At 38.5% G+C, this 121,896-nt stretch overlaps 6 protein-coding genes and 1 long non-coding RNA gene across 8 annotated transcripts; 3 read left to right on the top strand and 4 right to left on the bottom strand.

The window, feature by feature from the left end:
- Nucleotides 1–12,678: 12,678 nt before the first annotated feature.
- Nucleotides 12,679–37,079, bottom strand: LOC134796485 (uncharacterized). Its single transcript, XM_063768677.1, has 6 exons — nt 36,971–37,079; nt 35,667–35,807; nt 30,857–30,933; nt 26,391–26,499; nt 21,245–21,383; nt 12,679–12,841 (listed from the first exon to the last, which is right to left on the bottom strand). Exons 1-6 carry the CDS (start codon nt 37,077–37,079, stop codon nt 12,682–12,684), a joined length of 735 nt encoding a protein of 244 aa, XP_063624747.1. The 3' UTR covers nt 12,679–12,681.
- A 111-nt stretch (nt 37,080–37,190) lies between these two features.
- LOC134796434 (uncharacterized) lies at nt 37,191–102,289 on the top strand. The gene is made up of 3 exons (XR_010144933.1): nt 37,191–37,246; nt 101,830–101,925; nt 102,189–102,289. It is a non-coding gene; the product is annotated as an uncharacterized LOC134796434 (long non-coding RNA).
- LOC134796540 (dynactin subunit 5) lies at nt 45,165–46,806 on the top strand. The gene is made up of 4 exons (XM_063768724.1): nt 45,165–45,312; nt 45,390–45,577; nt 46,025–46,136; nt 46,512–46,806. The coding sequence occupies exons 1-4, from the start codon at nt 45,265–45,267 to the stop codon at nt 46,710–46,712; spliced, it is 549 nt and encodes a 182-aa protein (XP_063624794.1). The 5' UTR covers nt 45,165–45,264; the 3' UTR covers nt 46,713–46,806.
- LOC134796419 (PAN2-PAN3 deadenylation complex catalytic subunit PAN2) lies at nt 48,000–78,442 on the top strand. Its single transcript, XM_063768623.1, has 24 exons — nt 48,000–48,237; nt 48,969–49,129; nt 49,549–49,718; nt 50,242–50,362; nt 50,779–50,975; nt 52,192–52,417; nt 52,953–53,092; nt 54,353–54,505; nt 55,549–55,645; nt 56,510–56,605; nt 58,387–58,491; nt 58,759–58,840; nt 59,578–59,729; nt 60,695–60,841; nt 65,263–65,380; nt 65,787–65,813; nt 66,052–66,371; nt 67,116–67,291; nt 68,119–68,203; nt 68,602–68,693; nt 70,127–70,278; nt 76,056–76,200; nt 77,682–77,816; nt 78,189–78,442. Exons 1-23 carry the CDS (start codon nt 48,186–48,188, stop codon nt 77,785–77,787), a joined length of 3,120 nt encoding a protein of 1,039 aa, XP_063624693.1. The 5' UTR covers nt 48,000–48,185; the 3' UTR covers nt 77,788–77,816; nt 78,189–78,442.
- Nucleotides 83,336–92,002, bottom strand: LOC134796539 (uncharacterized). The gene is made up of 8 exons (XM_063768723.1): nt 91,777–92,002; nt 90,750–90,921; nt 89,722–90,042; nt 87,304–87,505; nt 86,738–86,829; nt 85,936–86,121; nt 85,168–85,357; nt 83,336–84,301 (listed from the first exon to the last, which is right to left on the bottom strand). The coding sequence occupies exons 1-8, from the start codon at nt 91,986–91,988 to the stop codon at nt 83,967–83,969; spliced, it is 1,710 nt and encodes a 569-aa protein (XP_063624793.1). The 5' UTR covers nt 91,989–92,002; the 3' UTR covers nt 83,336–83,966.
- Nucleotides 93,349–99,815, bottom strand: LOC134795964 (leucine-rich repeat-containing protein 28-like). The gene is made up of 4 exons (XM_063767857.1): nt 99,307–99,815; nt 95,382–95,529; nt 93,797–94,327; nt 93,349–93,475 (listed from the first exon to the last, which is right to left on the bottom strand). Exons 1-4 carry the CDS (start codon nt 99,704–99,706, stop codon nt 93,349–93,351), a joined length of 1,206 nt encoding a protein of 401 aa, XP_063623927.1. The 5' UTR covers nt 99,707–99,815.
- Nucleotides 102,290–107,724: 5,435 nt separating the features above from the next.
- Nucleotides 107,725–114,042, bottom strand: LOC134796538 (uncharacterized). 2 transcript variants are annotated; one of them, XR_010144945.1, is made up of 3 exons: nt 113,077–113,214; nt 112,295–112,324; nt 107,789–107,916 (listed from the first exon to the last, which is right to left on the bottom strand). XR_010144945.1 is itself a non-coding variant. In XM_063768722.1 (2 exons), exons 1-2 carry the CDS (start codon nt 113,777–113,779, stop codon nt 107,759–107,761), a joined length of 861 nt encoding a protein of 286 aa, XP_063624792.1. In that variant the 5' UTR covers nt 113,780–114,042; the 3' UTR covers nt 107,725–107,758. The 2 variants fall into 2 exon arrangements, 1 of the variants encoding a protein (XP_063624792.1); XM_063768722.1 differs by lacking the exon at nt 112,295–112,324 and having other exon boundaries at nt 107,725–107,916; nt 113,077–114,042.
- Between the last annotated feature and the right edge of the window lie 7,854 nt (nt 114,043–121,896).

Genomic DNA, 121,896 nt, shown 5'->3' with positions numbered 1-121,896 from the left:
TATCAAATGAAAGAGCTTATTGTAAGGATTTCTAATAATTTTTTTTTATAATTTTCGAATCAACAGTTTAGAAGTTATTCAAGAAAATAGGCAAAAAATGACCATTCCCCCCCCCTTATCTCCGAAACTACTAGGTCTAAAATTTTGAAAAAAATACATAAAATAGGTCTATACCTATAGATGACAGGAAAACCTATTAGAAATGTACAGTCAAGCGTGAGTCGGACTTAATTACAGTTTTTAATCCGACCCCTAGGGATTTTTTAAAGAGATTTCACTCACGTTTCACATAAAAAATACATTGTTAACAGTGCCGGATTACTTAGAGTAGTAGTTTTCTTAGAGTAATTGGTGATAATTTTCTGATAAGATAATCATTTTAAATATTTAACGGTCTTACCTACTTACGAGTAATTGTAAGGTCAAATTAAAAATAATGTTTAAAAAAAATGTTAAATTGAGAGCTAGCTTAAAGTTTTTTGTACTTGTCGACTTTAATGGTTGAATTAATAAAGACTTTGTAACCAATAAGCAAAACAAGCACGTGCATACGGCACCACGTTCAGGGAGGGCACCAAAATGCCAGGTTGAAAAAGGTGAACAAATTTTAAAATTAGGGACAGACACATCGTTTTTACCACACGATTTTTTTAGCTGTCCAAAAGCTAATTTGCAAAAATAATGGCGCGTAATTCTTTGGGAAACAATCGGTCGCAGTAGAAGAGTCGTGATTACATGCATAGATTCGATTTCAACCCACTCTTTTGCGGTTCGGCGTTAGGTCTTATGCGAGGCCTTCTGCCTTACGGCAAAGTTGATCTTCTGCCTTAATTACACTTGGGCGTGGATCCAAATCCAAGCTTTCCTCTTTCGCAGCTGGGCCTACTGCCTTTCTCACACTTCGCCAATTCAATTCCAAGCTCTCTGCTTTCTTGCATATTTTATGCATGAAAACAACCTCGCTGAGACCCTTAAATATCGAGCCCTATGCGAAGCTAGGCTGATAGAAAACTGTCCCATCCCTTCTCTGTATGAAATCCTGGATTCGCGCCTGGTTGGGACTAAAACTAAAATTGCGTTTTTATATCGAAAAATTTTCGCGCTCGCTTCGCTCGCATTTTCAATTACTTTATAAGGTATGATAAAGGTGACATTCGGGTGGCGACTGCAGCAACATTACTCTGTTGCAACGTTACTGCTGCAGTACTGTCAACTTCCGTGATAAAATGATGTGACTGATTTCCATACTAAAAGTAAAAATGTACAACTGTCTATCATATTGCGTTTTTATATCGAAAAATTTCCGCGCTCGCTTCGCTCGCGTTTCTATTACTTTCTACGCTATGATAAAGGTGACATTCGGGTGGCGACTGCAACAGCATTAGGTACTCTGTTGCAACATTACTGCTGCGGCACTGTCAATTTTCGTGATAAAATGATGTGACTGATTTCCATTCTCAGCTGTAATGCGGCAATGAACTTCCCTCAATTTACCAAAAAATCAATGTAATCTTGATGACCCGAGGGAGAGGGGGCACCTAGAAATGCTTAGGGCATCAAAATATCTTAATCCGGCACTGATTGTTAAAAATTGTGTAATATACGGAACCCTTGGAACGCGAGTCCGACTCGCACTTGGCCGGTTTTTTTCTTCTCGAGGCTGTGGTGTAGATTAAAACCAGTAATATTTTTTGCAATACATAAGTGCTTTGTGAGTATGCCTTCTTCTTCTTCTTCCTCGCGTTATCCCGGCATTTTGCCACGGCTCATGGGAGCCTGGGGTCCGCTTGACAACTAATCCCATGATTTGACGTAGGCACTAGTTTTTACGAAAGCGACTGCCATCTGACCTTCCAACCCAGAGGGGAAACTAGGCCTTATTGGGAATTAGTCCGGTTTCATCACGATGTTTTCCTTCATCGAAAAGCGACTGGCAAATATCAAATGATAATTCGTACATAAGTTCCGAAAACTCATTGGTACGAGCCGGGGTTTGAACCCGCGACCTCCGGATTGAAAGTCGCACGCTCTTACCGCTAGGCCACCAGCGCTTCCTTGAGCGCTTTGTGAGTATGCCTAAACTGAAGAAAAGACAGTCACTTTCACTTACCACTCAGTATTTATTAAGTTCATACTAATAGTCCATTAGTAGATTAATTATGTTAGACAACGCACAACGCCGGATGATCAGAGGACACAAACAGCCTATCATGGTGTAAATTCAGTTTATTTTTTACTGACACTTTATTTTGAATAATCATTATTAATGAAATAGATACATAAATTACGTCACGTATACATATGTATGTTAGTCTGTAAGGTATTTGTAATATGGGCCTTGTGGCCTGATTTAAATTTCTAAATAAATAAAATTACATAAAATAAAAATACTTAGGTACGTAACGAACCAGGAAAACGAAATCCCGCGTAAAGGCGTACTACTATAAAATTGTATAATAGGTGCAAATAAAAATGAACTTATATAAGAATAATTGTCGCGTACATAATGTTTGGTGAATAGCGATAGCTGGGTTCGGTGTTTGCTCCTACATTATTCAGAATCGCTCGCCGCCTTCCGCGCTCGAATTATCGCACAAACAGCTTAATTGATTAGCTGATTTGATGTAGGCGCTCTGGATAATAGCGGAAATAGGGATCATCTAAATGTCAATGTACCTATTTTTGGATGTTTGTTCTGTAAGTACATAACAAATTTTGCATATATATTTTGTTTATATCCTTGAATAAGACATATAATATTTTGCTCCCGGATTTCATCCTCTAAGAATGTGATGAGGAGCTGATGAGGTTTTAATTTAGTATGAGATTACTAACAGGCCAATTTGAACGTACACCTGACATCAGAATCATATCAGATATTATTATACTAGCGAACCGCCCCGCCTTCGCACGGGTTAAAAAATTATACACCTAAACCTTCCTCAAGAATCACTCTATTGATAGGTGAAAACCGCATGAAAATCCGTTCACTACTTTTTGAGTTTATCGCGAACATGCAAACACATAAACAGACAGACGCGGCGGGGGACTTTGTTTTATATGGTGTAGTGATTAGAAGTAAGGAAACCGAACTAATCTAATTCCAAAAAGAACTAGCTCCCTCTGGACTGCACTGGGAGGTCAAATCGAATTTTCTTGAAACTACGTTGTGGACCCCTAGCTCCCCTAGAACACATTTAGCAATATATACGTACATGAGTACATAACATAAGGGGAACTCTTGTCTAAGAGATGAAAAACTCCTATCACTCATATAAGAAACACTTACATACGAGAAAACTCTTTACTGTAAAACGAAACTTTACTACATACAAATAGAAAGAACTATCCATTAAAAGAATCGACAATAGGGGAGTGAAACCGTTATCATAATAGCATTTCAATGACATCACAGACAATGAAAAACTCTAGGAGTAGACTTAACTGGCAAGGAAAGTATTTTCTTTAAAAGCATTAACGTAAGAAAGGAATCCTTTACACAAGAGCGGATCTAAATCCAATTGCCTACCGAGCAGTGGAGAGTATAAGCAAGACCAAACCAAGACCCATAATTGTTACACATAAATAAGTTTTTGGCAAAAATTTCATTTTTGGTACAAGCTTTTATCGCTGACTGTACTTTTCTTTCCACAGGCAACTAATGCTCATCGAGACAATTCTAAAACCCCAAACACAATTAGGTTTTGTTGTTTTATCACATAGTTCCTATGGCCACCTCCGGTCTCCATCATCATATCAGCTCAATGACACCATAGTATTGCATTGTCACCCGACTTACGTATGTACAGTAGCGGAAAAAAATCTATCATATTGTGATTTTTCTGTAAAATATATCAAAATAGATGAAACCAGGGACTGAATTTGTTGATAACTAATCAAAAAAGGTTGTATTGATTTATTCTAGGCCCAATATATGCTAACAGGCCGGTACATATTTCAAAAATCTATTTGAATTCGTATATCTGGAACATGACGTCCGTCACTTGTAGTATATAAGTCGATAAAAAACAGAATATCGTGTTAATTCGTAACAATATTTGTAAGAATTATCAGTTCCGTCATGGGGAGGCCTCGTGGAAATAAAAACGGCTGCTATTTAACTGATCACCAGATTTAGTAAAATTTAATACCAAAAAAATCTATTTTACCACCCTAAAATCATGAATGATCACCAAAATTATAACACCATTTTAATGTGAAATTATTACCAATTTTATTACATTTTACTATCCTTTTAAAGGAAATGACACCAAACTATAATCATTAATAACCCAAAAATAGTCAATGATTACCAAATTTCAAACCCCATTTTAATGTGAAATGATAACCAAATTTTTACATCTTGCTATCCTATTAAAGAAAATGACACCAAAATAATCATTGTAAACCCAAAAATAGTAAATGACCACCAAAATTAGAACTCCATTTTAATGTAAAAAATGATAACCAAATTTTTAAATCTTGCTATCCTATTAAAGCAAATGGCTCCAAAATAATCATTGTAAACGCAAAAATAGTAAATGTAATGTAACATTTTAATTAAAAATGTGCAAACATTTAATATATCGTTATCCTATTAAATTAATTAATCCACTTCGTCACCTTTTTCTAGTAGCATTTTATTTCTGTAACAGTCGCAGTTCTAACCTAACCTAACCCACTTTTCTAGTAGCATTTCTTTTCTGCAAGGGTCGCAGTTCAAACCTAACCTAACCCACTTTTCTAGTAGCATTTCGTTTCTGTATGGGTCGCAGTTCAAACCTAACCTAACCCACTTTTCTACATAGTAGCATTTCTTTTCTGTAAGGGTCGCAGTTCAAACCTAACCTAACCCACTTTTCTAGTAGCGTTTCGTATCTGTATGGGTAGCAGTTGAAACTTAACCTAACCTACTTTTCTAGTACCATTTCGTTTCTGTAAGGGTCGCAGTGCTAACCTAACCTAACCCACTTAACTGATAGCAGTTTAACTTACTTTTCTAGTAGCATAACGAAATGCTACTAGAAAAGTAGATTAGGTTAGGCCTACCTAACCTGCGGTGCGGGCTACGGGGGGTTGAGCGGGAGGGGCTAGTAATTTTGGCATCAGTTTACTTTATTTGGTAATATGTATAAATTTTTTGGTAATCATAGTGGTTTATTTAGGTGAAAATATCGCATTAATTTGGTCTTCAAGATTTGGTGATCATTAATGATTTTTGGTGATCATTCAATATATTTGGTATTTGAATACAATTTGAAGTGCAGTCGTAATTAAAGTGGTGGTACTTTTGTATTTTTAGGCCTTATTTTTTTGGTGTTCAGTAATTTTTTTTGGTAAGCATGATTTTTTTATTTAGGGTACCAAAGTATTTTTTGGTGGTCATTATATTTGTAGCAAAATAAAAACTTATCAATAGCTATAAAAGAAGCAATTGTAATGGGGTACAAAAATGGCTTAACGCAATCGACGCTGGTTAAGCAATTTCAACTTCATCAGTCGACTATATCGAAGGTTTTAAAACGCGAAAAGCTTCACGGATGTGTAAAAAAGCCCAATAAACCTGCTCGCCCACGCTGCACATCACATTTGGTTGACCGCAACATTTTGAGATTAGCCAGAGACAATCCACGATTCACGGCGAGCGACATTATGCGAGAAATATCGGCTGGAGATTCAGTTTCTGTGACCGTACGTACTATAAGAAATCGTCTGATTGATGGAGGACTTCGTGCTCGTCGCCCTGCTAAGAAACCACTTATTTCCAAGAAGAATCGGACAGCTAGAAAAAAATATGCGAAATAACATCTTTCTTGGACTGCCGAAATGTGGGAAAAGGTAATTTGGAGCGACGAATCCAAGTTTTTACTGTTTGGAACAGATGGAATTACGTACGTACGACGCCCCGACAATGCTCGCTATGACCCCAAGTACCAGCTCCCTACAGTCAAGCACGGCGGCGGCTCCCTTATGGTATGGGGATGTTTCAGTGCAAGTGGCGTTGGTCCGTTACATCGAATAAACGGGATTATGACAAAGGAAGTATATGAAGAAATATTACAAGATGTTTTTCTTCCCTGGGCACGCCAAAATTTCGGCAGGGCGTTTATATTTCAACAAGATAATGACCCGAAACATTCATCGAATTTTGTTAAGCAGTGGTTCAAAAAACGTAGAGTGCGGAATTTGGAATGGCCCAGTCAAAGTCCGGACTTGAATCCGATAGAAAATCTATGGAAGGAGCTAGGACGTCGTGTGAGTGCAAGAAAAGCAAGAAATATAAATGAAATATTTGAGCAATTAAACGAAGAATGGGAACGCATTCCAAATTCTTTCCTCGCAAAGCTGATTGCATCACTGCCCCGAAGATGCCAAGCTGTTCTTGTTGCAAAGGGTTTCAGTACCAAGTACTAATCATATATTTTGATTTTCAGTCAAGAATCTGTTATTTTTGTTGTTTTTTTTTTTTGTTAATAATTTTAATAAACCACTTTTACCTATACCTACTTTGCGTTTTAGTTATTTTAGGTACTTTTAAATAAATTTGTGCAGAAAACGAGTGTCTTTTATGATATCATATGAATGTAATATATGATTATACTCTCCATTTAAAGAGCTTTCATATGATAATAGTTAAGGTAGGTTTAGTCGATCACATATAGAAATATTTAATAAAAACACAAATATGATAGATTTTTTTCCGCTATATACTGTATGCAAAATTTCAGCTCAATCGAAAACCAAAGTGGATCAAATTTAACTTGCAAGATTTGATTACAGATAACGGTGAGGTGAAACTAAATAAAAGCTTGTAAATAGTCTTCGCGATTTCGCTTACAGTCCTGAATGCAAATGTGGAAATTGCGATAGTTTTAAAAAGAAGGGAATTTTGTAGTTTCAGGAACATTTCACAGGAAACAAGGGAAACTTCGATTCTCATACTAAATTATGAGAAGATTTCCAAATTTTGCCAATTGGAAACTTCGTTGGAAACTTTCCAACGGCACACCACTAGTCCGAATCTCGGTAGCCATTTGGACCCTATTTTATAAAGCTAAGAGTTACAAGTTTAGTACGGTGTTTGACACGCGCTTGGCCAATCGCGCAGGCATTTTGGTTAGTGTCGCCAGGACCAAGGAATGTACGCTCAGGCGGCCTAGCCAAGGTGACGATCGCTTGCGCTTCGCCATCGAATCGCTTTGTGTCTCTCTATCACTCTTCCATATTAGTGTGATAGTGACAGTTGCGACTTGCGTTTCGTTCGCTACGGAGAGTTAGCGATTGGCATGTTGGCTACGGGGCCAGAACTTGGGTTCAGCGTGCGGCGTAATACTTGTAATATTATAAATTGTAGTTTTAATTTAATATATCTCTCTCTGTTTATGTTTGAAATGAGAGAGTCCCTGGTCAAACTATATCTATTCTGTACGTTGTACAGTCAGCTGCTTAGAAACTTCTGCTGCTGACTGTACAATCTCGAGGTCACATAACACTAGTTTACCTAGGATCCCTACTCGCCCATACTCGCGCATGCTACGGTAATACCCCAGCTGCATCTCGACCGAGTGACGCTGACGTCCCGTTTCTTTTGAATTCTTTTTGTAAATAATGGAATGGAATCCCGCAGCATTTGTCTCACTCGCAGTGACGTCGGCGATTTAAATTAATACGCTTTAAAAAAATGTTGGAAAAGTTTTCGTGGGCGGATGAATTTCTCAAATTTTGAATAAATATTCTAAAAGCACACACAATACGTGTCGGGACTCGGAAGGTATACCCTATTTTTTTCTAGGTTTTAGATTTCCGTAGTCAACTTATGGTTTCGCAATGTCTGCAGGAAGATCATCGCTGACTTTCGGGTCACATTATAGGTACATTATGAATGTAAGAAGTTTTAGTACCTTTATAATTTTATAGACATAATTATATTGTTGTTCTTAGTAATTAGCACGATAATTTTACCACCTACGCTGCGGAGCTTAATATTTATGCATCGCAGAGATTCGCAGTGAACTTGTTAACCAAAAATGCTCTACTATTTAAAACAACGATTTCCGTTATTTTATAACAACATATTTCAATAAGTACAAAAAATCTACAACCGTTATGTACGAAGTTAACTAGTAGCACAAGTTATTTAACCCTGTACTTATATTCTCCCAAAAGACTCATTCCATTTCGTCTATTTATAGACATCTCAGTCCAATACGAAGAAATATCGAAAGTTGTCAATCTGTCACGTGCACTACCTTATCGCTTTGAATGAGTTTGCAGATAAAGCGAGTAAAGCGACCACACGACGCGATATATCATCCGGCACCCGTCTAACAGATAAATCGTGTTCGGTTTTAATGCACCCGGAATTCAGTATCTGATAAATTTATGTCCCACAGAAATTGATTGCTATGAAATTCGAACGTCTGAAAACCTGTTAAAATTTTTGTCGGTGGATACAAGCATGGAGCCAGTGGGATGTTTTTAGAAGGAAATTGTTATATTCTTAAGTGAAAAGTTTGTTTGGAAAATATTCTATACGCATATTTTGTAATGCCAAAATTGTAAGGTACCTAAATTCGAGTAATTCTTAATACTTTAGTTTGCCAGGTATGGATGTTTTGCGAAATCATCCGACATCGACATTCAGAAGTACCTATTCGGTTTTACGTTTTACCCGATCACACCATAAGGTTAGATAATAATATATTAAAATTAGTAAAACTTATAAAAGTTTTACTAATTTTAATATATCTACTGACAATAATTGATATTAGGACGAAAAAATATTAAGGCAATGAAGTTCTGCAAGCTATCGAGTTTTTTTATGCAAAAATTGTCGTATTACATTTCAAAATCCGCTTGAACAGCCATCTGCATCTTGGCAGCATTTCAAGTACATCTTGTGGCCTCTAATGTCGTTCGGAAATGCTTTGCGGTGCTTTTCGGCAATTTAAAACGGTGTAGGTACTACGTTATTGGGGCTCGTTCATAAACTGTTCGCTATCGAAGATTGGGTGGAGGCCAAACGATGCTCTCATTACTAAGGTTTCACTAAAGAGGAGTTCTTAATATATAAATATACATATCATTTTACACACCATGCCAAAGGGGCCCAATTTCTTAGACGTATTTTAATTTAATTTTATTTTATTTTATTTAGTATTAGTTTTTAATTTTAATTTAGTTTTATTTTATAGATAAGTTAGTTTATTTTATTTTTAAAGTTTGTATCTACCTTATAAATAAATAGTACATTTTACACACATGAGAGTATCTTCAATACTCGGCTCTACGAATTTAAGTCTACGACCAATCATTGCTACCAAACGGAAAATGCTGGTGTGCTATATACTCTACGTAGTATAAATATTGAAGAATATTTGGAACATAAATCTTCAACGTGATTTTAATACATAGCTGTATCATATTTTAAAATTTGGACTTCTCAGCCTTGAAACTCTACAAAAAAACATAATACGTTGTTGATATGTATTTCGCTCGGTTAACTTACACTACGCAGCCGTAACTTAGAATGTTACCTAAGGTCATCAGTATTACTACTAGCTTTATACTGCCAGACATTCAACGACCTCCGCAAATAACAATTGCACCAACTTTGTCATCGATTTGAATTCATTTCTTTTCTTTAGTATTTCTGCATACATATCCAGTCTGGAATTAGCTCAGCGCTAATGAAAGACGATACATCACAGAACCCATTCAGGCCCATTCATTCGACACTGAAGTATCGGCGCACTTTGACTGCCTTGATTGAACCAAATGAGAATACTATCATATTTCAAAGGAGCTTTGTGCTGATTATTAGGTCTGCTTTCTTTATACGATTTGTGGTTAGATTTCAAATATATTGTACTTATCTAGATGTTGGGGGATGATTCGTCTATAATGTACAATTTAAAGAACGACCACCTTACCACCAGGTGATCCGTCTGCTCGTTTGCCTCCTATTTCATAAAAAAAAAATGATTTTCTACTCCAGCAGGTTAAAGGACTGTCCCATTTCAATCATAGACAGAGAGAAACATACTATCTTTGTCTTATACTAGTACTAGCACCCAAAAGAAAAGGATGAGGATAGTTTTCCTAGTTCTTACTATATTTGTCAATTAAGAGCTCATCAACGTGCACACTAGCGCCACTGCTAAATAATCGTAATTATTTAAATTTAAAAAAGGAGGCCGCTACGGAATGTTTTGTATTTAAGTACCTTTAGAATACATCAAACTAGTTTTTATGTTGCTGGATTCGTCAATCTATGCGTCCAAAGTTAAAACGGCCGTTTTTGTTTGGCTACAAATATAATGACCACCAAAAAATACTTTGGTACCCTAAATAAAAAAATCATGCTTACCAAAAAAAATTACTGAACACCAAAAAAATAAGGCCTAAAAATACAAAAGTACCACCACTTTAATTACGACTGCACTTCAAATTGTATTCAAATACCAAATATATTGAATGATCACCAAAAATCATTAATGATCACCAAATCTTGAAGACCAAATTAATGCGATATTTTCACCTAAATAAACCACTATGATTACCAAAAAATGTATACATATTACCAAATAAAGTAAACTGATGCCAAAATTACTAGCCCCTCCCGCTCAACCCCCCGTAGCCCGCACCGCATACCTACCTAACCTAATCTACTTTTCTAGTAGCATTTCGTTACCTATGCTACTAGAAAAGTAAGTTAAACTGCTATCAGTTACGTGGGTTAGGTTAGGTTAGCACTGCGACCCTTACAGAAACGAAATGGTACTAGAAAAGTAGGTTAGGTTAAGTTTCAACTGCTACCCATACAGATACGAAACGCTACTAGAAAAGTGAGTTAGGTTAGGTTTGAACTGCGACCCTTACAGAAAAGAAATGCTACTAGAAAAGTGGGTTAGGTTAGGTTTGAACTGCGACCCATACAGAAACGAAATGCTACTAGAAAAGTGGGTTAGGTTAGGTTTGAACTGCGACCCTTGCAGAAAAGAAATGCTACTAGAAAAGTGGGTTAGGTTAGGTTTGAACTGCGACCCTTACAGAAACAAAATGCTACTAGAAAAGTGGGTTAGGTTAGGTTAGAACTGCGACTGTTACAGAAATAAAATGCTACTAGAAAAAGGTGACGAAGTGGATTAATTAATTTAATAGGATAACGATATATTAAATGTTTGCACATTTTTAATTAAAATGTGGTTACAATTTTTGTGATCATTTACTATTTTTGCGTTTACAATAATTATTTTGGAGCCATATGCTTTAATAGGATAGCAAGAATTAAAAATTTGGTTATCATTTTACATTAAAATGGAGTTCTAATTTTGGTGGTCATTTACTATTTTTGGGTTTACAATGATTATTTTGGTGTCATTTTCTTTAATAGGATAGCAAGATGTAAACATTTGGTTATCATTTCACATTAAAATGGGGTTTGAAATTTGGTAATCATTGACTATTTTTGGGTTAATAATGATTAGTTTGGTGTCATTTCCTTTAAAAGATAGTAAAATGTAATAAAATTGGTAATCATTTCACATTAAAATGGTGTTATAATTTTGGTGATCATTCATGATTTTAGGGTGGTAAAATAGATTTTTTTGGTATTAAATTTTACTAAATCTGGTGATCAGTTAAATAGCAGCCTTTTTGTTTTGAGTTCATAGATCGTGATATGTATATATAGATAGCAAATAGATAGTGGCGCTAGTTTTTATTTATTTATTTATCATTTTAGATGATTGCTGCTGTCTTAGAAAAAATATTGTGTGCAACGGTACTTACCTACATAATTAGCTCTCAAAATTCCGAAGTTAGAAAACGTGACGAAGTCGAGTTTTGTGAAGACAGACCCGAGATGAAATGAATGCTTGCAGACATGTGCCCGCCATCATGCGAACTATCACTCGCTTACTTACGTTCGTCTATTTTTAAATTTTTTACACTTGGCTAAGACTACTACAAAATAAAAAATTAAACTAATTTTTACGAGAACATTTTATTTAAAATTTCAGCAAAGAGAAAACACAACAATTATGGAAATAATCGAAAACAGACAATGAATGAAAAGGTTTTAAAATTCATTGAACATGTAATTTTACATAACATAGAATCAGCGATATAATATAATTTTGCTACTAGCATGTTAGTAGACTTTTTATAAAACAAAATTGTACCCGTAAACAAAGTTTTAGGGGTTTGAATATTAAATAATATATCTCTAACAAACACCTGGTTTCCACATATATCCCAGACACTAAAAGGACAGTCCAATTGACAAATTTACTAGAGTTAGACCAAGAAAAGTCTGCAGCGATTTTGATAGCCCACGCAGTGCAAGTGTCATTTTAAACGTCAACTTCTATGAAATTATGACGTATAAAATAAATAACATTTGCACTGCGCGGGCTATCAAAATCGCTGCAAACTTTTCTTGGTCTAACTCTATACTTGCCGTAAAACTAAGTGGCGAGTCAGGTCATAATGCCATCTCTTTCACTCTTGGTTGGTCTTAACAAGGGTAAAGGAAATAGTATTATGATCTCAATCGCCAATTGGTATCGCGGCAAGTATACACAGACTTCTTCCTTTTGTTACAATTTTGGAAACGAATTTTCATTTTGGTATCTGATTTATAAAAACTAGGATTAATCAATAATCACTGTAATCATTCTACATGGTGTCGCTTGCTCCATATTCCTTGCACAGCTTGGCGACGTGGTGGCTGGCCACCGCGGCGCGGCGCGACAGTGTGGCCACGTCGTCGCCCGTCGCCGGACGCACGCTGAACGCTTGCAGGCGACATGTGCCCGCCATCATGCGACCTACCACTCTGTAGACAAATAGGTTTTTTTTTAAAACAATGATAATTTAAGAATTTATAAATGTCTGGTACCTACATTGACTTTCGGTCAAAAATATCAATAACTTTGCTGAAATTTCATCTGATGCTAAAGACGCTTTAATCCTCGGCGTGCCAGGTAGAAAATACTATTGTGATTTGTGAATGAATACTGTCGAGCAATGTGTAATAATTTAGCATTTTATATTTTCTTTATTTTTGAGGATATCTTTGTATGAATAAAAAAAGTATTTTTGATAGTAAAATAATTATTCTTTTTCAATCTTTAATCAACATATAGTCTGGGATATGAAGGTTGTTCGCGCCCCTTTTCATTAATTATCATTTACATTCATCCATATCGCTCACTCTTTCTTTCATAAATATATTCGACCTCATTTTTCATATCACCCGCCTTTTTGCCGACCTTTTTAACCGCTAATAAAAAAGCAATAGAATTTAAAGTACGACATTGCTGTCATAGGAAAATAATACGTCAATCAACATAAAAAATACATTTCGCGTGTAAAAATATAAAAGTGGAAAGATAAGGAGAAGAAGTAACGAACCATACATCTGGCGGCCGCCACTAGACCTACATAATTTTCCAGGTGAAGTCTGCCCCATTACTTTATTCATAATCTTAATATTATTATCATTCAAAGCCATAGCCCTTCTTATTTTCGGGCTGCGCTCCTGCCGCGGGTCCTTCGAATTTTATAGCCGCTCCATAGGTAATACCCCACCTGGTACGCCGAGGGTTAAAAAGCTTTTTTGACAGACAATCGCAAATGAAGAATTGTGTGTTTAGAATAATGACCTTTTATTTATGTAGACGTGTGACGTTCATAGTTGACAAAATTAAAAATTGATCCAACGATTTTGACAGCTTGACAGGTTGGCGTCACCCATACGCCTAACTAAATATAGGTTCCGGAACCTATATTTAATGGCTTACAATCGTGCGCCTGGTACCATATCTACCTCAATTTACTTACATCTATGGTTTAGAAGAAGAAATTTGCATAAGTTATGGCTCTCCAATGACTTGTGTTCTGGTTGAGTACTAAGTATTTTTTTTTATTAAATTGTGATATTGTATATATTTATATTTATGTATGTATCTTTATTAATATGTATTTTATATGTGTATAATATGTAGTTATATATTATTATATTATAGGCTATAGGTTTTAATTATTTACTTGCGTAATAATTGAACCATAGTTTACTTTTTTGTACATTAGTACAGTCATTATATCCAAATAAAAACCGGGCAAGTGCGAGTCGGACTCGCGCACGAAGGGTTCCGTACCATAATGCAAAAAAAAAAACAAAAAAAAACGGTCACCCATCCAAATACTGACCACTCCCGACGTTGCTTAACTTTGGTCAAAAATCACGTTTGTTGTATGGGAGCCCCATTTAAATCTTTATTTTATTCTGTTTTTAGTATTTGTTGTTATAGCGGCAACAGAAATACATCATCTGTGAAAATTTCAACTGTCTAGCTATCACGGTTCGTGAGATACAGCCTGGTGACAGACGGACGGACGGACGGACGGACGGACGGACGGACGGACGGACGGACGGACAGCGAAGTCTTAGTAATAGGGTCCCGTTTTACCCTTTGGGTACGGAACCCTAAAAACCGACCCTACCCGTGAATAATTAGTTCTTGGATTTTTTTTTCGTAGGTCCCTCGGGGGGGTCACTGGGAGTGTAAATTCAAAAAGTAGGCTGAATCAGGCTCCTGCGTATATTCGAAAATTGTTTTTTTCCAAAAAAACGGTTTAGCTTCAATAACTCGGCCATTTTTGATTTTACAGTAAAAACGTAAGGACAAAAATTGAAGGAAATTTGATTCTCTACAAGTTAGTCCAGACATTATATCCAAAAAACCGACCCTTCCCGTGAATAATCAGTTCTTGGATTTTTTTTTCGTACGTCCCTCGGGGGAATCACTGGGAGTGTAAATTCAAAAAGTAGACTGAATCAGGGTCCTGTGTATATTCGAAAAACGGTTTTTCTTGAATACCTCGGTCATTTTTGATTTTACAGTAAAACCGTGAGGATAAAAATTTTAGAAAATTTGATTCTCTACAAGTTTGGTCCTCACAATTTTTCTTCTAGGATCGATAGTTTGGAAATAAAATTTGAAAAAAAAGCGACAAATTTTAAATATTTACAACATCTCGTTTATTTCCAACTTTACGACATAATTGAAGAGGACTAAACTAGTAGAGAATCAAATTCTGAACAATTTTGGTTCCCACCTTCTTTCCCCCAAAATCGATATTTTAGAAATTAAACCTGAAAAACGCGATAAATTCAAAATATTATCATTATCTCCTTTGTTCCACGCTTTACGGCATAAATGAAGGGAAACAAAGTTGTAGAGAATCAAATTCTGAACAATTTTTGTTCGAACTTTTTTTGCACCAAACGATATTTTTTGAATTGGACCTAAAAAAAAGCGACAAATTCGAAATATTATCATTATCTCGTTTATTTTCAACTTTACGACATAAATGAAGGGAAAAAACTTGTAGAGAATCAAATTCTGAACAATTTTGGTTCCCACCTTTTTTCCCCCAAAATCGATATTTTGGAAATTAAACTTAATTAATTAATTACCCATTAATTAATTACAACTTAATTAATTACCCATTTCAGGTAGTGGGACTTGTTTCACCAGTGTGCCCCAGACGCTGGTGGCACTGGGCCATAGGCAGCTGTGCGAACAAAAGGAGTGGCGGTCATAGCGTCTTTTATACCACGTGTCCCAAAATTCAACGATAAGCTGGCACCAGAAGATGGACCTGCTCATGACTACTCGAGGAAAAAAAAAATTTTCAATTTAATATGGAGTTACAAAAAAAATTAAATCGTAACTACATGTATTCTGGTATTTTTAAGGGTTGTGGTGGATACCAGTGCTACTTAGGTTGCCGATACAAAAAAACACAGACATATTTCAAAAATTGTAGACATGGTCGTTAAAAATACCATTAGGGGTGTCGATTTTAATTTTTGTGTAATTCATTAATAAATTGGAATATTTTTTTTTTTTTTTTCCTGGAGTAGTCATGAGCAGGTCCATCTTCTGGTGCCAGCTTATCGTTGAATTTTGGGACACGTGGTATAAAAGACGCTATGACCGCCACTCCTTTTGTTCGCACAGCAGCCTATACCCAGTGCCACCAGCGTCTGGGGCACACTGGTGAAACAAGTCCCACTACCTGAAATGGGTAATTAATTAAGTTGTAATTAATTAATGGGTAATTAATTAATTAAGTTTAATTTCTAAAATATCGATTTTGGGGGAAAGAAGGTGGGAACCAAAATTGTTCAGAATTTGATTCTCTACAAGTTTAGTCCTCTTCATTTATGTTGTAAAGTTGGAAATAAACGAGATGTTGAAAATATTTTGAATTTGTCGCTTTTTTCAAATTTTATTTCCAAACTATCGATCCTAGAAGAAAAATTGTGAGGACCAAACTTGTAGAGAATCAAATTTTCTAAAATTTTTGTCCTCACGGTTTTACTGTAAAATCAAAAATGGCCGAGTTATTCAAGAAAAACCGTTTTTCGAATATACACAGGACCTGATTCAGTCTACTTTTTGAATTTACACTCCCAGTGATTCCCCCGAGGGACGTACGAAAAAAAAATCCAAGAACTGATTATTCACGGGAAGGGTCGATTTTTTTGGATATAATGACTGGACTAACTTGTAGAGAATCAAATTTCCTACAATTTTTGTCCTTACGGTTTTACTGTAAAATCAAAAATGGCCGAGTTATTGAAGAAAAACCGTTTTTTTGGAAAAAAAAATCATTTTTCGAATATACGCAGGAGCCTGATTCAGCCTACTTTTTGAATTTACACTCCCAGTGACCCCCCCGAGGGACCTACGAAAAAAAAATCCAAGAACTAATTATTCACGGGTCAAAATCTATAATGACTGTACTACATAGTGTTCGTTTGTCTATCATGTTTGTTTTAATTTACTCTCAATTGCTCAAAGGTTGACTGGAAGAGATCCCTTATAGGGATAAGTTCGCCTTTGTACATTATATATATTTTTTGTTTCATTGTAATTTAACCTGTCTTATGTACAAGTGTTTACATACATACATACATACTCATAGTTGAAATTTCAATTCTTTGTGTTTTAGGTAAGAAAACGCTGTAGATCGCAAACGACAAGGGAGCCGATTTTTTTATTTCAACCACTCGATTTCGTGTATTTCGTTCAATAATATCTCCACTACTAGGCATTTAAATTCTACTAATAGAATTGAAAACGAGTGGTCAATACCACTCGATTGCCAATTTCTATCGCTCGTATTTCAAAAATTAGCATTTCGCCGTTCTCCACCGATTTTCGAGTGACGAAACCGAGCGCTCGAAATTCAAAAATCGGCCTCAAGGTGTTATAGTTGGTCAAGCAGATCTTGTCAGTAGAAAAAGGCGGCAAACGTGAAAAATGTAGGCGCGAAGAGATATCGTCCCATAGAAAATTTGAATTTCGCGCCTTTTTTTACTGACAAGGTTTGCTTGACCAGCTATAATTATGTAACAAAATCTAAATAGATACATTTGGCTTTTAATGCTTCCACATTTTATGAATTTGCGAAACAAATTAGGTCCTAAATCCGCACGAAGTTCGTTAAAATCTGCACATACACGTAGTACGCGAGAATCGTATGAGCCAGCCGTAGCTCGGTATCGACATCGACTAACCAATGTTATCCAGTTCATTGAGAAGAATACGCCCAAAGCGCCTAAAAATGCACCGTGCATTTCTAGCACAATATTGATGTTCAACAAATTGATAATCAATTATGAAATGACTAGTAATATTGGTATTTAGATGCTCAATCATTTCATAATAATAATCAGACCGCGATTAGCATCAGATTGAGCATGTATGTAATTTTTGAAAAAATGCATAAATTGACATTATCAATGGAAAATTTCAATATAAGGTAACGGCGGCTATTAACGCGGGTATCAAAATCGACGTCTAACACCGCGGTGTTTACAAATACGCATTTTGCAAGCAAACAGATCTATTCCCTAAGAAATAAAGCATACACAAAACAAGCTCATTAATTGGTCTATCGTGCCCATTAGTGTGCATTTGTGTGATTGTAACAAAAAAGTCGCGATTCGTCAGTTTGTGCGACGGCGGCGCAAGAACCGGTTATTCCATACAAACGCGTGACGCCACAGGTAAGTGCACTCCAATCTTACTTAGTGTTTTACGTAATAGTTATGGCAAATAAACTAGTGCAATGCCTTTTAAGAGGTTGTTTATTGTTTTCTACACGATTTTGAATTACTTTTAACTTAGTTTTTGACCGGGAAATACGTTTAAAATGGAAAATAAAATACAGCGGTGATAGGCGCCAATTACTTCTGTGGTAAGTAATTCCGTGGTATGCCACGGTAATAGAAAAAGTGGTAGTGTTGTTATTTACTCTTTAGTTTTGGTACAAATTATCAGTTTTATAATTTCTTTTATTTATTCCAATCTTGATCTATTCACGCTATTAAAGAGCTATTTCCGTGGTATGGAAAGTATTCAACTAACCCTTAATTTTTAACAAAAACTTCAGCACCGATTTCTTTGTTTCTATGGGAACCCTTAATCTGTCAACTTTTTTTTATTTTGAGATTAAACCTAAAATTTACTTGCCGGTTATGTGATTTTGTCTTTATAAGAAGCTTGTAATATACGTGTTTGATTTGATTTGAAAAACCATCTGTGTTTTATTCTTTTTATGGGTCGGAATTAGGTTTAATCAAACTCCAAATTAAGCCTATTACCGATGGTATGATCAGATTACCCTCGGTGATAGAATGTATAGAAATCTATTACCGATCCATAGAAACATCGAATGGGTCGGTAATAGGCTGGTAATAGGCTCTTAAAGAGTTAACTATTACCGAGTGACTATTTGGTATTGTATTTTTGGTATTTTTAAACATACTCCTATAGTTTTATTTTTTATTTTTGTGTCATTATTAAACTTAATGACACAAAAATAATATACAGAACCCACGTCGTTATTATCGTTTTAACCCTCGGTATTAGGTTTCGAATTTTGAGTTTGGTTTCTATTAACGAGTGTAGAAAAATCATGCCAATTGTACCCTCGGTAATGAAAGCTCAATTCGCGGTAATAGAATCACAGCCTGTCCCTTGCCACGGTAATAGAAGATTTGGTCATTTTGGCTTCAAAAAATATTTTAATACATATAATAACCCAAAATGAATCCAAAAACGTGTGAAACGGAAAGTTCATTAAATGCTCTGATGAAAAAAAAATATTCCTGGCTGCTAGACAGCATTGATACCCTTAATTTTTGGATCTCTTTTGAAAAGTTCCTTAACTACCACGGTAATAGGTGCCTTTACCTTACCTGTGAGTTTGAACCTCGGCTCGTAAGTTTGTCAGAATTGATGTGCGTAAAATCGTGATATTTAATTCAGCTATTCAATTCAGTGCTTATTTTTGTACCAACGCAAACGCAATTTTCTTAACTCACAGAGAACCAAGTTGAAAAGGACTTTAACAAATAAAATTAGAAACCGGTACAAGTCAGAGTCACAAGTAAAACTTCTTTGTGCATAAAGCACTGTCACTATGCAGTGGTCTTTTAATCTGTGTGCTGTGGCGAGTTCGGAATCTGGGTGGTTATTTCTACAGCTTAGCGAGCACTCGCCTTGAATATTTACTAGTATTTATTAAAGTCTTTTAGTGATGATTTGTAGCAAAAAATATGGTTGTCTGTAAAGTTGGTTTACGGACGATAATTTTGCGTGATAACGTCATAAGAAAACATTGATGAAAAATTGCATACTTTGGCCGTAACGTTACCATGGAGATCTGTCCACAACGTGACACTTTTTCATGCATGCTACCGGTGTTCATCGATTTATAAGACGTTATCACGTCAAACAGAGATTACATTAGCCAGTCCCCAGGGGCCAGCCAGGGGTTCCCGTTACTGCGCTTAAAGATGACGAAATTAGGGTGTATTCCTATTTGTCCCCGCCCCACGTTACGGCCGCCATACATGAGGTGGAAACAGGTGGGAATGATTCATAATATGAATGCACCTATTCCCATCTGTGCCCGGCGGGGATAAATGAGAATACATCGAAATATAGAGACCGTACGCGTTGGAAGGTATGCCCTGGACGAAAACTTAAATGTAATACTGTTTACTCATGTTTCACTCCATTAACCAAGTGGGCCATAGTACCTACACTCATTCTTCCTTGCGCGTTAGTGGATCTTCCATCTCGTGGTATAAATCTTGACATCAATACTTTGCGCGAATAAACAGAGGCTCCTATTCTGTTGTCACCTGCAGTTCACTTACAAGCAAAATGAACTATAATTGGGTTCACAATTAAATCTCTTGAGGAATCTAAGGTTCTCTCTAATATTTTTTGTCCGAGGCGAATATTCGGTTTTCAATCAGAATGCCGTCAGGATTGGAAGTAGGTCAGTGAAATATGACTCGCTGCCCAAATGAAATGAGCTGCGGCAATTGCGTCGGCCTGGGGTGTTGACAATGCTAGGATTTGCTGATATTGCGATGCAACTCAATTCAGGCATACACACGAAGATTTGTGGGTAAAGTTCCCTATTCAAAGAATACCTGGGCTTTAGGCACCGTTCACTTCTAGCGAAGCGTATTCCGCAAAAATTTAAAAATGCCTACACTGAAATCAGTCTATGAGATCAGACTTCGCAAACACCCATGCCTCCGCCATTTCAAAAAAAAAACTGAATTGACAAAAATAAACTTAATAGAATTTATAAAACTATTTACAAAATTTCACGCGAATCGGATAATGGTCGTATTTGTCTAGAGTCAGACCATGAAAAGTCTGCAACGATTTTGATAGCATACGCAGTGCAAATGTTATTTATACGTCATAATTTCATAAAAGCTTGACGTTTAAAATAACACTTGCACTGCTTGTGCTCTCATATCAAAATCGTTGCAGACTTCATCTTGGTCTAACTCTACCTAACAGCGTGATGGCGACAGTGTCCGTCTCTTTCAATCGCGTAGTGTCTTTGACTATAGGGACCGTGCGCGTTGGAGGGTCTGCCATCTTGTGGCCTGAATCGGAAATGTGCATATGTACATTGCCACAGCAAGTGCTACCATCTACCGTTCTCGTCGGTACGTTTCCTTGTGCATAGTAGGTTTTGCCATCTTGTGGGCTACATCGGAAGCATAAACGAGACATTTACGCCTCGCGACAAAAATCTGATGGCTCCTATGCTGCCCCATATAGTTCAATTAGTTCATGCACGGAGCCTATCGCCTTTGACCGGGCCTTTGAGTGTCATAACTTACCTGACAGTACATGGAGGCTTAAGCTCTGGCAGCAGAAAGTCGATTTCGTAGTAAACCACCTGCATGGCCGGTCCGCTATCATCTCTGATCACCAAATTTTTCGAGCAAGATGTTCCTGGCTGGATGCTCACGCATTTTGCTGAAAACATTAGAATGTTAGAACGTAACCGGTATCAATGGCAAATAAAAAGCGGAAACGTAGTATCCGCCAAAATACAAACTTTACACCAGATTCCAGAGCCAAAATCATAACTTCTTTGTTTATCAACGAAATTACTTCAGATTCGGAATTAATATATAAATTTTATAGTTATTTCTAGTGTCATACTCAGAACATTATAAAAATGACTGAATGAGAAAATTCTCATGAACGTTTCCAGAAATTTTGAGAATCGTCTGCAACTTGCTCATTACTAGTCGAGTTCTAAGTAAAAGTTTTGCGATACCTACTGCAGTTTTTTTTTAGGGTTCCGTACCCAAAGGGTAAAACGGGACCCTATTACTAAGACTTCGCTGTCCGTCCGTCCGTCCGTCCGTCCGTCCGTCCGTCCGTCCGTCCGTCTGTCACCAGGCTGTATCTCACGAACCGTGATAGCTAGACAGTTGAAATTTTCACAGATGATGTATTTCTGTTGCCGCTATAACAACAAATACTAAAAACAGAATAAAATAAAGATTTAAATGGGGCTCCATACAACAAACGTGATTTTTGACCAAAGTTAAGCAACGTCGGGAGTGGTCAGTATTTGGATGGGTGACCGTTTTTTTTTTTTGCTTTTTTTTTGTTTTTTTTTTTGCATTATGGTACGGAACCCTTCGTGCGCGAGTCCGACTCGCACTTGCCCGGTTTTTTTAACATAGTAATCTGAGTCGGCCGGAAAAATCCGGCCCTATTTCTCATTACCCTAAAAACGATACCTACTGCAGTGTGTAATCTGTGTATATTTATACAAATCCCATCGAACCACTTTTTCGACTCTTGTAACTTTTTCCTATAAGGAAAAAGTTTATTATAAATAAAACAAGATCTTGAAATTTCTAAAATCACAACTCTGAAAGTCCACCAAACTAAACGTGAAATAGGTAGAGTTCAGAGTTGGGCAAAAATTTACTTGAATAAGAATAAGAATAAAAACAGAAATTTTATTCTTATTCAAATCAATTTGAATTAGAATAATTCTTGCACTAGTTATTTTAGAATAAAATTAAGGTGAATAAATCATGTGACTTTTATTTTAAATGCGGAATAAAAAACAGAATAATTATTCTAGAAGTGAGGCTATTCTAACTAAGGTTTTATTCAATTAAAATGTTATTTAGAATTAAGTTAATTTTTGTAGTACAATTGGTTAAATTTTGTAAGTTGATTTTCACCCTTCTATTTAAAAGTCGGATTGATTTGATATTTGTTACTTTAGTTTAGGTATAGGTACACATTGAAGAGTTCCGCTATACGCTATCTAGTTCTATCATCCGATCAGGGTGCTTAGCCAACATGCCAAACGTTGACGCTCCGTAGAGTTGCGCATAGTCTCTCTCTATCACTCTTACATATTAGTGCGATACAGAGACAGGTAGCGTTTCGTTGTCGTAGCACTCGTAGCGCAAACGATTGGGTGCCTAGCTAAGATGCCAATTTTTGTTTTTAATTTAATAACCAAATCATAAGGTACAATTTAGCTGTTTTTAGCGCTTTCTGTCTGTATCACTCTTACATATTAGTGCAATAGAGAGACAGAGATAGCGTTTCGTTGTCGTAGCGCAAACGATTGGCATGTTGGCTACGCACCCAAGGTGCTAAGCAAAGATGACAATTTTTGTTTTTAATTTCATAACCAAATCATTAAGTAAATTTAGCTTTTCTGGGGGCCTAGCCAAGATGCCAATCGCTTGTGCTCCGACAACGAAGCACTTTCTGTCGTCTCTATCACTCTTACATATTAGTGCGATAGAGGGACAGAGATACCGTTTCGTTCTCGTAGCGCAAACGATTGGCATATTGGCTACGCACCCAAGGTGCCTAGCCAAGATGTCAATTTTTGTTTTTAATTTAATAACCAAATCTTTGGGTACAATTTAGCTGTTCAGGGGGCCTAGCCAATATGCCAATCGCTTGCGCTCCGCCAACGAAGCACTTTCTGTCTCTATCACTCTTACATATTAGTGCGATAGAGAGACATATAGCGTTTTGTTGTCGTGGCGCAAACGTTTGGCATGTTGGCTACGCTTCCATGTGTCTTGCCAAGATGCCAATTTTTGTTTTTAATTTAATAACCAAATTAGGTAAATTTAGCTGTTCTGGGGGCCTAGCCAACATGCCAATCGCTTGCGCTCCAACAACGAAGTGCTTTCTGTCTCTATCACTCTTATATATAAATGCAATAGAGAGACAGAGAGAGCGCTTCGTTGTCGGAGTGCAAACTATTGGCATAATGGCTAGGCCCCCAGAACAGCTTAATTGTATCCAAAGATTTGGTTATTAAATTAAAAACAAAAATTGTCATCTTGGCTAGGCACTTTGGGTTCGTAGCCAGTATGCCAATCGTTTGCGCTACGACAACTAAACGCTATCTCTGTCTCTCTATCGCACTAATATGTAGGAGTGATAGACAGAAAGCGCTTCGTTGTTGGAGCGCAAGCGATTGGCATGTTGACTAGGCCCCCAGAACGGTTAAATTTACCTGATGATTTGATTATTAAATTAAAAACAAAAATTGACATCTTGGCTAGGCATCTTGGGTGCATAGCCAACATGCCAATCGTTTGCGCTACGACAACGAAACGCTATCTCTGTCTCTCTATCGCACTAATATGTAAGAGTGATAGAGACAAAGCGCTTCGTTGTTGGAGCGCAAGCGATTGGCATGTTGGCTAGGCCCCCAGAACAGCTATACCTAATGTATGGTTATTAAAATAAAAACAAAAAATTGGCATCTTAGCTAGGCACATTGGGAGCGTAGCCAACATGCCAAACGTTTGCGCTACGACAACAAATGCTATCTTTGTCGCTCTATCGCACTAATATGTAAGAGTGATAGAGACAGAAAGCGCTTCGTTGTTGGAGCGCAAGCGATTGGCATGTTGGCTAGGTCTCCAGAACAGCTAAATTTACGTAATGATTTGGTTATTAAATTAAAAACAAAAATTGTCATCTTGGCTAGGTTCCTTGGGTTCGTAGCCAATATGCCAATCGTTTGCGCTACGACAACAAAACTCTATCTCTGTCTCTCTATCGCACTAATATCTAAGAGTGATAGAAACAGAAAGCGCTTTGTTGTTGGAGCGCAAGCGATTGGCATGTTGACTAGGCCCCCAGAACGGTTAAATTTACCTGATGATTTGATTATTAAATTAAAAACAAAAATTGGCATCTTGGCTAGGCACCTTGAGTGCGTAGCCAACATGCCAATGGGTTGCGCTACTTCAACGAAACGCTACCTCCGTCTCTCTATCGCACTAATATGTAAGAGTGATAGAGACAAAGCGCTTCGTTGTCGGAGCGCAAACGATTGGCATCTTGGCTAGGCCCCTTGACCAGTTAAATTGAACCTAATGATTTGATTAGTAAATTAAAAATAATACGGTTACTGAAACTATGCGTTATGCGACAGTCAATTTGTAAGATTTTATTCCATAAAATAGGTATAAATTAGACAAGAGACTAACTACTATTACGTCTACCTAACTATACGTAATTAGTACCTATACGGTACCCGAACTACATTTTTATTCGTGGAATATTATTTCAATTAAAAATCATGATTATATTTATTTGATTAAGAATAAGTTATTCTCATTCAATTTTTTCTCATACGAATTATTCCCGACCAAAATTATTTGAATATTTTTGACGGGAATAAAATCGAGATGATTTTATTCCTACGAATTCTTATTCAAATAATGATTTTATTCTTGAATGCCCAACACTGGTAGAGTTAGACTATGACAACGATTTTGATAGCACACGAAGTGCCAGTGTTATTTTACTTATTTTAAACGTCAAACTTCAATGAAATTATGACTTATGACTTATGTAAATAACACTTACACTGCGTGTGCTATCAAAATCGTTGCAGACTTGTTCTAACTCTATGCCATTTACTAATTGACTTTTTGCCGATGATCTCTCATCGTTTTAATGGAAATGGAAATTCAGCAAGTTTACGATACTTCAACAAATTTTATTTCGTCGTAATAAGGTTAAATGTAATTGTAGAAACAGCTCTACTTCCGAATTAGAATCATCCTTTTTAATTAATTTATAGAGAGTAAGCACAAGTAGGTATCCTAAATTTATCTCGATACCCGTACTTGATACCCGTTTAAGGTTATTTAGAGTTCTACGAAAAGCCTACAATAATGCTTTAATGTATTAATAGATATTCTATTTCAATGTAGTAAGCCTATTCTCAAATAGTAGTACTTTATCTCACGTAATTTGAGAGAGAGATTATGGGACAAGTGTTGAGTAAGATTATGTAGTTAATGAAATACAATATTATGAACGAATGTAGTCTATTCAGGTTTCAGAGGGCCTACCGCGAACACCAAACTTCGCAAATTGCGAGCATTTTTCTCTGTCACTCTAATTACGCCTTAATTGGAGTAAAAGAGAAATATGCCCGCAATTTGCGCACTTCGGTGTTCGCGGTAGGTCCTCAGATACAGTCGAGTCTATTTGTAAACTACGTGCTATGTAACAGCAAAAGAACTTCTTTAAGCTATTACTATGGTGTGGCGATTTCGAGGAGCAATCGAGGACTTCGACGCTAAATGCGACGAACTGAAAGCACGCCAGCCTGCTTCCATTCACTACTACTATGTGGCTGGTGTTCTCACGTGCCCTCAATGTGCGCGGGGGTTCACCTTAAAGATCGGCTACGTCAGCCATATTCTGGCGCACGAGCGCCGAGCTAACTAGGAGTCGAAGTGGTCGCCTTGGTCGAAATCGGCCGGAAGGATCATCATCACCATGGTGTAAAATATTCCGAGCATTCGATTATGATAGTTCCAAACATTTTCCTAATGGTTTCGTGGTCCTGCAAAGGCCGAAGGCCGAGCTTTTGATATTGTACAAGTTGTGTTATAGATCTGTAGGTTATCATTCAAATTCTGGCTACGAAAGTATTAATCAATAGACACTTACCCACGATCTCGAAGATAATTAACACCCCAATGTCTTGTAGCGCTTTGTGCCATTTGAGAACCTTTTCGACAGGGCCTGAAAAGGCCCTCGGTCCGCTCCTGTATAGTGCCTAGAAACAGACCATTTATTTAAATCTAGGCCTTCGATTAATTATTTGTCTGTGGTTGACAGATTTAATGTGGGATTTCAATTTAGTGTTTAATTTAGGAAATGGATAGTGTTTGGGTTATAATAACTAATGTATTGGAAAGCTTTAGGCGCACTATCAATACAACTGATTACTCTAAATGTTGTATTGTTATTTTTATCTGCATAATTAGGCGTCGAGAGTTAGATAATTTACATAATAAGTAAATATTTATGTACCTAATAATACCTCTAGTACACAGGTACTTAATGTTCGTATATTTGTATTTTTTTTTGCTGTAAGTAACACACCGTCCACAATTTTCTCTCCTCTGCTTTAAGGTTGACTGATAAGAACACCTTTTGATACGTAAAGATTTTCTTTTGTTATAAATAAAGGCTTAGTTTCTGTCTTTAACGTTTCTATTTTAAAAAATGTCCATTCTCCTACATTCTAGAGAATAAATATTAATCTATGATATAAGGCCTAATCCTAGTTTATTTTCTTGGTTCTATACAAAAACTAGATTTTGCCACAAGACAAAGCGACGGTTATTGCATCCAACTGGAGACCGTGCCTTCAACGTCGCGCCTACAGCATTAATAATATCAGCAGGCTCAATCAAAACAGCTTGCCATTTAATTTTTAGTCGGTTATTTATTTATTATTTATTGAAACTTTATTGCACAAAATAAAACTTATCGTACAAAAGGCAGACTTAATGCCAAAAAGCATTATCTACCAGTCAACCTTAGCAGATAGAGATGGTTATGAATGATCTTTACACCATCGTATAAAGCATGTTGATGGTGATGTGATGTCACAACAGCACGACAATGAGATTTGATTACTTTTTAGCTTCGAGCAACACGGAAGGGAGGCGGCAATCGCACTATTTCCCCTCTGCCTAGGTACAAGATCAACTGATCTAGCGCGGGTAATAAAACTAGTTGCGCTCGGATTTTTCACTAGACCGAGTCCAGACGCGCGCGTGAACACAGCAGCAGAAAAAATGCCTAATTGCTCGGTTTTTTGTTGTAAAAAGAGGTCGGGGACATCAAATTTACAAAAGGAAGGTGTTACATTTCACATGTAATTTTTTTTTACATATCATACGTTTAATACATTTAAACACAATTATTATATTTTAGTCTCATGCAATTGTTGGATTTATCGATTTTGCTCGCCCAGTACAAAATGTGGATCGGTCGAGCGACAAATCCGACTTCTCATCTCTCAGAATACAATAAAATTCTTCAACGAAAATGTGTTAGTGTGCGTGTTGTGATACTTGTGACTCGTCCGTACACAAAAAGAGATCGAGGTTTGCAAGATTTGTCTTTGACGTGTGTCATTTTCTATGTATTTGTGTCGTCATTACAGATTGGATTTTGTATGTAAGTGTGTGAGAAGTGCGACTGTGTGCACCTTTCCCCCGCGAAAAATGGCAGAAAGATTTGTACGGTAAGATATCGCTTGGGCCCCTCCCTTCCGATGTGTCGGAAGCCGGTGTTGCTCGAAGCTTTTTAGGGTTCCGTACCCGAAGGGTAAAAACGGGACCCTATTACTAAGACTCCTCTGTCCGTCTGTCTGTCACCAGGCTGTATCTCATCAACCGTGATAACTAGACAGTTGAAATTTTCACAGATGATGTAATATCTGTTGCCGCTACAACAACAAATTCACAAAACAGAATTAAAAAAATATTTAAGTGGGGCTCACATACAACAAATGTGTTTTTTTGCGTAATGGTACGGAACCCTTCGTGCGCAAGTCCGACTCGCACTTGGCCGATTTTCAGATTTTATTCTCAAGAATTTCTGTCCATAAAATTATCACAGGATACTAAAACGTTAAAACAAAACGTGAGCAATCTCCTCATCACTACATCTAAGCCTCGATGAGGGCTTTATTTACTCTTTTGAAATCGCGGCCATTACCACCGCGACAAAGGGGAAGATGGCCCCAGTTACTTTTATGAGGATCCATTGCTTTAAGTTTTTATTTTATGAGCCCCCTTCATACGTCGTCGGTTTTTGGGGATGATTATCTTTTTGAGGAGTCATCATCATCATGACGTCCACTGCTGAACATAGGCCTCCCCCATTGGGGGGTGAAATGCCATAATCGCCACGCTTGGCAGGCGGGTTGGCGATCGCAGTCGAGTACACCGAATTTGAGGGACGCTGCTTCCCGTCCACCGGTGGTCTTGGACGTAGTTTAAGGACATACCCGGGTCCCGGGTCATTTTGAGGAGTGATGACATTTTTTTGTGACCGACACTTTTAGTAGACCGGCCAGCGAAAGAAAAGTCTTCTAGAAATCGATTTTCGCTCATGTCGTCTCGGGTATGGAATATGGCATCCCTGAATCCAAATATATGAGGTGACAAGCGCGAAAGTGGTGGGGGTAGTTGCTGTGACCTCATGAACGAAAACTAACCTAAAGCCTGAAACGGCCCTCTATTTGTACGTAGGTACAGTATGTAAACCTACGAGAAACATCTTACAAAATATGTTCATATGTTGAAAAAACAACCTGTAACTTGTGAAAAAAAAAATCCATTTAAAAGTTATTGTGTACTGAAATATATTATGTCATTTAAACGAAAGAAAAACTGACCAAGGCCGTCTTGATTTACTGTAGTAGTGTTTCTATTTATTTTACAACCATTTTAATTTAATTTTTTTTTCAGTTTATTCTCTGGTTTATTGAGTAAAGTATTTATTTATTTGATACAATAAGGTGCAGGTCAAAAACGACTTATAGTCTGTATTTTTAGGTATTTAAATAAAAATAAACAATTGTGACATTTTCGGGTAGTTATAACTTTTATTGGCTAACCAACCAAATTACAAAACCGCCTGGATCTGTCACTGAACGGCCTGACTTTAACCTACATTATTTCATCATGTAATGTTTTCTTTCATCTACCCTCAACTGGCTTAAGAAGCCATTTAAGGGTAGATTTTGTTTACTCTTATTTAAATAAAGAAAGATACAGTCTATAGGTAATTATGTTATGCGTTAAAATTACTATGGTTAAGTTAAACATTTTCGAACTTAAATACATACATATAAATAAATAATAATAAATAATAAATAAATAAATATTATAGGACATTCTTACACGGATTGACCAAGTCCCCCAGTAAGCTCAAGAAGGCTTGTGTTGAGGGTACTCAGACAACGATATATATAATATATAAATACTTAAATACATAGAAAACAACCATGACTCAGGAACAAATATCTGTGTCATCACACAAATAAATGTCCTTACTGGGATTCGAACCCAGGACCATCGGCTTCACAGGCAGGGTCACTACCCACTAGGCCAGACCGGTCGTCAAAATGTATATAAAAATCTTCGAGCAACACGGAAGGGAGGCGGCATTCGCACTATTTCCCCTCTGCCGAGGTACAAGATTAGCGCGTCAATCTAATCTAGCGCGGGTAATAAAACTAGTTGCACTTGGATTTTTCACTAGACCGAGTCCAGACGCGCGCGTGAACACTGCTGCACAAAAATGCATGTTTGCTCGGTTTTTTGTTATAAAAAGAGGTCGGGGACATCAAATTTACAAAAAGAAAGTGTTACATTTCACATGTAATATTTTTTTTTACATATCATACGTTTAATTACATTCAAACACAATTATTATATTTTAGTCTCATGTAATTGTTGGATTTATCGATTTTGCTCGCTCAGTACAAATTGCGGATCGGTCGAGCGACAAATCCGACTTCTCATCTCTCAGAATACAATAACATACTTCAACGAAAATGTGTTAGTGTGCGTGTTGTGACACTTGTCACTCGTCCGTACACAAAAAGAGATCGAGGTTTGCAAGATTTGTCTTTGACGTGTGTCATTTTCTATGTATTTGTGTCGTCATTACAGATTGGATTTTGTATGTAAGTGTGTGAGAAGTGCGACTGTGTGCACCTTTCCCCCCGCGAAAAATGGCAGAAAGATTTGTACGGTGAGATATCGCTTGGGCCCCTCCCTTCCGATGTGTCGGAAGCCGGTGTTGCTCGAAGATAAAAATACATATAAATACATATAAAACATATAAAATAACATATAAACATATAAAATACATATAAAAAATACATATAAAACATAATGCAAGCACGTTGTGCGGAGAGAGAAGAGTCGTGGAATGTATGGGGCCCAATACATTCCACGACTCTTCCCTTTCCGAACAGACTCTAACTGTGCACTGAAATGTGACATTATAAAGCGAAATAAACGTAAGTTACACATAAAGTACCTAAATCACATTTCCAACAAGTTGTTATCAAAGGATCCAACGCCAAAACTTGGGACACTTACCTTAAGTTTGTCAGACCGTGTCAGGACTTGGCTGTCGTTCTTGGGTGTGTCCGTCTCATTCGGTTTCTTCGGAGGGACTGGGAGGGAAAATGCAATTCAATTTAAGTTAGGGTCATTGTGAGAAATACTTTCTACTGTTTTAGGAAGCAATCTAGAATAACTTTAGTAAAATCGTACTCAGACTAATCTAAAAAGACAATTTAAACTCAAATTACTGTTCATTTACTTTCTAAGGTCATAATCAAAATATATATATTAAAATAAAAAAAAAATATATAAATTAAAAAAAAAATTACAAGGTGATTAATAAGGTGACGGGTATTATTATTCTCTATTTTAGTTCTTTGCACAGCCACTTTATATACAAGCGCTGTTTAAAGTCATACTAACAGGCAAAAAAAGTCATAGAAAAAGTGGCGATAATGACGATCTGTCAACTAGTTTTATTTACTTAATCAAAAATGTTTATATAACCTCCTTTTTTGTAGGCGGTAAAAATTAACTGCAGACATTGTTGCAGACTATCATATGGAGTACTAAATATACATATATATGCTTTTTCCTTGTAAATGAAGCTGCTACTTTTTGAAACCTACCCATTATCAATCAGCATGTATAAAAAACAAGAAAAATAAACTAGGTATGCAATATCTATCAGCCGACAGACGTTGCTGGACCTTCCTCAAGGATTTCCACGTCGACCAGTCGTACTACCCTAACTCTTGGGATCCCTGCATAACGCTATGCATCACAGTGAATATTATAATAACATGAGATCCATTGTGGCTTTCATATTGATTGTCACTGTAAATGTAACAAGTGGCGCGCTAATTAAATTTATAAATAAAAATATTAAAATATAAAACGGGACTTAATCTCGTATTCAATTTTAAAATTTACCTCCGACGTTTCGAAGTCTTCTCCGAGACCACGGGGACAAAGACGGGGAAACATCGGAGGTAAATTTTAAAATTTAATACGTGATTAAGTGCCGTTTTATAATTTGATAATGTGTAAAAATCTTGAAACTTAAATCAAGAAAATCAAATTTCTGTAGGTACAGTAACTGTAAAAATATGGGTGTAGCCAACATATTCAAAATATGTCCGATAGTTCTTAATTCGCTGACATAAGAGTTATGGGACATATTTTTGAGATGATTTGTGCACCCATATTTTTACAGTTGACTGTACAATTATGCCCTCCTAAGCCCAATATCTCAAAAACAAAACGATGTTGAAAATGGAATTTTCAGATAAAGAATGTAAGATATATTTTGCATTAAAATTTTATTCTAGATACCGCTAATTGGCTTAGGCCCCTTGCATCATTCCAGTAACCCGGGGTTAACCGGTTAAACCTGGAGTTACCATGGTTACCAGTACTTGATACTGGGTTAACGGTTTAACCAATTAACCCCGGGTTAGTGGGATGGGCAAGTGGCGCTTAGCAGGGCAGAATTATAGGCATCAAAAGTATTAAACGACCTAAATGAGGTGTCATCACGATAAATGATATTTATTCACCTCACGTCTAACAATAAGTATGCTATTTAAGTTTTATCACGTCGCTAATACCGTGATACTGACTTTTCCAAGTTAAAACCCAATGGAGTAAAACTGTGGAATATTTGAAACAGGGACCACTAGTGAATTATCCCACTAGATGGAGCGTGCACGACTTTTTTTTGTTGTTATAAAGAAACACACACCGATTGGACCGCGCGATCTTGCCAACTATTACATAAACCCTAGAGGTTTCCAATAGTGGTATGCATGTAAAAAAATGTATTTTAAAGTGAATAAATAAACTAAAAAAAAATTACACAGTTTCAAAACTTTCGCCAAACTGTACCAGTTTGTCGACTAATGGCGTTATTCATTTTGTCAAATCTAACAATCCGTTGATAATCGATATTTCTGTTTGTTAAAAAGGGACAAAATTTAACAGAGGTTTGTAAGAGGTTGCTAAGTTTTATGAACAAGGGTGTGAGAGTACTCGGGTGTAGTTTACGAACAAGTCGGCCTAGCCGCCTCCGAACAGGGAACATAATATATCTAAGTAGGTACGGTCGAAAGTATTAATTTGTGACCCATTACGTACCGTGTCACAGTGACAATCAATATGAAAGTCGCTAGACACCTCATACTATTGTTACTGTGACAAGGTACAAAATGGGTCATAAATTAAAACTTTCGACTGTACATACATACAAAACACAATCCGATTTGGCAACCTCATCCATCGAAATGTCTTTTTTACGCGCAGAAAGTACGTAAAATAAAATAAAAAATGTTAAATCTTTACGTTTTTAAATAGGGGATAGGGTAAGACCTCCAGTGAATGAACACTTAAGCAATTTTCCAAGTTTGAAAAATCATTTCTCAGCATTCATTAATAATTGGAATAATGAATTGCAATTTAATGAATCCTCATTTAATAAATAAGAAAGTAATTTCTGCGATTATTTATTACTTTTATAGTTGTTGAGTAATAGCAAAATTTATCAAAAACTACCCAAAAACCTAATGAATGAACAAAAAATCCAGTGAATGAACACCACAAAACCCAGTGAATGAACATTATTTAGATCTTTTTAATCAGCATTAAAAAATCATTTTTAACACAAAAACTGTTTCCAGCTCTATTTTAGTAGGTATAGCGAAAGCGGTAATATCTTTATATCCCCTCCATATTTAATTCAAACATATTAGAATGTAATGAAATGATGGTTTTTCACATATAACACAGAAACCTGTTACATATTAATAATAAAAAGAGAATAAATCTTGAAATCAAGAAATAACGTGCATATTTTGATGTAAAAAGGGCAGGCTCAGCAAATAATGCTTAAAATAATAAACTTGTTATTGCATTGTTCGTGGTTACAGTGTTCATACATAGAATTAGTAGAAATCTAATAAATGAACATGCCAAATTTTGTATTGTTCATACATAGGCATGAAAAATCTAGTAAATGGACTATAGAAATTTGGTTTGTTCCAATACTGGCTGAAAGAATCAGAATCGTTTTCTATGCAGAATCACAAAAAACAAGCTAAATACCATTTCGTTTACATATAAATTTAGAAAAAAAATTATATCTAGACGACACCAGTAAATGAACACACCGTTCATTTACTGGTTTCAGAACATTTGATAAGCCAGTAATGGAACTATAAAAAATAAAGACTTAATCACATAATACGCTGACAAACTGTACATTTATTGAAGGTTTAACTCTTAATCTAACCAAAAAACGTAAATTTGTACAGGTAAACATTAAATAAGCACTTCATATGTTGCTCCAAACGTACACTGTTCTTATCTGGGATTTAATTTTTACATACAAAACTTCAATACCAGAAACACGTAAACTTCAAACACTAGTCACATTCAAACTGATCGAAAATAAATTTATCGCGGGTTGCCATTGCATAGGAAATAGAGTCGTTAATAAGTAAAAAAATACGACAATTGGTAGAAATTGCTATATTTCTTATTTTAGACAAAAAACGTGATTTTGTTCAATCACTGGGGGGTGTTCATTCACTGGAGGGTTTACCCTATTACTGCAATGTTCTACCGCCGTGTGCGCCGCGTTCTAGTGCAGCACTGCCGACTCAGTAAATTCATAGACTAACTTATACATACTGTGCCTTTAACTGTTTTTTGACAAGTTTTCACATACAATAAAATATTACTTTGATGCATCAAGGCGGTTTGTTAACAAGGGCCTACCGGTAAACGCGAAAATCGAAATTTAGTTATCTGCCTCTTTATCGCTCGAATATGCAAAAGTGATAGATAGATAACGAAATTTCGATTTTCATATTTCGCGGTAGGCCATGTGATTGACGTGACGTGTGACGTGTGATGTGTCAATGTGGTTTGTTTACTGTATGTGCCACAAAGGTGCCACCTACGCAGAACTTTGCCTAATATTCCCTATTAATAACAAATATGTAACAATAAATTAGGATTTCACATTTTTGCATGTTTGTCATTTTGTGTTGTTGGACGTGTATACCTATTTAACAAACATAAATAGAGTCTGTCGAACTTAACTTTGCACTGCCTTGTATTGAGTGTCATTATAAACGTTATATTTTCATAGAAATTTGACATTAATTATGACATTGCCATACTTATTTATTTTACTTTATTTATATTTAAATGGCATGCAGTGTTAGCTTGGTCCAACTCTAACATTTTTTATGCATGTTGCTAATTATTCTGCATCACGCGGGACCTAGTGAGACGCGATCTATGATTTGAAAGTGTGACAAAGTTTGTCATTACAAGTTTTGCCGAAATACAGTAATGAGCTTGTTAGGGCGAGTTAGCAAAGTTGGATGCCGTTCAACCGTATTAAGGATTTTTCACTACAATTTAATAAAAGTTGTTCACAAATGGAATAATTAGCACGAGTAAGATAATTATTTTAAGCAGCTTAATATGCCTAATATATATTTTCGTCTATTGAAATGTGTCTAATAAGTTTCTTAAGTATCGTATAGTTATCATCACTTCACTTACTTTTTAACCGACTTAAAACATTTCAATTCGGTTGTATGTTTTCTTATAATAATTATGGTGTATCTACGTTTATGTAGGCTTAAAATTAGCTTTAAAATTATTTCTAACAGGTACACACATGTAGGTAATAATTTAATATATTATGATGGACTGTCGATTTGGTGAAAATCGCACGGAACCGTAGATGAAGACAACGCATGACCCGTCGTCATGGAGATACAATGTCTAGCAATGGACGTCATTCAGCTGATATGACAGTATTAAAACTTACCACTAGAATTGCGATGCGGCATTTGTTGAATGGGCGTCTGTGGTTTAGGTTTGATATCATAGTTTATGGTGTGTTGCTTAGGTTTGAAATCAAAATTGTTGTTCACCCTCGGCGTGTTGCTTTCAAAGTTACGCGGAATTTCTACAAAAATACAAATTTAACTAGACTAGCAAGAAAAAAACAAACGTAGATCATCTTTCTCGCGTTGTCCCGGCATTTAACCACGGCTCATGGGAGCCTGGGGTCCTAGGAATTGGCGACGGCACTAGTTTTTAAGAAAGCGACTGCCATCTGACCTTCCAACCCAGAGGTCTTCGTATATATAAGAAGATAAGAGCTACAATTTAACTTATAATCTTAGTTTCATATGTATCATGGTCAGCTCATACTTAGCTGTCCAAAATCATACTCCAACTATAAGGATGTCACCAATGGTGTTGGCTCTAATCATGAATCACACTTGCCTTACTAGCAGAATGAATTGATTAAGACGAAACAGGAGCTGAGTTTTAAATATTTTAGGTAAATATACCCGTCTCGCTAACGGAAGCGGCACCTAAAAGTAGTGCGATAAGGACAAGGCGAAAAATCCTGCGTAAAAATCTCAAAAATCGAGGTTTCGTACTCCTCTGTTTCCTCCTCCAAAACGTAACCAATCGTAACCAAATTTGGAAATCTAAATGATTATGAAATTATCTGTATCGGACCGTTTTGCTTTTTTGGCTAATTGATATAAGTTTTGAATGCCACGCCTCTCATTGCGGCATAGTCAATTAGGTCATTTTGGCCATTTTTGAAGGGCTCTAGCGCCTTAAAAAACAAAAATATGAAAAAAAGCAAAACGGTCCGACACAGATATTGACAATATTAATCTGTGTTGAAAAAATCATTGCTCTAGCTTCAAAAACCACGGAGGAAAACGAGGAGTACGTTTGTATGGAGAAATGACCACTCCCGTTGGCTCTTAAGCTTACCTAGAAATAACCACCAAAGTTGTATATGGTACGAGAAATACTTTCCAAGCATTTTATTGGCATTTTATTGACTAGGCGTTATTGGGATTAGTCCGGTTTCCTCACGATGTTTTCCTTCACCGAAAAGCAACTGGTAAATATCAAAATATATTTCGTACATAAGTTCCGAAAAACTAATTGGTACGAGCCGAGGTTTGGGTAGAAGTTTATATAATATATTACCTATTGTGTTCAAATTATTTTGGTGCTGCCACCCCTGCCGAAAAGAAAACCGAAACTTTGGTCGGACAATGGTCATCATTTGGCTGATATGACGGCATTAAACCTTACCGTTGGAATTGCGATGCGGCATTTGTTGAGTGCCCGTCTGTGGTTTAGGTTTGATATCATAGTTTATGGTGTGTTGCTTAGGTTTGAAATCACAATTGTTGTTCACCATCGGCGTGTTGGTTTCAAAGTTACGCGGAATTTCTGAAAAACGAATGTAAATAGGCTACCAAGAAACAATACCCTAGAACCTAAGTTAAGGGGCTACAGTATGAAGGTTCTTAAAAAAGAGTGTACAGGTTTTTAAAGGGTCGGCAAGGCGCATGTAATATCCCTGTAGTTGCAGGCGTCCATAGGCTACGGTGACTGCTTACCATCAGGCGGACCGTAAGCTTGATTGCCACCGACGTGGTAGTGTTTATGTTTATGAAATTTAAGTGTATGTTAGTCTATATATAAGGTATACCTATCTAAACATGGGCTTTGTCGCCTGAATTAAATTTAAAAATATACAAGACAGACGGACGGACGGACGGACGGACGGACGGGCGGACGGACGGACGGGCGGACGGACGGACGGACGGACGGACAGCGAAGTCTTAGTAATAGGGTCCCGTTTTACCTTTTATAAAAAGAACCCTAAAAACGAGATCGCCCCTAACTAAATTGCAATTTTTTTAGCAATTGTCACAATTATAACTATTATAAGTATTTAAAACTGCTTTCCTACAGAATTACCTATTTAAGCTATCGGGATCGGCATCAGAAAGGATGGACAGGCTGTTTATCTGTCTTATCCTGACAATTAAATAACAGACACCAATTTATTAACTTTCACAGGCTGAAGGCAGGAATGGCCCGATTTACATACTCAAGCTATTTTATTTATTTATTTTAAACTTTACTGCAGAAAATATGTAAATAGCATAAAAGGCCGACTTAATGCCTTAAGGTGGTTCGTTTTCCATACAAAAAACAATTGCGTTATATTAAGTAATTACACACTATTACTACATAAATATACAGGGCACTACAGGGGTGTTACATGCGCCTTGCCGACCCTTTAAAAACCTGTACACTGATTTTTCTAGGGTATTGTTTCTTGGTAGCCTATTTATAGTTTTTTTTTTCAGAAATTCCGCGTAACTTTGAAAGCAACACGCCGATGGTGAACAACAATTGTGATTTCAAACCTAAACAACAATTCATTCATCATATCAAACCTAAGCCACAGACGCCCACTGAACAAATGCCGCATCGCAATTCTGGTGGTAAGTTTTAATACTGTCATATCAACCAAAAGATGACCACTATCCGACCGAAGTTTCGGTTTTGTTTTCAGCAGGTGTGGCAGCCCCAAAATAATTTGAAGACAATATCTACGTTTATTTTTTCCATCGTGAGGAAACCGGAGTAATCCCTTAAGGCCTAGTTTACCCTCTAGGTTGAAAGGTCAGATGGCAGCCGCTTTCTTAAAAACTAGTGCCACGCCAATTCCTGGGATTAGTTGCCAAGCGGACCCCATGCTCCCATGAGCTGTGGCAAAATGCCGGGACAACGCGAGGAAGATGATCTACGTTTGTTTTTCAGAATCAGAATCAGAATTGTTTATTGCACTCATATTAGTATATAGTTCTTAAAAACTACTTTTAGTAGGTACAACTAAAACTAGTTAGTAGTCGTTTTTGTACTCCATTTTGGATTTCACGGGCCTATAAATCCCGGTCTTTTGATAGGCTTGCGTGGGGATATAGATCCAACACGTAGAGGCCCCTTGGAGAGCTTTAATGTCATGTAGAACGCCTGCTGGAACCCGTAGTAGTTTATTATTGTTATTTAGTCTAATTAAATTTGTATTTTTTTCCGCCGAGGGTCAACAGCAATTGTGATTTCAAAACTAAGCAACACACCATAAATTATGATATTAACAAAGTTTCAATTCAGCGCAAAGAAACATTCGAAAGTCGATAGATGCGCTCATGTTTATGTAGTAACAGTGTGTAATTACTTAATATAACGCTATTGTTTTTTGTATGGTAAGCGAACCACCTTAAGGCATTGCACTCAACCAACTGGGCTAAACAGAAATTTGCTAAGGTGGGGTGGTCATTTTAATGATCAAACTTGACTAGGTTAAGTATTTTTAGAGAGGTAGAAAGGAGACCGTCGATTTGGTTACACTTGGGCCTAGAATATACCTACTCTAGCATATACGATTGAAATGGACCTCAAATTAACGGCACGGGCTCGATATTCAAACAAAAACGTCACTTTTGACGCTGACATATCCGATCCATATCGTATCTTTAGCAAATTTTTGACGTATCTTAAAATTCGAATCAGGCCGTTATAGGCTCCCGTTCGCTAGTGCCCGGCGACTACGTAGGTCTAATAATAACCCCTATGGGTAGATTAGGTAGGTGCTGTAAAACCATCCAACTGCCTATAGTCAAAAGGCTCCCAAATAAGGTCCAAAATTAACTTGAAGGTCTAAAGCACGCAAAGCTCTTTATGCAAGGAGTAGACTCCGGTTGGAGCAAAAAGCTTTGGAAACTTAGCAAAAGACATAACAGGGGTGTTTACTGGCCATTACGGGGTCAAAGGAATTCTGGCCAAGATGGGAGACTCTGACAACACCGATGGTCGGTATGTGTGGCGAAGAGGAAGAGACAATAAAACACCTAACGTGTGGATGTCACGCCCTCGCCAGACAAAGAATGAAGGACTTTGGAGCAGGATATCTGGAACCAAAGGACTTTAAAACGCTACCCATGAGCTCCATCATCTGGCACATGGAGATGGTGGGAAAATTGAGTAGTTGACGGATCTTTCCTAGGGGGTAATTGCACAAAAGATCCCTATGGGTCGAAGTGTATCCGCAAGGGCCCCCGAAAACGATAAGATAAGATAACTTGAATGTTTTCGGCCAGGTGTAACTATTATTTAAATGTCGTAAATCTGACAAAATCATTAAATTGTAGGTACCTAAATGAAAAATAAGGCGACAAAACCAAAGAGAACATTGGAATTTAAACTTAATTACGTATTGGACTTGTGGAACTGAATTATAGTTGGGATGGATTCACGGAATGTCGTTCTTAATTTTCTTTCGATACCCACTTTTTCTTAGGAGGTACTTACCGCAACGAGTTTGTGCGAAACTTTTATTCCTCTCGACGCCAGTCAAGTTGCGATTCTGATAGTCGCTTCCGAACGCCGGCTCCGGTCGGAATTGCATTTGCCTTTCCATTTGCACCTCTCTTTGCATATGTTGATGCCCTATGAAATTACATTTTCTGTGTAACGGTGATAGCTGTTTTGAATTTAGAAGCATGGAATATTGTGGATCATAGGGCATTTGACTACTAGTCAAATCAGTTTCTTTTTTCGAACTGTCAAAACGATTTGCGGAATTTATATGAAATACTAGCATGTGACGTCACGATCAAATTACCTACTCTTTATAGTTTTATACGGGTTTTAAAATAAGTAATTGTGTTTATAAATAACTGCTGTCTACGTTTCTCTATTAATCTTCTGGTGCTTTATTACTTCCATGGTGTAAAATAATTTCTTTTAAATACAGTCAAATACCCTAATATACCTGACCTGACGCGTCGCGTCGAATACCTAATGGACAATTCCTCCAAGTAGCTTTTGGACAGGTTTAATTTAAAAAATAAATGAATTTAGAGTTCTGAGTACTATACTTCTATTTATACTCCGAACTCCGAATTTTTTTTATTAACACATAGCACATAGTAGATAATTTAGTTTATAAAGCGAAGAATATTATGCCGCTGTATACACTCGTCGAGAGACGCCGAGAAAGACCGAGAACGAGTGTGTACATACTTACTGGTCTCTTCTCGTCTAGCTCTTACTCGTCTCTTCTCGCCTTCTTCTTGAATCAGAGCGGTGCCGAAACTCTCGGCGAGTGTGTACAGCCGACATTAAGCTTACCTGCCGTATATTGAGCGATGGAGCTTGAATACGATGCCAAGTAGTTAGGATCGATACCAGACATTATTTGAGTCTGACCTTGCATCATCTGAAATTATTTATTGTATTTTTAATTGTTTCTTGTGTAGCGTAATTCGCCAGTAACTGGCCACTTTTAGTAATTGGCCACCAAATGAATTCTATTCACCTATAAACAGAATTCATTTTAGTTTATGGTTTCAATAACTGGCCAGCCTTCAATAACTAGCCGCCTTATACTAAAATGAATTCTGTTTATAGGTGACTAGAATTCATTTTTAGTTTAGGGTGGCCAGTTACTAAAACCGGCCAGTTACTGGCGAATTACCCTATTACATTTATATTTAATTTGGCGATTTTTCAGAGAAAATAAATAGAAGTTTGAATAACAGCCATCTTAATTTTTTTATATTTTTATATTTATTTCGCGCTGCGTTGTTTGAGAGTTGAGAGAGATTGGACCGGTGTCCCAAAAGGGGTCATCCATCAATTACATCGGGTTCTCGAGTGGCGACCACGTACCGGAAGGCACAGCGTGGGTAGACCCCCCCACAAGGTGGACTGATGACCTGGTAAAGGTCGCGGGAGTCCGCTGAATGCGGGTGTAGTGGCGCAAGACCGGTCATTGTAGCACTCTTTGGGGGAGGCCTATGTCCAGCAGTGGACGTCCTCTGGCTGATATGATGATGACGATGATGATGATGATGATTAATTACATCACACAAAATTTCGATTTTTTAGACCCCTCTCCCCCCTTGTCACACTTTGTCATAGGTAAGAGATAGGTCTTTAACACATACTGTCCAACTTGGCATGTTACTTAATATGTAGATGAACTCAAAGGAAGTTTGCAAGTCCGAATCTGGCCCGAAGCGGTGAATTTTCCCATTTTTTTTAACCGACTTCCAAATCTCAAAAGGAGGAGGTTATCAATTCGGTTGTATGTTTTTTTTAAATGTTAGTTACTCCATAGGTATCTCCGTCATTTCTGGACCGATTTTGAAAATTCGTTTTTTGTTTGTAAGTAGGTATATACATACAGATTGGTCCCGTTTTTGTCAAATCGCAGTTGTGATGATGGGATCCATGAGAAATCGAGGGAACTCCTCAAATGTTAAAGGCATACATATAGTAATTTTAGTATTTTCATCAACAGATCAAGCATTTACATTTAAAAAAGTGACATTTGATGAAGTGGAACTGCTGATGATGATCAGACTGGAACTCGTCAACGACGCATATTTAACGTTTGGCGATTTGTCCTATTGAAGTCGGTTTTTTTTCTTAAAAAATATTTAATTAACAAGTTATGCACTTACATTTGTAGGCGTTGGAGCGTAAGACTTTTGTGGCAGACCGTATCTGTTCTCTCGCGCATTCTGGAATTCTGAGCCGTAAGGCGTGTAGAATTGCTCGGGGCTGGGACAATGTGACATATTATCAGAGACATGTATATATATAGACTGTGAACTGTGGAATGAACTGTCGCCCACGGTATTTTCGGACTGATACGACCTTCAAACCTTCAAAAAAAGAGCGTACTTATATCTTAAATTCCGGCAACGCACTTGTAACCCCTCTCTAGTCTGGCAGATGTTTATGGGCGACGGTGATTGCTTACTATCAGGCTACTCGTTAATTCTTTTGCTCCTCCTATATCATTTAAAAACCGCCCAAGTGCGAGTTGGACTCGCGCACGCAGGGTTCCGTACCATTACGCAAAAAACGGCAAAAAAAAAAGCACGTTTGTTGTAGATATGGGAGCCCCACTTAAATATTTATTTTATTTTGTTTTTAGTACCTATTTGTTGTTATAGCGGCAACAGAAATACATCTGTGCAAAGCCTGGTGACAGACAGACGGACGGACAGACGGACAGTGCATGGAGTCTTAGTAATAGGATCCCGTTTTGAGGGTTCCGTACCCAAAGGGTAAAACGGGACCCTATTACTAAGACTTCGCTGTCCGTCCGTCCGTCCGACCGTCCGTCCGTCCGTCCGTCCGTCTGTCTGTCACCAGGCTGTATCTCACGAACCGTGATAGCTAGACAGTTGAAATTTTCACAGATGGTGTATTTCTGTTGCCGCTATAACAACAAATACTTTAAAAACAGAATAAAATAAAGATTTAAATGGGGCTCCCATACAACAAACGTGATTTTTTACCAAAGTTAAGCAACGTCGGGAGTGGTCAGTACTTGGATGGGTGACCGTTTTTTTTTTGGTTTTTTTTTCGTTTTTTTTTTTGCATTATGGTACGGAACCCTTCGTGCGCGAGTCCGACTCGCACTTGCCCGGTTTTACTCTTTGGGTACGGAACATATAAAGTGTAATTCTAGTTAACCTAGGTACCTACTTAGATAATTAAGGGTCATAAACAAAGATTTAGGTTCTAACTTGTCTTTGTTGTTACCGAATTAGCACTATTTTGATACAAACCAAAGCTACGTCCCTGATAGAAGAACTAAATACCTACCGAACTGATAAACCCAAAATTTTGTAAGGAACTCTAAAAATGTATTATAATTTAATTACGCTTAGCCTGATTATTCACATATATAACAGTTTGTCTATATTTGTAAGTAGGTAGGTACTTTAAAATAAGCAAGACTAACGAAAAAATGACGCCCTCTTGAGAAAATGTTTATTTAAGAGGAAAACGAAAAACAACTTGTTGTCTTCGTTACAAATACGACGCATTGTCTGTCTTTATTTATTAACCCATCTCTGGTATAATGTAGGTTTCGTTGGGCACACCTAGGGCTTTAGGAATGTAAATTAGGGTAACAGATGTGTCGGCCAACTAGCTGCGTAGAGGAACTTCATTGTTCCTAACTAAATTAGTATGAACAATTTCGGATTTTAACAAGAATATTTCAAAATTAGGTAGCGCCTTCTGTGATAATGTTTTTAGTATTTACTAGCGACCCGCCCCGGCTCCGCACGGGTTAACAAATTATACACCCAAACCTTCCTCAAGAATCACTCTATTGATAGGTGAAAACCGCATGAAAATCCGTTCATTAGTTTTTGAGTTTATCGCGAACATATTACAAACACACAAATAGACAGACGCGGCGGGGGACTTTGTTTTATAAGGTGTAGCGATTTCGATCTATGTAGTACCTAGTATATGAAATTCTACGCAGGTAATAGTCTAAAAAAATCGATTAATTTGTTACGAGTTTTATTTTTAGATGGTTTTTTAAAGATTAATACGACATCGCATAATTTTTGCTATCACTTATTACTACGACTACACCTTTAGAACAGAAAATAAAAATTAGCAAATGAATAATAAAAACGGCTCAAACGTTTGCAAAGGAACGTCGTCTAGACATTTCACTTGTCATGCCAACCTTACTTTCTTTACATAATTTAAGTAATGAAATATGTAAATTCTCTCTCATTACATAAAAGGAACCTAAAAAAATACTTACATCATGTTATTCCCTGCTGTACTCGTTGGGAAAGCTATTATTTGATTTCCCTGTAGACATTCTGAAAAAAATATTGTACTTTACTAACGATATCCGTTCTCGTTTTTATTTATTGTAGATTCCAGACTAAAATTATATAATATCTCACCAGCTCCAGCCCGTGTCTCTCTAATAATATATCTATCCATTTAATTTATTCACTTTATAATTATAATAAGATATTGGTTTTAGCACGAAAAGTTTTAAATTTTAATTCAATTTACACAACACAACCGTTAAAAAAGTTTAACATTGGCGCCAAGTCATTTTTTTTTACTTAGGTACCTACTAGGTTTTTGAGTAGCGTTGAATAATTTTGTAAATATTTTAAATACCTACATAAGAAATGTTATTAGGTACATATACCTTGGAAAGAGATAATATTATATTTATATAATAGTTCAATCATAATAAAAACAAACAAGACAGTAAACTGTATAAATAAATAGATGGCAACCACGGCTCAATAAAATATTGGATGCCATTAATAGGACAAAAAAATAAGTTGTACTTATATTTTTTTTATTAAAGATAATGGCTACGACACTACGACACGACTTTTTTTGACGAAAGTTGCCAGTACCTAGTGAAACCCCAGATAAAATTAAATAATACTCTCATTTATTGCAGATGGCGTGGTTTCAACTCGAATTACGACATACTCCTTTGGAATATAAACTTAAATTTTAAATTCTATTCTAGAAGAATTATTTACTAATTTATTAAACACGCTTTCAAATACTAGCAGTTTTAATAGTAACTCAGATATTGCCAGTTGTCATTTTGACAGCCTGCCTGACATTGACATTTGACTGATTTCGTATTTGTTGATGGTCGATGAGTAATTGTTCGCTAAATTAGGAACTTACTTGATTTATTTAACACAAAACCTTATAAAATGGAGCTTCAAGATATTTATTACAATAAATCTGAATATGTGGAAACAGTAAGCTTGTAGAGCTCGCAGTACTTTTAATTATTATTTCATAAAATTCAGTTTCAACATAAAACTATTTTTCGCAGGCTTCTGGTAATAAAGTGAGCAGACAAACAGTGCTGTGCGGCTCGCAAAACATTATACTACATGGCAAAGTTATCGTTCAAAGCGAAGCAATCATAAGAGGTGACCTGGCGAATGTTAAGACAGGGCGTTTCTGCATTATCAGTAAAGGGTCCGTTATACGACCACCTTTTAAGAAGTTTAGTAAAGGGTGAGTACAAACTAGGGTGAAATGCTATAAAAGAAGTACGGCACTCCAAGAAGACTCAATCTGGTCTCTGCCTGATTGAGAGAGGGCTTATTGAGAATGATACATAACACCTGTTGGGATAAACATAATATTATAACGTGAGAGATCTTTAGTTTGTGGTACTGCTGCAGTTGTGTGGTACTTTTTTCTAAACCTTGAATTTATACTACCACCTATTTTTAGATTTACCATAGATTTTACCAGCTTAGTTGTCCACTTAGGATAGCTTTCTGGAAATCCCCGACATTCAACAAGTCTGGACACAATTAAGACAAAGAACCGGACATCTACAGATTGCACATACAGATAATGCCTCATTGTGCCTATTTTTAAACCATGTCAATTTATTTTGATAATGTTTGTATGAGAAAAGTAAATAATTTAAATAATATTTGTTTTACTTTACAGAGTAGCCTTCTTCCCGCTTCAAATGGGTGACCATGTTTACGTTGGGGAAAACACTGTGGTAAATGCTGCTGTGGTTGGATCTTATGTGTACATCGGGAAAAATGTTGTTATTGTAAGTACTAACTTTTGCCCGCGATTTTGTCTGTGTGGTAACAGTAGCTATAGTATCTTCTTCTTCTTCTTTATTAACTCTCTCAATTCCACCCCCCTTTTCACTCTCTTTAGAGATGATTTCCGGTATAAAAACTATCCTATGTCCTTCCCCGGGACTCAAGCTATCTCTATGCCAAATTTAAACTAAATCCGTTCAGCGGTTTAAGAGTCAAGAGGTAACAGACAGAAAAACAGACAGACACACTTTCGCATTTATAATATTAATTAATAGTATGGATTTGTTGACTTTTGATACCATTGGCCGGGTGTCAAATAGGTATAAGTTGCTGAATTTTCTCACAATTCAATATTTTACACACATAACTATTTACAGGGCAGGAGATGTGTCCTAAAAGACTGCTGTATGATTGAAGACAACTCCGTGCTGCCTGCTGAGACAGTAGTACCCTCATTCGCTAGATACTCCGGCAGCCCTGCCCGCTTTGTCACCACATTACCCGAAGCCATGCCTGACCTGATGACAGAGTTCACTAAAGGCTACTACCAGCATTTTTTACCAACTACTGTAAATTAAGTTTAAAAATAAGCTGCTAATGTTATTTAATTCCAATATTTTATAGTTTCTTTTATACTTATCATCATTAAATATAAATATATTTGCTTCAACAAAGTTATAATTTATTCATTAAACAATGACTGTATTCAAACAGACCCAACTTGTCAGTAAAAAGGAGCAATATTAAAATGTTCTATGGGAGATCAACCCTTTGCGCCTACATTTTTAAATTTGCCGCCTTTTTCAATTGACAAAGTGGCTGTGCCAGAGTATATCTACTTTTTTTGGGCAAAAATAGGCAATAGTTATTTGTACAACAAGAGATCAAAGTTTGATATTTCTTCGAGTGCTTATATTGAGTCCCGTGCAAGCGAAAGATTCTATAATAGATTCACGAGCGTAGCGAGTGAATCTAATTTAGAATCTTGAGCGTAGTAAGGGATTCAAAAGCGCACGAGATGTAAATAACTTTGATCTCGTGTAGTACACAAAATTTTTCACCCTAAGCAGTGAGAACATACCTAGAGGGACAGAGATAATAGAACCCAAGTATATCGAACTTGTATTAGACCCCGCATGTTGAAATGACCATAAAGGTCACTTGAATGTCATTTTGTTTCACTCAGTGAGCAAAATCGCATTTTGCTCACTGAGTGACCCACAATCAGTGAGCAAAATGCGATTTTGCTCACTGAGTGAGACAAAATGACTCAGTGAGCAAAATCGCATTTTGCTCACTGTTTTTAAGAAGCAAAGTACCCTTGTTCGAGCTGCTGAGGTGAAAAAGTAATTCTCATTTTTCCACTCGAATATTTTGATTTATATGAAGTTATTTTGGGGACCTGGTCAATTTATCTTAAGTCCCAATCTAGGACAATAATTTAATATTTTAAAGTTGAAATATTATTATGACAAATCCAAACACATGGGCGTTTAAAAATCAGAAAAATGCCTCTCGCAATTTGACAGAAGAGACCATGACGAGACGACGCAATCGCTTGCGTTGCAGCTGACACTTCTTTTAATATCCATATGACCCAAAATCACTATAGCAATTAAAAAACTATTTTGAACGTCATAAGCTTCACTGTCGTTTAGCAACATCCTTTGCATACCGGGCACAATGGCGTAAACAATCCGTTATCCCTTCGCTGCGCCATGTCACTAAAGTACTGTAGGCTCCACAAATCGTGAGAAACTAATAAGTAAACAAAGATTGTAGACCTTAAGGTAGTTAATTTACGGACGTAAATGTTCATAACATTTTGACATCGGTAGTGCATTGTTGTCAACTGTACTATTTTAAGTGGTTTGCGTTGGTTGTTGGTTTGTGATGCGATTTTGCATTTGCTTGCTTATTTGGCACCGGGTAATGAAATTAGTAAAATTATAATCAGAACCGGTAGTTTCTTTCAATGATGTATTAAAAACACAATGTATTGATGTTACTTACCTTCGAGTTCAAATAGAAATCGCATTTGCGTTCTGAAAATGGAGTACCATTTTAACGATCTGTGTATGCCAACCGATCATCTTTTAACAGGTAATTTTAATTCATTAGTACCAGCTGTTAAATTTGATGTTTGTATGACATATATAGACATTAGAACCCCAGGTTAAACATAGTGATACTTGAAGGTCTTGAAGTTGTCAGAAGGTTGTTTATTTCCGTTGACTATTTACCCTCTTTAGAAATAAGTAAATTTAGAAACTACCATCTACTGAGTCTTAAACATTGTCCAAATTGCACGTTTTTGGAGACACAGATTCCAAAGTAACTTTGATAGATTATTCTAAATTAAATCAAGTCAGTAAAAGTCCAACACAAAGTGTATTCATAGAAATAAAATTCTTCTTTGGATGGTCTTGTACCAAACTTTTAATGACCTTAACTTTTATCCTCAATTATACTTAATTTGTAAAGCTTGTTTCTTCTGATGGATATTTATTTTACACAATTGTAAACACATTTCAATAATATTTCATGTTTTATAAAAGATCTCAATACCTACTATAATCTCTGGTGTCCCATAGTACCTACTACCATTAGGTACTACTACTAGTAGGTATTAACCTACTAGTAAAAATTTAAATCAGATTAGAGCAGTGTTTTTCAATCTTTTTCATGATGCGACCCCCTTAGTACCTATGTACAAAATGTTTCGCTTATTTATTGCCTTACAGCTGGTAGAGTTTGAAAAACACTGCACTAGAGGATAAAACTGACAGAGAAACCTCACTTTCAAACAAATTCAAGATTCTTCTTCGTTCTAGACCCATACGCAGCTGAATACACTCAGCAGTACATCATGCCGTCACAGGAAGGGGAGTATGAAGTGCGGAGCACTATACTGGTGGACGGTGGAGACAGGTTTGGTGTCTCCGCTGTGCAGTTTGACAAGTTTGAAGAGCTCATCTGGATGGGGAATCAAGGGGTATGGATTTTTATTGTAAAATTTTTAAGTTCAAGTTTCAAGATGTACCTACATGTTTCCCTTTTGCTATACCTATTTTTAGTTGACAAAGCTTAATATTTCTCTTACTGTTTCTTGTTTTAGCATTAGAAAGAAGTCCACATAAGTAAGCAAGGGCTTTTTTATTAGAAACTTGTACACTATATTATAATGTAAAAAAATTATGACATCTGAACTATCATAATTATTGTTTATGTTAATATTATTTTCTTGTGGAGATCTTATTGGAATTAACTTAGGTTTAAACTAAGCCTCCACATTGACAGATCCACAGTATACGGCTAGGCTACCAGTGCATCTGCAAATATTGTCCCATCAGTACTAAGACTATTTAGTCCTAGAAAATAAATCCAACATCATAACTGATTGCTATATTTAAGGGCCACGTGACATCCTACTATGGCCCAGCCATGCAGAAATACACCTCCTTCCAAGTCCACGAGTCGGAAGAAGTGAGGGATATACTGACGATGGAGAATGGTATTTATGCGCTGACGAAAACGTCGCTGCGCCATCAGATACGGAGAGGCATTCCGAAACACACTCACAGGTCAGTAACATACATTAGTGACGTTTTCTACCAAAAGGTACCACATTGTTGGTTGTCGATAAGGTTGATTTCAAATTGAAGCTATATGGAAATGGCGCCTTATTGTCAACCGACAATAAGTAGGTACCCTTTTGGGCACATTTATATGTATACTTTTAAGAGCTCGGAAAAGCTTTCTTTGTGTGAGACAATATCCTTGTTTCCATATTTAAATAGATCAAATAGAGTGCTGAATAAATTGGTTAACCCTTTAGTCCGTAGCGGCAACATACTTGCCATCATACTTAAAACAAAACGCACAGAAAAAAAACTATAGCATTTAATTTTTATGTTATTACTTGGGCAACTTGGCTCCATATTTTTGTTTGTCAGTTGTATTTGCAAGTTTCAAAATTTATGCTATTAGAAGTAGGTTAGAATTGATTTATTTGCAAAATTTTATTACCTTGTCACAAGTGAAGTTGGTATGTTAATTTTTTTTTGTAACCATAGACATCATAAAAGTTCACCAGTTGCTCAACAGATCGCGCAACATGACGGACATGCAGTGCCTCTACCAGGTGAATTCTACCAAGCTAATGATGGGTGGACATCAGGACAAGTTGATAGATTTGGACCTTACCAAGCTGGTGGAAACTGTTATTGTGAGTATTTTTTACAATATGAATTCGTATGCTTTATAAATATTTTATATTCTAATATTTTTTTCTTCCACATGTCTTATTAACAAACCCCGGTTTGACGGGAGCAAATATGCACTGCTGCTAGTGCTTGATTAAATTATCGACTCTTCTAATTTTTCAACGATGAATATGAATTTGAAGCACTAGAAGACTATTTTTATTTTCTACGTGTTTGTGTACAAACTGCAAACGCAGCGGCATCTGACGTTCACGGGGCTTCAACACATATTTCCTTTAACCTCTTTACGTGGTATCACTCAAGAAAAACGGTCCCGGGCACGATTGAGTATATGACATTGCCTAGAATTATAAATACACTGTTCGTTTACTGTCAAAAGTTACGTCCGACTCGCTTTAAGCTGTTTATATCTTCACAGCCGATACCAGAAGAAGGCTGCGCCGTCCTTCGCGGTGGCGGGAGCTCCCTAGTCGCCTGCGGCAGCGCCAGCGGCTCCGTGAGCCTCCGCGACCTGCGGAGCCCTACGACAGCGCAGCACACGTTCCGGGCGCACTCCGCCTGCCTCTCCGACTTGGACATGCAGGGCGACCTTCTCATCACGTGCGGTTTCCAGTCGTGAGTGTTATACTAACTATAACTGCGAATGAAACTTGCGACCAGTTTTTTTTTAATTTGGTGCTTTTGGCGGTTTGAAGTATTACGGCAGTTCTATTTTTAAAAGTTGCTAATTTTAGCAAAAAATTTTAAACATGAGGCTAAAAATAGCTAAACTGTTGCGTGTTTTCTTGTTACATGTCTTAAAAAGTTGCTAAAGTTGACAACTAAGTTGCCAAATTGCCGGACGGCCAACATCTCCAGTAACTCCTGATGGTGCCTGGTTACAGTAGAGAGGCGACACACGTGTCGAGTTTTGTAGTTTTGGTCTTCTTCTTCAGTCGGTCCCTCAATACTGAGGATCGTGACATCATATCCTTCTGTTGAAGACCAGGTTCCTTCATATGGTTCTGTTCCCCGCCAAGCGCATGGCCTCGTGCAGTTTTAATTGCATAGGTGCCGTAATTTGAGCACACCATCTAGTAGGAGGAGGGCCCTGAGGTCTCGTGCCTTCAACTTTGTAGTTTTGGTAGTGGCTTGTTAAACATATTTATTTTCACCACACCAGCTCGGAAAGACTTACTTTGCACTTCAAAAACGGATAGCAAAGTTGCACTTTGCTATCAGTAATTCACATGTGAGGCAAAGTAATTAAATGCAAATTTTGAGTTGTTTTCTTATGTTTGCTGGTAGAATTGACTTGTAAATGATGATTTTGGATGATAAATATTTAATAATATTCATTTGAATTTGATTTGGTTTGATTTTGTTTGATTTTTTACATTTAATATTTGCTTCGGGTTGGTGTGGTGAAAAATTTTGTGTTTCACTCGGGGGGAAAATTTTGTTAAACCCTTGTGCTTTGAAACCCTCGCAACGCTTAAGTTTCCATTTTTCGAACCATTCGCTACGCTTGTGGTTCAATTTTGGAATCTTTCGCTTGCTCGGGTATCAATATTAGCACGAGCGGCTAAACAACAACTTTGCCCCCTTGTAAAACAAATAACTATTATGTATTTATAATCGTGATGGGATGGTGCTAAAATTAATTGCATGCATAAAATACTCGTACGCAAGGGTTTCACTAACACGTTATTATTTCGCTGCTTAGCAAAAAAAAATTTTATTACTATGGATTTCCGCATAGAAACTATGAATCTCTTAATTACACCAACACCCCAGCCCTTCCATATTTCTCACGTGACTTTTAATAGAAAAAATCTACCATTGTGAACAGAGTAAACGGCGTAGCAGTGGCGGAGCCCTACGTGATCGTGTGGGACGTGCGGCGCCTGCGCGGCGGCGCGGCCACGTCGGCCGCGTGGTCGTGCGCCACGGCGGCGCCGCCGCTGCTGCTGCACTACCTGCCCGCCTTCTCCGGCCGGGCCGTCGCGCTGTCCGGGGACGGACACGTCACGCTACTCCATGTTAACGCTAGTGATGACAACCACTCCGTTTTCCAGGTAAGATTCTAAAGGGGCACACAGATTACCATTACCAGTCTACGATATCAGCCTGTCAGTTAAAGCAAAATGTGACAGTTCCGAACAACTGACAGGCTGATGTCGTCCGGCGAACTGGTATCTGTGAGCCCCTTTAACGAGAGGTGGAAAGTTGCTAAAATATATGAAAAACCTTGCCAATTGGTAAGATTGACTGTTATAGTTCCTAAAAAAGTTGCCAAATTTTGCAACTCCGATTATAGAGACTGAGATCATCACACATTAATTAAATTATTACGTTATTTATGAAAGGGGACCTTATTGTCGATGGCGCTTAGGAGCTGTCCATAATCTATCGTTTTTTGACGATAGATTATGGACAGCTCCCCCCCCCCCCTTAAAATCATCCAAAATCATGCTTCGAATGACCCCGTTTCCTCCTACGTCATTATCCGATGTCCAGACCCCCCCCAATTTGAAATGACGTAATTTATGAATAGCCCCTTACGCCGACGATGCTCCGATATAAATACAATACACGGTTCTTCATTCACAGGTGGACACCCAATCCTCCCTCTGCAGCGTGATGGACGTGTCAGCAACCAGCCAAGCTCTAGTCTTCGGCGACCAAGCTGGACATTTGCATCTGTTCTCACCCCAGCACAATCACGAGCCAGTGTTCAACAATTTCTCCAGGTAAGCACACTAAGCGCCACTTGCACCATCCCTCTAACCCGGGTTAAGCGGTTAAACCGTAAACCCAGTGTCAAATTGTACAGGTAACCATGGTAACTGCAGATTTAACCGGTTAACTTCGGGTTAGTGGAATGGTGCAAGTGGCCCTAAGAGATGGGAATAATAATTGCCAAGGAGAGAGACTTTAACTTTAACATATGTAGTTGCAATATCTGAGAAGTGAGAACGCAACTATACGAATGTTTGGTAGAAATTTATAATTTTACGAACTTTTTTTTTTCAGCTCTATGCCAGTTTTTCGTAAATTTCAAATTTTTACTTGCGCTGTAGTAAAAAAAACCACGGCCAATTTTTTTTTTCTAGGCATGAGAAGATAGCAAATGACTCAACCTATCTGCCGTTTTAATTTGGCAAACGATGTACCAAACACCCTGTATACTCTGCTACCGAGAGAAAGCTATGACTTTTTCGTTAGCTGTCGAGTTTGTAGAAAAATTGTAAGACGCTGTAGATGGTGATATTATATTATTAAGGCCCATTTGCACCATTCCACTAACCCGGGGTTAAGCGGTTAAACCGTTAACCCAGAGTCAAATTGTAATTGGTAACCATGGTAACTCCAGGTTATTATACGGTAGCGACTCCAATTTAGAGGAAAAACTGGATCTCATCGCAATTAATCTAGTACATATCTCTCAATGTCTTCATTTACTGAGTCAGTAGGTAATACTGAGCAACTTAAGTGCTTGAACGCTTTCTGCTTGATAACTCATGATTTCTAACAGTCTTCTAATAACAAAAGGAGGAAGCTATCCATTCGACTGTATGTTTTATGCGTTTTTTACGCGATTACTATACACTTACTGCCCGGCATACTGCACTTCAGAGGCGGTCCAAAATTTTTTTTACTAATTGATTCACTACTTACCTCAAAAGGAAAAAACGGAACCCTTATAGGATCACTCGTGCGTTCGTCTGTCCGACCATTCCCCCCATCTCCGAAACTACTGGGTCTAAACTTTGAAAAAAAAAATACACAAAATACCTAGTTCTTTACCTATAGATGACAGGAAAACCTATTAGAAATGTGCAGTCAACCGTGAGTCGGACTTAATTATTTAGTTTTTGATCCGACCCCCACGGGGTTTTTACAGACATTTCATTCACGTTCCACATAAAAAATACATTGTTAAAAATTGGGTACGGAACCCTTGGAACGCGTGTCTGACTCGCATTTGACCGGTTTTTTTTACATCGCAGAGCCACCGAGTTCGCCGACGCCCCTCCGAACCTCCCCTTCGCGGGTCCAACAGACTCCACGTTCCAGTTCTCGTCCGTGCCCCTCCCCGCGCTAGCCGCCGGCCCGAGGTGGTTCAACGAACTACCCCCAGCCTTCTTTAGAAAGGGATACAGGTTTGTACCAGTCACCTTAACTATTGATGTATACAAGACTCGCGGTCACACTTAAGTACTTCTTAGGGGGTAAGATACCAAGTTCCAGTTTTCGTCCGTGCCTCTCTCCCTTGCTGTCTGGCCCGAGGTGGTTCAACGAACTACCCCCAGCCTTCTTTAGGAAGAGAGATCAGCTCACCAGCCTCATCGCTCGATCAGGACAGTTAGCTTTATGTCACGATCACAATTTTCACATTGTCCGATCCGATATCGGATGTAGGATCCTATAGTTTGTCAAAGGACTGTCTCATCTCAATTATAGACAGAGGGAATCGTACTATCTTTGTCTTACACTAGTAGGTACAGTCAACGGTAAAAATATGGGTGTACAAATCATTTCAAAAATATGTCCCATAACTCTTATGTCAGTGAATTAAGAACTATGGGACATATTTTTGAGTAAGTTGTCTACACCCATATTTTTTACCGTTGACTCTGTACTAGCACCCAAAAGAAAAGGATGAGTATAGTTTTCCTGGTTGTTACTGACTGACAAATTGGTTTGACCAACTATACATCCGCGTAGTCGTGCCGCGGGGGCGCTCCCGGGCGCCATCTTTAGCGGTCACGCACACAAACAAATTTTATCGGTCCGACAGCTGACGGGGGGCTCCGGGCCTCCGGCATAGCTGAATTTATCGGAAGCGCCTTTCCGATATCGGAGGTCGGAAGGCGCCTATGACAAAAACGGCTGCAGGAGAGTGCCATTGGCATTAAGTCCGCCTTTTTGCGTTATTTATCGTTTTTTAGTAATAATGATTTATTAAATGCATAAATAAATACAGAGAAACACATATATCTAACATTTTACTTCCTTCCGAAATCCGACATCGAATCGGACAATGTAAAAACGCTCTAAAAGGTATAGTTCGTTCGCGTTAAGAATGCAGTAAAATACCATTGTCCTAATAGCCACGCCCGTAATCAATCAAATCGTATGTAATTACAACAGTCAATTCCACAGTGACCAATGATTTTCTGTTAACAATTTTACCGTCCCACAGGAAACCAAAACCGATAGACCCAGAGGTCCTCAACACCATGAAAATGCAGGGTCCGATCGGCTACGCTCCAAACCCTAGATCTTTCAAAAGAAACCAGGTAACTATATGTAATTTTATATGATTCCGTTCCGTTTGTTACCCTATAAAATCATTACCCCAATATCATTATTGGCCAATTAGGTCGAAAAATAACGTATACATAGTATGATTTTTTTCTACAATTCAAGGGGATTTTTTTTAAACCGAGACGATTATAGGACAAACTTGCGAGAGAGCTATGGAGAGGAGTATGTTGGGGGTTAAATTAAAGGATTAATGTCGCAGTGCCGACATAAGAAAAAGAACCAAAGTTATTGACATCCTCACCCACATAGACTTGCAGAAATGGAGGTGGGCAGGCCACACTGTAAGGTGTAAGATCGATAAATGGAGCCAAAGAATCCTTATGTGGCACCCAAGAGACGGGTCAAGATCTAGATGCCCACAACTCAAACGATGGGAGGATGAAATAATAACTACTGTAGGACCATTCTGGACAAGACTGGCCAGGCAGAGGAAATACTGGGAAGAGATGGAGGAGGCCTTTGCCAACAAGCACACTGAACTACGAGACATCATTTAAAATCAATCCAAGCAAAAGCAAACAATTCAAAGTTCAGAAGAAGAGGCTATACAAATACAAATTAATGTAGTGTAAAAGTGCAAGTTATATAACATTTAGATCAGAAACTAAGCACGTAAGCTTGTAAATCTACTTTCAATCGTTATTTGCACCTCCATAAAATAAATCTGTCAGAACGCATCCTCTGAGAACCTCTATAATTGAAACAACGATTTTTTGAACCTATTTAATTGACCTGCTTAAATAAAAAACCTGGTTAATAGACACAAAATTGCCGCTCGCTTGAGATTTCAATTATCCAGGTTTCACTGTATTATAAAAACGTGTTTATTGTTTCAGATGCCCTACATAGAGGACACTCTAGAAGACCTGTTCGCTGCCAAAGTGACAGAAAACAAATTCACGAACCAACCCGTGCCCAAGCACTATCAAAAGGTACGCTATTGAAATTCAAGATACGGGCGCGTTAACAGAAATATAAAAACGTAAGTTATTTCATCATATTCTATTATTAAATTTATAATTATACTTTTACTTTAAGTAATAGGGATTATTTTATTACTAGCTTTTGCCCGCGACTTCGTCTGCGTGGAATTAGTGACAGCAGCTAAAGTATAGCTAGGTATTGCGCCTGGATAATGCTAATAGCAATCGTTCAATTCGCGCATAGCTTACTTCAATTATTAGGCAATTTATTAACTCTTTCAATTCCACCCCCCTTTGCACTCTCTTCAGGGATGATTTCCGACATAAAAACTATCATATGGCCTTCCTCGGGACTCAAACTACCTCTATACCAAATTTCAACTAAATCGGTTCAGCGGCTTAAGCGTGAAGAGGTAATAACAGACAGACAGACAGACACACTTTTGCCTTTATAATATTAATAGTATGGATTATTGGGTGTTATGGGCCTTTGAGTGCCACGTCGACCAAGCAGTGATCTATTGTGACGGCCCTTGCAAAGTTCATTACTAATGCCCGTTGAATCCAGAAAATTCCAGATTTGGGCCGTAATGTTCTGTACATCATAGGGTTGCAACGTGTCGCCCTAAGTAGGTACTTCTTTTTGACATTAGTGGTCCGCAGGAACAGAGAATGTGCATTGCAGTCTCCTCTGACTCCTGGCAGAACCTGCATGTCCCATCTTGTTTCTTTCCAATAGGGGATATTACTGCAATGTTCTGCCGCCAGAGTGCAGCACTACCGACTCAGTAAATTCATAGACTAACTTATACATATACTGTGCCTTAAACTGTTTTTTGACAAGTTTTCACAGACAATTTTGTTAACAAGGGCCTACCGGTAAACGAGGAAATTGAAATTCTGTGTATGTGTTTTTTTGTAGTTATCTGCCTCTTTATCGCTCGAATATGCAAGAGTGATAGAGAGATTAGATAACGAAATTGTCAATGTGGTTTGTTTACTGTATGTGCCACAAAGGTGCCACCTACGCAGAGCTTTGCCTAATATTCCCTATTTGAAACATGCGTTTGTTCAACTTGCAATGTCAATTCTAATCTCCGTAGTGATAGGGATACGTCTGGTGAAATAATATCCACTGGTGTTCCACTATTTCGCCGAAGATATTTATCGGACAATCTTAATATTAACACACAAAACTAATCTTTGTCAGTGGGGAGACACTCCTGACTTCGGTCGAACTCGGCTCCGTTCGGCTCAGCATTGCTCCGAGCAATTATTAGGGTTGGCACCACTAGACTTCCTTGTGCGTGCACGACCACAGATAAGATAATCACTTGAATTTTGACAACCCTAATTAGCCGAAACGGATAGTGCCATACATTAGAAAGGGATAGCATGATTCGACCCCGAATCGCTGTCAAACTTCGGGTTTGTAGGAATTGTCCTTTCTGTACGGTAGTACTATTATTTCTTCTGTGTCTTTGTGTGTTTTGAATTGGTCTTACGAACTCTATCGCTACCTTCTGCGTTAAAAAGTGTCTTTTTAAGTTGCTGTAAAAACATAAGTAGTTGCTAACCGTTACGTTGGGAAATAATACGAATCATTTTGTTGAGTTGCCATGTGGATCGTTCGAAATTATGCGAAAAGTTGGCGGTGAAATGACATCAAAAAAATTCGGCAACGATTTAGAGAACTATACCAACATACAACTAAAAAAAATTCTATGTTAAACCTGAGAAAAACTAACAATTATTATTAACAAAATTTTTATCCTACAATATTTTTTTAGACTGATGGCCGTTACAACAAGCAAGACAGTGAAACAAGCAACAAGCCCGGCCTCCCTGGATTGGAAGCCATTTTACCCAATTCGTACTGCAACTCTATGCTTCAGGTAATAACATTGATTTTTAACTGGCAAACCATTTGCGATGTAACCTTTATTGAAATGGTTGAGGATCCTATAGAAATACTATATTTTTTTTCTTTTTCTATCACCAGCCTCTATGAGTTTGTCTTTTGGTAAGAATTTCATAGTCTTTACTTTACGAATTCCGGGATAAAAAAAACCAAGTCCGAAGGTCATTAACTTTCTGTGTATGTGTTTTTTTGTGTATTATAAAATTTTCAATGTTCAGATTAATTTTCATCATTGTTTCAGGTTTTGTACTACACCCCGGCTGTGAAGGCAACGTTGCTGGCTCATACTTGCGCTAAGGAGTTCTGTCTCAGCTGCGAATTAGGTACGCCTACTACTACTTCCAATTTTTGTATTTTTTTTAATGTCAGAGTCATACAGTTTTTTTTTTCATTTTTAAGCTATACTCGCGAGGTCTAGGGCTCACAGAACCACTAGTCATAAGTGTCGCTTAACTTCAAACTCGGGTAAATCCATTCGACCCTCTCAGCAAATATCTATCCTATTACCTTTCCTTAATACCACAATTGCATAATCTGACAGATGGATTTACCCGAGTTTGAAGTTAAGCGACTTATAAGTTATTAAATGTAATTCCTAGATTCCCGCGGACGTGATATATATATCACACACGCGATTTCATACATAATGTATGAAAAGTAAGCTTAAGAGGTTTTTGGCATTGTCTATGACTAGGACACGAGGGGTTAACCCTTGAACGCTACGCTTATTAGGCATTTATAACGCGCAATCGTAAACATTATGCTACGACAGGCGTGGCTCACTCCGCGATTTCGTCGCTTTGCTACAGGTAGCTAAAAGTACATCCGTTCCACACCAATTTTGGTGGTTAGCCATAAGGCTCGCGTGGCGCTGTCGCCACCTAGCGGCCATATCTGTCCTGATCGTAACAGACGCGTTTTGTTAGAGAGTGAGTCTTCTGTACCTAATACTATTATTTATTCTGTGGCTACGAGTATGATGAAGGTCTATATTACATACTGTAACCGTGCGCGTCTGTTTGGACGCATTTGGCGGTCAAATTTAGTGTTTATTATATAGGGTTCCTGTTCCGAATGCTTGACTCATCCGGCGGCGCAGCATGCCAGGCGGCAAATTTTCTACGAGCGTTCCGCACCGTGCCTGAGGCTGCTGCTTTAGGTCTTATACTTCCCGATCGTCAGGACTCGCAGGATTTGCAGGCTTTGATACAGGTATGTACTGGTGCCCATTTATCAAACGGTATTAGACTAATATTATTAGTCCACGAACTGTCAAATCGTGTGGATTGCCATGACAACACACTAATAATATTAGACTAATATCGTTCGAGAAATGGGCCCCAGGGCCTTTACTACAGGGTAGGATACGTCAATGTCTTAGACAAAGTACAACCTGGGGCCTATTGCATAATAAACTACAACTAATATTACAAGCGGAACTCCTTATTTAATAAGTGAGTGAAATTAGAAAAGGAGTTGTAGTTTGTTATGCAATAGGCCCCTGGTATTTAGTTTCTCGTACGATTACGGGCGAAAAATCGCTTGATACCATAGGCAAAATTGTGTCAACATGTGACAACCATACAATTGTAAGCCTCCCACAATTTACAAAATGGTTGGGCTATAAGACTATAATCCTAACACCAGCATATGCGGATTGGAGACTACGGATAATGCGGATGGTTTCCTCACGATGTGTTACTTCCTTAAAGAGCAACTGGTAAATATTAAATGATATATTTTAATTTAAGAGGGTTTAGTATAAAGGCGGATTGTCAAAGTAATTTTTGTAGCCACAGTAAATTTACCATTTACGGTATGGCGCCATCGCTCGAAAACCATACCTAAAATGGAGCCATACCTTTGGCCTATGCTCGTGTAGATGGCGACACTTTTTGACATTTAACATATTAACACATACCAGTAAAGGAACAAGGATCAAAGTCAAATGGCGCTCTAAAAGTTTTAATCAACTGTCGAAAGTCTCGAAAGATGGCAGTAAATTTACTGTGGCTACAAAAATTACTTTGACAATCCGCCTCTATATCCAATTCTCTTTGATATATTAAATGAAGGTATATGTTTGGAGTCAGGGATTGGTTAGAAAGCCGCATGGCTTGTCAAGATAGTGTATCTACGCGTTTTACAATGCATCAAACTTCATTCTATTTTTTCAGAGTTGGAACCGTTTCATACTACACCAAATGCACTACGAAATCCTGGAAACGCGAAAGAAAGAAAAGGAGATGGCCCTACTAGCCAACAGTTCGCCCCCCAAAATAAGGGGTAGCGTGCCAGCTCCCATCGTAGCACCCTCTACACAAGTAAGCGTTAGACTAAAGCATAGAGAAAAAAATACATACCGGATGTAGCCTGTAACACGAGCAAATAATTAAAACATAGATTGTACTCCTCAAACGATGACACTTTTATTCAACAACTTTTAATAATTATGAAGTATTTAGGGTCCCTATTTTTCATACAAAATAAATATTATCTTCAATGGACGCCATCGCCACGCCATATCATTGTGATTGACGTTGGTTGTCACGCCTTAAACATAACAAAATTCGCAATACATTGCGTCTTAGAATAAACTTTAAAGTATTAAAAATCAAACCAGACGTTATTTTAAAAGTTGCTGAACAAATGTTGGTCAGTATGAGGAGTACAGCCTACAGTTAAATTTTTTGCTCGTATTACATGCCACATACTGTAGATTGCTCACTCCATACATCAGTTTTGGTACCAAAATAGTACATTACTACAGAGGCCGGGACGAAATAGGTCTGAGCGCGGGCAACCCCATTTCCCGCCGAGGTATGTATAGTGCTTTTCTCAAACATGCAATGAAATAGTATATTGTAATAGTATATTGAAATAGTATATTGTTTGTATGGCATAACTCTAGTTAAGTAATGTATTAGGTATAAGTATGTAAGTTAAGTGGGTAGAACACAAAAGGATTGAGAGCGCTTTATCCGCCAACAAACTGTCCTCAGTTTGGCGGAATATAAATATGTAAATACCCTGTAAGTTTTTTTGCGATAAATAAATAAAAAAAAAAAAAAATCCACGAAACCCAAGTTTTATTTATAGAAAAAACTAAAAGTAAACTACACCCAAAATATAACCAACACGTACCTATATCATTATCACGCGTATGTTTTACACGAGTCGTGTATTTTTACTACCCGTATATTTTCATGTATCTTTGATTTTTTCGCCTTATCCGTCTGACTGTCGTTTTCGTCACATAAGTTTACATAGTCTTTCATGTTGATATCATGTTTCACATACATCGTTGCTTTATGCATGGAGTAAATAAGCACAGATTATATAATAGTTCTTACGAACAGATACTTATCTCTCAAAGAAAACGCAAATACCTACCGTTTTGATACCTACGCAATAATACAATGGAATGACCTTCGACGCGCCGCTCCCCGCACCGCGCGCACCGGCACAACGCTAGGGTTGCTGACGCTTAGAAATGATAAATAAATACCTACGAGTGAAATAAGCGGAGTGAAATAAAAGGAAAGCTAAATCTTAAATTATAATAGGTACCTACCTAATATTCCGTTTATGCGTTAGTGTTTGCGAAATACTCATTTTAAAAGGTCATATGTCCCTGCAGTAACCGCAGTGTTTACGCCGTTTTATAAACCGCGAAATGATCCCAGCAAGAATTAGTTTTAAAACTTCGTGGAGTTTAACCCTTTACCGCATATGGGTACAAATTTGGAACGTAATGATATTATCCTCTTGGATTGATATAAGCGTCATCTGCTTTACTGAACTTGTAAGAGGTAGAAACTATGAATACTACTGAACGTTTTCTGTACTTGATGCAGCTTCTAACTAGTTTGTGGTCCATATGACGTTATCTTTTCCACCGACGTCCGGCAATTTTACTTGCAAGTGTGATTGACAACTTTGTAATTAGCTTTTCGTTGTTATATTTAGTGCAATAAATAATTTTTCAGCGTTGAGTATTAGAAAAGTATATGCCGCGAGATTTTACGGCAAAACATGTAAGCATTTATATTCAAATGACTATGTATGATGTTGTGAAAGTTTGTTCCTGAAATGGAACACTATGCGTTACAAGCTAGAAGGATTGGACTAATATGGAACATTATGCATTATTGATTTTTTTATCAGTTTGGCAAATATGGAACCTTATGCACTCAGGCAAGCTACTTCTGTATTTTATTTTTATTAAGTTAGGTACGTTAGCCGCATTGCTAATAATCTGTAGATAACCGGTGACAGCTGGTAGCTACAGATAGCCTATAACGATCAAATTATTTTACTACATCAATGACAAACAAGTATACGTTCCGTATGGTGGTAAGTGGCTACCATAGCCTAAACCTTAGCAAAAATAAGTATAAAAATAATAAATAGTTTTTGAAATTGTAAGTGATTTTTTTTAAACTTACATTTCCATACATATATTGCATACAGTTCCAAATTTGACGGTCGGGCTCCGGTTATCCACTAATACATAAAGTTACAAATTTGGAACAAATTGTTATTTACTATTATTTTTAATTGGGTCCAATATAGATTTTTTTCACAATTTTTTTTATGTTGCATTTATAGTGTTTTATAACATATATTTAATTCGGGGAGAATAAAAAATCCATGCGGTAAAGGGTTAAAACCTGTTAGAGATTTACGTTAGATAATAGAGAAAACATCAATACAGGTATTATAAGACAAACAGGGCATAAGTTTAGTACTTAATACCTACATTGAAATAGCAGTAAGTACCTACTTTCGTTAAAATAAACATGACAGTACCAAAAGAACTTAAAAGTTAGCTACCTACTTGTTTCAAATAGATACTAGATAGGTAAGTATATAACTATAAATGTGTCATTAGAAACATCACATCTTTAAAGAAATTTCGTAGCTTTTAACTACCTATCGTAAAAATAACGGTAGGTTTACTTACTTTTCCTCATTTGTCGGAAGAGGAAAAAACGATCATTTATTATTTGATTTGGTATTTTTGCAGCCATAAACACTACAAGCTGTGTAATTTTCGTTGCGATGACATTTCCTTCGTATGAATATTGAATGATCTCACAGGCATATTCGAGCGCGCGTGCGTACGTTAGCGCGTGTGGCAACCAACTGGCTCGCTTGTCTACCGTGAACGCGAGCGGATTCGTAGGTATTAATCCGAGCTCGCGCGGCGAGTTCCATAGGCCTGAAATAAGTATAATTTCCACAGTGTTGACGAGTTTGTAGTTACATTCATTTAAAATATGCCACAAAACTGTTTCTAATAAACTGTAAGCCATTTTTCTTAGTTTCTCAAATAATAAAATTGCCATAAGCAACCATATACATACTTCGTCTTTGACTTGGCGGCAGAGGCAGCAAGTTATTAAAATCAATTCTGCTTACGCTGCCAATTCCAACACCTACGATTACAATTAATATTAATTTCATTATTTCGTCGGAACTCATATTAAAGTCAAAAAATCAACAACGCACCATTATATATATATATTAATTTTGACCTTTAGACATTACCTAGGCTAGTCGTATATTTTAAATATTTTTATTATTATTTTTGGACATTTTTATTTTTTATATTCTTTATAATTTGACTGATTTTTACATTTTACCTACTCTTTTCTATTTTATAGAAAGTCGTTTTATATTGTATTACTGTTATTTTATTGTTTTTAGATTATTATTATTGATATTTTTTGTTGTGACGATCTTTTTGTGAAATGCATTCTATTTTGACGTGTGAAATTTAATGTATATTTACAACAAGAAATAAATGAATCTAATCTAATCTAAATCCAATAAAACAGAATGAATATTTTTCAACTTTACCTCCATAACAATTTAAAAAATATAACTACGTGTGTTTGAGTAGACCGTTTTACCGCTAACGTTTAGATGAAATATTTTAAATGTTTTTATTTGTGTAGTTAAATTTATAATTTAAAATTATAATATTATTGAATGTATTATTTATTAAGTTCATGTTGATTTTATACAAATAAAACTGCAAATTATAGCAAACATTGTTTTTTGTTTTTTTTTTATAGGCGTAGTGGCAGAGTGTCATTACGAACCATAAAGCAAATACTGCCTCTAGTTTTTTTTAATGGATGAATGCCACGATGCTGTGTCACAAATATCTGTGAAATGAAAATTAAAAAAGAGGACTTTGCCGGCCTAGGCCTGCAAGATGCGTATGAAATTCCATTAACGACCTTTTGTCCTAGCCGCACCTGAAACGTCATACTTCGCAGCCTATTATAAGGAACATAACATCAATATTTCATTGCTTGTTTGAGAAAAGACTATTATTTTCATAGTCGACATCTAGCATCGAGTAGCGGAATTATCAGTACTTTGTGATTACGTATTTCCTCTTTGCACGATACATGGATCTCCAAGAATTTCTTCAGTTCTATGGAACTCGATATAACATGGGAGTAGTTTTGTCTCTAGACTCTGGGGACTTGGAGTTGGATAGAAATCACTAACTTACAGTCAAACTGTCAGATTTTACTGTGGAATAACAGTTTCATAGGTACCCAAAGCTGTTTCCTTTTATTCCTCTTAATTTTATGTGTTATTGACATAGAGGCTTAGAGTAAAAAAAAAAAGAAACCATAAAAAGGTTTAGTTCATCAAAAAAAATATTAAAATAAAATAATGTATCGTTTTCTCTGCAATAAGTAATAATTAAAATCTCAAACAGGTGAACGGATATCCGGAAGAATACCAGTACGCAGAGCTAGAGTTTCTCGGGCCCAGCACGGAGTTTGAAGACGGCGAGCCGAGAGAAGACGGTTGGCATAACTTGAGTCAGGAAGAAGGTATGATATTAAACGTATGTTTATATTATAACACTTGAACTATCAAGTAAACAGTAGTAGCCATAGATAGCTGATAAACATGTAATGCACTCCAATAATTGATCTGATCTAAATTAATATTCTTATGCCTACACCTATATTTGAACGCAATATTATTATTTCACGAACACATTCTGCATGCGCCGCCATTTTTAACCGACTTTCTATATTTAAATAATAAAGAAAGATAATGTTTGAGACTTCATGAGTGTCCTTAAAATTCTCTAACTTTCTGTTTAGGCATTATATTTATTTAGGCATTTGATTATCACCAAAAATAGGTTTTGCCATTAAAAAAATTGTGCCAAAAGTCCAATTATCTAAAATAAATGTTGTATTCATGTATAATATTAATTTGTACACGCAGCCTTATTTGGACCTGTGGAATACTCAGGTAAATACTCAATCAACACTTACAGATGTACAAATATCATCTATTTTTCTGCCTTGATGTATCACAGGGTCCAAAAACCAAACGGTCTAAGAGCTAGCTACGGAAATAGGTTTGCAATTTATAGAGCAACGAAATCCCTCTAGTTAGTGTGCCATACTATCAGTATTAATTAATCCGGGCGCCTGGCAGCTGTTCAGCGGTGGCTCTCCGTCTAAAACCCTTATCATTATTTTCTCAGTTTCTCCAGACACTCAACTCAACAAGGTGAACGACGAGCTACCAAACCAGCAAGTGGACAGAGAAGAGTCGGATATATCGCAATTGTTCGCTATCGGCCGACACCAGCTCAACCGGTGCTTGAAGTGCAATAAGGAGGTAATATTATGTGGGAAATGTATTCTACCTCATATAGTTTACATCTACCAAGTGTCTTTAGACTCTCAAATCAGTGAGGATGAGCTACCAAACCAGCAAGTGGACAGAGAAGAGTCGGATATATCGGAACTGTTCGCTATCGGCCGACACCAGCTCAACCGGTGCTTGAAGTGCAATAAGGAGGTAAAATATTCTGCTTCGCATGTAGTTACAGCGACTTAGATATTGACAGCGGCAGATGAGACAATGCAAGTATGTCACTTTGATTTTATTAACACGCAGAGGCCATCAGACATATTGGAGTTCTAAATGTGCTCAAAAACATGTCAATATGGACTTTAACGTCTTGATAATAGAGGCTTTCTTCCGGATGCAGATAGTATACAATGAGGTTGGTCTACAGACCCTCAATTCAGCTGGATGATGAACTCCCAAACCAGCTAACCGGTGACATGGAACAAATGTCATATGCGAAAGTTGTCAGATAAAATTATGCGGTTAAAAATCATCAATACTCCTTATCAGTATTATATTTTTAGGGTCACCCTTTGATCTTCAATTACGTTCACCAAACGTTAATTTTTGCAGGAATTTTCGTTTCAATAAAGAACAAAACATATTACTAGAACGTGTTACAACGTTAGTGGCTACTGATGCCAGAGTTCATGGTATCGATGTGCCGACGGAAAGTTTTATTACATAAAAAGACAATGCCACACTCGTATTCTTTGTAACCTACTGTCTCGACGCTTGTCTAGCATGAGTTGCGTTCACGCGCGCGAGTCCATACTTGAAGACGCGCAAGATGTAAGGAGTCGCGAGAACAATCATGCCAGCAGGTCTGGAATTGGTTGCTACAGACGCAAACCCCAAATAACTATTTTCAACTCTAGCCGTTTATTTGACCTGTCAAATCTGTACTCGCAGGAGGAGCGCTCATCCGTCGTGCTAGCCTGCGCCCTGCAGTACCCGATGGGCTCCGCGTCGGCGCGCGGCTTCGCTGAGCTGGTCCGCGCCTCGCTCGCGCCGCGCCGCGCCACGCCCGCCTGGTGCGAGCAGTGCGCCCGCTTCACGCCCACGCAGCAACAGGGCAGGGTTATACGGTAAGTGTTGTTTATTCCCTAGGCCAGGGGTCCCCAAACTTTTTTACCTGAGGGCCATATTCCATATTGCGCCTCAGAAACTTTCAACCCCTGGAGCCTGGCTCCCGCGGACCGCACGCTATGGATGTCGGCGGGCCGGATTGGACGCGTCGCGGGCCGGGGTTTGGAGACCCCTGCCCTAGGCAAACAAAAGTCAGAACAGACACGAAATGTGGTTGGGGCGTAAAACATTGGGAATCTTCTAGAAGACGAGTCGCACGAACGTATCTATCGTGCTAAAGCTAAAGAGTTAACAGTTACCTTGAAGTAATTGTTACACTTAGTGATAATAGTTAAAACGTTTGTAGTTATATTTTACAAAGTGTAAACAATTGTTGGTGAACCAATATAATTAAAAAAAAACACTCCTCTATAAATTGCCGTGGAAAAATTGTGTTTTTTGGTCATTTGGCATGGCGTAAAACCAACAGTTTTTAAATGTTGCTCTTCGATTTAGTGGAGGGTCATCGAAGGAGTAGCGATGGCTTCAATCCAGGATACGCGAGAATTTCCCTCTGAGGGCGTCCGCTAGCTGGCGGGTACACTTCGCTGGCGCAACGCACGCGGGCGCTATTGCAGGTAAAATCCGTCGCACGCGTCCGCGCCAGTTAGCAACACTCATACGATCACGCTACTCGCACGCTCCGTGTAACCGCGCCAGCTAGCGGACGCCCTAACAGGCAGAAATCGACTGACGTGGAAACTGTAAATATGATATCTTAAATTACCAAATGGTTTGAAATGAAGCCGGATTCGACTAAATTTACAAATATCTATATTTTTTACAGATTACCGCCGATATTGGCAATAAACTGTGGCGGTGTCACTGCCCACGAGAAAGCTTACTGGGCTAAAGGCACACCGAAGGAGACGGTAACTACGTACTTCTTTAATCACAATTCATTGAGGTAACTTCGTTCGTGATTTTGAAAACCGCGCTAATATATTCTAAACCGTTAAAATTATCCCTGATGCGAAGTTAACCCAACCCAAATAAGATGAATCTATATTTGATCTGAATCTATATATTACAGTGCCATCTTCAACCTATCTAAGAGCCATTTTTACAGAAAGCCGCCACTAAATCAGTTTAGAAATAATTGGGAACGTTCATTGAGCTCCTGAGCTGAAATTAACACGAACAGCTACCCTCAATGCATAATATACACAAATGGCGCAATTTACAATAAATGAATTGACTATTAATTACTATATTTACTATCAACTATGTATATTTTGTTTGACTTTGACCGATGTGTAATATTTTTCAGCCGGACTCAACGAAACGCGGTAGCAGCGGCAAGCCGTGCCGCTACGGCATGCATTGTGCGAGGCCGGGCTGCCGGTTCAAACACCCTGACAGGTAAACTACACCCACAGGCTACCTGACCTTTGACCAATGTGTAATATATTCTAGCCGGACTCGACGAAACGCGGTAGCAGCGGCAAGCCGTGCCGCTACGGCATGCATTGTGCGAGGCCGGGCTGCCGGTTCAAACACCCTGACAGGTAAACTACACCCACAGGCTACCTGACATTTGACCAATGTGTAATATATTCTAGCCGGACTCGATGAAACGCGGTAGCAGCGGCAAGCCGTGCCGCTACGGCATGGATTGTGCCAGGCCGGGCTGCCGGTACAAACACCCTGACAGGTAAATTACACCCACAGGTTACCTGACCTTTGACCGATGTGTAATATTTTCTAGCCGGACTCGACGAAACGCGGTAGCAGCGGCAAGCCGTGCCGCTACGGCATGCATTGTGCGAGGCCGGGCTGCCGGTTCAAACACCCTGACAGGTAAATTACACCCACAGGCTTACCTGACCCTTGGTAGACCTTCCACCGTCGTTTAAATAGAATTTAATATTAGTACCTACTAACCTTGGTAACTTTTGTGACAGACCCAATAAAAAAAAAACATTTATTTCGTTCCACAGAAATCCATAAAAGGTTAGTCGAACATGTACATGCAGGAACTTGTAATTAAGACTATGTTAGTACTTAACTTATTAGATATATACTACAGTATTTCATAAGAAGCTAAGGAACGGTGCAGGTTTGACAAGTGCTGCATATAGCGACTATCGAGCCTACCCGCCATCACACTCAGAAGCGGTATCATGGTCGCATTTTTATCACCTGTCATGACATGCGTCACTTTCACACTTACATATTTCTTAGAACGTGACAGGCATGGCGACAAATGATAGAGCCGACTATCTAAGCCCTACAGGATACTGTTGCTACTGTCAAGCACTCTGCGACCGAACAAAGAAACCGTCTACCCGCGCGTCCGCGAACACGCCTGACGCTGCAGAAGCGTGGCAGACGCAACAGCACCCTGAAGGCGTTATTGAACTGAACCCGGAGGTTAAAAAGATGTCTAGAGATAGGGTTCTAGATAACGAGAAAAGAAATATAATAAAGACAATAGAAAATAGAAGAGGAGTACTAATGGACATCTGCTACGACACGACATGTTCCTAAAGAACATCATAGAAGGAAAAATAGAGGGAGAGAGAGGAAGAGGAAGACCGAGAATAAATTATTTCAACCAAATAAAAGAAAAGGTTCAGGTCGTGTCATACCAGAAGGTTAAGGAGTTGGCAGAGGACCGGACGAGTTGGAGATTGCTCCACCGACAAGAGCACAGCTCTTAAATATAAAGAAGAAGAAGAAGAAGATTTGTGTTAACAAGGTTGACAAGGTTCACGATGACGCGCCGCATACGATATAATTACGTGGCGTTCAAAGAGTCAAATATAACACCCACAATTTTCTTACATTTTCAGACCGAGTCCGTCCCAAGGTTCTTCCAAGAGCCCCGACTCTCACTGCGTGTTGCCGCACCAGCTGCTGATCAGGTTGCAGTCGGACGGCGACGTCATTATCAATGATAAGGTACGTCTGTATAAGTGTTCAGACCGAGTCCGTCCCAAGGTTCGTCCAAGAGCCCCGACTCTCACTGCGTGTTGCCGCACCAGCTGCTGATCAGGTTGCAGTCGGACGGCGACGTCATTATCAATGATAAGGTTCGTCTGTATAAGTGTTCAGACCGAGTCCGTCCCAAGGTTCGTCCAAGAGCCCCGACTCTCACTGCGTGTTGCCGCACCAGCTGCTGATCAGGTTGCAGTCGGACGGCGACGTCATTATCAATGATAAGGTACGCCTGTATAAGTGTTCAGACCGAGTCCGTCCCAAGGTTCGTCCAAGAGACCCGACTCTCACTGCGTGTTGCCGCACCAGCTGCTGATCAGGTTGCAGTCGGACGGCGACGTCATTATCAATGATAAGGTTCGTCTGTATAAGTGTTCAGACCGAGTCCGTCCCAAGGTTCGTCCAAGAGCCCCGACTCTCACTGCGTGTTGCCGCACCAGCTGCTGATCAGGTTGCAGTCGGACGGCGACGTCATTATCAATGATAAGGTACGCCTGTATAAGTGTTCAGACCGAGTCCGTCCCAAGGTTCGTCCAAGAGCCCCGACTCTCACTGCGTGTTGCCGCACCAGCTGCTGATCAGGTTGCAGTCGGACGGCGACGTCATTATCAATGATAAGGTACGCCTGTATAAGTGTTCAGACCGAGTCCGTCCCAAGGTTCGTCCAAGAGTCCCGACTCTCACTGCGTGTTGCCGCACCAGCTGCTGATCAGGTTGCAGTCGGACGGCGACGTCATTATCAATGATAAGGTACGTCTGTATAAGTGTTCAGACCGAGTCCGTCCCAAGGTTCGTCCAAGAGCCCCGACTCTCACTGCGTGTTGCCGCACCAGCTGCTGATCAGGTTGCAGTCGGACGGCGACGTCATTATCAATGATAAGGTACGTCTGTATAAGTGTTCAGACCGAGTCCGTCCCAAGGTTCGTCCAAGAGCCCCGACTCTCACTGCGTGTTGCCGCACCAGCTGCTGATCAGGTTGCAGTCGGACGGCGACGTCATTATCAATGATAAGGTACGCCTGTATAAGTGTTCAGACCGAGTCCGTCCCAAGGTTCGTCCAAGAGCCCCGACTCTCACTGCGTGTTGCCGCACCAGCTGCTGATCAGGTTGCAGTCGGACGGCGACGTCATTATCAATGATAAGGTACGTCTGTATAAGTGTTCAGACCGAGTCCGTCCCAAGGTTCGTCCAAGAGCCCCGACTCTCACTGCGTGTTGCCGCACCAGCTGCTGATCAGGTTGCAGTCGGACGGCGACGTCATTATCAATGATAAGGTACGTCTGTATAAGTGTTCAGACCGAGTCCGTCCCAAGGTTCGTCCAAGAGCCCCGACTCTCACTGCGTGTTGCCGCACCAGCTGCTGATCAGGTTGCAGTCGGACGGCGACGTCATTATCAATGATAAGGTACGTCTGTATAAGTGTTCAGACCGAGTCCGTCCCAAGGTTCGTCCAAGAGCCCCGACTCTCACTGCGTGTTGCCGCACCAGCTGCTGATCAGGTTGCAGTCGGACGGCGACGTCATTATCAATGATAAGGTACGTCTGTATAAGTGTTCAGACCGAGTCCGTCCCAAGGTTCGTCCAAGAGCCCCGACTCTCACTGCGTGTTGCCGCACCAGCTGCTGATCAGGTTGCAGTCGGACGGCGACGTCATTATCAATGATAAGGTACGCCTGTATAAGTGTTCAGACCGAGTCCGTCCCAAGGTTCTTCCAAGAGCCCCGACTCTCACTGCGTGTTGCCGCACCAGCTGCTGATCAGGTTGCAGTCGGACGGCGACGTCATTATCAATGATAAGGTACGTCTGTATAAGTGTTCAGACCGAGTCCGTCCCAAGGTTCGTCGAAGAGCCCCGACTCTCACTGCGTGTTGCCGCACCAGCTGCTGATCAGGTTGCAGTCGGACGGCGACGTCATTATCAATGATAAGGTACGCCTGTATAAGTGTTCAGACCGAGTCCGTCCCAAGGTTCGTCGAAGAGTCCCGACTCTCACTGCGTGTTGCCGCACCAGCTGCTGATCAGGTTGCAGTCGGACGGCGACGTCATTATCAATGATAAGGTACGACTGTATAAGTGTTCAGACCGAGTCCGTCCCAAGGTTCGTCCAAGAGCCCCGACTCTCACTGCGTGTTGCCGCACCAGCTGCTGATCAGGTTGCAGTCGGACGGCGACGTCATTATCAATGATAAGGTACGTCTGTATAAGTGTTCAGACCGAGTCCGTCCCAAGGTTCGTCCAAGAGCCCCGACTCTCACTGCGTGTTGCCGCACCAGCTGCTGATCAGGTTGCAGTCGGACGGCGACGTCATTATCAATGATAAGGTACGTCTGTATAAGTGTTCAGACCGAGTCCGTCCCAAGGTTCGTCGAAGAGCCCCGACTCTCACTGCGTGTTGCCGCACCAGCTGCTGATCAGGTTGCAGTCGGACGGCGACGTCATTATCAATGATAAGGTACGCCTGTATAAGTGTTCAGACCGAGTCCGTCCCAAGGTTCGTCGAAGAGTCCCGACTCTCACTGCGTGTTGCCGCACCAGCTGCTGATCAGGTTGCAGTCGGACGGCGACGTCATTATCAATGATAAGGTACGTCTGTATAAGTGTTCAGACCGAGTCCGTCCCAAGGTTCGTCCAAGAGCCCCGACTCTCACTGCGTGTTGCCGCACCAGCTGCTGATCAGGTTGCAGTCGGACGGCGACGTCATTATCAATGATAAGGTACGTCTGTATAAGTGTTCAGACCGAGTCCGTCCCAAGGTTCGTCCAAGAGCCCCGACTCTCACTGCGTGTTGCCGCACCAGCTGCTGATCAGGTTGCAGTCGGACGGCGACGTCATTATCAATGATAAGGTACGCCTGTATAAGTGTTCAGACCGAGTCCGTCCCAAGGTTCGTCCAAGAGCCCCGACTCTCACTGCGTGTTGCCGCACCAGCTGCTGATCAGGTTGCAGTCGGACGGCGACGTCATTATCAATGATAAGGTACGCCTGTATAAGTGTTCAGACCGAGTCCGTCCCAAGGTTCGTCCAAGAGCCCCGACTCTCACTGCGTGTTGCCGCACCAGCTGCTGATCAGGTTGCAGTCGGACGGCGACGTCATTATCAATGATAAGGTACGCCTGTATAAGTGTTCAGACCGAGTCCGTCCCAAGGTTCGTCGAAGAGTCCCGACTCTCACTGCGTGTTGCCGCACCAGCTGCTGATCAGGTTGCAGTCGGACGGCGACGTCATTATCAATGATAAGGTACGTCTGTATAAGTGTTCAGACCGAGTCCGTCCCAAGGTTCGTCCAAGAGCCCCGACTCTCACTGCGTGTTGCCGCACCAGCTGCTGATCAGGTTGCAGTCGGACGGCGACGTCATTATCAATGATAAGGTACGCCTGTATAAGTGTTCAGACCGAGTCCGTCCCAAGGTTCGTCCAAGAGCCCCGACTCTCACTGCGTGTTGCCGCACCAGCTGCTGATCAGGTTGCAGTCGGACGGCGACGTCATTATCAATGATAAGGTACGCCTGTATAAGTGTTCAGACCGAGTCCGTCCCAAGGTTCGTCCAAGAGCCCCGACTCTCACTGCGTGTTGCCGCACCAGCTGCTGATCAGGTTGCAGTCGGACGGCGACGTCATTATCAATGATAAGGTACGCCTGTATAAGTGTTCAGACCGAGTCCGTCCCAAGGTTCGTCGAAGAGTCCCGACTCTCACTGCGTGTTGCCGCACCAGCTGCTGATCAGGTTGCAGTCGGACGGCGACGTCATTATCAATGATAAGGTACGTCTGTATAAGTGTTCAGACCGAGTCCGTCCCAAGGTTCGTCCAAGAGCCCCGACTCTCACTGCGTGTTGCCGCACCAGCTGCTGATCAGGTTGCAGTCGGACGGCGACGTCATTATCAATGATAAGGTACGTCTGTATAAGTGTTCAGACCGAGTCCGTCCCAAGGTTCGTCCAAGAGCCCCGACTCTCACTGCGTGTTGCCGCACCAGCTGCTGATCAGGTTGCAGTCGGACGGCGACGTCATTATCAATGATAAGGTACGTCTGTATAAGTGTTCAGACCGAGTCCGTCCCAAGGTTCGTCCAAGAGCCCCGACTCTCACTGCGTGTTGCCGCACCAGCTGCTGATCAGGTTGCAGTCGGACGGCGACGTCATTATCAATGATAAGGTTCGTCTGTATAAGTGTTCAGACCGAGTCCGTCCCAAGGTTCGTCCAAGAGCCCCGACTCTCACTGCGTGTTGCCGCACCAGCTGCTGATCAGGTTGCAGTCGGACGGCGACGTCATTATCAATGATAAGGTACGCCTGTATAAGTGTTCAGACCGAGTCCGTCCCAAGGTTCGTCCAAGAGCCCCGACTCTCACTGCGTGTTGCCGCACCAGCTGCTGATCAGGTTGCAGTCGGACGGCGACGTCATTATCAATGATAAGGTACGCCTGTATAAGTGTTCAGACCGAGTCCGTCCCAAGGTTCGTCCAAGAGCCCCGACTCTCACTGCGTGTTGCCGCACCAGCTGCTGATCAGGTTGCAGTCGGACGGCGACGTCATTATCAATGATAAGGTACGTCTGTATAAGTGTTCAGACCGAGTCCGTCCCAAGGTTCGTCCAAGAGCCCCGACTCTCACTGCGTGTTGCCGCACCAGCTGCTGATCAGGTTGCAGTCGGACGGCGACGTCATTATCAATGATAAGGTTCGTCTGTATAAGTGTTCAGACCGAGTCCGTCCCAAGGTTCGTCCAAGAGCCCCGACTCTCACTGCGTGTTGCCGCACCAGCTGCTGATCAGGTTGCAGTCGGACGGCGACGTCATTATCAATGATAAGGTACGTCTGTATAAGTGTTCAGACCGAGTCCGTCCCAAGGTTCGTCCAAGAGCCCCGACTCTCACTGCGTGTTGCCGCACCAGCTGCTGATCAGGTTGCAGTCGGACGGCGACGTCATTATCAATGATAAGGTACGCCTGTATAAGTGTTCAGACCGAGTCCGTCCCAAGGTTCGTCCAAGAGCCCCGACTCTCACTGCGTGTTGCCGCACCAGCTGCTGATCAGGTTGCAGTCGGACGGCGACGTCATTATCAATGATAAGGTACGTCTGTATAAGTGTTCAGACCGAGTCCGTCCCAAGGTTCGTCCAAGAGCCCCGACTCTCACTGCGTGTTGCCGCACCAGCTGCTGATCAGGTTGCAGTCGGACGGCGACGTCATTATCAATGATAAGGTACGCCTGTATAAGTGTTCAGACCGAGTCCGTCCCAAGGTTCGTCCAAGAGCCCCGACTCTCACTGCGTGTTGCCGCACCAGCTGCTGATCAGGTTGCAGTCGGACGGCGACGTCATTATCAATGATAAGGTACCTACTTCAAGCTGACACATAAAACTCAAAACTATTCATACCACGGATCTATACAGCGGATTGAACTCTACGATCAAAAAGTAACTCTATGACCGAAAGCGAAAGTACATTGCAAAGAAACTAGTACATTGCCTCTGGGTGCGTCCCATACACGGGCAAAGGCATCTGCTCGGTGTCCCCCTTACATTTCATTAAAGTGCCAGAAGGGCTTCTACGTTTTGGCTTCAGTGCGCGGAGGCGCACGCCTCCCAAATACTTGAAATAACACAAATTATAATATTTTCTTAGAAAGTATAATACCGCATAATTTTTCTGTGTTTTATATTTCCATTTGCAAATATTCTTTTGTGAAAAGCATAATATTAAGAAAATATTTATGACTAAGTATGTATGCACTTTAATTTAATTTGTCTTCCCTTAGAACGAGGCATCGAACGAGACCCGAGATAAACACAAGAAGAAGCAAGTGACGACCATTTCAGAAGAAGAATACAACTTGTCAGCTGCCGTTATATGCGTTGAAGACAACCCCAAGAACCTGGTCGCTTACGTACAGATAGGGGAAGAGTGGAACATGTTCAACGACGTCAGGTAAGCGACATAACAAGTGACGACCATTTCAGAAGAAGAATACAACTTGTCGGCTGCCGTTATATGCGTTGAGGACAACCCGAAGAACCTGGTCGCTTACGTGCAGATAGGGGAAGAGTGGAACATGTTCAACGACGTCAGGTAAGCGACATAACAAGTGACGACCATTTCAGAAGAAGAATACAACTTGTCAGCTGCCGTTATATGCGTTGAAGACAACCCCAAGAACCTGGTCGCTTACGTACAGATAGGGGAAGAGTGGAACATGTTCAACGACGTCAGGTAAGCGACATAACAAGTGACGACCATTTCAGAAGAAGAATACAACTTGTCGGCTGCCGTTATATGCGTTGAGGACAACCCGAAGAACCTGGTCGCTTACGTGCAGATAGGGGAAGAGTGGAACATGTTCAACGACGTCAGGTAAGCGACATAACAAGTGACGACCATTTCAAAACAAGAGTACAACAATTTGTCAGCTGCCGTTATATGCGTTGAGGACAACCCGAAGAACCTTGTCGCTTACGTGCAGATAGGAGAAAAGTAGAACATGTTCAACGACGTCAGGTAAGCGACATAACAAGTGACGACCATTTCAGAAGAAGAATACAACTTGTCGGCTGCCGTTATATGCGTTGAAGACAACCCCAAGAACCTGGTCGCTTACGTACAGATAGGGGAAGAGTGGCACATGTTCAATGACGTCAGGTAAGGAGAAATAAACATCACCAACTAGAGTCCAACTACCACCGAATATAGGTAGATGTTTATGTGACTGCTACATAATGGAAGGCGTTAAAATACGAGTGTGGGTTTAAGAAACGAACGAAGTGAGTTTCCTAAAAGGGTCACACGATTGTTTTAATTACTTTATCTACACACATATTATAAACTTTTTAAGATATATTCACTAACCTCATATTTCAACCGACATGGGGCATCGTTGCTCTCTGGCGGATTTCTCACAGATTTGAGAGGTCTCTGGAATATCTTTATCCCTCATTTTACACGAAACTTTTGCTTTAAGTTTGTTTAAAAACAAAACATTTTTTTTAATTCTTAAAATTAATTAAAAGATAAACTGTACGTCAAATGGCGGTAAATGAAAACTTTGTTCACGCATGTCACGCTTCCGTACTTTTTTTTTATTCATAGATAAATAAATGAAATCCCTATCTCGACTCGAGACTAGAGATCAAATGTCGTGCGGTTTATATTAATAAAACATACTGAATTGACGTTTCGTATCGTAACTGTTTTAATATCTATGGATACTAGAATAGAGGTTTTGACCTAGGTTTTGACGGCAGATACTATAATAACATTAAAGTACAGATTTTACCTACTACCACAGACAAGAAAATTCTCAAGTAAAATTGGTTGTAATAATGCTGGTAATTTCCTACGGTTTCTGAACGCATTTTAGAGCACTAATGATATGTGCGTAGATAATTTTTTTTTTAAATGTAACCTGATTCCAGCATAACCCCGGTGTCAGCGTCCGAAGTGGTCCAATTCAGCGCGTGGTGGAAAACGCCCTGCGTGCTCTTCTACTCGTCGGCGAGCCTCAAGCAGGAGGAGTCATAGCCGGCCGAGTATGGACCTTATGGCGACGAGTGAGTGCTTAAATTAGATTGAATAATAAGAATAATAACTTTCTCTTATACTGGTGGGCGAGCCTCAAGCAGGAGGAGTCATAGCCGGCCGAGTATGGACCTTATAGCGACGAGTGAGTGTCCAAATTAGATTAAATAATAACTTGCTCATACTGGGTGGGGAGCATAAAATAGGAGTGGTAGTCGAGCGAATATGGACCTTATAGCGAGGAGTGAGTGTTCAAATTAGATTGAATAATAACTTGCTCTTGGACTCGACGGCGAGCGTCAAGCTTGAGCCAAAGTGAATACCAAAATTGCCTAACTATCATCAATTAAATTTCAGCCTTATGACAAAGAATTAAGGTATATTTTTTCTCATTTTATTTACAGGGCTATAGGTCCATACAACATGAACGAAATGTTCTACCAAGTCATCGCCGAAGGACATTACAGTATGTACAACGAGTCGTAGCGGATAATGAATCCTAATGCAAAGTGGTAAGGAGCAAATTCGAACAAAATCAAGTGAAACATTTAAATTATGAAGAAATTTTAGATTAAGTGTAAATTATTTTAGTGTGATCGTGGTAAAACTTTTGTTTCTTTTATAAATAAATATTGAAGATGTTTTCTCATCAAATTTGTACCAGAGTTCGAAGTTCCAAAATATTTTCCCATTTTTTTTCGATCCTAATTTTCTCATCAAAACCGGTCAAGTGCGAGTCGGACTCGCGTTCCAAGGGTTCCATTTTTAACAATGTATTTATTTATGTGGAATGTGAATGAAATGTCTTTAAAAAAACCCGTAGGGGTCGGATCAAAGTCCGACTCACGCTTGACTGCACATTTCTAATAGGTTTTCCTGTCATCTATAGGTAAAGAACTATTTTGTGTATTTTTTTTTTCAAAATTTTAGACCCAGTAGTTTCGGAGATAAGGGGGGGGGGGGGGTCGGACAGACAGGGAGACGCACGAGTGATGATAGGGGTCCCGCGTTTTCCTTATGAGGTTCGGAACCCTAAAAAATCTAATTAAGTCAAAGGAAGGGGCCTATGTTTAATGTACATAAAATTGTGTAAAAATGTTTTCAATAATAGCAATATTCAGAGAGGAAAATTGCGACTATGTTTGTATAAGGAGCTTAGTTTTATAAATAAGTATATTGCAAAATACATTGAAATCGCTAGAGCTATTTTTGAGAAGACCAAGATCTGAAATATGATACTGCATTTTAGATCAAACAAAATTCGTTTTAGATCAAATAAAACATGTATTGTATGACCGTATACTGACACTATACATGTGTGGGAGAGGGATACACTATAAAAGCAAAATTATATTTATTTTTAGGCTCTTTACACCTAGCGCATTACGTTTTTAACACCGTGGATTTAAAAAAAAACCGGCCAAGTGCTAGTGCAAGTCAGACTCGCGCACGAAGGGCTCTGTACCATTACGCATAAAACGGCATAAAAATCACGATTGTTGTATGGGAGCTTAAATATTGATTTTATTCTGTTTTTAGTATTTGTTGTTATAGCGACAACAGAAATACATCATCTGTGAAAATTTCAACTGTGACAGACAGACGGACAGCAGAGTCTTAGTAATAGGGTCCCGTTTTTACCCTTTGGGTACGGAACCCTAAAAAGATTTTTACCCGACTAAGCTAATATTTTAGTAGCAGTCTGTTATCTATAGCGTCAAAAGCGACGGAGATTAGGAACAGTCCTTTACATGACATGAAAAAAAACTGGTCAAGTGCGAGTCGGCAACAGAAATACATCGTCTGTGAAAATTTCAACTGAACTAGCTATCACGGTTCATGACGGACACGGACAGCGGAGTCTTAGTAATAGGGTCCTGTTTTTACCGTTTGGGTACGGAACCCTAAAAAGCTCAATAAATAAACAAAAATGCTTCACTGGCATTTTTGTTTTATGATTCGGTTAAGTTGTGTTCTAATGTATGGGGAAGACAAACAAATTATAGCCAGCCTTTTATGAATGTAGTATGATACCTTTGGGTATGGTGCTTTACCTACGCTAGCGCCCCTTCCCTCCCCCTGCCGCAACCCCTCCTTTTTGCATGAAATATGTCCCGGTTGACGGTTTTATTATTTTTTGAGAAAAGTATTAGAATTAGGAATAAAGTGTCAAGGTAAGAAATAATCCTTAATAAATTCTAAAAAAAAGGTTATATGCAATTTTTTGATTAGACTCACCATATTCATGTATTAACTTGTTGAAGTTCAATATGACATAGTACGTGATAGTACTGAAAGAAATCTTATACGGAGAATAAGCTTGCAAGGTTATTCTCCGTGTAGGATTTCTTTCTGTACTATTACGTACTATGTTATATTGAACTTCAACAAGTTTTCAACGGTTAAATTTTGACGAAGTTCATCTAGCCATAACATGAATATTTTTACTTATTTATTTTATTTTATTTATTCAATTACAACCCTTCGAGTGGCATTGTCCTCCTCGAGGTCTCTACGGTAAGTGGCGGTGGCCGCGAGACGGACAGACATAACAAGCCGGTTGAATGGCGCAGCCATTTTGGAAAAATATACGTCAAGTGGCGGGGCCTCAACGGGTGATCATCGCGAATTTGGCGCGTGTTAGAAATATGACCGTTTCCCAAAAAAAATCTATGAATGATATATATATACAAACTATATATCACTGAATTCAGCATAAAATGGGTTATTTGATTGTATACCAATGAATTCTATTCTATTTATGTGAATTATGCTAGACTTGTTCTAATCTCATATTACCAATTTTTTTCTACTTTCATGTAAAAATACGTATAGTTACGAAATAAAACAATTGATTGTAGAAAAAGCAGTCTTTATGACAAAACAATACATTTAACACGATTCACACAGTTTATTTCACTTTTTATCAGTGCGATTACGTTTGAATGTTCGCGGCTCGACGACGGTCGGCGCGTAATGGGCGAGGTGGGGCAGGAACATCACGTCATTTCTAACAAACTTTGTTTTACGCGGGAATTCGACCGTTAGGGAATACCATCCTTGTTTATTGACGAATGCATCTTGCAAGAGTGAGCAAGCAAGGCATAGTTTTCACGGTTTTATTTTAGGCGCGAAATGCAGCGTCGCACAGAGGCCGCGAGACGGTCTCTGCCAATTACGGGCTTGTTATGACCGAACCTTCTCGCGGCCTCTGCCACGCCGAGGCATATTTAAAAAAATGGCCGCGCCATTTGTCCTACCGTTCAACCGGAGGTGCTGCCACCCGAAGGGTTAAAAGCTTACAGTAGTACCAAAGCGCCTATAATGCTAACAACAGTATTTAACAATACATTTAATGTAACATTAGATCTAATGCATATTGAAATTTTAAATGAATTCATTACATAATGAGCGTATTTTACTAATCAAAGTGTCAAATATCAAATATGGTGCGTCATATCAAAAAAATGAATATAACCTTTTTTGTTAAGAATTTAATAGGGATTATTTTTTTCATTGACACTTTTTTCCTATATTGTATACTTTCCCCAAAAATATAATAATACTGTGAACCGGGACATACTTCGTGCAAAAAGGGGGGGTTGCGGCAGGGGGAGGGAAGGGGACGCTAGCGTGCGTAAAGCACCATACCCAAAGGTATCATACTACATTAATTAAAGGCTGGCTATAATTAGTTTTACAAAAAAACACAATTTGACCGAATCATTAGTCTTCATATAGCCTGGCGCCTATTTCACTAACTTGACAATTGACGACTGACACTGACAATTTCGTGTACATTTCTGCGTCTGTAAGTAATGACGGTACATATCGTACCGTTTATACCAGCAATGTAGGTGAAATGATTCGCTTGACTTCAAACTCGGGTTAATCCATCTGTCAGATCATGCGATTTTGGTATTAAGAAAAGGCAATAGGGTAGATATTTGCTGACTGGGTCGAATTGATTTACCCGAGTTTGAAGTTAAGCGGCACAATTGTCAATGTCAGGCGACAATTGTCAGCGTGGTGAAACAGGGTCCCTGTTTTCATCTCCAATCTAGGTTAGGATTGAGATAAGTTTAACCCTTTATAAGGCCTCAGTTATACAGATATGCTACGTGAAAGTTAAATACACTACCATGTTTGTAATGCACTGGGGAACACATCTACGGCAAAAAAAACGAAGTCATTAAGAAAAACATGTGGTCAATATATGCACTCAGCCTGTTCGTGCACTTGAGTTTTCAGATAATCTGTTTCCAATACACCTATTCATTGACATAACAAACATAACGTGCTCTGTACAGACTGGCGTTTAATTGACTACATACGGTAAATCGAACATTATTGTGTATCTTGTAGTGGGTAGGATTAATGTACGAATATCACTGAAAAAATTATAATCTGTGGTCCCACGATACAATTTACAAGCGGAAGTCTCTTTCTATCAAGGAGTTAGAAAGAGACTTCCGCAAAAAGTTCTAATTACAATACTTATCGATATAGCATGTAACCTTTTATAATTTCATTAATCTTAAGTGGCAAATGATACACTTTCCTGACACTACAAACAACGTAGTACAGTTATTGCAATTCACGATGGAGAGTGGATTTATCAAAATTAGACCTTGTCATCATACCAATAAGAGTCTCGCCACTCGCCATCGTGAATTGCAAGAGCTATAATTCAAATTAATAGATACAGCAACGTGTATATTTTTAATAGTATAATGGAAACAATGACGATAGCTTGCTTCCCTTGACAGGCATAGTGCATAAATTGACCACATACTATAAATTAATTAATTACACTAAAATTAAATACTGACCGAATAAGTATGAATGAGGAAAGAAAGCCTGATATACTCGCTATATAATATCATTATAGTTAAATAAAAAAGAGGATGTTCTTCTCCGTAAATGTTTATTAACTAAGTGGTTTTCAAATCGTCTCTGCCTTATAAAGGGTTAAGACTAGAGATTATAAATGTGTAAGTATTTTTTTAATAATTATGGCAATGTGCAAGTAGGTTTTATCTAAACCAAGAGTTATTGATTGTAGAAGCTGTATAGCGCCTTCTGCTTCAGCTGTCAAATTTGGGGGCAATATTATAGACTCAGCGTCACGGAAATCACACACCTTCACATGGTTCGAGCGATTGCGAGCGATTCTAGCTCTTAGTGAAATGGTTTTGTCTTAATCAATTTGACATCATTTAAAAGCTAATTTAATAACATTTAATCTGATGTCTCTTTTGTTTATGTGTTTTATTTATTGTTGAGATTGTCGGCCGTTGGAAAAAATCGCTTGCGCCCGAAGGTGTGCGATTTCCGTGACGCTGAGTGTATATTACATCACTACTTATAATCAATCTCTTTGCTATCATTATTGCCTATGTACTGATCATGACTGAGTCATTTCATTATATTTATGTTCCAATCATTATTGGGTAAGTTTAATTTAAATAAAGGCGAAGTAAAGTAACAGTTGTTTTATTCATAATCAACATGACAAATATTTACCTTACATATTAATTACATAACACCGACAAAAACCAATATCGAGGTATCGAGTTGATAACCGCGTCTATGTTACGCTAGCTAAGTACTTAATCAATTGCGATCTACTTACTACGCTTGTAGCCGACAACGTATACTTTCCGCTTTGTAGCGAAAAGCGCCTCCGAACAGAGAACCTGCCGAGCGGGTCTCTGGCAGTTAATGTGTTAAACATCTTAACTGTGTGTGCTATATTTATATTTTTTCTACTCAAACTAAACACAGCTAAGTACTTAACACATTCAGGGCCAAGAACCCGACTGTCGGGTACACTGTTCGTAGCGACTACGCGCTACATACGGCAAAGACATGGCTACGCGCTACGAGCGTAACCCGTAACTAACTGGCCACTTTCAGTAACTGGCCGCCCTAAACTTAAAATGAATTATATTCACCTATAAACAGAATTTTTTTTAGATTAAGGTTTCAATAACAACTATAACAAGCCAGCTTTCAATAACTGGCCACCTCATACTAAAATGATTTCTATTTATAGGTGAATAGAATTCATTTTTGGTTTGGTGTGGCCAGTTACTGGCGAATTAGCCTACCTACTTATAGTTTGGCCCAGGACTGTCTCATGCAGTCAAGCTATACAAAGCTATCTAGAGTTAAATTTATTAGCTATTTAAGTTATATCTATCATTCTTCTGTTCTCTCAACTGCGCTTTAAACTGTTCATCCATCACCATCGCCCACTGGCGCCGTTTAACACCGACTTTCTTAAGTTCATCATACGCCGTCCTATATCGCTCGATAATCTCAAAATTCTCGCGCGACAAACTGAACAGCTCGCAGTTGGTGACAGCGACGGCCGTGATAAAGCGCAATTTAATGTGGTCGGTCATAAGCGCGGTCTCGCCGAAATGATCACCGTCCTCAAGGTGCAGTAGTTCATAGCCAGATTCCGTGTACAACGCGACGGTGCCCTTGTTAATGAAGTACATACAATTGCCTGTAGAAACAAGAAAGCGTTAGTTTTTCAACGATCGATAGTACAAGCAACACTCCTGACTGTACATCGGTGGACCTTATTATAAAAGGCATAAGGTTCACCGATGTACAGTTAACAGTGTGGACCAGGGCTCTCCAAACCCCGGCCCGCGACGCGTTCCAATCCGGCCCGCCGACACCCAATGCGTCCGGCCCGCGGGAGCCAGGCTCCAGGGGTTCAGCCCTGACAGCAGCAACCAGACACTCCTGGTGTGGACGATGCATGGTACTCGGGTTTCGTTAAAGGGCTTACCGCGAACACCGAACAAGCGTTTCTGATCCCTCCCTGCATTGTGAGGGTGCCGTGGTGGAACGACATCTATCCCAGTGCGCCCTCACGAACGGCAAAGAGGGTGAAGATGGGGTTTAGTGGGAAGGGCCAAATTCCCCCCCTCTGTACAGAGTTTTGCTGGTGAAATTTGCTTACCCATAGTATTAATCTTGTAAATAATGTCTCCTTCAATGAAGATAGCAAGCTGGAATTTGAGAGAGATCTCGATGAGAACAGCCCACGGCAGCTGCTTGAGGAACGTCACTTCGCGCACCATATGCCTGCCCGTGTGCGTTATGATGTTTTCGTGCACGGCCATTACCATCTGACCTTTCAATCCAGAAGGGAAACTAGTCCTTAATGGGATTAGTCCAGTTTCCTCACGATGTTTCCCTTCATTGATAAACGATTGGTAACGACTTCGCGACATTTTGTCTTGTTAGTCGCACGTCGCACGCCTAGCCAAAGCTTTTAATTGAGTGATGTAACTTCAAAATTACACTTTAGTAACTTACTCCTCGGTAATAAATCAACTTTTTCCGGTGAGATTTCCTTACCCATAGTATTGATCTTGTAAATAATATCCCCTTCAATGAAGATAGCAAGCTGGAACTTAAGAGAGATCTCAATAAGCACAGCCCACGGCAGCTGCTTGAGGAACGTCACTTCGCGCACCATATGCCGTCCCGTGTGCATTATGATGTCTTCGTGCAATTGGCCGGTGACACAGTCTAGCATGGTTGACTCCTGTAATTCAAATTTAATTCTGCAAGTAGGTATATCTCGAGGTCTCTTTTGCATGTCAATAAAACATTACGAAAGACCGAAGTGAATTTCAAAAACAGTGGCAAAAATCGCCACCTCTATATCATAATAAAAAATCTATCAATTTTCAAAAAAAAATGACGTTTAGTCAATGAGCCCACAGGCGTCCACTGCTGGACATAGATTGAGATCTCTGCGACGTCGACGTCGTTTATTCAGGATCCTACAGATGTTTCATTCACCTTTTTTATTTATTTTTGGAACCGAAGATATGAACCAACGATTTAAGTAGCTGAAAATGTTACGAAAGGTTAACTACAAGCGTTTTAAGAAGGTATTTAACCATTGACATTAAGGACGGGCCTCACGGACAATAAGAATGGGGCCAGTACAGCGGTGTGTCGCACACGAATTCGAGCCAATCGTGAAGTCTTACCTAAGCCACAACGCGCGCGATATTTCGATTGGCTCGAATTTCTGAAAGTCACACCATAAAATTCTTTTTAATTATATTTATTTAACCAATACGTTTATCACCAATGATAAGTAGGTATGCTTACCACAAAAAAGTGTGACCTAAACCGGATCGCATAAAACTTGAGAACTTTATTCTTAATCCATGTCGGGAAGCGTCTCTTATGCATATAAGTCTGGATCTGATGGGACATCATGTAGTACTTCGCCTTTGAGGATTGCGTGCCGAACAGAGCTATCATGTATTTGAATGTGCAGTGTAAAACAACGCACTGCAATCAAAATAATAATCGAATGTGTGGCCTCAGTGGCGAGCGTCAAGCGGCGCTTTTAGCTTGGCGTACAGCGTCGCGTCTAGCGTAATTTACTACGGGCAGACTATGCTCGTCGCGATGTTGCCTGCTCCGGCCGCACACTGCCCTATTCGCGCGATCAATCGCGACGCTCCATACTGTCCTTTGAATCGCGCCAAAAAACCGGCAAAATAGGGAGCGATGGGCAGACGGTATGGCCACATTACCTACGTCTCTGCCTAACTTCCCTCGCTACTTCCCATGCCAATCGTCGAGTAGGTACCTATATCCTATATGTAGCCGGTCTGGGGCCCGTTTCTCAAAAGCCAGCAACATAAAAACTAGTTTGATGTATTCAAAAGGTACTTAAATACACAATACAGTACGTAGCAGCCCCCTTTTTTCACGATTATTTAGCAGTGGCGCTAGTGTGCACGTTGATGGGCTCTTAAGAAACGGGTCCCAGCTGGGCGAATAGAACCTCTAGAAACCGATTACCACGACCGAATGATGTAGTTGTAGTTGATCTTTTTGAAGATGACTGTACATATTGTAAATTTTACAAGTAGGTAAAGTAAATGAGCGTGAAACTTACTTGAGCAATAATAAAGGAAAATGTGGTAAATATTTCGAATTCACCGTCGTACGGGAGGAGATGTAAATTTGAATTCTTTCTTAACATGTTCACTGTAAGAAAAATAAACATGTGTGCGGATTTGGATATTTAGCCCGGTTTTACAGACAAGTACCGGTCTATGTATTTTCTAAAGGAAAGGAAGGAATTAATATTTCTTACAGTACTTTTCTTTGCATAGGCACACACTGTCGTAATTTTATTATGCTTTATTGTTTTTTAACAACGGGCCTTTGCGTTTTCCCAGTTGTATCGTAAGGGTCCGTTTTGGCAATAACCTAATCCCAAGAATTGGCCTAGACAGCCACTCATTAGGGTTCCGTACCCAAAGGGGACCCTATTACTAAGACTCCACTGTCCGTCTATATTATGTCTGTCTGTCACCATTCTGTACGTGTCTCGTACAGACTGGTGGTTGTTCGTTTGCGAGTGGCTCTCGTGGCTAAGAGGAAAATTGGAAAGGCGTATGCCCAACAGTGGGCGGGCGCTCGCTGAAGAAGAAAAAGTATTATATACTTAACACTCACCTGCCCTCATCAGGCCATACATGAGCCGCACCTCCCCCGGTTTGTCCCACAAGTCTCCAATAGTAATCCAGGAGCTGTTCCTTGGCTGCACTGGCTGGTAGCCACTCTCTATGTAATACTCGATCACGAATTGGATCAACACGTTCCAAGACAAATATGTAGTCACGTGCAGTAAGAGCTGTAGAGCGGTTTTTAAGGGCACCTGTAGAAATTTTTTACTGAATTACCTATTTAAGCTATTAAGATATAGGTATAATCAAGTTCATAATATATTTGTATACATTTCTTCGACCATTGCAATAAGGTGAAAAAGTGTATACATGTTTATGAACTCGACTACTACTACTACTACTAAAATCACCTCAAACCTTGTAGTTGGTAATAGAGGCCCAGCTTAAGAAGCTGGATGTCCAGGAGGATTTGAATGCCGACAAGGGCATTCATTTATTTTCACCACACCAGCTCGGAAAGGCTTACTTTGCACTTCAAAAACTGATAGCAAAGTTGCATTTTATTCACATGTGAGGCAAAGTAATCAAATGCAAATTTTGAGTTGTTTTCTTATGTTTGCGGGTAGAATTGACTTATAAATGATGATTTTGAATGATAAATATTGAATAAAATTCATTTGGATTTGATTTGGTTTGATTTTGTTTGATATTTTACATTTAATATTTGCTTCGGGTTGGTGTGGTGAAAATTTTTGTGTTTCACTCGGGGGCAAATTTTGTTCAACCCTCGTGCTTTGAAACCCTCGCAACGCTCAAGATTCCATTTTTCGAACCACTCGCTACGCTCGTGGTTCAATTTTGGTATCTTTCGCTTGCTCGGGTATCAATATTAGCACGAGCGGTTAAACAACAACTTTGCCCCCTTACTGTAGTAAATGAAGCAAGTTGTTGTATGGAGACCCATGCATTAATTTCTCAGTCGATGAAATTTAGCTTGGTTATTGTATAGTATGAGCCGAGACTAACATTATAAATATCCAAAAAAAAAATACTCCTAAGTTAGGTAAAAACACAAATCTGATTATATATTGAACCGAGTAATTCCTCAGTCCAAAATTATTTTACAAAATAAGTTATTTGTATCAGTATGTGATACTAGAAAAAAATCTAAAAGTTTTGTCAAACATGAGAATATTTTTTTATGATACTTCCTTTTTTTGACGCTCATTTTCATCGGAAAATTGCTCTGTCAGTTTTTTCTTCTTATATGATCTTAGAATATAATTTGGCGTAGTGGGTAAAAAAATCCAAAAAAAATGCGTATCGAAATGTATGTATTATAGAACTATTAAAAACTGAGAGTGGAAAATTTGTAGATTTTCATTTTGTAGGTATAAAACGGCAATAAAATGGCATTCCAGTGAAAAAATTAGACTGAGCAATTTTCCGGTCCAAGACACGCCAAAAAATTTTATTTTATTAATACTGGTATTTCTGCAGGGATTTTTTTTTGATATTTCATATATTGTTGCAATAAGTTACATGAATATGTCTGGTGAAGAAAGTTTGAACGGAGCATTTTTCCGTAAAAAGATATTAACGATTTAAGACTTTAGGTATTTACTTTAATTCTATTATTATTATTCTTTGGAAATTTATACATTACTTTTTATTTATTGATACTTTATCATACTGTAAAGTTTTTTCTGGCTGAGGAATTACTGCGGGGTCCACTACCTTTATTTACTACACTACCTTGTAAAACAAATAACCTTTGTGTATTTAATTTTAAAGATTCCTAAGTTATATTTTAAGTTATTTAAAAATATGTGTAGGTATATTCCTGAAGTGGTATTCAGATTTTAAAATCTGTTATGATTTTGATATGTTACGATGGCTTGAGCTTATTGGTGCGCGCGTTATGCACTGAGAGTCGTACAAGGCCACAGGGCGGACACGCCATACCACAGAATAAATAATAGTACTAGGTACAGAAAACTCACTCTCTAACAAAACGCGTCTGTTACGATCAGCACAAATATGGCCGCTAGGTGGCGACAGCGCCACGCGCGGCTTATGGCTTTCCCCAAAATTGGGGCGGAACGGATGTACTTTTAGCTACCTGTAGCAAAGCGACGAAATCGCGGAGTGAGCCACGCCTGGCCATACATCAAAAATCATTTGCGTTTATATGTGTGCGCGGCACGTCTGTACACGCGTCATTGTGTATGTGTAGGTAAGTCGCTTTACTGAGAGGACGCCAGAAGTCCGCCAGATTCATGTCGCGGCCAGTCGCGGGGCGAGGTAATGCGAGTCGGGGCGGGGCGGTGCGTGGCCGTTCTGTATGATAATACTTACTATTACTTATTCTGTGACAAGGCATCTGGCTCCTACTTATTGATGCGAGCGAGTAGGGTAGTAACGGATCGTGTTAAAGTCACATTTGGTTAAACTGACAGAATCTTACCTTCATTCTCAAAACCGTGCATATATTGCTATGGTACTTTACCATAACGAAATACTCTATAGAAAAAACTGAGCAAACAGTTCGCACAAAATGAGGGTAGCTTGATTTTTCTGACATCATTATCATTTCGTGGATCACGCAAGACAAGTGCACGAAATCCACTAGCATCCACGAGAAGAAATAGTTCTTTAAAATCTTGTAATGGTTGAATTCTATTCGTTGTCTGTTTTTACCGTCCACGAAGCCAGTAAGTAAATTGATTGTGATATTGACGGCGACAAATACGATGTGGCTAAATATTAAAAAAATATACAGCGGGTCCTGGAAATAATATAAAATAATTACTTAATAAGCTGACTGATAAAACATGAAATTTTATTTATTGAGCGAGAAGAGATCATGACAAATTTATTAGGGACTATAATTATAACCTTTACCTACAGATGTAGTGCATAATTGTTTTCCATCGTGTTTTCTCGGAAACGTTCGTATTTGTCATGCTACTGTAGTCAACCTCAGTTCTTTTTGTAACGAGACTGACTGAAATAGCAAGACACGTCTCCGTGAAAATATGATGGAAAATAATTATGCACTACATTTGTAAAGGTTATTGTCCCTAATAAATTCGATAAACCAAACTGACAACGGCCATGTTGCATAACAAACTACGACTAATATTACAAGCGGAACTCCTTTTCCAATTTCACTTATTAGAAAAGGAGTTCCGCTTGTAATATTAGTTGTAGTTTATTATGCAACACGGCCCGATCGTAAAACTTTTCATTGACACTTGAATGGTCGTAACATGAGAAAAAAAGACCAATCAATATGACCCTGGCCGTCAGTTATTTTGTGGATATGTACCATAGCATTTAGGATTTCGGCAAGGGCCACGGGCACACGGGACACACGCTGAGCACTTTTGATCTATTTTATGACGATCGGCGTCAACGTTGAGCTTGAATTCCATGGCGCTCAGGGAATTATTACAGTTTCCAGCATCAATACACAACAACATAAATACTTACGTCATCGCTAGGCTTTGTGCTGGAGATCCATAATGGCAGGAGCAATATCATGGCGAGGAGTGCTGAGAAAACGACTGCCTCAGCCCACATGCGTAGTTTGCTGAATGGGTGTATGGTGAACGGGTATTTGGTGAATTGACGGTGTTTTTCGGCACACAGGCTTGCGTAGGACCTAAGGTTAATAACATTCGCCGTAAACTTAACATAAACTCTAACCCCCATATTCATCAAACTTTACGGACCTGATTTAGTAAAATTTTGTATTGTCCCTTTCTTACAAATACGTAAGTTAAAATGACAGATAAGGACAAACGATTATTAGCTAATGGAGGTTTGTAGCGCGTTTATGAATAAGAGGGTAAGTCGATTTGTATAAGAATGTCCTAAAATGTATTAATTTAAACACAGGGAATTACTAATATCGCCGATTTAAATGCTAAAAATTTTTGCAATTCGCTCAACTACGTACCAGTATCACCAAGAAAATACGTCAAAAGATGTTCAAGTTGAGGAAGGTTTGTGACCAGTTTTCATATTTTTTTTGGAAAGACAATTTTTTTAGTTTCTTTTTGCTAGAAGGCCGTCGAAAGCTTGTACTTGGAAATGTATAATTTCGTTTTGCAGCAAAAATATGTCAAATTTTAAAAATTATTCCGTTATCATTATTTTCCTAGCGCTAACCCGGATTCGCCATGGCTCACTCAACCAAGCTTGAGGGTCTACTCGGCAACTAAGGGACCTCATATTATTATGTTGACGCGGAATCGGCAAAATCCGATAGGAAAAGCTTTATGTCTGCGCAATAAGAGTGAATAAGTCGTCGTACGGCTCGGCTCGCATCGGCCGGCGCCTACCGACGCGTCAACGGCTTTTTCGCTCTTATTGCGCGGACATAGAAGTTTTTGCTATCGGCTTTTACCGGATGCGCGTCGATATATCTGGGGAGACCCTAATAATATAGCCAATATTCAGTGAAGTATATTAAATAAATACACTTAGGTACCTCTAGGCAAGTATATCTACTCACTTAAACATACAGAGAGCTCTTATATCGTCGAAGTTAACCGAACTGACGTCCAAAATAAATTTCCTGACCCGATTGCATTTAATCTCATATTTGTTTTGCAGGTTAGTTAGAGAACACTTGTGTAGTTTGAAATACTTCTTCCTTTCCTTCAAATCTTCACTTTTATCAGTTATTTTATTAGTTGTTTTATCAATTTTATTTTCAGTCGACATGATTATTTATATTGTTTTTTACATTTTATTAACGAAAATTGAGATAAAGCTTTCCAACAGTCAGTGATGTCAAATGGCTGTCTGTCAGTATGGACAGGGGGCCTACCGCGAACCACGTTTGAAGTGTTGCCTCCTTGTCACACTTACGTACGAATTTACAAGTGCGACAGAGAGGCAACACGACGAACGTAGTTCGCGGTAGACCTGCAGGTGACGACAGAAGCGGTCAAACATGCCGCACAAGCCGGAGCTTATTCAGACTATTTGTTTCTTCATTACCAAAAGTATGAGGTCTTAACTCGATCAAATTGGGCAAACCGGTGGGAACTGAGTTCTATGAATGCCGTGCCACTGATCTTACTACATCTTTTTAGGGTTCCGTACCTCAAAAGGAAAAAACGGAACCCTTATAGGATCACTCGTCACTGCGTCTGTCTGTCTGTCTGTCCAACCATTTCCCCCTTTTATCTCCGAAACTACTGAGTCTGAAATTTAAATAAATACACAAAATAGTTCTTTATATATACCGTTTTAGTTTAACCGCTTAACCCCGGGTTAGTGGAATGGTGAAAGTGGGCCTTAGAGATGTACAGTCAAGCGTGAGTCGGACTTATTACTTAGTTTTTGATCCGACCCCTACGGGTTTTTAAAGACATTTCATTCACGTTCCACATAAAAAAATACATTGTTAAAAATTGAATAATGAACGGAACCCTGGGAACGCGATTCCGACTCGCACTTGACCGGTTTTTTTGTTTATCGAGTAGGTATTTTACCTACTGCCGGAGAACTACAATTTATAGTCTAGCAAGCCATTTCCGTCAGCAACAGCAACAAATTTCAAAAATGGAAGGCGCGAAGAGTTTTCGTCCCATAGAAAATTTGAATTTCGTGCCTTTTTATACTGACAAATTTGTTTGACGAACTATATCTTAGCAACCAAACTGAACCAAACCCCTCTAGTGAAAATAGACTGGCAGTATCCAAAGACCTCTACCTCTGAAAAAAAAAACTCTCTAGATAGGAAGAAAGACAAATGCATTTGAGTTAGACCAAGATAAGTCTGCATCAATTTTGATAGCACTCGCAGTGCAAGTGTTCTTTTAAACATCAAACTTCTATGAAATTTAGATGCATGACGCACTGTCCATCGGTGGAGGCGGCAGGCCAGATAAAAATTGTGTTAAAAGCCCTAGGTGTGCATCAAGTTTAAGATTTTATAACTACATATAGTGAGTTGCCAATCATTTATAGCAGTCACTTGTGGTTTTGCCCATTCAGGGAGCAGGAAGAAGGGCAGATTAGTACATCAGCAAGAAAACACAGTATTTTATTTAAATACGTTATTCATTTAGGTACTTTAATTTTGTACTAAGGTCCATGGTATAACATTCGCTCTACCTCGCTTCCATACTTCTGAACACGATTTTGAACAGAATACAGCACTCAGGATAACAGTTTCCGTTCTATCAATGAGGATTATTTCCCTGAAAAGAAAACAAAAAACATGAATACACCAACGAGTATCAATTATTCACCGTTGGTCCGAATATATGCTGCAAATAACAATAAGAATCATAATTATTTATTGCCACACATAATTCAAACAAGGTGATTGTATAAGTAATGGCGAGTATAGACATTGATATTTTCGTACGTATAAAATATTAAGGCCGTCCCATAAATTACATTACGAATTTCTAACTCGGGTCACATATATATTCTTCTCGACAAGCCTAGATCATCTGAAGCCCTAAAACCCTACTCAAAATATGAGCGTCCTAAATGTAAATCAGGAAATTTCTTACCCAAGGCAGAACTCATATAACACGAAATCAAATAAAGGTTTCTTGCAAGCGGCGTTCTCACACTTCGATATAGGTCCAACCCGTAATTCTCTCTTCATAAAATTTGGTAAAAAACTGTAGTATTTATCTACTATATCAGATGGTGCATAAATTCTTTGTTCTTTGGTTTTATTCCCATTTTTGAAAACGGATGGTACGACTTTGAATTCGTAGTTACCATTTTTGTCCTCGCTTGGTATATTTTTGGATTCTAGATTAAAATTTAAGAAGTTGTTCTGAATATTTGACACATTTCGGTTATAATAATCAGAATAAATGCTTGGTGTGTCTGTTGATAGTTTTCTGGCAGTTTCTGATATGATTTGGTACAATCTTCTTCGACACAGTTCGTACAGGTTTGCTGGGGAATATGTACTTTCTAATATGTTTTGGTATTGCGGTGGACATTGGATATCTATTTTATATGAACCATTCTCATTGGCTATGGTCAGTCGGCATACTTGTTGATTTGTAGAAATTGCTTGAGGTTTTCTGTAAAAAAAAACGTTTATTAGAATTTTCGACAACAAAGCATGGATTTGACTGTTAAAATACGTTATATAGGTACATATCTACAATAGTTTTATGGGAACATTAAAAAATAAAGTTCCTAAGTATATTTTAAGCTTCATCCGTTTAAATCTTTTCTCCTGAAAGACCCCAATGGAGGCGTATATACCTAGGTACTTAATATACTAAGTATCTACTATATGTGTAGGCACATAATATTAGCCTATGAAGTTTTACTGGAAGAAAAGTTAAAACTTAGGTATTACAGCCTAATTTTAAGTATGGCTCTAAATGATCATACCTACCTATAGTAAGAAATATTACGTAACTCCAAACATATCTATTCTCAGCTAATGTGGGGTATCAAGTAAACAAAACAAGCAATAATGGATGTTTGTGGGTGCCATAAACATGTCTATTACACACTGTAGGGAAGAGAATGTTCCTCAACAAAGGCGGAATAAGTTTCACATACAAGCATACACAAAAGAACCTACAAATGTAGTGCGTAATTGTTTTTCTTCGTATTTTCTCGGAAACGTTCGTATTTGTCATGTTACTTCAGTCAACCTCAGTACTTTTTGTACATAGACTGACAGAAATAGCAAGACACATTCGTACGTTTCTGTGAAAATACGAAGGAAAACAATTATGCACTGCATCTGTCTGTACACACAAAATTAATGCGTGTCGAGTATTATGTTCTTTTGGTGGTGGTTTGTTATATTTATTTGCATATTTATTTTTACGGTGTGAGGGTGGGAACATGTAAAAACTACGGAAGTATGTATAACGGGTTAGCACTGATTGTTTAGCACGTTATCTTTTCGCGGATTAGCAAAGTAATATTTTGGTTTTAATTATGCACCACATCTGGAGGTACCTAAGATTGCCATCTTGGCTAGGCTCCTGGGATTCATCATGAATGCTCCCTTCTTATTGCTTGACGTCATATTGTGTGCTTATCGTCCTTAGGTACAGTTAGTGATTTGACTAGGTATCTGCGATATATAATTACTCATTGTAAATAACCTACCCCATTCCGAAGCTCCTAGTCTGCTGGTCCCTATACATGTGGTACCACAAAGAAAAGGGTATCGCCTTCAGGTTGTTCCTCCAGAATCGGAACTCGCAGTGGTGCTGGTTGTACACGGGACGTTGGGGTAGCCATTGCAAATTATTATCTGTAAGTTAAAGAAATCAATTTTTTTATTTACATCTATGTACTTTTCTTCAAACAAAATACAGATGAACAGCCATATTCGAACTTTAAGATATATGGATCGGATATGTCAGTGTCAAAAAAGTGTCAAAAGTAAGGTTTTTACAAACAAAAACGTCACTTTTGACACTGACATATCCAATCTATATCGTTTCCATATCTATTATTTAACGTATCTTAAAGTTCGAATATGGCTGGTAGTCCATAATAATTGTTTTCCATCGTATTTTCTCGGAAACGTTCGTATTCGTCATGCTACTGTAGTCAACCTCAGTACTTTTTGTACCGAGACTGACTGGAATAGCAAGACACGTTCGTGGGTCAAACAGATCACTGTGTTATGTCTTTCCTGTAGACATACACAAGAGTTAAGGGCTATAAAGGTTAATTTTCTTATTTAACCCTTATCCACGTGAAAAGGTCCTCCTTTTATTTAAAGACCTATGATAAAATCATTACTTACATGCCCACAAGCTGTTAACTATTGCCCACAGGAGAGAAAAATAGTGTGTTATCGCGAACAGCACATTTTTCTCTCCTGTGGGCAATAGTTAACAGCTTGTGGGCATGTTTTAAGCAATGATTTTATCATAGTTCTCTAAATAAAAGGAGGACCTTTTCACGTGGATAAGGGTTAAATAAGAAAATTAACCTTTATAGCCCTTAACTCTTGTGTATGTCTACAGGAAAGACATAACACAGTGATCTGTTTGACCCTCGTACGTTTCCGTGAAAATACGATGGAAAATAACTATGCACTACATCTGTTATATGTAAGTAGTTATAGGCACTCTTAAATTATATATTTCTTGGAACATAGTACGAAATACTACATATTTGTTTTTTTTTTTATTCGCTTTTTCGCTCGAAAAACGCCATGAGGAAACCGGACTATCCCAATAAATTCTAGATTGTCCGCTGGGTTAAAAAGTCACATACAGACCCCTACCGCGAACCAAGTTCGACGTGTTGCCTCCCTGTCACACTTACGTACGAAATTACAAGTGCGACAGAGAGGCAACAGGTCGAACGTGGTTCGCGGGACTCGTAAATATATTTTTAATTAAGTAAGTATTTTAGAAACAGTTCCTCACAGTGAATTGTCATTGTTTCTTCTCACAGGTTTGTGAAAACGTGACAATACCAAAATATTACCCTAAAAATCATTAAAAAGCAAGATTTGAAATCTTCCAAAATCTGATAAAGTTACAAATTAAAATACAGCATTAACTAGTAAATAGGTTTAGCTGCCCAACAAATCTTATAAATCGTTTACCACCCGAAACAGGTCAACCAATTCAATGAGGAAACGTTGATTTATCTTAGACAGTTAGTTATCCGTGGCGCCAAACATTAAACCACTAAACAACTATACAAACTTGAACCTTACCACATCGGCTTAAGGTAAGTAATAATATGGCTGGTAAACAACGATGAAACGGTGGTCTATTCATAAAGCCTCTCGTTCTCGATTAGGAACGTCTCACAGTATAATTTGATCTCTGGATTCGAAGCAGATACGCGTATACGTAGGACATAATCATAATGGTTGGGCTGAAGTTGACTAGCCAGTAACCTTTGTGAACAGTCGAATTTCCCAGGCTATATGTTCCTATTGCATAAGTTGCGGTCTCAAATTATAAATCGAGAAATGGTTTTTATTATGGAGCTCGTACACTGACAGTTATACATATAATAACCTTACAGCATTTTAGTAACTGGAGTGGCCATTACGAGCTTACCACTCTGCCGAAAAACTTGCACAATTGTGCAAACTTTTGTATGGACTGACATGGCTATTTGTACGTTACGTACAAATTATGTAGAAATAGCAATACATTTGACGTCCCCTCCCCCGCAAAAATCGGCAGACTGTTTCGTAAAGAAAATGACAGCGATGACATCTCCAGTTACTAAATGCTCTAAGATAATAACAATAGCATCGTGTAAGAGGGACAACAAAATATAACATTATCACGTTGTCCCTATCATACGATGTTATATAAGTACCTAACTTCTATGAAATTATGACGTATAAATGTGTCGCTTAACTTCAAACTCGGGTAAATCCATTCGACCCTTTCAGCAAATATCTACCCTATTACCTTTTCTTAATACCAAAATCGTATAATCTGACAGATGGATTTACCCGAGTTTGAAGTTAAGCGACTCAAATATCACTTGCACTGCGTGTGCTATCAAAATCGTTGCAGACTTGCCTTGGTCTAACTCTAATCTTATTTATTACTTGAGGATACCACACGCAAATGTCACTTTCTTAGAGTCGTTATTTTATTACTACACTACACTACACACACTACACACACTGTACACTAGTTTCCTGAAATAAAGAAGAAAAAAAAACATTTTATTTCATTTCATTTATTAGCAATTTATGACAACACGCAACCACGAATGTAGGTAAATAAAGCGACGCGGTAATTATTTTTAACAACCCATGGTATAATAATATACTCCGCCTGGTACTCCATTCCCGTCTTTTCTAGGTCACCTAACTGACACGGGCTTACGTCATCATGCGACAGCGCTATATGATAATATGCGATAGCGCTATATATAGCGGCCATGTTGTGACGTAGCCCCGTGTCACTCTGGGAATGGAAGACCATGTTTTATTAGACTATGTAACAACCATTCCACCACAAATACTCGGTTAACTAAATAGCAGCTTGATCGAATAATATGTCAAAGAGAGTTTTATTTCGGTGTGCGTAGCCAAGGTGACAATCATTAATCGTTAGAGTTAGACCAAGACAAGTCTGCAACGATTTTGATCGCACACGCAGTGCAAGTGTTACCTATTTTAAACGTCAAACTTCTACGAAATGATGACGTATAAATAAATAACACTTGCACTGCGTATGCTATCAAAAACGTTGCAGACTTTTCTTGGTCTAACTCTAACGCAGATCGAAAAGTACAGTCAGCGGCAGAGATAGTTTACCCCCCCAACAAACAAATTTCTATGCAGGAGGTTAGTTATATATCCAGCTAGCTGTACATAATGCATGGAAAAAATCACGTTACATTTCGCCCGCATTTGTCATTCCGATACATTTTTTACTTTTCGATTTGCGAAAAAGAAATTCGGCGAACTATTTAATCGAACAGGCCTTGGACCGTGTCAAGATCGCGGTCCGGTTCGTCCGTCTGTCTGTTAAAGGGCCCACTGATTAACACTCCGCCGGACGGTATCGGCCTGTCAGTTGTTCGGAACTGTCAAAATTTTGTTCTAACTGACAGGCCGATACCGTCCGGCGGACTGTTAATCAGTGGGCCCCTTTAGTGCTGTGAAATCTAGGTACTTATCTCATATACCTATGTGCTAAAATTTTTACTGAGTTTATTAAAATCAATGCAAAGCAATTGATTGTACTCTTCTTCTTCCTCACGTTATCCCGGCACTTTGCCACGGCTCCTGGCCTGGGGTCCGCTTGAAAACTAATCCCAAGAATTGACGTAGGCACTAGTTTTTACGAAAGCGACTGCCATCTGACCTGCCAACTGACCTGCCAACCCAGAGGGGAAACTATTTATTGGGATTAGTCCAGTTTCCTCACGATATTTTCCGTAAAGCAACTGGTAAATATCAAATGATATTAACCAATTGATTGTACTGCGAAGTAATAAACTTATTCATACATACACAATTACACATACTTGCAATTTAAAAAAGCTGCAACACAACACCAACATACTATAATAAACAGGACTATACCACAAACCGATAGATACCGCAGCGCTCTCAGCTCCGCGATCCTCAACGGTAACTCGGTTAATTCATTCTCATCTAATATCAGGAACTTCAAGCCCCTGACATCGCCTATCTCATCCGGTAGGTCCCTCAATCTGTTCCCGCTAACATCGAGACACTTTAGACTCCGTAACTTCGATATCTCTCGAGGCAACACCGCTATATCGTTGCCGCTTAAGTAAAGGCTCTCTAGGTGCTCCAATCTGCCGATGTCGCTCGGCAGACGAGATATTAGATTCTCCTTTAGATATATATCCGTAATTTCTGATTCTTCACCATTTAGCAGATGTAAAGGGAACTCGGTGAAACCTCTATAATTCCAATGCAGAACAACCGTTGGTATGCTATTATCACTGTAATCCATTTTTCAATATCATTACACTTAAACACACTTGCTTTTTTTGGCTGATTTGCGCAGCCTTAGTCCGAATTTAAAAATAAAACGAAGAAGCAGCTGTCTTTGATCCCGTCGGCCGAATACTGCATCCCGTGGCGAACGCGCGAAGCGTGATATTTTTAAAACTATAGCAAGGTCTTCGGTATAAGAATTATTATGCCAGACGGAATATAGGTGAAACGTTAAAAAAACGATAATAATTCTATACATGTGATTGAGTTCTTAAAGTAGCTGACCTGATTTTTAAAACTACTATATTAATGTTTGCGTGTATTTGATGCATAGCTTGAAAGTGCCTACGTATGCCATTTTACAATCTTTTAATTTAACTTGCAATGTAAAATATAGTAAGGTGCAGGGAGGGAATTCAAACTAATCGAACTATCTTTGGTATCGTCTTGGGTCGTCCCATTCGTTTTTCGTCAAGTTCATAAATTAGTCCTATTCTGCTTTCGTCACCCATTCTACATTCGTCACAATCGTCGATGGCTTTCAATGTAGAATGCGTGACCAAACAAGAATAGGACTAATTTAAGAACTTGACGAAAAACGAATGGGACGACCCAAGACGATACCCTCCCTATCTTTCATGTATTACATTATTAACTAGAGTGCCATATATGTCCAGATAGCGAAAAAGATGTGTTCTGTGTGACTCTAGTTAATAATGTAAAACATGGAAGATATTTCGATTAGTTTAAATTACCCCGCAGTCTAAATTGTCCTCCGGCATCTTTATGTATATGTTCGAGTCATATCTTGCAAGCTTAATTAGATACTTCTCATAATTCAATTGAGCTGAAACTTCACACAGGTATATACATATATGCAATATGGGTGACAATGCTATTGCTTTATGGTACCATCCAGCTGATCTGATGATCGACACAGGAGGTGGCCATAGGAACTCTGTGATAAAACAACGCAACCTAATTGTGTTTGGGTTTGTTAGAATCATATCTATTAGATTAGATATTAGATATTATCTAATCCATATCGTAACTAGTCGTAATATTTGACGTATCTTAAAGTTCGAATCGGGCCGACGGTAATATATTCTGCCTGATACAAAAAGCTTGATGTCTGGACCAACCTTGATCAATCTACGGGACGCAACTATGCCATAGAACGAGATCTCAATAACTCTTGCTCTTCTACTAACCCATTTAAAAACTAAGTTCCGTAAGATGGGTCAAGATTAGCCCAATGTGTATATTGAGCTAGACTCAAAGTTTATCTACAATATTCTTACAAATAATACCAACCTAAACTAAACTCGAATAAGTACTTAAGTATCAATGAGTTGTAAGAATCTGGATATCGTTAACAAAGAAAATGTACATTACATACCCACTTATTGCAGTTAAGGTCATGCATCGATTATGTGCACGCGAAATATTGTCGGTTATTACGAATACACAGCGAAGCTATTAGTAAATTCTATCAACATATGTACACACGTGATCAATCACAAGAGGTTACACGATCAAAAGTTGGTGACTTTTTTCTAAAATGCCTAAACAACATATACTTTGTACGCCTAGTCGCCATCAGATATATCGGAGCGGTCAAAACGCTTACAAATATCTGAGCACGCATCTCTATTGTCAAGGCGTTAGAGCGCGTGTTCAGATATTGTGAACACCTTGGTCGCTCCGATATATCTGGCGATTTACCTACCTAAAGTTAGGTTAGCTGTCATTGTAGTCAATATTATTTTTCATTTGCAAAATCCCTAATAGGGTTGATGTCATATGTTGAATTTTATAACAAAATCTAGTTAAATAGATAGAAAATCAACAATCTATCACGATAAATTGGAAACTTAAAAAAATATAAAAGAATAATAAAAAATACTACCCTCAAAGTTTCAAAAAATGTTTTAAACATCCTAAAAGGAAAAAAAATAATGGCACCATTCGATTCCTTACATTTTATTTAAAAATATATATTATATGGCAACAATACATAATGTACATAAACGCAATATTTCACCGACAAAATCGCAATTTCCTTGTTTTCCATACATCAAAACGGCTTCTATGTAAATTGGCAATACATCGTGACGCCACGTGACGGACGCCCTGGAGTTGCAGGCGTTCATAGGCTACGGTGACCGCTTACCATCCGGCGGGCCGTATGCATGTTTGCCACCGACGTGGCATATACTAATTGACCAACATATTGTTTTCCATAAAGTTTTAACTTAAGTCATAATGTATTCTTTGTCCGCATTTTTGTTAGTCATAATGTGGTTCTCAGAAACGCGTAACTTTTCAGGATTGCCATAAAATAAACCTAACCTAACCTAACCTATCTATAGGATATCCTTAGGAAAATCCTGAAAAGTTTACGGTTTCAGAATTATGACAAATGATAATCTGACAATCATTACATTATGACTTTCAATAATTATGTCAAACAAAGGGATCCGACCAACATACCTAAGAGTCAGCGTTTCCCAAAGTCACGTTACGTAAGATGTCGAGTGTCTGGCGCGCGTCCAACGCGGCGTCCGAGGTCGGCCGAAGGTAAACAAACACACGTCACTGGCTAATGGCTTCGTCACTCTGGATAGCCAGTGTAACATGATCTCTGACGGTCTAGCATAAGTTGTGTTCTCGCGCGCGAGTCCATACTTGAAGTCTCACTTGATGTAGGTATGGAGTCGCGCGCGAGAACGCAACTCATGCTAGACCGTCTGATAAGGTATTGCAAGACCCATATACTGGATGGCCAAAAAATAAGTGCATTCCCGTTACCATGGAGGTTTTGGGATTATACTGAGCAAGTTTTACTATGGGTGTTTACGGGTCTAACGGGTTTATAGCAGTAAAAAACACCAATTTATAAAATAAGATGTTTAATCTTCCTTACGGTAAATGAATATATAAAATTTGACACGGAAAAAAAACAAAAGACGATACGCTAACTTTTTATAGGTAAATATTATAAGCTGCCAGTCTCGGCGGAGGTTCTATTCAGTTTTCTTGTGAACTATGGGACCAACCCCGAAATCGCGAAAAAGAAATTTGGCTGTTTCATACATTTTGGCTGGTCCATTTTCTATGGCAGGATAAATATTGCCCGGCAGCGTGATGGCAGGTGGACCAAAATGTTAACGGATTGGTGGCCGTTTGGTGGCCATCGGATAAAGAACCGCCTGGCGTCCGTTAGCTGGTTGGGTGGACGACGTTCGATTGAATTTTTCTAACCTCAAAAGTAGTGATAATTAACTTTTTCTTCCAAAATGCTATGATATACATATTAGTTATATTGCGGTACAGTAATATAATTATGTAAACGACACTATAATTCAGTGTATAGTTACTCAGATTTAATTTTGGATTACCATTACTTTTGAGGTTATAAAATTTCTAATCTGATAAAAACGGGGTAGGTATAGGTTATAGGTAGGCCTATAGTCTAAAAGCTCCCAACTATAGTCCGAAATTAACTGGAATATCTTCGTTTAGGAGTTGCTAATATTTAAAAGTTGTAATTCTAAGGCAAAACATATTTAAATAAATGTGTCGTGGCTTCCGACCTCCGTGGCGACCTGACATTGACCGACTGACTGACTGGCTGACTGACATACATATTTGGAACTTTGGAACTACTGACGTTTAAATTCAAAATTAGACATGACAACAAGAAGACAAAACCAGACCAGGCGGCTTAGCACGGTCGCGTTTTTATCCCTTGTCACCATGCCTGTCACGTTCTAACAAGTATGTAAGTGCGAAAGGGACGCGCATAGTGATAGACGATAAAAATGGAACCGTGCTGCGCCCACAGTTCACGACAGACAGCCGACCAGGACGGACGACCAGACAGACAACAAAATGGAAGAATAAACTCAGACAAAACCAAAAGAATATTGGTTTATGTTTACTACTAGCTTTTGCCCGCGACTTTGTCTGCGTCGAGTTAGTAATTTGGGTAGCTTATTTTTTATCCAATCCGCTTTTATCGATTCCCCATACAAACTTCCACCCCCCTTTTCACCCCCTTAAAGTGTGATTTCTGGGATAAAAACTACCCTGTCCTTCCGCGGAACTCAAACTATCTCCATATCAAATTCTAAATAATTCGGTTCTGCGGTTTAAGCGTGAAGAGGTAACAGACAGACAGAAACACTTTCGCATTTATAATATTAGTACCAGGGTATGGATTTGTACTAAATTAGGTGCGAATTGAAATTGTTGACCGTAGTAGTCGACTATAGGTGAGGTGACTAAACGTTACGAGTACGTTACGGAAAATATGACAAAGTTAACAATCGAAATACATTAGAAAGAAATAAAACTCTTTACCTAAAGTGCAATTATTCAAATTCATTAATTTAATTAAAACATCATTGGAATCAGAGGTACCCATATGTACAAAATACATAATACAACGTACTAATTACGTATTAGGTATTTAAGGCGTGTTTTAGATAGAAAAGTGAGGTTCTCAGATGGGGTAAGACAAACATAGTATATTTTACTCGGGGCAAGACTAACATGACTAACAGTATGAGAATTCCCTACAAGTGTTACTCTTGTCCCAGTTGTTTGTCTTACGGTCTTACCCCATCTCACCTTATTATAATTAATTACAATCTAATTGGTATATTGTAATGTACGAATTAATGTGAAATACGATGACGTGTATATAGTTATTGTATACCTACATTTGTTACAGTCCAGTTACATACCTAGTCTACATTAAATAAATACTATTATTATAACATTTGCTATTGTATACAGATAGAAATATTGATAAGTTGAAAACATTTTAGAGTAAATATAAAAGTACTTTTAATTTGATAGATTTTCTTACATTACGCTATTGTATTATTACTTATTACAAAGATTAAATACACAAACGGCCTTAATTACCCTGAATTATTATAAATATTTTTACAGTACATATGGTCCTATTTTCCCGCACTAGTGCGTAAAATAGCAATAGCACTTTTCGTGCGTATGTATGTCAAAAGCTTAAAGCGCCATATGTACTGTAAAACGTGTACCGTAATACACGTGCGGATAGGTAATTCGCAACTCGTGTCGATTTAAAACACTCCCTTCGGTCGTGTTTTAATTTATCGCCACTCGTTTAGATTTTCCTCTTTTCCGCACTTGTATCGTAAATAACTATTATATTATATTTAAACGATAGGAGTCCATACCGAAAAATGGTAACGTGTAGGCACCTTAAATCATTCCTAAGAAGTTTCACGGAAGTTTTGTTATTATATTAACATTCCTAAGAAGTTTCACTGAAGTTTTGTTATTATATTAACATTCCTAAGAAGTTTCACGGAAGTTTTATTATTATATTAATATTCCTAAGAAGTCTCAAATTCTAAATTTTCTTTCGTGTTTAGTTTTATTTATATTTAAAGTAATGTATTTCGTAATCCATGGGTTACTTTAAAACGGTTACATAATATGTAGGTATTCTTAACGTCTTAATGGCAGCCTTAAATATATAATGTCGGTGTCTCACCGACGTTTTGTTATTAAGATTTAATAGGACTAAGCAGCAGTCTCAGAAAGCTTATAAATGTTATTAAAAATGTTAATTTACATGTTACAGATAAATTGGAAAATAAGGAGTAGGTAATCTGATTTTAATGACAGGTTATGAATTAGATGGATTAGTTATGTGTCTGATCTGTCTGTGCCAAAAGTGACGTTTTTAGTTGAATCTGTCAGTGCCAAAAGTGACGTTTTTGAAGTAACGTCAATTTTGACACTGACAGATCAGACCCATACATAACTTATCCAGATCTAATTCACACCCCGTTATTAAAATTAGAATGGAAATTATGCTTATCTCGTTTTTGTAGTTACATCTATCTTGAACATTTTAAATTAATCTCACGCCAGTAAAGTAAAGAGATGATATGGTAATACCCATGTGATGCCTATGACAATAGGGTATTATACTGTATTTAATAGTAGATTGTACAACAAGGGCATAAAGTGACCCATTTTTACCCGAGGCAATTTTTTGGTCTGAGCGAAGCGAACACCAAAATGTAGACGAGGGTAAAAATGGACATTTATGCCCTTGTTGTACACTCTGCTTTTCACTTCGATTGCGAGGAAAATATACAAAAAATCAAATATTTTAGGTTATTTTAACGTATTTATTCAAGACTAAAGAAAATTGTTCTTGGGCCGAATGGGCCGGTCGGAGGCGCGGGGCACGCCGATCGGGAGAGCGCCGGTCGGGGGCGCGCCGGCAGGGCTGGCAGTTTGTATGGCAGAATTTGGACTTTATTGCTAAGTCAATAAGGGTCGTAATAGATGATTTTACTTTATGCTCTAGAGCATAAAATGCGATTTTATGTCGTCTACGCACGACATAAAGGTGCACTTTTTGAGCATGAGAAGTGAAAAATAAATTATTTTTTAATACAGTTGCTCACAAAGTGCTACTTTACGTAGCTGTTTAGCGTGCGGAAAGTTGGTTATGTCGAACTAGTGCTTTTTACTTTTCCAATTTTTTTAAATTTATACTTGTTCCAATTCACGACTACTTATTGATGAGTGTTAATATTAGTTTCCTTTAAACGTCGTAATCAGCATAAAAACCTACTGTTAATGTAAGAATATGAAAAATATACATATTTCATATTTTAATACTTACCTCTTCATCATTATAACACGTTTATTTTTTAATATTGAATATTGAAAATTCCGTTCTTAATAAGGTGTCTGAATGGAACGGAATAGCTGCCAAACGCCCATAGATATAATATACTTAAAGACGACGTCTAAGCGAGCTGTCACTGTTACCACTTTTGTTTAGTGTACGATTAACAATGTTTTACTTATTTTTTCGCAACTGTATTAAAAAACGTCGTTCGATACACGTGCGGAAATGTCATTCTTCACTCGTCCCGAGTCTTGCCACTCGCCTGCGGCTCGTGGCAAAATATCTCGGTACTCGTGTAGTAATGACATACCTTCCGCACTAGCATCGAAATGTACTATTACACCATGTATGAAATAAAGCACCAAATAATTATTAGAAAAACACAGATGGGAGTCATTTTTAAACACATGTTCTATTTAATAAATCGGATAGTAATATAAAAAGTAGGTGAGTTGACCGTGACGTTACGATGTAAAGCTTATCCCATGTTTCATATAAATTCCATATTAGCAAAGCGTTGTGACAGTTCTAAAAAAGTAACTGATTTGACTAATAGGATATTTTGTATTAAGTACTTACCTAAAGCTAAACGTTTTTTTAACCCTACGAAAATTTTAAACAATATCATACCAAAACATTTAATAGTTAATAAAAATAACAGAGGTAGTCAAAGCTTTGGTAAAGGGTCGATTATCTAAATTCATACTAATAAAGACATACTCATGTAGGTATGTTTAATTGTTTATCACATTTATTCATTCGCAGTACAGTTTCAGACTTTCAAATATGCATTTCTAGAGATATGTTAAATTCTTTAGCTAATGTCATATACATTTTGAAAGTTTTAGACCTATCTTTATCACACATCGATACCTACTTATATTTCAAGTAAATAAAAACAATTAACACCTTTATTTTTCGAAATAAGATAATATACCTAGTGCAAATAGTGCTTTATATAGTCATAGGAAGTGTAAATCTGAGAAGATTGAATAAAGAAAAATATTATTTTTCTAATAACAATATTTACCTGCCAGGGCTGCAGCATGCAAGCTAAGAAAACTTTTCAAGAAAATTCCATTGCCACTAGGCACTTTCTCATACTTTCCTTTTTTATGTCAATAAAATTTGCAATTGAGTAGTTTTCTTTTTATCATCAAGTTTTTCATTTTATCTTTAAAACAACAAAACAATAACATTAAAAAATCAATCAAAAAAACAATTGTTTTTTTTAATAATTTAACTAACATACAACTCTGTGACAACAAGCGCTCTAACGCCTTGACAATAGAGGCGTGCTCAGATATTTGTGAGCGCCTTGGCCACTTCGATGTATCTGATGACTGTACATTTATCAGAGATTCAGTATCTCCGTATGATCCTCACACGTCGTCCCTTCCCGTCTTCATCGTCACTATCGAAAGATGGCTGCCGGTGGCCCAGCATCAGCGCTTGCACGTCGGGGTTGAGCGGCAGGGCGGGGAAAGAAGACCGCCGCACCATCGGTACTGGGCGACCTCCTGTGATAGACAAAGATGGTTAGATTTTATTAGTGCTTTAAGTGGTTTGAGCTGTGTAACCAGTAGCAGAGTCTATAAAACAATACAGACATTCGGCGAAGGACAGGGCAATTGTGCGGGGTGCGAGGGGCAAGGCGTGGGTCGCGCCTACCCGAGCTGCATACTCCATTGTTAGTAGCTCGGTACTACTTACAAGGCTAGCATGTCTTATTTGAAATGTTTGTCATTTTTGGGCAGTTGTGTAAAAGTCTGTGACAACTCTACTGTGTTATGTACGGTGTCGGTATTTGCGCAAACATCAAAGGCATCGGTCCACTGTTACTATTTACGCTGTGACAGTAATGCCGTTACGTATGCTACATTGTAGTTGGAGTAACATTTTACATTATAATTGAAATTTATATGAATACCATTATTTATGTATAATGAACCTAAGGCTATCAGTTGAACGTTAGGGTCATATAATATTCTTCGTCTTCTTTGTTGTATCCTCATGGCTGAGTGACGCGACGACTGTCACTCATACTCTTCACAAGCAACGCACGCAGTAAAACGCACACATACATAAAAAATTTTTTTGCGACGATTGCGAAAAGAACGAAAGAAACGTTTGCGAACGATGCTATTAAGCTTAGAATAACTTTAAAAGTGGAAAAATTACTGTCTTGTGTGGCATTTGAACTCACGACCCCTGGATCGATACTCCAGTGCTCTGCCATCTGAGCCACCAAGACCTCATCCATAGCCAGCAAGACAGTAATTTTTCCACTTTTAAATTTATTCTAAGCTTAATACATAAAAATGCCGTAAACACCCGAAAACAATCTTCTATTCTGGTATCTACAAGTATGTTCCCCGTAACACAAAACCGGATTTCTTTTACATAACTAAACTTGACAATATAGCTTAATGAACAAACTGCACGAATGCATTCACCTGCACATTATTGCATTCCTGGAAATACCTCTTAGGCGCTCTTCACATTGGATGCACCGCCGCTGCGTTATGCGTGCGGGACATTTAGGATAACTCACACTAGAATGGTCCGGGTCCGGGCCGATGAGACCATCTTTAGCGGTCACGTACACTACAACGCACGAGCATACGCACGCAAACACATATTATCGGCCCGACAGCTGACGTACATGACGTACATGACATATGACATGGCTGAATTTATCGGAAGCGCCTTTCCGATATCGGATGTCGGAAGGCACCAATGAGAAAAACAGCTGCAGAAGAGTGCCATGTGGCATCCCGTCCGCCTTTTTGAGTTATCTATCGTTTTTAGTAATAATTATTAATTAAATTAATTAATAAATACAGAAAAACACTTATGTATCACATTTTACTTTCATCCGACATCCGATATCGGATCGGGTAATGTGAAAACGCCCTCAGGCGGATTCCCATGCTATGTGAAAATAGCTTTAGAACGTCTCGAAAGCATACCCATGGACTTAATTTAATTTCTAGACGCGTTCTAGCTATTTCTGCGGTATTCTGGGACGCTATTCAACTTAGAGAGGTATGTTCTAAACGCTATTAGGTGAAGTCAGTGAAGAAGCGACATTCCCTGGTTCTAATTGTTCTAGCATTCCAGAATGAAGATTGTGAAGATATAATCTGCCGCAACGATGTACAAAGCAGAGATAAATTATTTAATTAAATGGTACACGAAATACCTACATGTAGGTAGGTAGGTGTATATGAATAAAATAAAATAAATAATGAACTGCATTCCCAATGTCAGGGAGGTTTTGGGATTATACTGAGCAACTTTTGCTATGGGACCAACCCCGAAATCGCGAAAAAAAAATTACCCTCCCATAGAAAACGGACCAGCCAAAATGTATGAAACAGCCAAATTTTTTTTTTCTCGATTTCGCGATTGGTCCAATAGTAAAAGTTGCTCAGTATAATCCCAAAACTTCCCTGGCAACGGGAATGCAGTTATTTTTTAGCCAGCCTGTAATATTTACCAACCAGCCTATACACCTACTTACGGCCACTTGCACTATCCTACTAACCCGGGTTTAAGCTGTTAAACCGTTAACCGAGTGTCAAATTGTACTGGTAACCATGGTAACTCCAGATTAAACCGGTTAACCCCGGGTTAGTGGGACGGTGCAAGTGGCCCTTAATATATAAGTACCTACCTACTCAAGATTGTAAAGATTTTGCAGATACATCGGTAGTATTAAATTTCCAATTAGTATCCCCTACTTTAACAGGTATATTCATAACTACTCGTAAATATCTAATTAGCATCGTACAGCTACTGAAATTAGTGAAACCATATGAAGCCTTTGATTAGTCGTTCGGAACATCATTTAGGAGACTAATCAGACGTAAATTATAGCTACTGGGTATTCATTATGTACTTACGTACCTACTTATTTCAATAACAAAAACGTCCAATATCAAGTGAATTAAGTCCATTTTAGAATAAAGTCTATCATCATCATCATTCAGCCTATATACGTCCCACTGCTGGGCACAGGCCTCCTCTCACTCGCAAGAGGGCTTGGGCTATAGTCCCCACGCTGGCCCAATGCGGATTGGGGACTTCACATACACCTTTGAATTTCTTCGCGGATGTATGCAGGTTTCCTCACGATGTTTTCCTTCACCGAAAAGCAAATGGTAAATATCAAATGATATTTCGTACATAAGTTCCGAAAAACTCATTGGTACGAGCCAGGATTTGAACCCGCGACCTCCGGATTGAAAGTCGGATGTCATATCCACTCGGCCACCACCGCTTTTTCTATAACAATAAATAATAAAGAATAAAGTCTATAACAATACAAAACACTAAGTACTTAACTAAAGATGAGCTCGCATTCTCAATAAATATAAAACACAAGTAGATTTTTTTAATACTGCTCTAGTTGGCACTAGCATAAATTAAGTAGGTAATACATACTTGGCTTAAAAAGCAATTAAATAAATAAAAGCAATCACAAAATTAACGATGGAAATATCTGGGCTGTGCAATCACGTCACACGGAGAAGGATTCTGTTTTAAGAATTTGATAAATTTTAAATCTTATTTTGATACAACCTTGAGTCGTTGTCAATGTGACACATCGCCACAGAATAAATAATAGTACTACCGTACAGAAAGGAAACTTCCTACAAAACCGAAGTTTGACAGCGGTTCAGGGTCGAATCATGCTGTCCCTTTCCCTTTCTGCTATTTAGAGTTGTCAAAATTCAAGCCATTATCTTATGTGGTCGTGCAGGCAAAGGGACGTCGAATTTTTCTAACCTCAAAAGTAGTGATAATAAACTTTTTCTTCCGAAATGCTATCTATGATATATTGCGGTACAATAATAATATGTAAACGACACACGAATTCAGATCCACTATACTCAGATTTAATTTTGGAGGAAAAAAGTTACCATTACTTTTGAGGTTATAACATTTCTAATCTGAAATAAGAACGGGCTATAGAGGTAGAGGATATCAAATCGTGGCTTCAGAATCCGCCTAATAGTATTACAATGAAAGCAAAACGATATGTCGCCAACATATTCCGTGCCTCTCTTGACAGCTTGCCAGTATCGCAGTTAATTTACTTTTATCTTTTCCGCGCCCAACAGGGGGCACATTCGACTTGTTTTAATGAAAGCTCGTGACATAGCAACCATGTAAACACTTCTGTTGTACAGTCACCTGCAATAGTATGTTACACAAGGAAGGCCGCAAAAATATCTGACACAATCTTATTTGTAGATATTTTTGCGGCCTTCGAAAAGTAACATATTATTATCATTGCAGGTGACTGTACGTGGCGATTTCTGAGCCGGAGAACATTATAATCAGATCTCGTACTTTCCAGGTAAATCTTTGCGCTTTTGAATTTGAAACTTTCTTTTATTTCTATAAAAGTTCAAAACTAATTTAATTTGTACTTGGACAAGTACGCCGGGATTTTACAAGGTTAATAACTAAAACTCACTAAACTTACTAGTGTTCAAAGTAACAAACTCATCAGTCCAGTACTGAGATATAAGGTTTGTACAGGCAAATCACTTCCTGACAAATTTAAATGTTATAAGAAGTGCGATGCCACAAGCTGTCGAAAAAATTATGTAGAGTAGAATGCAGTTCCAGTTTGGTAACTCAGTATACGTCTTCTTATTCAATTTAAAAGGTATCCTCTTGTCGGTGGAGTGTTTTCCATTTTTCCATCTCGTATGCCATATCCTTGACCTCTTGATACGACACGACACCAGCTTTTTCTTTTGTTTGCAATATAATAATATGTAAGCGACATAAAAATATATTTCTGAGAATTACGGTGGAACCAGCCACCATTTGCATGCATTTACAACTACCCTTTTACATACATAATATATGTATATTTACCTGAAAGTCTTTTTCAGTCGTCAGACAGACCTTGTTTCGAAACATAGTGAAATAAGTTAAACATTGACAGAAGAGAGAGATTAGATAGTTAAAAATAGTCATAGACAACAATTAATAGTGTTAGTCATAACAGTTAAAATATAGTGTTAGTCATAACAGTTAAAACAGTGTTAGTCATAAGTCATAAACATCAACATTCTCAATCAACATTTAACCAAATATGCTGAAGCGCGTTTTATTTATAAATATTTTCATCTTTAGCAATCAAATTTTACCCTCTAAGTAAGGGCTCATCCTACAAAAATAATACATTTGAATATAAAATTAACCGTGTAGGAAATAACGAACGAAATAATTGAAATCCAAGTAAGTATGTTCCAGACGAAAATGGATTAAACTTCACTGAAAAAAATAATTCTAGGTTCAGGTAGGACCCTTAAGGACCCTTAAGGGGCCCATAGATTACCAGTTCGCCGGACGATACCAGCCTGTCAGTTGTTCGGAACTGTTACCTTTTGCGACTAACTGACAGGCTGATATCGTCCGTCCGGCGAACTGGTAATCAGTGGGCCTGCGCATCTACGGACTCTCAATCTATCAATATTTTTGTTTGTAGGTTGTTTCCAATAAATCCAATCATGTCACTCGTGTATGATTTTAAACTAATCTTCCAGTATACAAAAAAACGCGTCAGCGTACTTGTCGTAATTGTAAGTGAACCACATATAAACAACAAAGATTCAGTTATAAATAACCATCTCAAAATAGATATTGAAACATACCAAAGAGCTTAGCAACCGATTGCCTCTTCACAAGCCTGGGTTCCGCTGTCTCCGTAGGCGTGGAACCGTCTGTCTGAGCCTTTCTGTCAGCCAAGTAGGAGTTTGTGGAATCTCCACGGGCATACGGACGACTCTGGCGTCTACTCTTTTCTTCCCCACTAACCACTGATTCTGCAATTTGAAACAATTGTATCCCAAATCGGCTGGATTCTCGTCTCAACTGTTTTTTATTAGCAAACTCTGCCAATGATTGCCTTCTTTCCCCATCCGGATTCAGTTTCCTCCGCTCACGCTCTTCTTCTTTAGCTTTCAGTGCGTCTAGAACTGCGTTGACACCCAGAGCCACTAAGAATACTGTTATGCCAATGACAGCTATCGCGTTACTGCTATTGTCTAATTCTTTCTGTCTTGTTTTGTTTTTCTTGATCAGCGCTGGCTTTTCGGTAAACACTTCTAAGACGCTGCAGGCATTGTAGAAAAACAATGGAATTATCTTTGTTTTTGTTTTCATCTTTATTTTCACATCTTCCTTGGTGACTAATGTGTCTAGGACTGATATTTCAGGGATTTCTTGCGGCAAATCAGGTAGAGGTTCTGGTAAATTTTCTTCTATAACATTCTCAGACGTGAACCAACTGTTGAGGCAGTACAAACAATAGAGTATCAAAAACGCGATAAAAACCAAGATTTTATGCTCGTTCATGTTTACATAGCAGAAGCACTGTTTTGTTTAGACTCAGAGCGAATCCGCACGCGTCTGTTCGTGGAAAGTATCTTATTTATCAAATCGAACACAATCTTTCCAGTATTCACTGATATTTGTTATTTTCTGACTGATTTAGGAAAACGCGTCGTGTCTTGTTTTGATCGGTATGGTTACTACCCTCTGCGCATGTGCGTACTGCCCTGGCCACGTATTATCCTTGCATACCGAGCCTAGAGGAAACTGAGAGCCTAGCCAACCGGTATAACTGAGGCCTCGACATACGTAGAAACTACGCGTGATAAGGCAACCGCGCTTATGCAGGTTTTTTATAAGCAGTTGACTTGCCCGGTCTGATTAGCGATGGGAATATCTCTCCAGGGGTGCCCATGCTTGTAGTAGCTTCTGTATGCACACACACAAGCCGATAAGCTCGTTACAGGGGATACCTTTGTTTTGTAATGAATTCCTTATCAACATTTTATGAGATCGACAGTCTGTGTAACGTCTGTATTCGGATACATAAGTGACAAAAGAATATCAATTCAATACTATTAGCACATCACGCACACTACGTAGTTTTATTTTAGAGTAAGCAAGCACATAAATTCAATTCGTTTTCAATATTATTTTGACATCAATGGACGCCTATACAATATGGACGTAGAAGTAAATTATATGATTGTTTGATTTACCACGCCTCAAATTGAAGTATCTCTTGATAAGGTTTTATTTATTTTTTTATCTCTAATAACTGATAAATATTGTCAAATATTTAATTAAGCAATGCACTGATAACACAGACTGGTACAGACACAAAATAAACAGTCAAAATTAAGATTATAGAAAACCTCTTCCTACTTTACCAAACAAAATGTATACGTAACTTATAATAAAGAATTCTATTAAATTGAAAATCACACATTGAACTCGATGCACCAGTTAATAAACAACACAGATAATATCACTAAACTAAATACATTTTGCGAGTAGAGGGTACTTTTAAATAAACATGAATACCTACCACTTTACCTTTTTGTCTTATTCTCGTCAAACATAAAAGAAAATTAAATACTTAATTAATCATAAAGTTTCTGATACTAAACACATGATATAAAAAGTTTTAAAGGAAATTTAATTTAGAGTGAAAACTTTTACGGTAGGTACATATTTTATGTACATACTACGATACTACGAACATTGAATACAGCGCCATCTATGGGCAAGCAGCTGATCTAAGAAAACTATACAAGCGTCTTTCATCGTATCGTGGCCGTTACTTTATGACCAAGAGCAACCAAGAGTTAACTCGTCATATGATAGATCTATATCTATACATATAATAAAGCTGAAGACGGTTGAAAGTCTGTACATGGAAGATATTCGAAAAAAAGTTGGCTGGGGATACTTAGAATCGATAACAGAACACATTCCAAAAGTTTTTAGAATTTTAGTCTGTTTGTCTGTTTATCTGTTTATCTGTTTGTCTGTTTATTTGAACGCGCATCACGTGAAAACGGCTGAACGGATTTTGATGAAAACTTTACTAATCTGTCGAGAAAATCCCCGGCCAGGTTATAGGCTATAAAAATTCAACCCCTAAAAGGGGGGGGTAGCCACAATACTCGATTGACTTAAGTTTGCCCCTGAATCTTATGGCGCTACTTAGGAAGGAGGGGCAAACTTTGCTCATACTATTGTGTTGTATTGTGTGCTACCACTATTGAGTACCCGGGTAAACTAACAGTTGGCGCTGAATTGAATACGTTGTGACATGAATAAGCCACCGAGGAAAGATTTTGCCAAATTAACTCTAAGTTTAGAACAGGGGGTACGGATATCAACAAAAATAATTGAATAATTATGTTGATTTAATAAATTAATAATACAACAAAATTAAACGACAGTAAATTAATTGCCCCTCATTGCACAGTCTTTTGGGGAACTGAGTAAACATTAATTAATAAAGAAAACTAAAAATGAGTTTACATAGTTACATAGTGGTAAAATAAACACACATAATTATCAACACGCGTATAATTGCAAAATTCTTTAAAATTATTAATTTTCTCCATCATGAATTATACCTAATCGTGATTATATCGCACCCATATCAAATCCATATTCATACGAGGTGGGTACTTGGAAAAAAAAAAACATTGACCTCTGTCATTTGCAGTGCCGGAATAACCCTTTTAGGCAAAATAAGCACTTGCTTAGGGCGACACGTCTAGGGGGCAGGGGCACCAAAACCCTAGGCAAAAAAAAGCGCAGGCTGCATCAGCATTGCAGTCGTCGTGGAGTAGGTACCTACATGAAACTTTTATACGTGTACAAGTACCCATCTAATAACGTCCCATCCCTTCTCTGTATGAAATCCTGGATTCGCGCCTGGTTGGGACTAAAAGTAAAAATGTACAACTGTCTATCAAACTGCGTTTTTTATATCGAAGAATTTTCGCGCTCGCTTCGCTCGCGCTTACAATAACATTATGATATGATAAAACTGACATTCGAGTGGCGACTGCAGCAGAATTTCTCTGTTGTAAGGTTACTGCTGCAGCAATTTTCGTGATAAAATGATGTGACTGATTTCCATACTAAAAATAAAAATTTACAACTGTCTATCAAATTGCGTTTATATATCGAAACATTTTCGCGCTCGCTTCGCTCGCGTTTTCAATAACTTTCTAAGTAAAATTGCGTTTTTTATATCGACAATTTTCGCTCTTGCTTCGCTCGCGTTTTTAGTAACATTCTAAGATATGATAAAGGTGACATTCGGGTGGCGACTGCAGTAGCATTACTCTGTTGCAACGTTACTGCTGCAGTACTGTCAATTTTCGTGATAAAATTATGTGACTGATTTCCATACTAAAAGTAGAAATGTACAACTGTCTATCAAATTGCGTTTTTATATCGAAAAATGTTCGCGCTCGCTTCGCTCGCGTTTTCAATAACTTTCTAACATATGGCGACTGCAGCAGCATTACTCTGTTGCAACGTTACTGCTGCAGTACTGTCAATTTTCATGATAAAATGATGTGACTGATTTCCATACTAAAAGTAGAAACTGTCTATCAAATTGCGTTTTTATATCGAAAAATTTTCGCGCTCGCTTCGCTCGCGTTTTCAATAACTTTCTAAGGTATGGCGACTGCAGCAGCATTACTCTGCTGCAACGTTGCTGCTGCAGCACCGTCAATTTTCGTGATAAAATGATGTGACTGATTTCCATACTAAAAGTAGAAATGTACAACTGTCTGTCAAATTGCGTTTTTCTATCGAAAAATTTTCGCGCACGCTTCGCTCGCGTTTTCAATAACTTTCTAAGGTATGGCGACTGCAGCAGCATTACTCTGTTGCAACGTTACTGCTGCAGCACTGTCAATTTTCGTGATAAAACGATGTGACTGATTTCCATACTAAAAGTAAAAATGTACAACTGTCTATCAAATTGCGTTTATATAGGTATCGAAAAATTTTCGCGCTCGCTTCGCTCGCGTTTTCAATAACTTTCTAAGTAAAATTGCGTTTTTTATATCGAATAATTTTCGCTCTTGCTTCGCTCGCGTTTTCAGTAACATTCTAAGATATGATAAAGGTGACATTTGGCGACTGCAGTAGCATTACTCTGTTGCAACGTTACTGCTGCAGTACTGTCAATTTTCGTGATAAAATTATGTGACTGATTTCCATACTAAAAGTAGAAATGTACAACTGTCTATCAAATTGCGTTTTTATATCGAAAAATGTTCGCGCTCGCTTCGCTCGCGTTTTCAATAACTTTCTAACATATGGCGACTGCAGCAGCATTACTCTGTTGCAACGTTACTGCTGCAGTACTGTCAATTTTTATGATAAAATGATGTGACTGATTTCCATACTAAAAGTAGAAACTGTCTATCAGATTGCGTTTTTATATCGAAACTTTTTCGCGCTCGCTTCGCTCGCGTTTTCAATAACTTTCTAAGGTATGGCGACTGCAGCAGCATTACTCTGTTGGAACGTTACTGCTGCAGCACTGTCAATTTTCGTGATAAAATGATGTGACTGATTTCCATACTAAAAGTAGAAATGTACAACTGTCTATCAAATTGCGTTTTTATATCGAAAAATGTTCGCGCTCGCTTCGCTCGCGTTTTCAATAACTTTCTAACATATGGCGACTGCAGCAGCATTACTCTGTTGCAACGTTACTGCTGCAGTACTGTCAATTTTCGTGATAAAATTATGTGACTGATTTCCATACGAAAAGTAAAAATGTACAACTATCTATCAAATTGCGTTTTTATATCGAAAAATTTTCGCGCTCGCTTTGCTCACGTTTTCAATAACTTTATAATGTATGGCTACTATAGCAGCATTACTCTGTTGTAACGTTACTGCTGCAGCACTGACAATTTTCGTGATAAAATGATGTGACTGATTTCCATACTAAAAGTAAAAATGTACAACTGTCTGTCAAATTGCGTTTTTCTATCGAAAAATTTTCGCGCACGCTTCGCTCGCGTTTTCAATAACTTTCTAAGGTATGGCGACTGCAGCAGCATTACTCTGTTGCAACGTTACTGCTGCAGCACTGTAAATTTTCGTGATAAAACGATGTGACTGATTTCCATACTAAAAGTCGAAATGTACAACTGTCTATCAAATTGCGTTTTTATATCGAAAAATTTTCGCGCTCGCTTCGCTCGCTTTTTCAATAACTTTCTAATGTATGGCTACTGTAGCAGCATTACTCTGTTGAAACGTTACTGCTGCAGCACTGTCAATTTTCGTGATAAATTGATGTGACTAATTTGCATTCTCAGCTGTAATGCGGCAATGAACGTCACTCAACTAACCAAAAAAATTCAATGTAATCTCGATGACCCTAGGGAGAGAGGGCACCATGGTCTAGAAATGCTTAGGGCATCAAAACGGCACTGGTCGTTTGCGGAGTCAAACGATTTGGGACTCGCATTTAATACGCATTACCATGCCTTCCAGAAAAAAATCCAATCATTCGCGAAAGTCTCGCAACGCATTAAGGTTACAAGGGGCACTTGGTCTTCCTCAGGAGTCTGAAGAAGACCACAGTGAGTGGCGCTCTAGCCAGGCAGGCCGCTTCGCTTTCGCTTGCGCGCGTATACCTTACTGTATCGTCCGATATACATCTACAACTCTGTCGTTTAAATCACGTGTAAAATTTGAATAAAGGAAAAAAAAAACTATTGATTTTGGAGTATAGTTTTATTTAGTGGTACCTAATTGTAAAATATTTTATCTGGACTGCAGTCCTCTAGCATATCCATCTGTCAACATTACTTCAAGTTCCGCCTCCAGGGGAGAGGGAGAGAAATTAGGATTAGTAATTAGCCGCTTACTGACACAGACCGAATTCCACGCGGGCGGAGCCGCGGGCACAGCTAGTAGACTATAAAATTTTAACCATCATAACCGTACACTACAGCATCAAACAATATAATGCAACTTCCTCAAACAGTTCCGATTTTAGACCACTCAGAATTATGGTTATGATGTACATTACGGTTAGAAGCGTTGGCTGCCGAGTTTATAACTCGCATATGGTGTGTTTACAGTACGGCTACCACCAGTTTTGACATTGACATAACGCTCACGTTTACGTAATTTACTTTCTGTACATCTCGCTTGCACTAATATGCCAGTACGAGCGAGATGCATAGAAAGTAATTTACGTAAACGTGAGCGTTATGTAACTTATGTAAGTAACAACTTTTTACTTTGCGTATACAGTAGTTAAGAGGAAAGGGGGCGACCCGCGAACGTAGTTCCCATTTTCCTCTCTGGATACTGACATTATTTGATGTATGTTAAGTTAACTATGTTCTAATTCTCTACTACTTCGTTTGACTTTTTTTACATATCATAAGCAGTATCTAACACACCATTATGCGAGGAGCAAAGCTGTGGTTGATAAGTCAAATGTGTCAAAATATTTTTAATAATGTTAATAATATCTAGAGAGGAAAATGAAGACTACGTTTGTACGAAAAGGCGCTTTGACTCGATCTTCCCCTTGCATCTTAAAAGAAAATTCGGAGTTCGGATTCAGGGTGTCACGTGCATAATTTTGGTTTAATCAACTCTTAAAACATGACATATAATAATACATAAAACAATATGGTTGTCTGTAAAGTCGGTTTACGGGCGATAATTTTGCGTGATAACGTCATAAGGAAACATTGATGAAAAATTGCATACATTGGCCGTAACGTTACCATGGAGATCTGTCCACAACGTTACCATGGAGATCTGTCCACATCGCGACGCTTTTTCGTGCATGCTACCAGTGTTCATCGATTTATAAGACGTTATTATCACGTCAATAATACCTACAAATCGATTTGTACAGAAATAGCAATTTTCATCTGCATAAATTATTAAATGGTTCCACTTTAAAACAAAACGCTTCGAAACAATTGTCGCCAATGAGTTTTCATCGTTTTAACCCATTTTTTAAAGGAAATATTTCGATATTGCATCCCGGTTCGTAGTTACGATCCAGAAAGATTCCCATTTCGCGCTCCGTCGCATTTGGCTGCGTATTAAAATATGCAAGGGCGTGGAATTCTGTACATTTGGAATTGCTGGACAAGACCGCTACATTTTGTTCACTTCAACGCGAAACAAAAATTACGTTATTCTACCTACCGAAGCTCCTATACATTATATACAACAATATATACCTACTTGTTTTGCAACTTATCGCACGTACTAGAAGCTTATGTAGTTAGTTGCAATTAGATAATTATGATGATATAAAATGAATTAATATCTATATTTCAGGCAACTAGTAGCCCATAGGTAAATACCTTAAAACTAGCATATGCTAAACATGCATAAACTAAGCAATATGTACCATATTGTATAAAACATATATCTTAAAATTATTACATATTGCGATAGACTACGCAACCCCGAAGTGTCAGGGAGCCGGCCGCAGAACCGCCGGAACTTGACACCCTTCGGCCAAAACTCCTGTTTGAAGGTCGCTAGACGTTCAGTCGGAACTCGGGAACACAGAAGTCGAAGTGGAAGTTGGATAAGTACCTATATGCTTTTGGCATTTGCCAATTCCGCCACCGTATCACTAGATTTTGTGTATTACTACCAGCCAGCCAGTCTACGTCAATGGGATTAATTGTCAAGCGGACCCCAGGCTCCCATGAGCATAGGTAATTCAAATAATTTAGAACAGAATACACCGACCGTAAATCGAAATGAATGTGGTACCTCTACCTAAATTATTACGGCTTTCAATATCGCGAGCAGAGAAACCCAATCAGGGACTATACTTTACATTTGAAATAAAACATCAAATAAATAGTAGTTACTTCAAATGTAACTACTACGTTAATCCAAGTTCTTAAAAATATGCATCGAGGTGCACAGAATTGCAGAGGAAAACTGCAACGTCGCACCTGCCCTGCTAATGTATTTTTGCAAATTACGGAATCATACCCGCGATATCGCGCACAGGGTGTTATTGATTTTTTATTAATACTCGTGTTCCAATTATAGTTAGTTTTTTTTAGTATTAGAAATAAGGTAAACAATCTTGATGTGTCTTTTAAATTAAAAACACATTTAAAAAATAAGTTACGGCAAATATGTAACAATTATGAATCTAATACGATCATTTATATTCTTCTGATTTCATAAGTAATAGTTATTGATTTTTAAAAAGCATTTTTCATTTAAAAGACATATCCAGATCGCTTACCTTCTTTCAAGTTCTTTCTAATGCTAAAAAAAACGAACTATAGGCTGTATTTAGTTTGCATCGTAAACGCGCAGATTTCGGATTCTAATTGTACTTAGTTCAAGTATGTTTCCTGTATTATTTTCTTAATTTGGACACATTTTTGTACCGAGTCATGATAGTAGTATATCATCTATAGGAATACTGTTACAATGACTAATGACTTTTACAACACAATTTATGGTCAAATCTGAACGAATAAAACAAAAAGACTGCTAATTTACGTTACTGTCAGTTAGTTTATGTGGAGCTTCCTAGATTTCCTATTAAAACTATTTGTTTTGATCCGATATTCGGTACTTCCTTTTTTTTAAAGTAAGGCACCTCT

This window comes from Cydia splendana, chromosome 13 (genome assembly GCF_910591565.1).
Source record: "Cydia splendana chromosome 13, ilCydSple1.2, whole genome shotgun sequence".
Lineage (NCBI taxonomy): Eukaryota > Metazoa > Arthropoda > Insecta > Lepidoptera > Tortricidae > Cydia > Cydia splendana.
The sequence above is the reverse complement of the archived record's forward strand: the minus strand, read 5'-3'. Positions and strand labels throughout refer to the sequence as shown.

Bases quoted from the DNA above. Each gene is read 5' to 3' on its own strand.
- LOC134796485 (XM_063768677.1), bottom strand. From the start codon at position 37,079: ATGGTGAACAACAATTGTGATTTCAAACCTAAGCAACACACCATAAAC. The intron at 30,934-35,666 runs GTAAGTTTTAAT...TTTCCCTCCCAG, and splicing joins GCCGCATCGCAATTCTAGTG to TCCCTCCGAAGAAACCGAAT. The intron at 21,384-26,390 runs GTAAGTGTCTAT...TAATGTTTTCAG, and splicing joins AATTATCTTCGAGATCGTGG to CAAAATGCGTGAGCATCCAG.
- LOC134796540 (XM_063768724.1), top strand. From the start codon at position 45,265: ATGGAGCTTCAAGATATTTATTACAATAAATCTGAATATGTGGAAACA. The intron at 45,313-45,389 runs GTAAGCTTGTAG...TATTTTTCGCAG, and splicing joins AATCTGAATATGTGGAAACA to GCTTCTGGTAATAAAGTGAG. The intron at 45,578-46,024 runs GTGAGTACAAAC...TTTACTTTACAG, and splicing joins TTTAAGAAGTTTAGTAAAGG to AGTAGCCTTCTTCCCGCTTC.
- LOC134796419 (XM_063768623.1), top strand. From the start codon at position 48,186: ATGGAGTACCATTTTAACGATCTGTGTATGCCAACCGATCATCTTTTA. The intron at 52,418-52,952 runs GTAAGATTCTAA...CTTCATTCACAG, and splicing joins ACAACCACTCCGTTTTCCAG to GTGGACACCCAATCCTCCCT. The intron at 58,492-58,758 runs GTAATAACATTG...TCATTGTTTCAG, and splicing joins ACTGCAACTCTATGCTTCAG to GTTTTGTACTACACCCCGGC.
- LOC134796539 (XM_063768723.1), bottom strand. From the start codon at position 91,988: ATGTCGACTGAAAATAAAATTGATAAAACAACTAATAAAATAACTGAT. The intron at 85,358-85,935 runs GTAAGCATACCT...TTTGAATTACAG, and splicing joins TTAGGTCACACTTTTTTGTG to GAGTCAACCATGCTAGACTG. The intron at 84,302-85,167 runs GTAAGGAAATCT...TTGTTTCTACAG, and splicing joins TTACAAGATCAATACTATGG to GCAATTGTATGTACTTCATT.
- LOC134795964 (XM_063767857.1), bottom strand. From the start codon at position 99,706: ATGGATTACAGTGATAATAGCATACCAACGGTTGTTCTGCATTGGAAT. The intron at 95,530-99,306 runs GTATAGTCCTGT...TTTAACTTACAG, and splicing joins GCGGTATCTATCGGTTTGTG to ATAATAATTTGCAATGGCTA. The intron at 94,328-95,381 runs GTAGGTTATTTA...TTTTTTTTACAG, and splicing joins ACTAGGAGCTTCGGAATGGG to AAAACCTCAAGCAATTTCTA.
- LOC134796538 (XM_063768722.1), bottom strand. From the start codon at position 113,779: ATGAACGAGCATAAAATCTTGGTTTTTATCGCGTTTTTGATACTCTAT. The intron at 107,917-113,076 runs GTATGTTTCAAT...TGTCTATCACAG, and splicing joins ATCGGTTGCTAAGCTCTTTG to GAGGTCGCCCAGTACCGATG.